The sequence below is a fragment of the Muntiacus reevesi genome, chromosome 5 (assembly GCF_963930625.1).
Source record: "Muntiacus reevesi chromosome 5, mMunRee1.1, whole genome shotgun sequence".
NCBI classification, from domain to species: Eukaryota; Metazoa; Chordata; class Mammalia; order Artiodactyla; family Cervidae; genus Muntiacus; species Muntiacus reevesi.
This window is the reverse complement of record NC_089253.1, coordinates 69,345,211-69,489,389: the sequence shown is the minus strand read 5'-3', so window position 1 is coordinate 69,489,389 and position 144,179 is coordinate 69,345,211. Positions and strand designations below refer to the sequence as shown.

Sequence of the window (144,179 nt, the reverse complement as noted above, 5' to 3'; positions counted from 1 at the left end):
CATGTCCAACTCTTTTGCGATCCTATGGACTGGAATCCGCCAGGCTCCTCTGTCCATGGGATTTCCCAGGCAAGAATACTGGAATGAGTTGCCATTTCCTTCTCCAGGGGGTCTTCCTAACCCAGGGGTCGAACTCATGCCTCCTGCAGCTCCTGCATTGCAGGTGGATTCTTTACTGCTGAGTCAATGGGAAGTCCTTTAAATCTATAGATCAGTGAGTTTATTATTTTATTTAAAATCTGTAGATCACGAAGCACTGAACTGAGCTCCCTGTGCTATCCAGGAGCTTCCTGCTAACTCTCCATTTCCCAGCAGAAACAAACACAACATTGTAAGCCAATTATATTCCAACAAAAATAAAGTGAAAAAAAAAACCCTATAGATCAGTTGATTCAATTTAATGATACTCTTGAGATGCATTTGGATTAACTTTAGAAATTAATTTCTGAGGTGTAACATTGGTATTTTTAATTTGCTTGTCAACGTGTGATGTTTAGTAGTTAAAACAGTAGGAATTTTTCCATGAATTGTTTGGCTTTCTAATAGTATTTCCTATTTGACTGGTCATATTGATGACAGTTGCCTATTTATTTACTCTGTTTCTTTGGATAGTCTCAACCTAGTGGCTAACTGACTTTATTTCTTCTTGTTTCTGCTTTGGTTTTCATTGATGAACAAGCATTGGATAGCGCCATGAGCTTCACTTTTGTCAAAAGAATCTCTCTCAGTAATGCTGCTCTCTCTGTCTCTCTCATTCTCTTCTCCTTACTCTCTCTCTCGCATACACACATAAAGACACACACATTGTGAAATTAATCACTGATTGTCAACAATCCCAGAACCTGACAGCACCACTGTGTTAACGATCTTAAGTGCTCCCACCACCAAATCACACAAGACAAATTGTTAAGTATTTCATGCTATAGTACGTGGGTGAATGTATGAGCAGATTGTAATTGCAAAATAATGACAATATTTGTACAGGTATTTTCAGTTTATAGAGCCTTTTGCATCATCTTATTTTATTCTCACTTTAACCCAGTAATATATGCAGCAAAAATAATATTATTTTTCATATGCACAGATGTACATGCATGCAGGTATACATGTGTGTGTGCACACACACATACACACACAGAATATCTTGCCCAAGTTCGTGCAATTATATAATGGTAGTGCAGGAACATAAATCAAGTTCCATTTCAGTTCTCCCTTCATTTCAATAACATATCTATCCAGTTTTCAGCAACATTATTATTAGGTATACCCCAAAGGATATACATGGAATAATATGCTCCATAAAAATGTGCATATGATTTTACAAGACTAATTTATTCTAAAATATATTTTCTGAAATTACTATGAACATTGCTTTTTAAACGTGAATCATTTCTCCCTAATTTATCTTTTGCAACAAAGTATGAATTTTTATATAAGATTTTAAAGAATGTAACTCAACTTATTTTCTGCTTCAATTTCACATATATTTGATATCCAAAATGATTGCAGGCTAATGTAATCATAGAAATATTTTAGGAGACAGAAAAGCTAAGGTGTATTCTTGATTTTCTACTTGACCTTCCCTACCATACTTAACCTTTCTATTGGAACTTCCTCCATCTGCAAGAAATTCTGCATAATTATACCACTGTATTATCTCATCAGTATGTAGGAATTCTAAGTTCTTTTGGAAGTAAAGGAACACAAAAATTCTAGGACTTGCTATCCCCAAAAATAGAGTGGTGAGATTTTGTTTTGATTGCCTCGGGGTGGTAAAACACTGGCATTATTGTAGCCACCACCACCAAAGTTCCCTCGTAGATGGTGTCACTGTCCCCAAAAATCAGGATTTAGCCTCAGAATCTCCTTTTTCGATGTCCCATTCAAGGCAGCCAATGTAAAATTGGTGTGCTGGATCTCTGCATCTCAAAGTATGGCCTGAGGACCAGCAGCACTGCCCAAGAATTTCTTAGAAACATAGGAGCTCAGACCCTGTTCCAGATCTACGAGTCAGAATCTCTACTAAGTAAGACCAGGCAGTCTCGGTGTGCTTTGAAGTTTGAGAAGCAGTCAACATACGAAACATTTGTTTGAGTTTTGAATACTTTCATTGTTGGGCATCTAAGAAACATGTCAACAAGGATGAAGGGGTGTCTTTTAATTGGGGGCTGTTGACTTGGACAGGAGTTGGAGATAATCCCCCAAACCTCCAACACCTCTGCATTTAACTGTGATAGAAAAGAAGATAGCAAAAGGACCCTCCCCACCAGAGCTCTCCAACCTTCCTGGCCTTTGTTGTTTGTTTAGGGTAAGTGACAGCTTTCACTCTCTGCTGTAGAAGAAAGTACTTGAGCTTGACACAGGTTGGGCTGCCTCTGTTGTATACAGAAACACTAATGCTTAAATCAGAAACATGTTTTTAAAAAATTTAATTCTGTTGCAAGATGAATTAGGATCTAAACTTAGCTCCAAATGGAATGAAAACTGGGGTGTTTCTTTTCAAACCGTCAGTTTGTTTATGCAGTGGTTTTAGTCCTGAGCAGTATCACCTTCAAAGAGAAAAGCAGTTCTGGCTTAGAGTTGCCAGTTCACATGAAGCCACCCTAGAAGCCAGGATGCTTCAGGCCCTGGTGTTTGTGTGGTGTAGACTTATATTTATACAGTAACACATTCGTAATACATACCCGACATCTTCCGTTAACTTAAAAAGTCAAATGGGTTAACAGCCTTCGCAGAGCTGTTCTGACTTTGGACCAGATTTTCCAGTTCTTTCTAAAATTATTTTTTGGGCTTCATAGTGCATTTTCAGATATTCTGGAGATTTTTTTTTTATTCTAAACTTTTATTTTGTATAGGAGTAGAGCTGATAGTTTCCAGTTGAATGGCACAGGGACTCAGCCATATATATACATGTATCCATTCTCCCCAACTCCCCTTCCATCCAGACTGCCACGTGATATTGGGCAGAGTTCCCTGTGCTGTACCGTAGGACCTTTATGGTTATTAATTTTAAATCTAGCGATGTGTACATGTCCTTCCCAGACTCCCTAACTATCCCTTGCTCCAGTCCTTCCCCCTGGCAACCACAAGCTCTTTCTCTGAGTCTGAGTCTGCTTCCTTTTTGTAAGTTAATTCATTCGTATCATTTATTTTTAGATTCCACATGTAAGCGATGTCATATGATATTTCTCCTTCTCTGACTTCACTCAGTGTGACACACTCCAGTTCCATCCATGTTGAGGCAAATGATGTTATTTTATTCTTTTTAATGGCTGAGTAATATTCATATATATATATGTACCACATCTTCTTTATCCATTCATCTGTTGATGGACATTTAAGTTACTTCCATGTCTTGGCTATTGTAAACAGAGCTGCAATGAATATTAGGGTTCACGTATCCCTTGGATAATGTTTTCCTCTGGATATGCCCAGGAGTGGGATTGCAGAGTCATATGGTAACTCCGTGTTTAGTTTCTTTTTTTAAGGACTCTCTATACTGTTCTGAGATAGTCTGGAGATTTTCAGACTAGAGTGCAAAAGTGTTTCAGATCTTAGGGTGATGTCTCTGAGCTTTCCTCACCAATCAGTCTGGGATGACACCACTGACATCATGATGAATCTCTGTCTAAATCATGAAGCAGCAGACAAAATTTGTTGAGCCTAATTTCATTTGATGTAGCATAGGTACAAGTGTTAGTGAAATAAATCTTGGTTTTCTGCTATAAAGGAAATAACCTCTTTTCCATTTAAGATCATTCTTATTTGTCATTACCATTCCTCCTGCCATAAATCTATTTGTATTGTGTTTACATAAGTCATAATACAGGTTTTCACAGGATTATCCAGCAATTCAACAGTCGTGGTGGCAGCATCCACGCTTGCAAAGAGTTTCTAAAAGAAACTTCTGAATACAGGTTGCAATGTAGGGAGCAAGTGTTGAGGACACGCACCCTCCCTTACAACCTGGTTGGACCTGGTACACTTTGACCCCAAAGAAAACACTAGAAGCCTATAGATGGTAAGACTGAGGCATCTGCAGGATCCTTCCTCACATATTCCCTTTGGAATCAATAAGTGTTTCTAATACAGGAGAAAAGGTACAGGTGTTTCCAGAATTCTTTCTTTTCACACCCATAGCCAGGGCAAAGGAACAAAGTCAAAATAGTCCTTTAGCTGGCTGTATTGTAAATTTTAGAACATTTGAGCCATAATATTAAATGGCCAAATCCCTTTTCTTAACAATTCCTCTTTTCCTCAACAGAATGCCATGATGTGTTCATACCATGATAAGAAGCACGTGTTCTCTGACCCAGAAACTTCTTTTCAGCTTGGTTTAATTTAGAGAATGAGAACTTTGTAACCCCATGTTTCATGAAAAACAGTTGCATTTGACAAGCACATTGATTAAGGTCTAAGTTGTTCCACTAACAATCAAGAGAGGAAAATGAGGTTAACTGCTTCATTTTCAGGATGTCATGCTGACCAAGAGCTTGCAGATTTTTTTCCCCCAAAGCATTTTCTGATTACAGAAAGGAGCAATAAATAATCCACTCTCTCTTTTAATATTGAAAAGTAAAGAACAAAAGTCCATGGTGTTGGCAATTTATCTCAGGTACAGGTATTTTGCCCAAGAATGAAATTCCTTTGACAGCTACAAAGCAGTGTTTGTGTTTTGGTTAGTTATTTGGAGTTGTTATTGTTGTTGTTTACTCACTAAGTTGTGTCTGACTCTTTGCAACCCCATGGACTGCAGCCTGTCAGACTCCTCTGTCCATGGGATTTCCCAGGCAAGAATACTTGAGTGGATTTCCATTCCCTTCTCCAGGGATCTTCCTGATCCAGGGATCGAACCTGCATCTCCTGCATTGGCAGGCAGGTTCTTTACCACTGAGCCACCAGGGAAACCCCCTGGAGATATACCAACACATAAAAGAAACAAAGGTCTCTGCTCTTGTGGGGCTTATATTTTAGAAGGATCAGAAAATCCTTAGTTCTGACCTTACGGAGCAATCATACAGTTAGCTGTCTTATTAAGCAAAACACACATTTCCAAGAACATTAGGAATGAATGCTGGCAAGTAAGTGGAGACAAGTTTGTCTCTTGATGCCGGGCTAGCCACACAGCTCACAGACGCCCTGTCACTATTATTTATGTTAGTCATCTTTATTCATACTAGTTTACTTTTTTTGTTAGTTGGGTTATTTCTCTATAAGGGTTTAATTCCAATGTATCCTATTAGCATACTGACTTCCTGTAGTAGCATTGTACGGAAAGTCTCTCCCACCACCCGCTATGCAGGGCCCACAGCTATGAGCACAGAGGCCAGGGTGATCCTCCCACTCTCCTTCTGTGAATGGCACTGTAGACATAAATAATGCTCTCAAGTTTTGGCTTTTAAAATAGGCTCAAATATGACAAACACAGAAGTATGATGACTGTCATAATTTGAAGTCTCTTCTTAGATTTCCACAAGGCTGGGAGGGCTTTTGAGGGTTTGTGTGTGTGTATGTTTGTGAGGGTTGCGGGAGAGTGGGATGTAAGAGCATCCTCCTGTTACTGTTGTTACTCCCAGGAGGTAAAAAGATCAGAACTGTCATTGACGACTCCAAACAAGTCAATCTTAAGTTGCTCCATAACCACTTTGGCAGGCAAGCATTTTAGTTTTCCGCTTGTCCAGGGGCCTCTGGTTACTGTTACTGACAGCCTGGATTTCATAAACTGACTCCTAAGCAGAAAGCAAGAGTCAGTAAAGATCTTCTTATTCATAGTGTACCCATAATCAGTTCAAAAACACATTTGAGATCAGACAAGTAGACCGCAGAAAAGCCTACATTGTGTTTTATGGGCAGTGACTATGTTATTCAATAGATCATTTACTCCCCAGTTATAGTGTGTAATATACATAAATTGTCAATTTCTGGGCTTCCCAGGTGGTGCTAGTGGTAAAAAATCTGCCTACCAAGGCAGGAGACACAAGAGGGTTTGATCCCTGGGTCAGGAAGATCCCCTGGAGGAAAACATGGCAACCCACTCCACTGTTCTTGCCTGGAGAATCCCATGGACAGCGGAGCCTGGCGGGTTAGAGTCAGTAGGGTCACCAAGAGATGGACTTGACTGGAGCAACCTAGAAAACATGCACACAAGGGAGCGAAGTAACTCAGTTAAACCTGATTTCCTCACTGATGATTCAGAAGTTACTGAAAGATCTGAAGTTACTAATTAGAAATTACTAAAGGTTAAAGTACTTTCATTTTAAATTTCATTCATCTTATAGTCTATCGATAGGCAGGAGTAGTTGTTCCCTGTGTGATAGAATACCAGATAATCCAACATTTGCTATAATATTGAAATCTGTACTTCTAGGTATCTACTAGAAACAGTATTCTAAAATACTGATGAACTTTTGAAAGTGTTTGGTCTTTGATGACTCACATAAGCCAATTTGAAAGAAAAAAAAATGCATTTCAAGTTTGTTAACTAGAAACTTCAAACTCACCTACTTAACCACTAATAATAGTGGAAAAGAAGAAGTAAGACTGTCATTATTTGCAGATGACATGATACTATATGTAGAAAACTCTAAAGTTGCCACTAAAAAACTAATTAGAAGTAATCAATGAATTCATTGAAGTTGCATAATATGAGTTTAATACACATAAATCTTTTACTTTTCTGGGCTTCCCAGGTGGCTCAGTGGTAAAGAATCTGCCTGCCAATGCAGGAGACATGGGTTTGATCCCTGGTTGAGAAGATCTCCTGGAGAAGAAAATGGCAAACCACTCCAGTATTCTTTCCTAAAAAATCCCATGGATAGAAGAGCCTGGTGGGCTACAGTCCAAAGGCTCATGAGAGTCGGACATGACTGAGCAACCGAGCACGCACACACATACATGCTCTTTTCTATACACTCTTAATAAGTTATTAGAAAGAGAAAGCAAGAAAACAATCCCATTTAAAATCCCAACAAGAAGAATAAAACACCTCAGAATAAACTTAACCAAGAAGTTGAAAGGTTATACTCTGAAACTGTAAAACACTGATAAAGAAAATTGAAGATAATACAAAAAAATGGAAAAATTTCCTGTATTCACGGATTAGGAGAATTAATATCTGTAAAATGTCCATTATGTCCAAAGCAACTCATTGATTTAATGCAATCTCTATCAAAATACCCATAGCATTTTTCACAGAACTAGAACAAATTATCTTTAAATGCATATGGAACCACAAAAGACCCTGATTACTTTTTTTTCTTTTCCTCAAAGCAATCTTGTGGGAAAAAAACAAAAATGAAAAACAAAGCTGGAGATATCACACGCCCTAACTTCAGACCACTATAAAGCTACAGTAATCAAAATAGTATGATACTGGCAGAAAAACAGACACATAGCTCAACTCAACAGAATAGAGAGCCTAGAAATAAGCCCATGCACTTATGGTCAATTAATCTGTGACAAATGAAGCAAGAGTATACAATAGAGAAAAGACAGTCTCTTCAGTAAGTGGTGCTGGGAAAACTGGACAACTACATGTAAAAGGATAAAACTAGAACAGCCCCTAACAGCATATTCAAAAATAAATAGAAAGAGGATTAAAGATTTAAATGTAGCATTGGAAACCATAAAACTCCTAGGAGAAATCATAGAATGCTCTTTGACTAAATTGAAGCAATATTTTTTGGATCTGTCTCCTAAGGCAAAGAAAATAAAAGCAAAAATAAACAGAACTTAATTAAAAGCTTTGCATAGCAAAGGAAACCATTAACCAAACAAAAGACCTACTGAATGGAGGAAACTATTTGTACATGGTATGATCGATAAGGAATTAATATCTAAAATACGTAAACAGCTCATTCAACACAATATTAAAAAAACCCAATTAAAAAATGTGTAGAAGATGAATAGACATTTTTCCAAATAATATATACAGATGACCCAAAGGCACTTTACAAGATACTGAACATTTCTTATCATCAAAAAAATATAGATCAAAACTATAATGTGATATCACCTCAACACCTGTCAGATTGGCTATCATCAAAGGAACACAAGTAACAAATGTTGAAGGAGGTGGAGGAAAAGGAACCATAATACGCTACTGGTAGAAATGTAAATTGGTGCAGCCACTGTGGAAGACAGTATGGACATTCCTCAAAAAGCTTAAAACAGATCCTTCATATGACCCAGAAATTCCACTACTAGGTATATCTCCGAAGAAAACAAAAACACTAACTCAAAAAGATATATGTACCCCAATACTCATAGCAGCATTATTTATAATTGCCAAGGTATGGCAGCAACCTAAGTGTCCATCAACAGGTGAATGGATAAAGAAGATGTAGTTTACATATTAAATACAATAGTTCAGTTCAGTCCAGTCGCTCAGTCGTGTCTGACTCTCTGTGACCCCATGAATCGCAGCACGCCAGGCCTCCCTGTCCATCACCAACTCCTGGAGTTTACTCAAATTCATGTCCATTGAGTCGGTGATGCCATCCAGCCATCCCATCCTCTGTCATCCCCTTCTCCTCCTGCCCCCAATCCCTCCCAGCATCAGGGTCTTTTCCAATGAGTCAACTCTTCGCATGAGGTGGCCAAAGTATTGGAGTTTCAGCTTCAGCATCAGTCCTTCCAATGAACACCCAGGACTGATCTCCTTTAGGATGGACTGGTTGGATCTCCTTGCAGTCCAAGGGACTCTCAAGAGTCTTCTCCAACACCACAGTTCAAAAGCATCAATTCTTCAGAGCTCAGCTTTCTTTTTGGTCCAACTCTCACATCCATACATGACCACTGGAAAAACCATAGCCTTGACTAGCCATACCTTTGTTGGCAAAGTAATGTCTCTGCTTTTAAATATGCTATCTAGGTTGGTCATAACTTTCTTTCCAAGGAGTAAGCGTCTTCTAATTTCATGGCTGCAGTCACCATCTGCAGTGATTTTGGAGCCCCCAAAAATAAAGTCTGACACTGTTTCCACTGTCTCCCCATCTGTTTACCATGAAGTGATGGAACCAGATGTCATGATCTTAGTTTTCTGAATGTTAAGCTTTAAGCCAACTTTTTCACTCTCCTCTTTCACTTTCATCAAGAGGCTTTTTAGTTCCTCTTCACTTTCTGCCTTAAGGATGGTGTCATCTGCATATCTGAGGTTATTGATATTTCTCCCTGCAATCTTGATTCCAGCTTGTGCTTCTTCCAGCCCAGCGTTTCTCATGATGTACTCTGCATATAAGTTAAATAAGCAGGGTGACAATATACAGCCTTGACGTACTCCTTTTCCTTTTTGGAACCAGTCTGTTGTTCCATGTCCAGTTCTAACTGTTGCTTCCTGACCTGCATACAGATTTCTCAAGAGGCAGGTCAGGTGGTCTGGTATTCCCATTTCTTTTAGAATTTTCCAGAGTTTATTGTGATCCACACAGTCAAAGGCTTTGGCATTGTCAATAAAGCAGAAATAGATGTTTTTCTGGAACTCCCTTGCTTTTTTGATGATCCAGCGGATGTTGGCAATTTGATCTCTGGTTCCTCTGCCTTTTCTAAAACCAGCTTGAACATCTGGAAGTTCATGGTTCACGTATTGCTGAAGCCTGGTTTGGAGAATTTTGAGCATTACTTTACTAGTGCGTGAGATGAGTGCAGTTGTGTGGTAATTTGAACATTCTTTGGGATTGCCTTTCTTTGGGATTGGAATGAAAACCGACCTTTTCCAGTCCTGTGACTGAAGAAAGAATTCATAGGGCCTGGACTCCATCTGAGGCCTGTCCATGCTGATCGTGCTTGGCCACCTCTCCAATGGACTCTGAACTCTGTGTTTAGTGCCTATAGAAACTACAACAGAAGGATAAGACCCCCTCTGGACAGGGGGATAAACCCTGTGACCCCATGAATCGGGGAACTTTGAAGATCATATCCAGGTTACTCATCGCCTAAGAGAAAACATACTCTAACCATCCCTGCCTCTGGACAGGTCATAAATTTTTTCCTGTATGTATTGGAATGTAACCACAGGCTTATCGGTTATTAACTGGTTGGAATGTAATGGCGGGCTTATTGATTATTAACTGTTTGAACACATAACACTTGAATGATTATTGTGATTGTATTTACCCTTCCTTTTTAAGTCTCAAGGAATTTGGGATAGTGGGTTCAGACATGTACACATGGGGTATAAAAGATTTTCACAAATGCTGGTCGGGGTCCTTGGCTAAGAGGAGACTCTACCTTGGGCCCGCCGGTGTAATAAACTGCACTCCACTATCTGCAGTGTCCTTCTGAGTGAGTTTGTTTCCCGGAGTGTGTGGCTATAACATGGCCACTGCTGAGTTTTCCAAATTTGCTGGCATATTGAGTCAACCATAAAAAAGAATGAAATTTTGCCATTTGCAACAATATAGGTAGACCTGGAGGGTATTATGTTTAATGAAATAAGTCAGAGAAAGACTAATATTGAATGGTATCAATCATATGTGGAATCTAAACACATGAAATGTGAATATAACAAAACAGAAACAGATTCACAGACAGAGAACACACACATAGTTGACAGAAGGGAGAGATAAAGAAGGAAGGATAAGATAAGAGTAGGAGATTAAGTACAAAATATAAAATAAATAAGCTACAAGGATATATTGTACAGTGCAGGGAATATAGCCAATATTTTATAATAGATTCAAATGGAGTATAATCTATAAAAATATTGAATCACTATGTTGTACACCTGCCACTAATATAATATGATAGATCAACTATATGCAATACATTTTTAATTAGAATGGTGTGTTATTTGACTGGCAACAAAACATTATGTTATTAATTAATATGGATTAACAGAGAATACATACTTTAGTTAATACCAACTAGAAACAAAAATCAGATCAAAGCAAAATAAAATTGGGTTGTTAAGTGATTGTCAATTTTGGCTCATCCAGTTCTCCTATTATAAGTTATACATATTTTGCATATGTAGATTAGAGTTCCATGGTTTTGCTTGTTTCTGTTTTGCAACTAAAATGAATTAAAATAGCTTCAGTGTACAACCAATACATATGGAAGTGGGGCCCAGATTTGAACCCCAATCCAATCACCTTGATCTGTTTGGAGGCCTGAGAGGTAGCCTAAAGTCTGAGTGTGGACATTTTCTGAGCTCTTGAGACAGGAGTCAGACCACAGTAGCAATAGTATTGAGAAGGTTGCCTTGAGGTATCATGGTAGCTTATGGAATCACAGAACAATCAGACAGCAAAGATAGTGGACAGTGACGGATGCAAAAGGCCCTGATCAGACTCAACAAGTAGTTGAGTATAGATTAGGAAGAATTGTGGGTTGATGACTGAAGCCACATGAGGCTCTCGGAAATAATGACTTGGGGAGCTTGGCAGTGGCCTTTTGGCCTCAAAACAGAGAATATATGTGAGCCAAAGAAATCTGATTTTGTTGGTTCTATAATTTAACTTTCTATCTCAGAGCTTCCATGGCTTCATCCAAAGGACACTCCTAACATGCGTCCATAAAGCCAAGAGATCAGAGAAAGGAGCAACTTGATTTCTTAAGTGCTTCCTTTTCTGAGAAAATACAAGGTTATCTCTCCTTAATGATTTGCAATTAAAATCATTCAGGTAATTATGTTGAATGAATAATGTATCTCTTCATCTCAAGGCATCCTGAATGAGTCAGAAAGGAAATATTCTTGCAGGAGATAAATATACTTATGCCTGTGGTTGGGCACACCTCCCTCCACCCACCTTTTCCTTTGTCTCCTGCCCCTCCAGGGAACAAGAGATTCCATTATTGGATGTGGGTGAGTCAGAGCCCCCTAGGTGGGTAGACTGAGAGCCAGTGAAGGGGGCCCTTGTCTGGTAGATTAGACAGCCGCCATTCTGTGTTTACGAGATGGCTTCCCCTCACACGACTGTTAGAAAAGCCTATTCACCTGTGAGCCTCTCCACTCTGTGCCTTTAAAATCACTGTAAAAACTTCACAGGCAGCACTTGATGTGGGAACCAGATTTGTCTTGGCTCCTCTGTAAGCATCCTTAGCCCCTGCCTTTCCCAGCCCCCCTTCCCTCATCACTAGTTTCAGATACCAGAATCCAGAATCTACCGGACACTCGTTTGCACTTTAAAAAACAAACAAACAAAAAACAGAGAAAGAGAACAGAAAAGAAATACAAAGCATATTCTGATCCCATGAGTACCACTGGATTATTTCATGAGGCCACTTGTGGGATTTTTTGAGCCTCACATTGATCTCTCTGAGACATGAAGCTCTAAGCTGGTGCCTCTGGTCGATGGGTACTGCAAAATGGGTACTCTGGTCGATGCGTACTTTTTAAGTGTGTGTACACCTGTTCCCGCTGTGGAAAGAGCCTTTCTAAAGGGACCTGAAGGGTTTGTTTCCAGAACTTTGAGCCCCAGATGTTCTCGTGGGCCAAGAGTCGCTCCCTGAATTCAAAGGAGAGCTGGTGCTTTTATGGAGCTGAGTGGTGGCAGGTGTCCAACACAACTCACGTGGTGACGTTCACTGTGCAGTGATTTATAAAATGTCCCCAATAAAACTTACAAAAATGAAAAATGAAAAATCTGTTCCTTATTTACCCTACAGTGAAAAAAAATAAGCAACATAATGCATTTCTAAGAATCCTTAATTTTATGTGTGGGAGATCATAATCTTTTAAACACTGGCTAGCATTTTTCCAGAAGCCTTTTCTTCCTTAAAAGGACCAAAACATTTTCTCCACCTTGACTGTCACCAACAAAAAGTAATTAATATTTTCTCCTATGAGAAACCTGAGGGCATTGAGCTATACGAAATTTGAAGGGGAAATTTGAAAGCTGATTTTTTTAAAATAACTATCTTCCAAGAAAAGACTAAGTGGATGATATTCAAATTAATCTTAGAAACTGACAGAGATGGGCAGGAGGGACAAAGGCAATTAAAGTTTGCCTTTCTCCGAGTTTTTAACTATAAATCCCTGAATATGTTTTTAAAAGAGAATGTATATATCCATTCGGGCTTCCCAGGTGAATCAATGGTAAAGAATCCACCTGCCAAACAGGAGACACAGGTTCGATTACTGGGCTGAGAAGATCCCCTGCCGAAAGAAATGCAACCCACTCCAGTTTTCTTAGCTGGGGAGTGTCATGGACAGAGGAGTCTGGCAGGCTGCAGTCCACGAGGTCGAAAAAGAGCTGGACATGAGTTAGTGACTAAACAACAACTACAACAATATATCCATTCATAGAATGCTATACACATGATTTGGGAACTATTTTATATCACCAGTAGAAACTCACTTCTCCTGGGTTCTGCAGCACTGATAACATGAACCTGACAGAGAGTTTGGGCAGGGCAGAGGAAGAGCTGAGGGGGCCACAGACACCTCACTGGGTCTTTTCTGTGAGCAACTCAGTTACCTGAACAAAGAAAAGTGAAGTCGCTCAGTTGTGTCTGACTCTTTGCAACCCCATGGGCTGTAGCCTACCAGGCTCCTCTGTCCATGGAATTATCCAGGCAAGAGTACTGGGGTGGGTTGCCATTTCCTTCTTCGGGGGATCTTCCTGACCCAGGGATCGAACCCAGGTCTCCCGAACTGTAGGCAGTATAGGCAGACACTTTATCATCTGAGCCACCAGGGAAGTCCTAAACAAGCCCAAGCTTTAAAAGAGAATGTCTAACAGCTGAGCAATTAAATGTTAACCTCCCATCAGGTTAAAGTAAACTAGAGTTTTGGAAGTCCTCCGGGGCGGGGGGGGGGTGGGGGGGGGTGGGGTGCGGGGGGGAGGTGGAAAATGGTAACAATAGGGCACTCTTATAGGCTTTACTTAACGAATTCAGTATCAGATTTTGGGTTTTTTGTTAGTGCGATGCATTTACATCTGTTGTATTTACATCTGTTAAATACACAGAGTGTCCCACACTTTTTCGGGAAAGTGGAACAATTTGGAACAAAAAAAAAACCTAGTTAATGTTGATAAGAGGAAGCCATTTATGACTATTGTGAAGATTCTTGTAAAATATGTCTAGGATGTAGTTCTCAATGTGGGAGATTTGTCCTCACAGTGGACTCCTCCCCATGTCTGGAAACATTCTGATTATTGCAACTCAGGTCTGTTATTGGTGTCTAGTCGGTAGAGGCAAAGGATGCTGCTAGACTTCATACAGTACACAGGACAGCCCCTCAAAACAAAGAAATATCTGATCCCAGATGTCAGTACTAGGAGAGACCCTGATCTAGAGAGACAAAATATTCACTAGAACAATAGTTTCAGGTTCTTTTTTTTTTTGCAAAGGTACAAGATCAAAGTCATATTAGGCAATCCTTTTCTCCAATGAGCTTAGAACGCTAACCACCAAGAAAGAAAAAAAAAAAAAAAAGTGATACTCAGCTTGGCAATGCCCATGTTGCTTCTTTGGTAACTAGGAGGAAAACAGCCACAACTCTCCTTGATGGAGAGACTGAAATGGCATCGGAGTGTTCACCATCACTATTGCCCATAGGATTAGAATCCTCCCCTCACCATCAGAAGTAAAGCAATGTTCAGGCCAAAGAGTGTTTTCAGTAATATTTTGGCAAAAGCCAGCTCTACAGTTGGCAGAATTCAAAAAAGAACAAGAGGAGAAATTGGTTAGGAATTTGCTTAAGGGACGAGGAGGGGTTGATGCCAGACTCAAAGCTTTCCTGGGTCTTTGGGAAAATGAAGGGATGAGGAAACAGAGACATCTGGAAACTGGAGCACATCCTTTGGGAACTTCCCTTTGGAGTCACTCTTTGTGAGGGCTACGTTTCCAAGGCTTCTCTCTCTCTATGTTACTAGAGAACGATTTATATAAAGTTGGAATCTCTCTTCATCTTATTTGGCGCTGGTTTTGAGATATGGCTACTCTATCGGTGAAAGTGCTTCTTTGTGTCCAAAAGAGAAGAAAACCGGCAAGACAGAGAAGTTACTGAGAAAGGAGTGTGATCATTTACCTACATCACTTCAAGGGCCCCTGCCCCAGCCCCTTGAATAATGACTGAGGTGCTTGGTAGAGAGGGTAGAACCACAGGGCCAGTGGACCAGGGACAGCGGATAGTGAGCCTTCTGGAGAGGCAATATGGTTCATTTCTCTCATTTCTGATTGCCCTCCTCCACAGCCCTTCTTTCAGCAAGAAGAAAATCCATGGGGGCTATGCCACTTTGCCACCTCTACCTGAGCAGCAAGGGGCTAATTAGTATAAATCGATTCTTCCAGGAAATGTTGGAAAAAGTAGACATGATCACAGAAATCACAAGCTCCCAGCACAGGCTCCAGAAAGATTTTTTATGACAGTTAAATAGTTTGTATCAACATCATTCTGACCTCTGTCTCATTATTGATTGCTTAGTTCCTTTTCCCTGAAAAGCTATTTTTGTCAACTTGGTCATTCATATAAAAAAAATTCCAAACCCTAATAGAATTCAAATTTTTTCATTTTCCGAATAAGGCCATTTGGAATCATAGTATTCCAAGTCGGAAGGAAATTTGGAGACTGTATAGTAATAGGAAAATCTTTCACATATGAGGTCACTAGCAAAGGCCCTGAAAATGAAGTGTGTTACCCCAGGAAATGCTGAGTCATCTTGTCTTTTAAGATCTTGACTTTCTGATCTGTGTGCTCATTTTCCCACCTAGGAATAAATCCCTCATAAGAGAAGTAATATAATCAACTAAGGTTTCAGATCAGTGAAACCATGATTATTCTTATATATTTTTTCCCAGGTGAAACACTGAATTTTGTTATATTTACTGTGGTCAACACAAACTGTTTCATCATTTGTGGACCTTCAGTTTTTTTTGCACTGATCCATCAAAACTGAATTAATTGAATCTAGCATATCAGTTTTAGCAAGGAAGTTAGAAAAAGTCTCTTGTATTCCACCTAGGATATTTTTCTCTTGAAACAAATTTTTATATTTGGCATTCAAACCATATGTAGTTACATTTAGTAGAATCCAGAGCAAGTTTAAAAATATTGCAAAGTGTTTCAAAGTAGACCTACCCCTTGTTGTTTAGTCCCTGAGTTCTGTTTGACTTTTGCGACTCCATGAACTGTAGCCCAACAGACTCCTCTGTCCATGGGAATTCCCAGACAATAATACTGGAGTGAGTTGCTGTTTCCTTCTCCAGGGAATCTTCCCGATCTATGGATCAGCTCCACATCTCCTGTATTGGCAAGCAGATTCTTTACCACTGAGTCACCTGGGAAGCACTAGATGTACATTGAATATCATCAGCTATCAAACAATCCAGAAAAAACAAAGGTTACAAGCAATATTAGAAGAGTTGTGGGGCAGGGGGGAATAAATTAGGAGTTTGAGATTAACATATGCACATTCCTATATATAATATAGTTAACAAGGACCAAACTCACAGGAACACTATTCAATATTGTGTAATAACCTATATGGGAAAAAAATCTGAAAAAGAATGGATATATGTATATATAACTGAAACACTTGTTTGTACACCTGAAACTAATATAACATTATAAATAAACTATACTCCAATATAAAATAAGAGTTAAATTTTAAAAATGTCACAGAAAAAACAACAAAAAAAGAAAATTGGAAGAAAAAAATGTTGAGGTCATTGTTTTGGAAATTTATAGAATCAGAAGAAAACTGGACAATTCACTTAGTGCTTCCCGATGTCTTTAGACAAGAGTGCCCTACATAGTTTGTACAAAATGTTTGACTTCTTCCTGCTGCTTCTGCTGCTGCTGCTAAGTCGCTTCCATCGTGTCCGACTCTGTGTGACTTCATAGACAGAAACCCACCAGGCTCCCCATCACTGGAGTGGGTTGCCATTTCCTTCTCCAATGCGTGAAAGTGAAAAGTGAAACTGAAGTCGCTCAGTCGTGTCTGACTTGTAGCGACCCCATGGACTGCAGCCCACCAGGCTCCTCCATCCATGGGATTTTCCAGGCAAGAGTACTGGAGTGGGCTGCCATTGCCTTCTCCATTGACTTCTTCCTAGAGAGCCTATTTCAACAAGCAACCTTTGGCACCAATTCCAGAGAAGTAACTGTATTTAATACTTACTGTGGCTCACACAGTTGACATACGTTAGCATTCTGAACAGTTTTATAAAGGATAGTTGCAACCCTCATATAACAGAAACAGCAAAGCAAGATCATCAGCAAAATGCAGCTACGTGTCAACTCTGACACAGTGTATGGCGCTCAGTTTAGGGTTTATGCACACATCATGTGCACAGACCGATGGCTCACTGGGAATTGTCACAGCTGCAGATTACCTGATGAGGACAGAAGTCATTCAGGGGCATTAATAATCTCTAGTAATAATAATATATTAACAACATCTATTAATAAACTAATAATCTAGGGTATTTAGGTTAAAAATGCTCAAAAATCATCAAAACAAAGTTCTCAAAAACTTAATATCTCACTACTTCATCTATTATGGATATTATTTTATTTACCTTCTAGATGACTTAATATCTTCTTTTCTAGCAAACTTGTTTTCATATGTGTGGGGTAGTGCTGAATGAGTTTAGTCCCCTTAATACAGCCTTAAATCATGAACAATTACGTCATTTTTAAGTAAGAATTTGAGTAATACAGTTGTGTCAATGGGGACAGCATTACCAAAGAACTAGGTAGGTTACTTTTAAAAGATAACAAAAACCACTACAATATTATAAAGTAATTAGCCTCCAACTAATAAAAATAAATGAAAAAAATAATAAAATAAAAATAAATTTAAAAAAAAGTTTAGATGTAATTATTGAGCCTATCCTATTTCTTATGCATTTTTCTTAAATTCAGTTTTTAATAGTTATTTAAAAATAAATCTTATGCTTTCTGGAATGACTATTACTGACTTTAAAGTTCTAAATTAAGTTCTTTTTATATTTGTGACACCAAAGTATATTTGTAAAGGATTGATTCTTGCACCTGATCCTTAGTGATAAATACAATCACACAAAGGTCAGAGGGGAACATATGAGAAGACTAGTGCCAATATTTTGAATTGATTGATGCAAACTTCAGATATACCCTTTCATTGCACAGAGGTATTGGGAATAGTTACAAGTCTCATCAATTCAAGATTTTAAAAATGGAATTTGAATCATCCTAACCAAAGGAGCTAATGAAGCATGTGGATGTGTGGACAAATTTGGCTTCAAGAAAACACCACATTTTCTTGGTTTTGTGGCCCAAACCATCTTTATCTTATTTATATTTGACAATGCACAAGTCCACATTTTATCTGTCATCTTACTAGTCAGATACTTCCACCTCAAGCAAGAAAAAATAAAACAGTTTAAAAATAGTTGCTGCATTGAAAGATGTATCAAAAATATAATCATTCTGTTTTAACATTCACTTCCCTCAATTCCATGTTGATGTGTCTTAATGCCAAAGACAGATGATAAAATTGTCTGTCCACCACTTAAACCTAAATTTTTATTGCTTCTTTCCAAAGTATTGAAAAGAGCCAAACATACTAATCCATAGTGCTGGGTTAAGCTTTCAAGAGTGATCTCACATTGTATTTGTATTAAACCCAAAGATAGATTTCAATGTCAATCAACAACTAATAAAGGTAATTACTTTATCTTGTAGTAATGTAAGGTGTGATCCCGATTATGTTTTGTTTTCCAATTTTTGAAGAGCTAGCACTGTCAGCCTGCATATAAACCTATCTCCTAAATTCCTCACCTTAACTTTCCAGGGTGTCCTCACTGTTTATCCTGAACCCCCACTAAGTTTAAGCCCATAAAGGCTGAGGAGAGGAAGCTAAGACCATCCAACGCCATATAACTTAAAGGTTAAAGCTATTATCACAACTGGAATGTTTCAGAAACTTTAAGCTTCCACTGTCTTTTCCATTTTGAATAGGCTTATCTTCAAGATGGTTGGGAATAACACAGGAAATGAACTTTATCCATATGAAGCAAGTCAGAAGAGCATATGAATAAACCTGCTTCTCACCTTCTATAGACTTAACTCTGGCCAAAGATATCTACAAATTAAACGTGATTGAAGAGTGGAATGTGAGTGTGTGTGTTTGTATATGTGTGTTACCTCTTACTCTTTTATTCCTTCACCTTCCATTTCTACACTCCCTGACCACCGACCCTCACACCCATCACTGCCCCTGACCTTGCTTCTCCCCTTTTCTCTCCTCTTTCCTACCTCACCCCTTCCTCCAATGAATTTCTTTTTATTTTGTTGTCAAGTCCTAAAACATTGGCTCTACAGGATTAGAAGAAATTGATTTGGTAATCTTACATTGAATTGAGTTAGCATAGATAATCACTATTTATACTAGATAGGTATGGGGCTCCCCAGGTGGCTCAGTGGGTGAAGAACCATCCTGCAATGCAGGAGACGCGGGTTCGATCTCTGGGTCAGGAAGTTCCCCCGGAGGAGGGCATGGCAACCCACTCCCGTATTCTTTCCTGGAGAATCCCATGGACAGAGGAGCCTGGTGGAGTGAGGTCCTTAGGGGTGCAAAACGAAGGACATGGCTGAAGTGACTGAGCACACACGCACACACATACTAGATAGGTGAGGTCCTTAAATCAATTTGGGACAGTGTCAGGCAAATTCGCTAATTCCCAAATTTCTCATTTACACAGATGATCCTCATAGCGTGCCACTTAAATAGAATTCCTGCTGTGCTTCAGTCTTTACTTTCTCACATAGCAATGAGGAGTGAAATATTGTAGTATATCCTTTTTATTGTCCTGCTGACAAAGGGTTTTCCCTGTGAAAATAGTTTTTTCTACTTAGAGGCAAGAAAATTACTTAATGCTTACAACTGTGAAGGTTTAGTAACACAGTCCCCTACATGAGTCCTCCTTGGCAAATTCTGGGAGGCAGTGAGGGACAAGAAGTCCTGGCGTGTTGCAGTCCATGGGGTCGCAAAGGATCAGACATGACTTAGTGACTGAACAACGACCACAATCCGTACATATGAACAAGTTCCACTCTAAGGGCACATTTGTAAGTCCAATTTGTTTGTAAGTCCACAAAGTTAGCCTAGGTACTCAACAGTTGGCTACACTCTACCAGCTACATCGCTGCTGCTTTTACACTTGCTTCTAGACATCCTGGGCTAGAAAATAATGTGCTACTGTACTGTAAAGCTTACAAAAGCACAGCCACTTTTAGAGGATGCACGCACAGGATAATGTATACCAGGCTTGTGAACTAACTTATGTGGTTGGACATGCAGACATACGTTTGCATCTTTAAAAGTCTACAGCTTGAATGTTTTATATGTAGGGGACCTAACCTTACTTCTGCTTATTGAAAGGAGGAAAGAACCTGGATATTTATTGTGGACTTAGAGTGGTTTAGAGATTGGAGATCTTCATATACTACATCATCTGGCCCTTGTCACAATTCTCTGAGGCTGATAGTATTGCTTACTTTCTGCAGATGAATAAACTGAAGATGGTGATGGTGGTTTAGTTGCTAAGTCTTGTCTGACTCTTGTGACCCCATGGACTGTAGCCTGCCAGGGATTCTGTCCATGGGATTCTCTAGCAAGAATACTGGAGTGGGTTGCCATTTTCTCCTCCAGGGGATCTTCCCCACTCAGGCATACAACCTGGGTCTCCTGCATTGCAGGCAGGTTCTTACCGACTGAGCCATGAGGGAAGCCCAACTGAAGATGAAAGTGAAAGTCACTCTGTCTTGTCTGACTCTGTGACCCCATGGACTATACAGTCCATGGAATTCTCCAGATCAGAATACTGGAGTGGGTAGCCGTTCCCTTCTCTAGGGGATCTTCCCAACCCAGGGATCAAGCCCAGGTCTCCCGCATTGCAGGAAGATTCCTTACCATCTGAGCCACCAGGGAAGCCAACTGAAGATGACAGAGGATCATCTTCAATTGTCAGAGCAAATTCAAGCATGTCATTCAAGCTCAGGATTTACTAACAATATTAAGGCCATAGGTTTCTACATCAGGATTCCTTTCCTTTCAATTCAGTCAGTAATTTCATTGCTTTTTGAAATTTTACTTTACAGTGCCTTTTATGTACCTGAGGCTAAGTTTGCAGAAATAATTTTCATATAAGCATTTATTTACTCAAAACATGTTTATTACATCATATGCATGATATGTCAGGTGCTGTGTTACATGTTGTGGAATCAAAGTAAATATCTTTGTTGCCACATATAATTCTCCTGCATTCTGGTAAAGCCAGGTGTGTAATCGGATCATCGCAGATGCTCACGCCCCTGGAAAGGCAATCCTGGCAAGGTTCAAGAGCATCAGTGCTTCAAGTCCACATCCATATTGGATTACTGACTTTTTGAGAAATTCTGACAGAGCCCCCATGGATACCCCTGAACCTCAGATCTCGGCTCTTTTCCCCCTGTAATGTGCTCTACAAACTGTTCACTTCCTTTCCCAAGGAAACAACTGCCAGGAGCCAACTTTGCTGCTGGAACTCCATCTCTGTTTCCCTAGCTTTAATTCCTATATAACTTCAGGCTGCCCACTTAAACTTTCTTTGCTTTAGTTAATTATTTGCACAATACAGGTAATAGCTACCCTAGGGGCCACAGTAGGGCTTAATGAATTAATGTTTATAACATCTTTGAAAATGTAGCATTGAAGCTACTAAGTAAGTGCAAATTATTATTATTATTAGCGTCATTGCCGTCATCATCCATCTATTTCACATGTAGCCAAGGGCAGTCTCCAAGAGGTGAATCATGGTGCTTGTCTTCAGACCTGGCTCCATCTTCTAAGCTTGACTGCTTGATCTGAGAGTCTGACCCTAATTGTAGGCAATTAGAAATAGAGCAATTGAAAAAAAGTGGTCTGCCTCTGAAAAGACAAACCATCCCCTGCTTCTACTTCCTTGACTCTGTTTTGGCTGCTGGTTGCTCAGACTCTCTCCTGATCCTCATGCAATCATGTCAATGTATGTAATATGTTTTTTGGAAACTCTCCTTAGCAACCTGACCTGGATGCCCTGGGAGCCTGAGATCTCATCCCACTCTGTAGAGCAAGGGACTGAGATCGAGGACCATGAGTTAAGAGATTCAAACTGAGAATGTCAATGAGTCCATGTTTGGTTTAGCAATTGAGGCTGTACTCCTAAGCCTGTTTGGAAAGAGAAAAATTACATGAAGGCATATAAACATAATTTTGAGTAAAGCTATTTAGTAGCTGATTGCTAGTTATTTGACTTATTTCAATCTGTTGTTTCAAAATGAATGCCAATTATTATAAAAATTCAATTATTTTAAATAGTGAAAATTTTTTATTTTTACTGATGCATTTCCTTGTGTCTTTTTTATCCCCCTGGACAATTCTTAATATTCCTCATGATCAAATTCTTCCTCATTTAGGAAAATTCCCTACATCACTCTAGCCGGTGATAAATTTCCCTTCCCTGACTATGTGATAGACCTTGTCTACATCTTTTATTTTAGTAATATTTGCTGCTCTCTGACAATTTTACATTGTTTTCACTGACAACTTGTTCAGAAGTTTATATCTTCTTTTTTCAATTACTTTACACAGCCATTATGGGTAGTAAGAAAGAGGTGTTCATCTGTGCATCCTCTGAAATGCCTAAGTTAGATCATTAGAAATGGGACTTGATGGCATTTGTTTATCCCTTCCTTCTAATTCAGTAGAGAAGACAGCTCCAGACTTTATATCCCAGAGATTATTTGACATCCCCATTGAATATTATGTCAAGGCTGTTCTACCTTTTCCCCTTCCTCCTGGGGACATGGCAGCATCTCTTGCAGTTAGATTAGGTCGTGTGATTGATGTTGATCAATGCAATATGGTAGATATGATGCCGTTGCTTGAAAAGGCCTGTATGTATATTTCTCTTAGACATATCTCTCTGCTTGCCCTACTCTATTCACTAGCGGGCTGAATGGATAACACCCTAAGGACCTAGAGAAAGGCAGTGCCACAAGATGAAAAGATCCCAAGCTGCCACCTAGGGAAGAATTTCCCACAAGATTTATGTGGCCTGGAAGACCCATGATGGTCTGTTGCATGAGTGAGAAATAAACTTTCATTTTGATAAACCACAGATGGGGGGGAGGTTGTTTTCTACAGAAGCCTAAGTTGACTCATAAAAACAGCTGACAATCACCTCATCCTTAACATATTCAAAATGGGAACCCTTGTTTTCTTTATTCCCCAAATCCAGAACTTCAGCACGTCTTACCCAACTTCTGGAAGTGTATCTCAAAACACATCAGATCTGTCCATTTCTCTCCACTGTTCTATATCACCTCCATGATTTTACATAAAGTTCTCATTATTTCTCATCAAGATTCTATAACTGCTCCTGCTGCGACCATTCAAACATTTTTCTTCTCTTCAATCCACTCACTATGCAGCAACCAAACTCATCTTTTTAGGACAAAACTTAAACCATATCACTCTCTTATTTAGAACCCTTCATTAGCTTAACCATTGCACCAAACATAAATTTCAACTCCTAATCTTTTTTTTTTTTTTTTTTTTCAACTCCTAATCTTGACCTGCAAGATCTTGCATGTTCTGGCCCCTGCCTAGCTCACCAACCTCATCTCGCTTTCCAACTCCCTACAAAGTCTAGTCATCTGGAATTCTTTCAGTTTCCTTAGCAATCTAAATGTTTATCTCTTCCAAGATCTTCACCCATGCAGATTACTTTCTTTGAAGATTTTTTTCTCAGCTCCTCACACAACCAGTTCCTTCCTACCTTTTAAATCACTGTTTAAACATCCTTTCTTCAGAGAGATTGTCTCTGATAGCAATATCTAAGGAAAATATCTCTCCTCTGATACCCTCTATTGCAGCATCTTGCTTTTTTCCATGTTAGAAATTACCAGAATTTTAAATTACATGTAGCAGATATGAACCTCGGGCCACAAGTTAAGAAGTCCAAAAATCATAGCTCTATTTTCCATAAACGGATGCCGTTTCCTACTTATTCTATTTCAAGACCCCATTCCATTTGTGTATTGATTATGATATAGGTTCCAGATGCTATAACAAAGGGCCAAAAAATAGTGACTAATATAGCTTTGTTAAACTTAGTGACTCTCATGTATTAGAATTTTTTTCTCTCTCCTTTTATAATCTGGGAATAAGCAAACCAAGGCTGAAAAGGCCATTTTGAGATGTCAGGGATCCAAGCTCTTTTTGAATTGTTATTCTGCCTTCCTCCTTATGAGGCTTCTGCATACAGGCACAAGATACAAGATGAACTGACTGTAATTTGGGGTGGTAGCTAAGAAGAGTGCATGGTTCAGGAAGAAACTAGGGGTAAAACAGTTCTGGGCCACAATTCCTGTGGCGCATGAATGCTCCCACATCAATAAGGTCTTTGAGGATTTCTAAAGGAGGTGACATTTTAGGAGAAGATAGACATTTTAGTAAAAGATGTGGAAAAGGATGAAGAAAAGGAGAGTTTAAGTGTTCAAAAATCCATACTTTTGTTTTTCTCCCTCCTGGTTTGGATATATAGTAAAAATACTAAAAATGCTTTAATAATAAGTACAGGTAATATGTTAAGAAACTATATTAATATAGTAATAATAAGTACAAAATAGTAAAAAAAAAAAAAAAAGACAAAGAGTACCTGACTACAATAGAAATGAAATTAAATGTGATTAGAAACTGTTACAGAGTCCAAGTTGGTCCTACTTGCTGCACAACAGGCCAATAAATTGAATGACAAGTTGTTGGGGCAAGGAATAGCAAGTTTATTTGTAAAGACAGAAGATTGAGAAAAGGGTGGACTAGTGTCCGAAAGAACCATCTTCCCTGTGTTAGAGTCCAGATTTCTTTTATATTAAAAGAGGAGGAAGTAAGGTCAGACATTTCCTGGTTCCAGTCAGCCTCCAGAGGAGATGTGTCAATTTATTCCTTGCTGCAGTCATTCATAGGTGGAACTAGTCACAACGTTCCCTGTGAGCTAAATAAAAGTATTTTAGCTCAACACTCACTACCTGGGAAGAAGGGTTTCCAGAGATGGGTTATTAGCTATAATTTAGGCTTAGAGGTGACATCACTTTAGTGATCAACTTGTAGTAAAATGCAAACTTTCTTTCCTATTGTGGAATGATGAGAAAGTCAGGAATATTTGTGGAATATGGAAAGAATCATTTGACAGAAGGTATGATTCTGAGCAACAAAGAATAACAGCCTGGCAAAAGGACTGGACCTAAGAAATCAACAATTCTTCTGCCAAAGACAAACAAGGATTGTGGCTGAAAGTCAGGTTTCCTGTATCTGGCTAGAAGATTAGCATCAAAGTCACAGATCTAACATTAATTGAAGAAAAGGCTGGCAGTTTGAGAATTTAGTCTTTGGTGAAAGTGCTGTGGTGGAAGCTTTCATCGCAAAAGGTTACATAAATTCGAGGAGGGTGAATTTGAATCCACACCAATGGCAAGATACCAGTTTTCTCAAGGGATTCTGTAGTTTTCTGTGGTGTAATATCTCTACTTAGCCACAAGGAGCTCTCCATCCCCATCACTGGCCACCAGTCTCTTTGTGTCTACAGCAGTGGTGAGATAGCCATCTTCCCCTTGGCTAAGAGAAATCCATAGTTGGTTGTATTTGCCAAGACCAAAAATGTCGGGAAGCCAGGTTAGCAGAACTGCTGCCGTTGACATCTTTCACATCCACCACATCTCAAGAGCCAGGATGTCTCTCTATTGGTGATCATATCAGTTATTCCCAGGTCAGCCCCACCAATCACCAAACTCAGGTTACCTGTGTTGAACTGGATGAAACTGGTAATCTTACCAGTCTCTGCACCAATCTGAATGGTGTCTGTCATTTACTTTGATGAAAAGATCCAGATAGCTGCTGGTGTAAGAGTCATGTATTGTCCGATGAGGGATTCTTTTAGTACCCACTCTGCACAACTCGTATGTGGCTTCTCAGACATAATACAATGAATAGCAGAGACTTTTGGTGGCATGGGTCAGATAGAAATTCTCTCTGGTCTTGTCAATGCCAATAACATTCATAAAAACATATGGGTATGTTATATCAATTTGGACCTTGTCATCAATCTATTACTCTTTCTTTTTCCTCCTAGCATGGTTAATTGTGTGTGTGTGTGTGTGTGTGTGTGTGTGTGTGTGTGTGTGTGTGTGTGTGTGTAGGGCTTCCCAGGTGGTGCTTCTGGTAAAGAATCTGCCTGCGAGCGCAGGAAATGCAAGAGACTAGGGTTCAGTCCCTGGGTTTGGAAGATTCCTTAGAGGAGAAAATAGCACCCCACTCCAGTATTCTTGCCTGGAAAATCCCATGGATAGAGGAGCCTGGTGTTCTACAGTCCATGGGGTTGCAAAGAGTTGGATATGACTGAGCATACGATATGTATATATATGTGTATATATATATATATATATATGTATATTATATGTGTGTATATACATATATATATATCTCACAAACCCAAAGCTGTCACATACTAAGATAGCAGATGTGATATGTCAACTTAGATTCAACAGAAGAATTTTAATGTTCACATTAAATCGATGTGGTAAATTTGAATTTTATTGCTTTTTAGTATCTAAACAAACCTTTCAACTTTAACTTGGCTTTATTATAATAAAAATGTATACATGTAGAGAGTCCAAACTTAGTTTATACTTAGCACAGTATGATTCACATATGGGTATTCCCAAACTTCCTCCTGTCCCCAGGCCCCAAACGGAAAGCTATTTGCGCACTTAGCTGTCTTCTGTTCCCTACCCTACCCCTCCTCTCCAGAGAAGGGTCAGCTCCTGAGCAGATAATGGAAAAGACAACACCATGGTGGTGAAGCTTCCCTGGTAGCTCAACTGGTGAAGAATCCGCCTGCAATGCAGGAGACACCCGTTCGATTCCTGGGTCGGGAAGATCCCCTGGAGAAGGGATAGGCTACCCACTCCAGTATTCTTGGGCTTTCCTTGTGACTGAGCTGATAAAGAATCCACCTGCAATGCAGGAGCCTCCGGTTCAATTCCTGGGTTGGGAAGATCCCCTAGAGAAGGGATAGGCTACCCACTCCAATATAAACCCAGTGGATTTGGCCCATAAATCATATTGAACCACTGCATGCATATCTGAGTTATTTTATCTCCTGTTAGAGAATACTTAAGTCTGTTCCTTGAGAAAATTTTGAAGGGAAGGCATTCTCTCAGTCTGGGGCCACTGGTTGATGGACAAGAGCAAGTCCATTGACCAGTTGGTCCAGCATCCAATACCTTGGGGTGGCTATTGTTTCAGTACCCTTTGGGACCATAAACTATTGCTCTTAGGTACCGAATGAACATGAGAAGTTGTATACAAGCTTTGGAGAAATCATCCGAGGGGAAATGATCTACCTAGTGATTTCCAAAATAGACAAAAGGCCCATTTTAGTAAAAGTTACACAGTAGATGATAGATCAGCACAGGGGAAAGGACAGTGGATTTAAAAGCTTTAAAGTGTTGACGTTCCACACGGAAGAGCCTAGAGCAATGTTATTCTCTTTGGACTTAAGACAATGGGAGGCTCTCTTGTTGGACAGAAGAACTTCTTTAGTTTGATATGACCAGAGCATCAAGCATTTATGATGAGAGCCAAGGGAGGAGGCTCAGAGTTAGTGAGGAAGCCCAGCCAGTAGGGACCAATATTCCATCCTGAGTAACCATACAATTTTTGCTAAATCTCAGGATGATGGGCTGTGTGAATGGAGTATCCACTAAGTATCTTTCACTGAATATTTATTTATAATCTCTTGAGCTTCCGTTTTAAGTTTCCTCCATTATTCCCACGCTTTATGCTCTAAAAAATAAAAGTCTATTTTGTCAGAGGAAGGACTTTATTTTCCTTCCAACAGAAAGAAAAGTCAAGTCCAGTTTCATAAATGATGAAGTATAGAATAATATGTTAATATGCATCTAACTTTAGCTTTTTAAATGTACAAAGACCAAATTGCTAATTAAAAGTTCCTAAGCATTCAAAACTTAAACACCAAGATTATTAGTTTATTAATAGAATAAACCTTCCAGTAATTTTCAGATCTCAAAGTCATCTATTACCTTCTACCACAAAAGACTAAATATAGAATTTCCTTACTTCTGTAGGAAAAACGGGATACATGTTTCAGACCACACATGAAGAATAGTTTTGCTGTGGTTTTTAGGTATATTTCCACATTTAACGATAGAAACAGAAAGCAATTTAAGAACATTTTCCATGTGTGTCCAAAATGGAAGACACATCATCCTCTTCACAAAAGAGTCAGCAGTTCCTGTTGTCTGGAAAGGGCAGTTAATTCATATCCATGTACACAAGGGCTCGTGGGTGTCCAGGAATACAAACCTTCAGTGAGCTTACCAGAAGTTTTATGATGTTTTCATTTGTGCAGTTTTTCAAATGCAATATATACCCCTAGGAATAAGTACTTTCCCCATGGCTTCTGCATACACATGGGATCAAGGCAGCCATTTGATCCTTCACGTGGTAAAGAGTCTGCCAGCAATGCAGAAGACCTGGGTTCGATCCCTGGGTTGGGAAGATGCCCTGAAGAAAAAAACGGCTACCCACTCCAATATTCTTGCCTAGGAAATACCATGGACAGACGAGTCTAGTGGGCTAAGTCTGTGGGCTCACCAAGAGTTGGACACAACTGAACAACTAACACTTTCACAGGACACACACACACTCACGCACACACACACACACAAATGACCCAACAGCAGAAGTGCATAAAGTCATGAGAATTTTCCAGCATTGTGTAGAAAATTAGAAAAAACTCTGAAGTAGTTATTACATCAGTATTTTCTGCAAATGTAACTCAACAAGTGGGACGTATTATATCTAGGAAGGATTGGCTATGTCTAGAGAGAGCCAGGTAGTTGTTTCTTTTTAAAAAATGTCTTTGGCTATGCCAGGTCTTAACTGTGGCATGTAGGATCTGGTTCCCTGACCAGGGATTGAACCTGGACCCACGGTATTGGGAGCGTGGAGTCTTAGCCACTGGACCACCGGGGAAGTCCCCAGGCAGTTGTTTCTTATGTGGTTATCAGTTCTCTCTCTCTCCTTTGAAAAAGTGCAGATTATGTTAAGGTCCACTAGATTTATGTATTTTGACTGAATTCAGTTATTGCTTCCAAAATAATTCACTTTTTTGAGGGGGATAAGAGTTTCAATTTCCTCAACCCTCTTTCCACTCTACCCCATTCCACTATTACCACCACTAATGAATGAAGCCAGACAGTACAAATGTTTTGAGAATGTTCCAACTTTGACAAGGGAAAGTGAAATATTGCATGATTATGTATCACAAATGAGGTTTTGATTGTAGCCACACAACTCTAAGATAAAATGATTTGTTCTGGTTTTGTTCTTAGTCTCTTATTGGTATTGCTCTCCAAGGCACCAATAAGAGGGTGAAAAGAACAAACAGCTTTCCAGGAGGATTTTTCTAAGAATTTCAACCAAAGATCCAAAAGATAATAGCAGAAATCAGATTCAAAAGAAACAAATAAGGGAACAATGGTAAAATGTGCGGAAAAACAATTGAGGACTGTGGTCATCTACAAGCTTCACCAAAGATTGGCTAGGAAGCCGAGAAGTAGCCAGCATGATACAAGGGAGCAAATGAATGTTTTCCAAACAGGTGTGATTCATTGGGTGTTTTTAGGAAGCTCTAGGATTGATTGAGATGGTTTCAGCATTAGGTCACTTTTCCACGAAATAGTTCTAGCAACTTTCAAGATGTGAGAGATGATGTATTATTTTTGTATAGAAGCAAATTCTGATTTATTAGGGAGAGTATAGATTAGGAAAAGTGACCACCCATGCTTTCTTTTTTATCTTCTTTTCCAGATGTTTTTTGTGTGTGTTTGTGTTCTTTTGTTGTGATTAACTTGAGTATAATTTTGCAAATTTTTGCCTCCATGATAACATACAAGTTGAGCTGGCTGGACTTTCCCAGAAATGGGGGTGCTAAGTAAAGTAACATGGGCAGAGTCAGGGGCTAATGTTTATATAAACCCTAAAGCACCTTTCAGACCTTAAATGTCAAATCTGCATCAAAATCTAGTTAGAAGGAAGAGTCATTGTTAGTAAATAATAATTCATTGAATTCTATTTAGGGAGTGTTTTGTTTTTTCTGGGTCTTCCCTGCTTATTAGCTTATTATTATAGACATTTTAAAAATTCTGTTGAATTACAGTTGGTTTACAATGTTGTTAATTTCTGCTGTACAGAAAAGTGACTCAGATGCACACACACACACATACACACGTATCTTTTTTGTATTCTTTTCCATTTTGGTTTATCACAGGATATTAAATATAGTTTGCTGTGCTAGTAGAGAAAATTTTAATTTTTATTCTATAAGGCAGAAAGTTAAACAGTCATGGACATCTTAAATAAGTTCAAGTAAGGCTGAGATGGAACTAAATTTGGTCAGTTTAATTTTTGGCTGCTCTTCAATGTAGTTTAAACCACAGTTATCACTGATCCGTTCAGTTGCATAATTCATTCTACTTAAGAATGTTCGTCGCTCCCATGCCACACAAGTAGAACTGGCTGGACTTTCCCAGAAATGGGGGTGCTAAGTAAAGTAACATGGGCAGAGTCAGGGGCTAAGATAACACATTTCTACCATGAAATATGCCACAAGAACAAAGGTGGAGACCATTTGATTCATTCCTTAGAATTATTCTTCTTAAAATGTAATTAGCATATGATTTTATTGACTCTGTACTTGAGATTAAAACTGAAGATATATATTCTCCTATATGGAAAAAAAAAGAAAGTGTTTCTAATTTTGGTAAACTCAATAATGTATCCCTAATGTTCTAGAAAGAACTCTGGAATCCTGGTGCCTTGAAATGAGAAAAATACCTAAGCTCTAAATTTCACAGGGTAGAAGAGATCAGTTTCATTTTAAACTCTTCTGCAATTTAGTTGACAGCACCAGGGTATCACTTGACTTGCATGTCTTCAGCATATATTAGGAAGTTACTAGGCTAAATGAGGTGAAGGAGGAGCTTATGGTAAAATATCCTTGCCCTTGAGCAATGTATAAACATGTGTATTCTTAGAAGCTTTGTTAACATAGGACAATGTGCTAGTACGTTTGTAACTCACCTAAATATTCCAGCAAACAAGATGTCACAGAGATATGATATCCTCATGGCACAAAAATGTAGACATTTATGATGTGTTGTTTTATGTTTTCAGTAAATTGTGTGGGAAGCTGTGGTGAATTAGCATTGAACCGAGGGTAAGACTTTCCTATTCCTTCCATCCCCATAAGCTAATTTGACCTTGCTACCCAGGCTGATCTGCAAGGTTTATTTCCACAAGAGTTTTCCCTTGACGAATTCACACTTTCCATATAAGATTTTAAATTTCAAAAACCACCCGAAACTTGCTGTTTCACTTCTGTGTCCCGCCCAAGTGCCTGTCACATAGTTAACCCAATAAATAGTTACAGAAAGAAGAGAGGAAAGAGGAAAGGATGAAAGGAAGAGAGGGAGGAAGGGGTCTATGTTCTGTGTTCATTGTGGTCACACTGGATAGTGTAGTAAGTGTGGGGTGGTGTGTATAGTTCAAATAGTCATAGGTCTCTCCCTGTGTTGTTGGTTGACATGTCTTGTTCTGATGTTGACTAGAACAAACCACCTGTAACTAGCAAGCCAGTCACCAGTTTTTTAAAAAATTTTATTGTATTTTTAATTAATTTTCATTGGCATATAGTTAATTTACAACATTGTGTTCGTTTTAAGTGTACACCAAAGTGAATCAGTTATACATATACATGTATCTACTCTTTTTAAGATTCTTTTCCCATATAGGTTATTACAGAGTATTAAGTAGAGCTCCCTGCAGCAACCTTATTTTTAGAAAGTAATCACAAAATGGGGAGAGATTTAGGCCAGTCACCATTTTAAAGATTTGATCTCAACAAATATCCACCTGTCTGATTCACTGTTGCATGCTCTGTAAAATTTGGTGTTCAGAGCATTTGAGTTACTACCTCAGGCCCTTTACAATTTTTTTAAAATAATTTTCCTGTAAAAAGAATACATCCCTTTTGACTATTGAACACTAGGTAAATGTGTAATTTCAGTGTTTGGGGAGTCCTGGTCCAGCGAGAATGATACTTATATTGTATTCCTATGACATAGACGCACATAGAGGCAGGCCTACTGACTAGAAGGAAATAAAGGGAAGAATCTAGTTATAAAAAACTAGAAAATTGAAGAGGGAAAGGAATCTAAGACATGAGCTCTCACCATCTACTCTCCTGCTGCACCTGTTGTGGTCTGATTACAGGGAACCTGCCCATCTTATTCCCACCACAGGAAGCCCATCTACATATCTGGTAGCTGACGAGGTGAGCAAGAACTCGGGGCACTGTGAGTTATGTACTGTGTAAGTGTGAGCTCTCTACTCACTGTAGAAGTGTTGATTGGCTCAGGCTGTATGCACAGTCTTGCCAGGGAAGATCAGCTCACTGTCCACTGAGTGGTCTCTTAGGGCAGCACTTCCAGTAGTAAATTCTCCTTTGTTAGGCAACTGGTCCTCAAACTTCTAATATCAGTAGTTATCTTGCTAGTGTTTCATAATTTAGTGGACTTATGGGATATGCACCCATGCTCACAAGACTTCCAAGATGTTTTGTACACCTGAAGCTAACACAATATTGTAAATCAGCTCTATTTCAATAAAAAAGTATAAACTTCCAGACACAAAATAAATGTCATGCAGAGGTAATGTACAGAATGGTAACTATAGTTAATAATACTGTATTGTGAATTTGAAAGTGGCTAAGAGAGTACATTTAAAAAATTCTTGCCACAAGAAAATAAAATTGTAAATCTGTGAGGGGATGGATGGTATGTTATGGTGATAATTTCACAGTATACACAAGTATTGAATCTTATCATACACCTGAAACTAATATAATATGTCAATTATACCACAATATTTTTTTTAAATAAATCAAGTAGACAGATGATGCTCAGGAACAGAAAAAGGAGAGCAAGTTCACATTTTGCACATTCATTGAGCTATCCATTTATAATTTGTGTAATGTTTGTATGTTTGTGAAAACTCAGTAAAAACTCATTTCAAAACATATCTATTCAACAAGCTGCTTTGCTTATTTAAGGAATGAAGAATCTAATCCTCATTTTAAGCATTAGTTAGGCAAGTAGTTTTAGGAAATTTAAACATTGTATAGAAGATTAGATGAAGTGACTTTTGGTTATGTAATATTTTGACCCTTATGCTGTGTACTTTTCTGATGCTAGGCTGAAGTCTCCTATATCTTCAATCATTCTTCAGATAACTTGGTTTCATGTCCATCCATTATTGTAAACCAATTTCTTTTGAAGCAAATTGTTCTCCAAGAACAGAACCATCAGCTTTGTTGTTCTAGTTGGCACAGAGTGCCCTCAGGTTTTATGAAATTTCACTGATGTGTTTTGGCACTTGCGCTGTGAGCCTTTGTCAGACAGTCCCCAGTAGCAGAAACTAAAGCCCATTAACCTTCATGTTGCTCTTACTCTCCCTCATTTTCCAAGCTGTACTAAGTGCTCAATGTTTGGGGGCTGCTGTTGACATGTTGTTTGCTATTTCAGTCCCTTTGGTTCTAGGCATCTTCAGGGAATACTAACAGAAATGGAAAACAAATGTAAAGTAAAAAGTCAAGAAGGAGTGTAAAGCAGGCAAAAAAAAAAAAAAAAGCAATTTTTGTCTTACAAAGTGAAGCTACAAGTAGTTTGATGGAGGAAGAAGCCACAGCAAAGAATTCAAAGCATGTGATTCATGAGATAAAATGAGTCTCAAGTGAGAACAAAATGTGACGGAGGAAGTTCAGTCCTTGAGAGGTCCTGGTAAACTACAAATATGGACCACACAGAATTTTAAGCTCTTGATTGGAAGCTACAAGAAAAAATAAAATACATATAGTCTATATAAAAAACAAAACAAAGTGTTTAGGAATCTTCCTACAAATTTATCCGTAGAAGAAAAACAGTTTATGCCGTGTGTTCGGGATGGGGTTTATCAGATACCAGGCATTTTACCAGGTATCACTGCATATGTGGAAGATAGCTCTTATTTGTAAATATGATTGAGAATTCCTGTCTTGCTTTCTATGAGGCCTTCCTATATACATAGTTTCTTAATTTTTTTATCTTAAATGGGTTTTTGTCACTTGCAACCAAAAGTATACTAATACTTAAACCTGCAAGTGTTTTTTAAAAAAATATAACCTTGGAGAAAACATGGAACCAATTCATGGGGGCTGGAAGCAGTGTTTCCTGATTCCAAAAATAGAATGAAAACCTGTTAATTTTTGGTAACGATACCTGATTTTTCTCTTGAGATCTGATATTATGCTCTTTGAGGCTGAAGTTTTGATAATTTTGTAGTAAATTATTGGACTTTCCAGGTGGCATTCAGAATCTGTGTGCCAATTCACGAGGTGCAGGTTCAGTCCCTGGGTTGGGATGATCCCCTGGAGAAGGAAAGGCAAACCACTCCAGTATTCTTGCCTGGGAAATCAAATGGATAGAGAAGGCTGGTGGACTACAGTTCATGGGGTTGCAAAGAGTCGGACATGACTTCTTGTTGTTCCATAGACTGCAGCACACCAGGCTTACCTGTCCTTCACTAGCTCCAGGAGCTCAAACTCACGTCCATTGAGTTGGTGATGCCATCCAACCATCTCTTCCTCTGTCACCCTCTTTTCCTCCTGCCCTCAATCTTTCCCAGTATCAAGATCTTTTCCAATGAGTCAGCTTTTTGCATCAGGTGGCCAAAGTATTGGAGCTTCAGCTTCAGCATCAGTCCTTCCAATGAATATTCAGGATTTATTTCTTTTAGGATTGACTGGTTTGATCTCTTGCCATACAAGGGACTCTCAAGAGTCTTCTATAGTACCACAATTAGAAAGGACATGATTTAGGGCCTGAAAAACAAGAAAAGTAAATTACTAAATTAGCAGAAATTGCTGTTTATTTCTGATGGCCTCCATAGATGTATTTCAAGAGGGCAAGAAGTTCCTGTACAAGGTTACATTGCTAAAAACTAGAATTGGAAATAATGGGGTAAGTCTATAACTTTGTTATAGGGAAGATCTTAAACTGCTTAAGATCAAATTTTCATTGGTCTTTCTGAGTTGCCATATTAGTATAGTGTTTTTTTTAATAAACTTTACTTCTGATGCTAAAGATAACACAGGGTTGATGTTTGAAATATGAATATGCAGAAAAAGAGATTAATCAGAGAACACCAGTTTCATAGTCTGTTACTCCTCTTATCTCACAAAGCACCCTTTGACAATTGCTATATTATGTAGTTCTGGTTGGAAATTAACCTTAGCATTCCATCATTCTTGAGCTGTGCAGTCCAGTATGGCAGCCACTAGCTACATGTGGCCAGGTAAATTTAAGTTAATTAAAATTAAATAAAATGAAAAATGTAGTAGTTCTTGGTTCAAGCCACTTAGCAAGTACTTAGAGGCTATGTATGCCTAATGTCTACCATAATGGATGGCACGAAATAAGAGCATTTCCATCATTGAAGTAAATTTTATAAGATAGCTTTGATCTAAAATTCATTTATGGAAAAAAATATCTAGCTGCCCAAGTCAGCCCTACTGTGTTTTGTTTATGCTCCAAGGCTGATAACTTTAAGTAGAAATTAGAAGAATGGACAACATCTTCAGTTTGTATTTCAGTCTACGTTAGACCACACAGTTTCCTATACTGTTAATTAGTAAGGAGTGTCTACAATAATGATATTGAGCAGCAGGCATTTAATTAGTCTTAGGGTAATTATATGATCAAAAATATTCTCAAGACTGAAAAAATAGTAACCACATTTCTCAACATCTTAAGTAATTCACAGTCACCAAAATCACCACCAAGAGAACTGAACAACTCAGTTGGGACAGCCCAAAGATTCTACAACACCTCTTTGTAGAATCTGTAGAAAGAAGAACAGTGAAAATATTTCCAAGAGCCTGATCTTGGGGTCAATATTGACCAATTATGAGGCTAAGTCAATTGTCAAAGAAGTTAGTCACACATCCAATGTCCATCTTCTTACCTCCATCTATAAGTGTCCAAGGTGTGCTGCGTTCCCCTCTCTAATGTTTTAAATGGGAATTTCCACTGCTGCTGTCTTCCCCTTTCCACCCCACTCTCTGTCACCTTGAGCTATATTAGAGGAGAATGTTAAGTCTAAATATTTTTTTTACCTCAAGAGCCTTGTTTGCATCTGATGGAGCCCTCTAGAGAAGGAATCCTGAATTTCTGAACCGATGATCATATCACTTCTGGAACATTAACAGGATGTAATTTCTAATTGTCTACTGCACAGTTAGTAGAGTGGGGTTGAGTGGACTTGAGGTTCATGGAACAGGTAAACTAGGTTAAGCAAGAGTTCATTAGGAATTGTGTGTGAAAATGAGGAAATACATGTTAGAGAAGTCATAGAATGATGAATAACTCTTTAGTTGTGATAAATTCCAAATCTGGTAGAACATCTCTGCTCAGTCTGACATATTGTTGTTTTTGTTTTTTGTTTTTTTTATAGTATGACTCCTCTTGGCTCCAGTAGGTTGATGAAGCTTATACTTATCCAAAGGCTTTTCCCAGACATTTCCCTCTAGCCAGAGCTGATCAGTCTAAAGATGAGCACCAGACCTAGGCTTGATAAAATGAAGTATGAAAGTCCAGAATGTGATCATGGACAATCTTTCAGAAAAAAAAGAACATACAATTAAAAGCAGGAAAACCTGAGTCTCATCATAACTGTCAGTTTGTTCAGCCTGGGACCTATCACTTTATCTCTCTGGATCTGTTTCTTCATATGTAAAAAGAAAGACTTGATACTAAAATATTGTTATATATCCCAGGGTATTATCTATGGAATGTTAGTGACCATAATGCAAGGGAAAAAATGGTGTTGGTCAGTTCTGCACTTACTGAAATTTCTTTACAATAAGACTTCTCAGAACATTTAATAAATTAATGTGCATTGTGAATCTTCTAGGAAGATCCAAATGTACAATATTTACTTAATTTCTTTGATATCAGATCATTTTCTTCCCTGGGAGGCTTTCACAAGGTAATGTTTGCATGGAATATGTTTTGAAAGATATAGCAGAAGATCTTCTCTGAGATTCTTTGCTGCTCCAAGATCTCAAGCATTTCATGCTCCCAGCTTTCACTGGCTTATGGTACAGCCCAGTGGAGAAGAGAGCATTTACTATTGAGTCTACATAGTTTGAAATCAGACCCTCACTTCAGTTAGAAATCTTGTGAGGCACCCAGATGTGTCGCTTGCATAGTGCCAAGCAGGCAGCTTGACTGGATTTTTGTTCAAATCAGGCGAGCCTGTTGGCATGGAGCAGAAAGAGAGAGTGAGGATTCCTGGCTGCCTTTTCCATTAGCCACGCAGCAGCTGCAGCTCATGGCTGAACTGTTCTTCGTCTTAACTGAGCGTGTGTCCAATAGCACTGAAGAATATAGACAAGGAAGAAAGGGGTTGTAGATTCCCTTTAGGATCTGAAGGACAGCAAGCTACTACCTATCCTTAGCTAAAGGAATCCTAGAGCATTTACTCAGGATTCCAACATTGAGGGCAGGAGGAGAAGGGGGGCAACAAAAGGATGATTTGGGTAGGTGACATCATCAACTCAACAGACGTGAGTTTGAGCAAACTCACCACTCAGGAGATGGTGAAGGACAGGGAACCCTGGCATGCTGCAGTCCATGGGGTCACAGAGAGTCAGACACAGCTGAGAGGGTGAACAACAACCAACATTAGAAGCTATTTGAAAGGTCATCTCATCTGAACTCAGTGGCTACTTGACTTCTTTTTGTCATGGTGTTAGATATTTTCATTGAGAAAAACTTTAACAGCAAAGCAAGGTATTGTACCCACAGAGATCTAATAAGCAGAAAAGGCTCTTTTATTGACTCCCTACAGGTTCCATCTGTTGGTTTGGTTCTACCTTCTAGGATCATTTAGAATGAGCCTAAACCAGGCTCACATGACAGACGTAAAAATCAGAAGGTGATTCACCTTGTAGTTCTGAAGATCAGATGAAATGCCAGTGAAACTACTTTGAAACCATTCAATAACATGACAGATAAATATAGAAAATTACATTGAGCATTTTTTATAACTTCCTTGTGCCATCTTCTCTCAAAGTTGGGGTACACAATTTTTGCTTAAGTCACTAAATATTTGTGCATATTTCTAAAAGAATAGCTATATAGCTGATGTATGCAATATATGGAACATAGTGCTTTTGTTAGCATATGGGTAAATATTATATATAATTCACATTAAGCACCAAGATAGAAATCCCCAAATATGCATGCAGCAGCTGTAGTATAATCATACACTGGCAGTGAATTATTGTCTGAAGGTGAACCATATAATAAGCTCTGCAATGGTCAGTGGGTGAAGAACTCAGAGGAGGGGCCTACCAGGGATTTTGTCTGGGGAACTGTTTGATCTGTTGCCAACTTGGTCACAGATATCGATTACAGAAAATTCTATGAGATATGCATATCATTAACTTAGTAACATAATATTTTGGTCTCTATGGTGTTCCTCTTGAATGTATAAATGTAGCTAACAACATGTGTTTCTGCCAGTGAGAGAGACTTTTTTAGGTGAATCACCATAAAACTTGGGGGGAGTAAAGAGCTTTCTGATATTTTAACAGAAACTATAGAAACTAGACTGCATTAATCAATCCTTTTGAAGTTTTTCATGAATCACTCTATACCCTAAATGAACTTCGGGAAAAAAAACAAACAACCTTGAAATGCCTATAGATAAATTGACAAGTTGCTCATTTGACTAAAGTTTTTCTTAAGACTCAGAATGTCAGCAAAATAGCAAGTTAAAAGTTTCTGGAATCTTTGGTTTAATAGATTTTGTTATTTCTTCTGTCAGAGGAGAATTCACTATATTTTAAGCATGTCCCAAAGAAAACTTAGACCAAATGATTCTTCCTTTTTCAATTATTTTAAGAGATCATCTTTATGGAATTATGTGTTATCTCAAAAAGGAGTTCTTTGTTATCTCTACTAATTTGCCTCAAACTACCATTCCTTTTCTTGAACAATTTTTCACTAAGACTTTTGTCAGGTATAAATGATTAATCATTCTTTATTTTTAGCAATGCTCACATTTTCTAGTAAATACTTTGAAAACAAACATTTGAATCCTTTTTAGTTTTCTGACTTTTTTTTAAATCAGAAATTGAATTTTATTTGGCTCATTTGTTGGCATGGAACTGAAAACATCACTTAAAATTACCATGAGTGATCTGAAAAACTATGGAATAATTTATATCTAAAAGTTGAATAGACCTCCGTTATTATCTGTAGAGTTTTCCATCCACTGTAGGAGTATAAGGAATTTCTGACAGGTTAATATTCAAACAATCTTTCTCCTTTCCTTCCTTCCCTCCTTCTGTCCATTTGTCTGTTAAGTTTAGATAGATAGATGATAGCTAGCTAGATAGACAAGGGTATTCTGACAGGAAACCAAAATCTTTGGATCAGAAGACAGATTGTTATTACCCACAGAGCATTTTAGCATTACTTTTCCAGTCCTCCACAGGGCAACACATGAGGACAGATGTTCACTTGAACATTCATCAGGATTGTTCCATAGGAGAGGAGCTCGGAAATTATGAGACTCAAAGCTTAAATAATGTGGCTAGCACAAGATCCCGTTCTCCCTTCAGAGAGAGAAAGTCCTTCAGTCTGGAATATAATCAAATTTCTGGGGAGGGGAATGAGAAATTTCCAGAGTTTTTAGTACCCTAGAGTGTAAACAAGTGGTTCTGGGGTAAACAAGCCTTAAAAATGTATTCACTCTACGTTATCTTTTCATCCTTTCACCAAGTTAATACTAGTGTTCTTCCTCAGATTTCCTGCACTGTGTGGAAAGGTGGAAATATTCATTCTAGTGGTGAATGAATATTCAGTGGGGTCTTCAAGTGGTGAAGACAAAGCCTAAACAAGATAAAATAAGTAAGTATATTGTACATTAGAAAATGAAGTGCTGAAGGAAAATCTCAAGAGGAGGAGAGAGAAAAAAGTGTGAAAGTTGGGCGGGGCAGGTTGAAATTCTAGGGAGGTTCAAAGTGGTCTGGAAGCTGTCATGTTACCGAGTCCCTAACTTTCAAATTACAGATCCCTTTGAAATGAAAGAAAAGATTTGAGGAGATTTTCTTTAACAATTTAGTTTTTTGTTGATGTTGTTTTTTAACTCAGAAATTCTCTGTACTTCACTTTAGTCTTTCTTCTCCTCCTTCTACACCAGCTGCCATGATAAGAGACAGTTGATGTGGGAAAATCTAAGGTCCCCATTTGATGGGAATTCTCGACAGTTTTGCAACAGGACACAAATCAAATTAGAAAATAATACCTCAGCCCAAGAACTAAAAAGCAAGAATGTGTGAAAATATGACAACTTGGAATTAAAATGAGGAAATCCCAGATGTTCTGAGGCTGTTTGGCCACAACAACATGAGAGCGATTCAGGGGCGTTTGCCATTTTTTATCCTAGGGTGGCTTCCCTCACCCCCATCCTGTGCCAAGTCATGTATCTGCTCTCTCTGCTCAGAGAATAGAAGCTTATTTCACCATTAGCCTAAACAAGCCAAAAGGACAAACAGACTTCAAGTAAGAGTACACACTTTCTTTCAATTCCAAAGTAAATTATTTTTGAGTTCTTCCTTTCCTTGACACAAATAATTGTGACTTGATTAAATGCAGAGATTTCAAATGATGGCATTTGGGGCTTTTGATTGGAAAACAAGAGATAATATGAACACAACTCTTGATATTTCAATGTAGTCACCTGTCAAAATTGTGAGTAAAATGTCATCTCTTAGATTATTACATCTTTCTTCTCTCGAATAGTGTATAACGATGACACCACTTCACCCTGAAACCTCTGTCTTTTCTTTGTCTGTCTCTTACCATGCATGTCTAGATTTGTTAAATGTTCTTGTTTTGCCTTATTCTTGTAATACATGCATGTTTGTTAAGTCGCTTCTGTCGTCTTCTACTCTTTGTGCCCTATGGACTGCAGCTTGCCATTCTCCTCTGTCTGTAGGATTGCCTAATTGTTAGGTGACTTCTTTACCACTAGTACCACTTGGGAAGCCCCTGTAACATGTAAGGTCCTTCAAAATTAATTTTTCTTTTCCATTTTTTTTTCATTCTTTGTCATTTATTCAATTAAGCTTGAATAAATGAATTCCTCATTTCACAAGGGTGCAGGACAGTCCCAGGAATGAAGAGGACAGGCTGACAATTACTAGACTGAAATACAAGCCTTTGAAAGAGTTACCATAAGCCTGCTTTTTATTGTTGTTTCTTGTTCAGTTGCTCGGTCATGTCCGACTCTTTGCAACTCCGTGGATTGCAGCAAGCCAGGCTTCCCTGTCCTTTACCATCTCCCAGAGCTTGCTCAAATTCATGTCCATTGAGTTGGTGATGCCATCCAACCATCTCCTCTTAGCATGAAACAATGCTTCACTGAGAGTGGACATTCCCCCCACCAGTTTTTAGATAGAATTGACATACAGCACCATGTAGGGCTTCCCCCCTGGTTCAGTGGTAAAGAATCTGCCTGCAATGCAGGAGATGGGAATTCAATCCCTGGGTGGGGAATATCCATAAAGGAGGACATGGCAACCCACCCCAGTGTTCTTACTAGGAAAATCTTATGGACAGAAAATCTCACATGGCAGGCCACAGTCTATGGGGTCACAATGAGTCAGACACCTCTGAAGCAACTGAGCATGGGTAACATTAAGGTATACAACATAAAGATTTATCTTAATACATCATGAAATGGTCTCGTGAATGTTCATCATCTCATATAACTGCAACACTGAAGAAACAGAAAAGAAAAATTTTCATTGTGAGGATTTACGCTCCCAATAACTTTCATTTATAGCATAAACATATAGCAGTGTTAGTTATCTTTACTGTGTTGTACATTCTACCCCTAGTCCTTATTCATCTTATAACCATAAGTTTGTACAAGGCCCTCTCCTCTGGTAACCACACATCTGATCTTTTTTTTTTTTTTTTTTAATGAGTTTGTTTATTTGTTTATGAAGTACAATTGACCTACAACATCCTCATAGTTCTTGGAACACAGCATAGTAGTTTATTTCTATACCTTTCAAAATGTCACCATGATAAGTCTAGTTGCTCCCTGTTGCCGTACAGAGATATGCCTTTTCTTATGCATTTTGAATATCCTCTGTTGTATCTAACACAGGTTTTGATCAACAATTACCTTCTCATTGATGGATTAATTCTTCTTCTACCTCACTTGTGGCAGCAAGTGTTCACTTTTCTGTTCAACATGGGAAATGACAGCAACAACTAGACCAACTGTGGTCCTAAAACCAGGGGTGGGGCTGAAGGTGAGAGGGATAAATGAGTCTTTTAACCAAGACTTTAGATAACTTCATTCCCTGTGATCAGAAGTACAGATGGAGTAGACAGCAACACCTTCAGCCTCGATCAGAACAGTTTTGCTCTGATTCTTTTCTTTTTCCTGACCATGAGCAGCTTAGGAAGAACTTCTGGCAGAGTTATACCCTCCCAACCATCAGACACCTACAAAAAGTTGTCATTCTCATGCAAAAGCAAGCCATGACTCGTAGGGAATGACCCAAAGCAAATATGTATTGGAGCTTTGGAATACATGCTTTGATTTTCTTTTTAAAGATTTACCTACTCTTCCATAACAGTAACTTAAATTCTTGTTTATAAAGTGAAGTCTCAATGAAATGCTATTCTCTAACCCTGTTCTTAAGAGAAGCCATGTAAAATTATTACTTGAAATTATACACTATGTCTCCTATTGAATTCTGTTTTGTATTAGGGAGAAGAATTGGAAGATTCCAGTACAAATTTGAAAAATTTAATCAGACTTTTGAAGTGAATTAGTTGGTTATTAAATTTAAGGATCTTCTTCTACCTGAAACATTCCCCTCTCAAACCCTCCCAATCAATTACTTGGACCTATTTTAGTTTCCTAAATACTAGTTTTCTAAAACCCTGAATATTCACTGGAAGGACTGATGCTGAAGCTGAGGCTCCAATACTTTGACCACCTAATGTGAAGAAATGATTCACTGAAAAAGACCCGGATGCTGGGGAAGATTGAAGGTAAAAGGAGAAGCAGGCAACTGAGGATGAGATGGTTAGATAGCATCACTAACTCAATGGACATGAATTTGAGCAAACTATGGGAGATAGCGAAGGACAAGTAAGCCTGGCATGCTGCAGTCCATGGGGTTCCAAAGAGTCAGACATGACTTAGCAACTGAACAACAACATTTTAGTTTCATCACTGGATGTATGCATACTTGTTATAATACTTAGCTACTGAAATGATCTCCTTTAAGCCATTCTCTGCAAATACATCAAGATTGTGGAGCAGGGGCAGTATTGTATCTCACTCTAATTTGTATCTCTAACATTAATTGTTGAATGAAATGTTCAATAATAAATGAATGAAAGTGGCAGAAATACAAGAACCATCTTACTCATGGAAAGGCAGTTAATAGGAATAATCTATACTTCATTACTTTAACTTGTGTGTATTTTTAATAATGATTGTGTGAATTAACTAAATGTCACTATTACCAATTTTCTCATTAACATAGTGACATGTGATACCCTATGCCTCTATTATTAGAATTCTGTATTTTAGGAAGGAAAATTCTAATAATGAACCAAAACTGCTGCTTTATATATTACAACTGAACCTTCCCTAGAGGTTTCATACGAGACTGGCTTAGAAAGCCAATGGAAAGTAATTTTGAAAGAGACTGGAAAAGATCATAGCAAGTAAAAAGAAAACAATTTCCAGTACTGAAGAATTACATTATTGGGGGATATAAAAGTCATCTTTGCAATAATTTTCTGATTTTCCTACTTTGTCAAAATTCAAGTCCTGAGCAAGAAATTGATACGGATTTTTTTTTTTTTTTCCATTTTGAAACCTGCTGTTTGTTCCATTTTAAAGGCAAAGTAGGACTTCTCTGATGGTCCAGTGGTTAACATTCCATGCTTCCACTGCAGGGGGAGAAGGTTTGATCTCTAGTTCAGAATGTTTCCACATGCCACACAGTGGAGTCATAAAATAAAATAAATAAAAATGCATATAAAAGCAAAGTGATACCTATAAGGGAAGGTGTCCAAATTTGTATGTAACTTTAACAAAAATAACACCACCCTGATTAGGTCCCATGATTTTCCATACATTACTAATATGCATTAGTATTAATACTGGCATCTTCATTACCTCCATCATAGTTTGGCCCCAGGTAAATAACAGGGAGGGAACACAGCCCCACCCATCAACAGAAAATTGGATTAAAGATTTACTGAGCATGGCCCTGCACATCAGAACAAGACCCAGTTTCCCTCTCAGTCAGTCTCTCCAATCAGGAAGCTTCCATAAGCCTCTTATTCTTCTCTATCAGGGGGCAGACAGACTGAAAACTGCAATCACAGGAAACTAACCAATCTGATAACATGGACCACAACCTTGTCTAACTCACTGAAACTATGAGGCATGCCCTGTAGAGCCACCCAGGACAGACGGATCATGGTGGAGTGTTCTGACAAAATGTAGTCCTCTGTAGAAGGGAATGGCAAACCACTTCAGTATTCTTACCTTGAGAACCCCATGAACAGTATGAAAAGGCAAAAAGATAAAACACTGAAAGATGAACTCCCCAGGTCGGTAGGTGCCAAATATGCTTCTGGAGATCAGTGGAGAAATAGCTCCAGAAAGAATGAAGAGATGGAGCCAAAGCAAAAACAATACCCAGTTGTGGATGTGACTGGTGATGGAAGTAAAATTTGATGCTATAAATAGCAATATTGCATAGGAACCTGGAATGATTCAAGGCAAACTGGAAGTGTTCATACAGGAGATGGTAGAGTGAATGTCGACATTTTAGGAATCAGCAAACTAAAATGCACTGGAGGGGGTGAATTTAACTCAGATGACCATTATATCTACTACTGTGGGCAAGAAGACTTTAGAAGAAATGGAGTAGCCCAAAGTCAACAAAAGAGTCTGAAATGCAGTACTGGGGTGCAATCTCAAAAAAGACAGAATGATCTCTGTTTGTTTCCAAGGCAAACCATTCAATATCCCAGTAATCCAAGTTGATGCCACAACCAGAAATGCTGAAGAAGCTGAAGTTGAATGTTCTATGAATACCTACAAGACCTTCTAGAACTAACACCCAAAAAAGATGTCTTTTTCATTATAGGGGACTGGAATGCAAAAGTAGGAAGTCAAGAAACACTTGGAGTAACAGACAAATTTGGCCTTGGAGTACAGAATGAAGCAGAGTAGAGGTTAATAGAGTTGTGCCAGGAGAGTGCACTGGTCACAGCAAACACCCTCTTCCAACAACACAAGAGATGACTCTACACATGGACATCACCAGATGGTCAATACCAAAATCAGACTGATTATATTCTCTGCAGCTAAAGATGGAGAAGCTCTGTACATTCAGCAAAAACAAGACCAGGAGCTGACTGTGGCTCATATCATGAACTCCTTATTGCCAAATTCAGACTTAAATTGAAGACAGTAGGGAAAACCAATAGACCATTCAGGTACGACCTAAATCAAATCCCTTACGATTATACAGTGGAAGTGACAAATAGATTCAAGATATTCAATCTCCTAGAGTGCCTAAAGAACTATGGACAAAGGTTCATGACATTGTAGAGGAGGCAGGAATCAAGGCCATCCCCAAGAAAAAGAAATGCAAAAAGCCAATATGGTTGTCTGAGGAGGCCTTACAAATATTGTGAAAAGAAGAGAAGAAAAAGGCAAGGAGAAAAGGAAAGATATACCCATTTGAATGCAGAGTTCCAAACAATAGCAAGGAGAGATAAGAAAGCCTTCCTCCGTGATCAATGCAAATAAATAGAAGAAAACAATAGAATGGGAAAGACTAGAGATCTCTTCAAAAAATTAAAGATACCAAGGGAACATTTCATGTGAAGATGGGCACAATAAAGGACAGAAATGGTATAGAACTAACAAAAACATAAGATATTAAGAAGAGATGGCAAGAATACACAAGAACCATACAAAAAAGATCTTCATGACCCAGATAACCATGATGGAGTGAACACTCACCTAGAGCCAGACATCCTGGAATGCAAAGTCAAGTGGGCCTTAGGAAGCATCACTACAAACAAAGCTAGTGGAGGTGATGGAATTCCAATTGAACTATTTCAAATCCTAAAAGATGATGCTGTGAAAGTGCTGCACTCAATATGCCAGCAAATTTGGAAAATTCAACAGTGGCCACAGGACTGGAAAATGTCAGTTTTCATTCCAATCCCAAAGAAAGGCAATGCCAAAGAATGCTCAAACTATAGCACAATTGCACTCATATTGCATGCTAGCAAAGTAATGCTCAAAATTCTCCAAGCCAGGCTTCAACAGTATATGAACCCTGAACTTCCACATGTTCAAGTTGGATTTACAAAAGGCAGAGGAACCAGAGATTAAATTCCCAACATGCTTTGGATCATCAAAAAAGAAGAGAGTTCCTGAAAATCTATCTCTGCTTTATTGACAACACCAAAGACTTTGACTTCGTGGATCACAAAAAACAGTGGAAAAATCTTAAAGAGATGGGAATACCAGACCACCTGACCTGCGTCCTGAAAAATCCACATGCAGGTAAGGAAGCAACTGTTAGAACTGGACATGGAACAATAGACTGGTTCCAAATCAGGAAAGGAGTAGGTCAAGACTGTATATTGTCACCCTGCTTATTTAACTTCTATGCAGAGTACATCATGAGAAACGCTGGGCTGGATGAAGCACAGGCTGGAATCAAGATTGCCAGGAGAAATACCAATAACCTCAGATATGCAGATGACACCACCCTTATGGCAGAAAGTGAAGAAGAGCTAGAGTCTCTTGATGAAAGTGAAAGAGGAGAATGAAAAAGTTGGCTTAAAACTCGACATAAGAAAACTAAGCTTATGGAATCGGGTCCCATCACTTCATGGTGAATAGATGGGTAAACTGGAAACAGTGTCAGACTTTATTTTTTGGGCTCCAAAATCACTGCAGATGGTGACTGAAGCCATGAAATTAAAAGACGCTTGCTCCTTGGAAGAAAACCTATGACCAACCTAGACAGCATATTAAAAAGCAGAGACATTACTTTGCCAACAAAGGTCTGTCTAGTTAAGGCTATGGTTTTTCCAGTAGTCATGTATGAATGTGAGTTGGACTGTAAAGAAAGCTGAACACCGAAGAATTGATGTTTGTGAACTGTGGTGTTGGAGAAGACTCTTGAGAATCCCTTGGACTGCAAGGAGTTCCAACCAGTCAATCCTAAAGGAAATCGGTCCTGAATATTCATTGGAATGACTGATGCTGAGGCTGCAGTTCCAATACTTTGGACACCTGATGCGAAGAGCTGACTCATTTGAAAAGACCCTGGTGCTATAAAAGATTGAAGGTGGGAGGAGAAGGGGAAAAGAAGAGGATGAGATCGTTGGATGGCATCACCAAGTAGGCTCTGGGAGTTGGTGATGGACAGGGAGGCCTGGTGTGCTGCAGTCCATGGAGTTGCAGAGTCGGACATGACTGAGCGACTGAACTGACTGACTGACTGACTAATATGAAATTCATCAAATACAAATAAAACTAAATTTGCATTTCTATAATTTGGATGAGCTAACAGTTTACTTTAGTTCCACACTGGGCGTACTGTTTTGCCTCATTAATGAGCTTTATATACTGTGTTGCACATTGTTGTTTGCATACATCTTCAAAATGTTAGCAAAGCAAGTTGGAAAGTAAAATAGCTCATTAGCTATTTTGCTTTATTCCATGATGAAACATGACTCACTGCAGGTGAGGGCTGGCAGTGCACAGGGTGAAGACTTGGATGTTCATGGGGGTCATTGGGAAATATTACTGTTCATCAGAGTGGGAAGCAAATGAGAAATTAGTGTTCTTAAGAGAGAGTTAAGAAGAAATCAGCTACTAGATGTCAAATACAAGTAGTCAGTTTAGTTGGTCAGTCATGTCTGACTCTTTGCGACCCCATGGACTATAGCATGCCAGGCTTCCCTGTCCACCAAATATCCTGGAGATTGCTCAAATTCCTGTCCATCCAGTTGGTGATGCTATCTAACAATCTCATCCTCTGTCATCCCCTTCTCTTCCTGCCTCCGATATTTCCCATCATCAGGGTCTTTCCCAATGAGTCAGTTCTTCGCATCAGGCGGCCAAAGTATTGGAGTTTCAGCTTCAGCGTCAGTCCTTCCAGTGAATATTCAGGACTGATTTCCTTTAGGATTGACCAGTTGTATTTCCTTCCAGTCCAAGGGACTCTGAAGAGTCTTTTCAAACACCACAGTTCAAAAGCATAAGTTCTTTAGTGCTCAGCTTTCTTTATAGTCCAACTCTCACATCCATATATGACTACTGGAAAAACCATAGCTTTGACTAGACAGACCTTTGTTGGCAAAGTATTGTCTCTGCTTTTTAGTATGCTAGGTTGTTCATAGCTTTTCTTTCAAGGAGCAAGTGTCTTTTGATTTCTTGGCTGCAGTCACCATCTGCAGTGATTTGGGAGCCCCCCCAAAAATAGTTTGTCACTGTTTCCACTGTTTCCCCATCTATTTGCCATGAAGTGGTGGGACCAGATGCCATAATCTTAGTTTTCTGAATGTTGAGTTTTAAGCCAAGATTTTCACTCTCTTTTACTTTTATCAAGAGGCTCTTTAATTCTTCTTCACTTTCTCCCATAAGGGTGGTGTCATCTCCATATCTGATGTTATTGATATTTCTCCCAGCAATCTTGATTCCAGCCAGGCATTTCGTATGATGTACTCTGCATATAAGTTAAATAAGCGAGATGACAGTGTATAGCTTTGATGTACTCCTTTCCTGATTTGAAGCCAGCCTATTGTTCCTTGTCTGGTTCTAAGTGTTGCTTCTTAACCTGCATACAGGAGGCAGGTAAGGTAGTCTGGTATTCCCATTGTGAGGCGAGCAGAAGTAATGCAGCTTAGATTAGGAGTAGGCCTTCCTACTTGGTAAGATTATTAGGTAGCTTTCGCTTAACAATGACCACTGTTTGCCAATTAGGACCAATTAGCTTTCACTTCACACTGACCGATGCTTGCCAATTAGGAAATTAGGAACGGGGCAGAAACCCCCAGCAAAGTCCCTCGCGCGCGAAAGTATTGACCAATGAAATTGCTTTGCAAACGTGTAACCAATCCGCTTCTCACCCTATAAATTTGTGTAACAGCTTGGGCTCGGGGCCCTCTGACCCACACCACTGCGTTGGTTGCGGCAGAGAGTCCTGACTCGAGTCAGTAATAAACTTCCCTTCCTGCGAGTTGCATTGTCTTGGAGGCCTTCTCTCTTCCCGCTCGGGGATTCGGACATCGGGCATAACACCATCTCTTTAAGAATTTTCCACAGTTTATTATGATCCACACAGTGAAAGGTTTTGGCATAGTGAATAAAGCAGAAGTATATCTTTTTCTGGAACTCTTTTGCTTTTTCAATGATCCAGCGGATGTTGACAATTTGATCTCTGGTTCCTCTGCCTTTTCTAAATCCAACTTGAACATGTGGAAGTTCAGGGTTCATATACTGTTGAAGCCTGGCTTGGAGAATTTTGAGCATTACTTTGCTAGCATGCAATATGAGTGCAATTGTGCTATAGTTTGAGCATTCTTTGGCATTGCCTTTCTTTGGGATTGGAATGAAAACTGACATTTTCCAGTCCTGTGGCCACTGTTGAATTTTCCAAATTTGCTGGCATATTGAGTGCAGCACTTTCACAGCATCATCTTTTAGGATTTGAAATAGTTCAATTGGAATTCCATCACCTCCACTAGCTTTGTTTGTAGTGATGCTTCCTAAGGCCCACTTGACTTTGCATTCCAGGATGTCTGGCTCTAGGTGAGTGTTCACTCCATCATGATTATCTGGGTCATGAAGATCTTTTTTGTATGGTTCTTGTGTATTCTTGCCATCTCTTCTTAATATCTTATGCTTTTGTTAGTTCTACATCATTTCTGTCCTTTATTGTATCCATCTTTGCATGAAATATTCCCTTCTTTATCTCTAATTTTCTTGAAGAGATCTCTAGTCTTTCCCATTCTATTGTTTTCTTCTATTTATTTGCATTGATCACGGAGGAAGGCTTTCTTATCTTTCCTTGCTATTCTTTGGAACTCTGCATTCAACTGGGTATATCTTTCTTTTCTCTTTTGCCTTTGGCTTCTACTTCTACTTTACTAAAACATCTATGTCTGTTTTATTGACTATGCCAAAGCCTTTGACTGTGTGGATCGCAACAAACTGTGGAAAATTCTTAAAGAGATGGGAATACCAGACCACCAGACCTGCCTCTTGAGAAACATGTCAAAGAGTAGCAGTTAGAACCAGACATGGAACAAATACAAGTAAGCAAGATACAGAGGAAGAAACTCTACCTGGGAAGCCACAGATTAAGAAAAAGATATTTGGGCTCAAGAGCACAATGAGTCTAATAGGTAAAATAATGATTAAGTCATGTCAAGACTAAAATCATTAATCAGAGTGTCAGTTGACCAAAGCTCAGTCTTTACTTTCTGCTCTGCTTTCACAAACTCGGGAATCACAGGGAGAGTGTGCTTGCTAATTCATATCTAATATCCCTTAACTCTGTACTCTTCTCTCCCAGCTTGGGCAGGCTTCAAGATGTCAGCCTTCAATGGGCAAGGGGACTTGGACAGCTTTGAAAGCATGAAAGTGTTAGTTGCTCAGTCATATCTGACTCTTTGCGACCCCATAGACTGTAACCATGAGACTCCTCAGATCATGAGATTCCTAGGCAAGAATACTAGAGTGGGTAGCCATTCCCTTCTCCAAGGGATCTTCCTGACCCAGGGATCAAACCCAGGACTTCTGTATTGCAGGCAGATTCTTTACCAGCTGATAGAAATGTCATCCTGGAAGATAATTTTATCTGACTCTTTCCCTCATAGGTGGCTCTTGTGGGATTTTTGAGAGTTCTGCTCTTCTGTTGACCCAGGGAGTTATAACAGTATTGCAGGTGACTGCCTGCCACTTCCACTTTCCATCTGAAGATACACCCATCAATCTCATTCTGCTGAGTTTGTTTCACATCTCCTGTCAACCACATTGATTAGAAAGCATGCAGGGTCTCTCTCCCATGTCACCGCCATTCTCCAGCAGGGAAGCATTAATGGCTCCCTTGCCTTAACAAACTTTGAGAGGCAGGGTAATCTCCACACTAACATGGTTGATTCTACCAGCAGAGCAATTGGCTGGTAGAAAACAGACACCAATCTATGCTTGATAAGGCTTTCTTATAAGGCATGAATTGGCCTTTCTTGATAAGGTACGAATTAGACAGCAGTCTGTGTCTCCTGATGGCAGGACAGGACACATATCTCAAGTTCTCTGAGAATAACCACAGAAACCCCTTTCTCTATGTTTGAGGCAAAAGGGAGCACTCAACGTGCCCCCTTTACAGAGGGGAAATGAGGGCTCCAACATAGCTCTCTCCAAAGAGATTGTCACCATAATGTTCTTAAACATCTCTCTGTCCTATCTTTATCTTCTTGAATTTGTTGGAGCCTCCAGAAAAATGTAACAGACTCTTAGGGGCTTTCCTTTGTAAATCAGCATTCAATGAGAGGTGCTCTATCTCACACACTCACTTTGGTATCCTTATACTTATCAGGAAGGATTTCATTCTGAATTCTTGCTCCTCATCTTACTGTAACTAGCAGTTCTAAAACTTGATTGCATATTAGAATCAACAGCAAAGATTTTTAAAATGTAGATATCTGTCACTCCTCTCATTCAGCCAGAGATTCTGATTTAAGTGATCCAAATGAATATTCATACTTTTTAAAACTCTTGATTTTAATATGTAATCAGGGCTGAGAGCAACTGATATAAACAAATGACAATTTATCTCTTCAGCCAACAGTTTTGGATGGGAAAATCCTGTGTTGATTTTGTTTCCCTCTCTATTTGTGGACAAAACTATAGGCTAATCCCTCTAAAAACTATTCCTTATAATTAATTTTTTAAAAATCTCCCAAGTAAATTATAGCAAGGGCTTACTATGCTTATGGAAAGATTGGTTTTTATATCAATTTTAATGCAGATTGTTAACATGTTTGTAACTATTTTCATTCAGTCAAAGTGGAAATCATACTATTAATTGTTGATCAAGTGTATTTATCAATACATGTTAGTGTTCTCTTGTATGAATATTTCTTCTCTGTTGAGTAGGAATTCATTTTACAGATGCAGTTAGGCATGTAAACGAGTGTATGTGTACACAAATGTGTTTGTTGCAGCATTATTCAGAATAGCAATGAACGTGAAACTAAATATAAACCAATGTGAAAACAGTTAAATGCATGCTGATAAGGAATAATTTCTAAGATGCTTTGTCTTTATATGCACTATATATATGATTCATGATTATGTTTCTATAGTACATATAAAATTTCTGGAAGGATATGCAGAAAGATGTAACAGTCTCCACTAATGTATGAGTCTAAGATTCCTCTTGGGAGGATACTTGCTTTTCATTATATATTTTTTTGGACAGTTTGAATTTTTGTATCATGTGTATGATGCAAGTCTCAAAATTTTTAAAAAGCTTTCTATTACAGCTAGTAACTAGTGGTTTTACATCACCTTTAGTGGTTTAAGACAAGCTTATCTTTGAAAGACCTGTACATTGAAAATTAAAAGATGCTGATGAAAGAAATTGAAGAAGAGACAAATGGAAAGATCACCCATGTTTATGGATTAGAAGAATTAATATTGCTAAAATGTCCATACTACTCAAAGCTATCTATAGGTTCAGTGTAATCTTTATCAAAATTCTAATGGCATTCTTCATAGAAATAAAAAATAAGAATCCTAACGTGTATAAAATTACAAAAGACCTTGAATGGCCAAATAAACCTTGAAAAGAAGAAAAAAAGTCAGAGGCCACATACTCCTGGTTTCAAAATATACTACAAAGCTATGGTAATCCAAACAGCATGATACCAGCATAAAAACAGACACATAAACCAATGGAACAGAATCAAGAGCCCAGAAATAAGCTCTCATATATATGGTCAACTAATACTTAACAAAGAAGACAAGAATATTCACAGGGGAAAGAATAATCTATTTAATAAATGGTGTTGGGAAAATTGAATAACTAACATGCAGTGATTATTGTACCATCTTGCAAAAAATAAAATGGATTAATGACTTAAATGAAAACCTGGAATTATGAAACTCCTGGTAATAAAGATAGGGGAACAGCTCCTTTATATTGATCTTGGCAATAACAGTTTGATTGTGAAACCAAAAGCACAAGCAATAAAAGCAAAAATAAATAAGTGGGACTATGTCAAATTCAAAAAGCTTCTTCACAGCAAAGAAAATCATCAATGAAATGAAAAGGGAGTCTACAGAATGGAAGAAAATATTTGCAAGTCATTTACCTGACAAGGAATTAATATAAAAATGTATGAAGAATCCATACAACCCAATAACAACATTGACAACAACAATAAAATAGCAAACAATCCAATTAAAAAAATGGATGGAGGAACCAAATAGTTTTCCAGAGAAGACAGACAGATGACCAATAGGCACATGATAAAAAGTGCTCAACATCACTAATAATGAGGGAAATGAAAATAAAAACCACAGTGAGATGGCACCTGTTAGAATGGCTGTCATTAAAAAGGCAAAAGATAACAAATGTCAGTGAGAATGCAGAGAAAAGGGAATGCTTGTGCACTGTTGGTAGAGATGTAAATTGGTGTAGTCACTATAAAAAACAGTATGGAAGTTCCTCAAAAAAGAAAAAATAGTTACCATATGATCTATCAATCCCACTTCTGAGTATATTTCCAAAGGAAAGAAGAACATGATGCCAAAGTCACTTCAGTCATGTCCGACCCTGTGTGACCCCATAGATGGCAGCCCACCAGGCTCCCCCATCCCTGGGATTCTCCAGGCAAGAACACTGGAGTGGGTTGCCATTTCCTTCCCCAATGTATGAAAGTGAAAAGTGAAAATGAAGTCGCTCAGTCATGTCCGACTCTTAGTGATCCCATGGACTGCAGCCTACCAGGCTCCTCCATCCATGGGATTTGCCAGGCAAGAGTACTGGAGTGGGGTGCCATTGCCTTCTTCAAAATCTCCCCCTAGTCCTCCTCATAGACTCACACCCATATTGCATCATTTATGATTTCTCAGTTTTGGTTCCTTTAAAGTGAGCCTTAAATTATGGAGATGTACAAAGTATTATGAATCCAGAATCCTTCTAGATGTTTATAATTTATCCCTATCTTTTACAATCATTTTGCCCACACCTAATTTAACAGAAGTATTTGTAGTGACCCTCCTCTTCCAAGCATTTCACGGCTGTCCAAAATATTCAGTGTCGCTTTCAGTGTAGCTCTCCTTCCAGGCTCATATTTTATTGCTTTACACCCTACTTAGTTACAGGAACAAGTGCATTTGGCACAAAAATAGTTGGGAGCAAGCATAACTGACTTGTGAGATACAACGCAAAGGCACAAACAGAAATGTTGCAGAAGAGCCAAGCGCTGTGAACTATGGCTATCCATCTTCATGATTTACAAAAAGGGTGGAGAAAGATCACTAATCTGATGAGTTTGTAAATAGAGTTCAGTTAAGAGAACTCTTGTAATAACAGGCAAAGAACAAGTTGTACTCAAAACCTGTTTACCTGTGACTGGAAGTATCTTGTACTTCCTGTAGCAAACCTGTAGACTCCTCAAATCGTTATCAAGTTGTATCCAGAATGTTTGCCAGAATTGAAGATGTGGGAAGTCCATTTCAACTGGGTGGTCAAGGGTTTGACTTTGGCAGGAGGCTAAAGAGAATGTTTTTCTGTTGCTGGTGAGAAGTTGCTGTATCACACTGGGAGCTCAGCCTTGGGCTCTGATGACCTAGAAGGCTGGGATGCAGGGAGGGGAGGGAGATTCGAGAGAGGTGATGTATGTATAATTATGGCTGATTTGCATTGTTGTATGGTGGAAACCAACACAACATTGTAAAGCAATTTTCCTCCAATTAAAAACAAAGAGGAATATTTTTCTAAGCATTCGAGAGTGTCCAACCTTACATGTAAAATTGATATTGATTAAAGCAAGATTCTTAAAAAGATCGATTCCCTATTGGAATAAAAGGGATAATGATAATACTTGATTCTACTTATCTCTGAGAGGATTGTCTCCCTGCTTTCCAGCACAGGGTTTATTACATGGTTTGTGCTTAACACACATTTGCTGAAACTGGGGTTAAAGAACCATCTCTGTTGTTTTTTCCTCTTTGAAGTATCATTGATTTGCAGTGTTGTGTTAGGTTCAAGTATGCAGCAAAATTATTCAGCTATGCTGCTGCTGTTTATTTGCTTCGGTTGTGTCCCACTCTGTGCGACCCTAAGGACTGCAGTCTCCAGGCCCCTCTGTCCATGGGATTCTCCAGGCAAGTGGGTTTCCATGCCCTTCTCCAGGCGGTCTTCCCAATCCAGGAGTCCAGCCCGGGTCTCCTGCATTGCAGGCAAGTTCTTTACTGCTGAGCCAGCAGGGAAGCTCTGATTCAGCTACACATACACATGTATTCATTCTTTTTCAGATTCTTTTCCCATATAGGTTATTACAGAATATTGAGTAGAGTTCCCTATGCCATACAGTAGGACCTTACTGCTTATCTAATTTATATAATTTGCATATGCTTATCCATAACTCCTAATTTATCCCTCCCCTCCCCCTTCCCCTTTATTAATCATAAATTTGCTTGCTACGTCTATAAGCTTGAAAAAGACATCTTTTGAATAGAAAAAAATTGATTTATTGGAATATTAAGGTTAGACCATTCTCCTTATAAGTAAAAACCTGCTCAGTCAGTTCTATGTGAAATGTAGCAGTGAGGGGATAATAACTTTATTAAGTGGGAGATGTATTGAGGAAGCTAAATGTTTGTCTGGATCATTAAGAAAAATTTCTTCTGACATCCTCTTCAGAATTTTACCCAGAAAATATGAACTTTATTCACCATGTGATTATCTCAATACTCTGACCCGGAGCTGAAGAACTGGCAAAATGTGCTTAAAATCTTTTTTTGTTTTCTTTTTTTTTGCATATGAGAAAAACAAATGTGACTGGCTGTTCTAGACTGTTCTTATTTGTTTAGATTTTGGGCCACCACGTTCCATGAAAATTTGTGTGGCCTATCTTATCATCAAAGTGTCTGCGTCCCTTCAATTCAGAGGCATTAGAAGGGTGTGGTTTTCCCAGCAAATCCTTCTTTGGACTAAATTCACTTTGTCATTTTCACAGCCAAGAGCTTTGTAATAATAATTCTTCTTTGGAACAATTTTAGTCAAGTTCATTTGAGTCACAATGCTGTGATTTCTCCAAAAAGTGCAGAATCAAAGCCACTCTTATGGGACATTTAAAGAATAGTTTTTCAGCTTTTATGCTGAATGAGATTTAAATGAATAATCCAAATAGAAATAGGAGAACATGAAATACTATAATTTGCAGGAGAAAAGGACTGGCAATCCACCCCATGAAATGGTTTAATTCCCCTTTCCCTCTTTCTTGCCTTTTTCTTCCTCCTCTCCTGTTTTTCATCTCTCCTTCTTTTTCATCTTTCCCTTGCTTTTTTTTCCCCTTATTCCTTAACTTTGTACTCCCTTTCCCTTCATGTAATTCACTTCTCTTTTCTCTCCCTCACGCCCTCCTTTCCAGCTTCTCGGAGTTTCTAGCAAAGGCATCTCCGGACTGATGGTTGAGCTGCCATAGCAGGTAATAGTTCTCAGTGGCTGAGATCGATTAGGCAATGTTCAGAATGAAGACAAAAATAGGAAGGAAAAAAGGAAGAGAACTGGATCTGGGTGCTTTTTGAAATAGAACATGACATGAGGAACATAGAGTAATTCAGCACTCTCTTTGTGAGTGGAATTGAGATGCCTGCATCACCTTTTTGAGGTGCAGTCCTGGTGGCGGCCAAGTGGGTGAAGCTTGGGATGGGCTTCCAGGGAGTGCTCCTCTCCCCTCACTCCTCCTCCTTATTCCATCGCCAAGCTTGTTTCTTGTTTTTTCTCTTTCAATTCTTTTTTTTCCCTTTGATTTCTTTATTCTATTTCCTTCAAGAAGATATCCAGAGGGACACAGCTGACAGTCAAGTGGTTAAGACTTTGCCTTCCAATGTAGGGAGTGCAGGTTCGATTCCTAATCAGGGAAGGAGCTAAGATGCCACATGCCCCATGGCCAAAAATACAAAACATAAAATAGAAGCAATGTGGTAAAAAAAAAAAAAAAAAAAAAAAAAAAAATCAACAAAGACTTTAAAAATGGCCCACATCAAAAAAAATCCTGAATTTTTTTTTTAATAAAAGGAGCTCTCCATAAACAGGGTGAAAATGAAAAATATTTAGGTACAGAAAGTATCTCTGACTTCCTCACTGAGCTTTTCATCTGAAGTGGTTATCACTTCAGCGTCGTTGAATGCACTAGGGTATAAGGGTGGAGCAAACACCACGAAGGAAGTCCTAAGCAAGGAGGGGGAATGAAGAGCAAACATATCGTTAGAGCTTTCTGTGATCCATGGTGTGAAAGGTACTGCTGAAATGCTATGGCAAGACAGGAAGACAGTTATCTGCTCATGGAATGTTTCCAGGAACAAGGAGAGGAAGGAAATTCCAACAGGGAACAAGGGGAACGCCAGAGATTTCCAAACTGTTGGAGGGCAGGCACAGCCTTGCTGGACTAATCTCAATCACTGTTGTTGAAGGATCTTGGACTTGACTCTCTGGGCCAGTGCTGGCCTAGATTGCTTGGGTATTACTTTGAGATAAAGGGAACGAATGGCAGTAAGCCGAACAGAGAAAAACAAATATCAGATGATATGGCTCATATGTGGAATCTAAGTCTAAACATGACACAGATGAATTTATTTACAAAACAGAAATAGACTCACAGGCTTAAAACAAACTTTTGGTTATCAAAGAGGAAAGGTGGGGGGGGGTGATAGATTAGGATTAATGTATGCATACTACTATATAAAATAGATAACCAACAAGGACCTACTGTATAGCACAAGGAACTCTATTCAGTATTTTATAACAAGCCATAAGGGAAAAGAACATGAAAAGGAATATATATATATATACATATACATAAAGCTGAATCACTCTGCTATACACCTGAAACTAACATGATATTATAAATCAGCTGTCCTTCAAATAAAGAAGATTGTGAATTTATCATGTCACCTTTCCTGGCTTTAATCCCCATTCAGTGTCATTCAGGGGAGTCAGGGGGACTTGGTTCAAATCCTGGCACATCCACTTAGTTATGTGACCTTAGGTACATTATCTTTTCTGAGCCTCATTTTTCTCATCAGTAAAAACATGATTCATAACACACACACAGATGACAGAAAAATAATGGCAGAGCAACCATACCAATGTTAGTTATGAAACAGCTTCTGATAGCATTTTTATTGCTTCACATATTGAACTTTATATCCTCAATTTTTGTTCCAGATTAAGAAAAATTTCTGCTAAACTGCTATGTATAGTATCAAACAATTGACAGATTACAAATGCATTGGAGATGTAGTCTCATTTGCAGTTTTAAGGATTAGCTTGGCAGTAGTGTTTAGATGTTTTACAGAGCAAGCCTGGGTGGAGGAAAAAAAACCTCAAAAAACCACTGAGAAGGCTCTTGCAACAGTCCAGACTCCATACTCCAGCCACCAAAAAATTGCTGGAGACTTACTATGTTGGGTGCAATGAAGATGGAGAGGAAAGGATACCAGGATATTTACTAAGCTGATGGTAAATGGTCTAGTGATATTTTTGATGTGGAAGTTGAGAGTAATGAAGGAATGAAATAACCAGTAAATATCATTATACAGGAACAAATGTGACAGAGTACCATCTTGGTATGCAGCAACTTCCAAGTACATGAATTCTAAATAAATCTCACATCCTTATAATTCAGCCTAGATAAAAATCCCGTTATTCATAATAAGCTAGATTTTGCAGGGCCTCTGAGAAACACAGATTTTTTAAAAAAAATCATATACCTGAATATCAATATGTCAAATAAGCCAGCATGATTAAAACAACAACAACTTAGCCTTAAAGGTGAAAAGCATAGCATATTTATTGTTCTAAATGCGCATGTATTGGAACAGTGATCTCTGTTTTGAGTATGTCAGGCATGGTCTTCACCTCACAGTCAGTATCTGGAGTTTTTCAGACTTGACTACATCCAAAAATTTATTCCAAATAAACAGGACATGAATAGCTAAGTGATTTGCCTGAGGGTATATGTAACGAGATGAACTGTTCTGCTCTGTTCAGTCACTACGTCGTGTTGGACTGTTTGCAGCCCCATGGACTGCAACACGTCAGGCTTCCCTGTCCTTCACCATCTCCTGGAGTTTGCTCAAACTCATGTCCGTTGAGTTGGTGATGCTATCTAACCATCTCATCTTCTACCATCCCCTTTTCCTTTTGCCTTCAATCCTTCCCAGCCTCGGGGTCTTTCCAATGAGTTGGCTCTTTGCATCAGGTGGCCAAAGTATTGGAGCTTCAGCTTCAGCATCAGTCCTTCCAATGAATATTCAGGATTGATTTCCTTTAGGATTGACTGGTTTGAGCTCCTTGATGTCCAAGGGACTCTGAAGAGTTTTCTTAATCACCACAGTTTGAAAACATCAGTTCTTCGGCACTGAGTCTTCTTTATGGTCCAACTCTCACCTCCATACACGACTACTGGAAAAAACCATAGCTTTGACTAAAAGAACCTTTGATGACAAAGTGATGTCTCTGCTTTTTAAGACACTGTCTAGGTTCGTTATAGCTTTTCTTCCAGGGAGCAAGTGTCTTTTAATTTCATGGCTGCTGTCACCATCCACAGTGATTTTCGAGTCCAAGAAAATAAAATCTGTTTCTGTTTCCACTTCTATTTGCCATGAGGTGATGGAACTAGATGTCATGATCTTAGTTTTTTTACTGTTGAGTTTTTTTCTCTCTCTTTTTTTTTCATTTATTTTTATTAGCTGGAGGCTAATTACTTTACAATATTGTAGTGGTTTTTTCATACATTGACATGAATCAGCCATGGATTTACATGTATTTCCCATCCCGAACCCCCGTCCCACCTCCCTCTCCACCCGATTCCTCTGGGTCTTCCCAGTGCACCAGGCCCGAGCACTTGTCTCATGCATCCAGCCTGGGCTGGTGATCTGTTTCACCCTAGATAATATACATGTTTCGATGCTGTTCTCTCGAAACATCCCACCCTCGCCTTCTCCCACAGAGTCCAAAATTCTGTTCTGTACATCTGTGTCTCTTTCTGTTTTGCATATAGGGTTATTTTTAAGCCAGTTTTTCACTCTCCTCTTTCACTCTCATCTAGAGGCTCTTTAGTTCTTTACTTTCTGCCATGAGAGTGGTGTCATCTGCATATCTGAGGTTATTGATATTTCTCCCAGTAATCTTGATTCCAGCTTGTGATTCATCCAGCTTGGCATTTAATATGGTATACTCTGCATATAAGTTGAGTAAACAGGGTGACAATATATAGGCTTGACATACTCCTTTCCCAATTTTCAACCAGTCCGTTGTTCCTTGTCTTGTTCTAATTGTTACTTCTTGACCTGCATACAGGTTTCTTAGGAGGCAAGTAAGGTGGTCTGGTATTCTCATCTGTTTAAGAATTTTCCAGTTTGTTGTGATCTACACAGTCGAAGTCTTTAACATAATAGATAAAGCAGAAATAGATGGTTTTTCTGGAATTCCCTTGGTGAATTGTGTTATTCTAAGTTCATGTGTTGAAATTTCAACTCTTAGGACATCAGCATGTGACTGCATTTGGAGACAGATCTTTAAAATGATTATCAAATTAAAATGAAGGTGTGAGGATGACCCAATATGACTGGGATCATTCTTAGAGAAAGCTGAACATAGGTAGTTATGGAGGGACACCATGTGAAGACACAGGAAGATAACCATCTACAAGCCAAGGAGAAAGGCCTCAGAGAAACCATCTCTGACCACCTTGTCCTTGTACCTCTAATCTCTGGGACTATGAGAAAATAAATTTCTCTTGTTTAAGCCACTCAAGCTATAGTACTTTGTTATGACAGCTCTAGCAAATACATATAGTACATGACTCATAGATGATCTAGACTGGATTGGGACTTCAGCTAGTCTGACTTCAAAATCTGTGCTTTACCTGGGCCTCTCTTTACCACATACCCCAGGGGGAGAATAACAATGGGCTGAATCATCATAGCTCTCACTCTAACTAAGGAGTGTGTCATGCCAGGAACTTACCCCAGTAGATGACCTGCTACTCTAGACTGATTGTGATCTCTTAATTTATGATGACAATGATTAGAGCAGAAAGGTTTTAAATTGTTATACTATATTAGGGGAAGAAAAATAGAATTTCATGACAATGTACCAAAGCTTTTGAACTCTGGCTTCCATATATGACTGGGAACTTACTCAAGGCTAAGAATGGTATTCATGGATTGCCCAACTGATAAAGAAGAAAAGAGAACAGTATTTGATATAGATAAAGCTTTGCAATGAACTAAAGGAAGAAAGAAGCTAGCTAAGTTAAATATTGACTTAAACCACATTAATTTGGCTAAGCCCAAGTTTCTTCTACAGAGTGAATGTCATGTTTCCTACATAGACTTAGGATTTTTGCATTCTTTCAAAATGATATGATAGTTCTGCCTAACGATGGCAGTTGCTAATCTGGCATTAATGACAATAACATCACAAATCATTTAGTTGCTCTGTTTAGAGCTTCTAAATCTTTGCTTTGCAATATGTGAACTTCCTATAACCTAGAATTTATCAAATGGAACCATATGTGACCTCCATATTTCCACATTTTCTGAACCCTATCTTACTAAAATAATTATTTTACAAAAGATGACTAAGAATTTTTAAGTAAATCATGTTACATGGGTGTTACATGGATATCTATGAAAAATGTTAACTTGGTCTATATGCACATCTGTTTTGTCACTTATTAAGGAAAGTGGAGTGTTAAGGGTAATTATAATTTCATCATCTCCCATAAATTTCTTAATATGTTTGATCTCTGATAGTATTCCTGCCCTGTGAAAAATTTGCATATTTTATCATGATTTCCCATTATATTTAAACCAGTTTGTCTTTTTTATAAAAAAACATTTGAGGTCCTCGCTAAAATTCTCCCCACCCCCCTTTTTTTGAGTCCGCACTGCCCAGTCTAAGCTATTATCACTCATTCCTAAATTATTGCGATAGTCCTTCAAGCTGTTCTTTGCCTTGGGGTACTTTCCCATATCCGATTCATCCTACACATTGTTGCCTGATTAATAGCCCTAAACCAGATCTTTGATTGTGTTAACTTCGCGGCACAGAAAGCATTCATGGTTTCCCATCCACTAGCTATAGATTAAAGTCCAAATTCCTGAATTACTCATAATCTGGCCCCACTTAATCATCCAAACTTTCTGACCTTCCCTTCTAACACTTCCCCATTGTGAGCTAGCTAAACTGATTTTCTGGACTCCTGCAGAACTCACAGTCTATTTTAGTTTTTCCTATCATTAATCAAACATAGTTTTCAGACACCGGTTGTTACCTAATTTCTTTTGCTAGATTCCCAAACACCTTAAGTGTTCTTCGTTAAACTTTGCTATTCATAAAATAATCAGTGTCAACGTTGTTTACTTCCTTGTATCCTTTACAAAGGTTAATGGAAATGATTGTTACAGTTACTTTCAAGAGATATTTTAAAGTTCCCTACAGAGGACACAAATGTAAATAAGACATGATTCCTGACCTCAAACAATGCACTTATAGAAGAAGAGAGATGAAAGAGTATAAAATCCTTTGTGTGTCAATTGAAAATTCTAGTCGAAAGGGATGAACAGAGGATTGTGAGAGCAAAAGCTTATGTAGGTAAAGAAAGTTGGGAGTGGGGAGATGGTTTTCATGACAGAAAGCCATAGAACGACGTTTGAATTGTTTGAATTGGACCACCTTGAAGGAGAAACAATCTTTCCTAAGAAGAGAAGAGGATTTGCAATTGGAATTCCATGCTTTCACTTTTATACCTCAATCCTTATGAAATGATCACTGAAAGAAAGTATTTGAGAAGATTTACTTCTACCTGGAACCTACAGATTTCCTCTGTTATGAAGAATATTTAGGTTAATTTCTCAGATCAAGCCATGTCCATCCTCATTTGGTTAGTAGGATATGAGACATATGCCCATCTTAAAGTTAAAATTCTGACTTCTTTGGGAGGGGGGTAATTCTTTTCCAGCCCATAATCAAAGGTAGGTGGCAACTTCTCAAATACCTCCTAGAGTTTTTCTGTGGAGATATTCCATACTCTCAGCCTTAGGGAGGAAGCCTCAGTTCTAGTTCTTCAAGGAGCTAAGTTCCACAGATGTAATGCTGCACTTTCCTACAAGTGGGCATTGAAATTCACCCTAGGTTTTGAGATCCTGAGAGTCATTCAGTATTAACTCCCATTCAATGCTCTCACTTTAAAGTTTTTGGAGTATAAAATCTGGGTAATTTTCCTTCTGGCTTTAAAACTTAAAGATATACATGATTTTGTTATATTTTATGCAACATTTTTGTATGCATTTACTCAAAAGAGAGAATTCTTAGACCAACTCAGCCTACCATATTGATGGGAAATATTAAGATTAGGCTTATTGCCCTAGGGTTATTTCCTACAAGGAAAACAATACAAGGTTAAATGGAAATTACATTCTTAATAGTACAGGATATTGTAGTTTTCTGAGGGAGATATATGACAAGAAAAATAATAGGATTACTTATTCAATAGAATATTTTGTTTAGCTGACTTGTCCACGAACAGGTAAACATCTTGATCAGCATTTAAAAGAAATCAACATTTTCATCATTTTATCTCCAGAAATAAGACCTCATAACTTTCTTCGTAGTTCTAGAAGCAACTTAGCAATATCTAGGGCCTACAAAGTTCTCTTTACAAAATAGACAACATACCCCCTGATGTCATCTACTTTTTTATTCTCTAATTTGGATGTCAGTAAACTTTTTCTTTAAAGGTACAGAGCTTTGTGGGTCATTATTACCTGTTCCAAATACTTAATTCTGCTATTCAATTATAGTACAAAATCATCCACAGACAATGCATAAATGAACAGACATGGTTCTGTTCCTATAAAACCTTATGTACAAATATAGGAGTCAAAAAGGATTTGGCAGATGGACCATAGTTTGCCAACCCTGCTGTAATTGAAAAAATAAGGAAACTCGTGTGTGTGTGTGTGTGTGTGTGTGTGTGTGTGTGTGTATACATATATATATGTCAGAGTTCTCCAGAGAAGCAGAACCAATAAGAGAGAGAGTTGTAGAAATACAGAGAGAGATTTTTAAAAGCTGGCTCACATGACACTAGGATCTGCTATGTATCAGCTGTCTGGCAAGCTGGAAGTTCAGGTAATGTCAGTGTCTCAGTCTTGAGTCCAATATTCAAACAGCAAGCCAGCAAGCTGGAAACTCCAGTGGTAAGTGATGCTACGGTCTTGAGGCAGAATTTTTTCTACTCTGGGAAACCTCAGTTTTTGCTCTTATGGTCTTTAATGAGTTGGGTGATGCTCACCCATTGTGGGAGGTAATCTGCTTTACTTAAAGTCAGTTGATGGTAAATGTTAATCACAGCTAAAAAAGTACCTTCACATCAACATCCAGACTAGTGTTTGGCGAAACATCTGGGTACTGTAGCCTAGCTAAGATAACACATAAAATTGTCACAGCATACATGGTGAAACAAGTGTAGACAGAGAAATCACATAATTATGTATCAGAAACTATAAGTGCTAAAATACATTATAAAAGAATATTACGGTTGAAAAAGTGATGAAAAATGGTTTTTAAATTTTTAATAATAGTACAGTTTAATCATAAAATTAAAAGTAATAGCACTTATGATTTACTGTGTATCAAGCACTGCTCTATGCATCTGCCACATATTATTCCATTCAGTTCTCACAATAATGTGTTTGTGCAAATCTTGTCCTCCCCAACTTGAAAATCGCATTGACTGGAATGCTTTTGCATCACTGTTACTGACCAAATGATTGATTTCTGTCATTGATGCTCTGGTTTATTAAAAGGGTTTTTATTAAAAAAAAAAAAAAAAAAAGATGACATGAAGCAAATACAGAAAAGAACTTCTTCAGTCATGGAATTTTCTAAACTATCCCTGCATAGAAGAATAAAAAGTGTAAGGTAGAAAGTCACATTTACTAGAGCCTGCTATCAGCTGAACAATTCAGTTATATTACTCATTCAGTCCCCAAATAGCCCTTGGGAGGGATAGAGTTCAAAGAAGTCATATTGCTTCATGGAGGTAGACCTGCTATGCATGAAGGAATGATATTAAATCAATTTCTGTGAAATGCATGCTCTCTCTATCCCACCACCTTGGGGTTAAAGTGTGAATAGATCTTCAAGAACCCCAGGGTTATCTTGCAAAAAGACACCAACCAGTGTGTGAATTCAGCAACATAGTCCAACCTCAGCTCTCATGTCTGTTGGAATCTTTCTATGTGCCAGGCATGGTGCTAAGCATTCTACATCCTTTTTTTTTTTTTTTTTTTTTTAATGCGGACCATCTTTTTTAATTTGTTACAATATTGCTTGTTTTATGTTCTGGTTTTTTTTGGCCACAAGGCATGTGGGATCTTAATTCCCCGACCAGTTATTGAACCCACAACACTTGCATTGGAAGGCTAAGTCAACCATTGGACTGCCAGGAAGTTCCCATCATTCTACATCTTTGATCTCACTAAATCTTCTCAACAAACCCATGAAATAGTGGGGTTTATTATACCTACTTTGCACACAAGGAAACTATAACTTGGAGCAGTTAAGTAACTTTCTCAGGGACACACTTGAGTCAATCCTGAAAAGCACCAAGGTCTGGACCTGGAGGCACTCTGCTGTTATATGACATCCATCCCCCTTGTGTCACAGTCCTTCCCTTAAATATTTCACCAAATTCTTATTTGGAGAAACACATCCTCCTCATTCCAGGAAACTATTTCCATTCTGATGCCTCTGCTGTAATGTGAGCATCACATTCAAAGAAGCTGAGGGCCCCCAGTGACCCCCACAACACAGAAAGTCAAGAGGAACCTGACAGTATTAAGAGCATTTTCCTTTTGACTCTTAGTTTTTGTTGTGTTACGTTTCTGTCTTTATGCAAGTTGATGCCTCAGTTTCAGTAAAAGGAGAGGTGAGACAAGGGAAGGGTGGGTAGTAAAAAGAGTTATGTGGTGGGGGGCAGGGGAGGTTGGAGCAGTAATAACAGTGACCCAGTCCACAAGAAGAATTAAGGAATGAAGACTTGAAGGTGTGTTTTGAAGATAAAAAGAATGTGTTTAATGTGTGTTATTTCATGATAAAGCCAAGCATATGGTCTGGGCCCCATCTGAAGGAGGGCATAGGGAAGAGCCAACCCTGAGCTGCCAGACTCTTCCAGAGTGGCTCCCCACCAGTGACATGTCCCTGCCAGTGAAATGCCTCACCCCAATGAAACAGGGTACTAGAAAGTCGGGAAGGAAAGCGGTCCTCAAGAACAGAGCTTCCACGTGTACGGTTCATTTATCTCCTGATTTGTTTCTGTCACAGATGCTCTGCCTTAGTATTCACATAAGGAGAAAATTCCCAGTGAGAAAAAAATATATATTTGGAGAGTCAGGAACAAATTGGAACGGGCACTGATCTCAATAGCAGGCGCTGGCAGGGGCGGAATTATTTTTCCAACACTTTTGCTTCTCCTGGTAAAGTAGTTACTGTTGTATTTTCATGCTAGAAGGAAAAAGTGATGAAAAGTTTTTAAACCCAAAGAAACAAAACCCTTGATTGGTGTTCAAATTTTCTGCAAAACAGGATCCCAAATGGCCCGTGCTGGTCTTAGTAGGTCTGAAACGAAAGGATGGTGCAGTTTTTAGGTTTGGCTTTTGTGTTTCACTTCATTTTTGCTAGTATTGTGCTTCTCTGTGGAGCAGCAGCAGCAGCAGTGTGTCTGTTAGCCTTGCTCTGGGCATTTAGGAAGGGAAAGAAGCCCGTTTTATAGCGCTTTTAGTATCTGTGGTTGCAGACTCATAGCTGGCCAGCCCGCCGTGTATGAGCCATCCTGACAGGTGGCGATCGTGGGAAAGGAGAGGGGGTAGAAGGGGACCCAGAGCACACCCACAGGCATACTGGGTACCAAGTCATCACCCTGACTGGGTCACATCACAGAGCATCACAGCACACTAGGCTCGAGGCCTTTTCCTGGTGCTAGAAAGTAATAGGAGGTTGCTACCAGTTTTCTGTGGCTCAGGACTTAAAAGGTGGCCATTCCAATCCCAAGCTTAGTCACACTCTTTCTTAAAGAGGAGAAGTCTAAAGAAGGATAAAGGAGAATTTTCTCCTGTTGCTCGTGCCCTCCCAAGTTCAAAGAGAAAACTCGGTGAAATGACTTCTGACTTTCCCCGGGGGAATTTCAGGCTTCAACAGTTAACTTTTCTGGAGTTCTAACTTTCATGCATTTCTCTTTTTATTGGGTGGACATTATGATTGGTTTTACAAGCAAAATAAACAGCTTAGGAACAAATGAAAGACTTTTTTATTTCTCTTTTAACTGTGAATTCACGAGCTTGAAATGAATTTGGCAAATAGTGCATACTGCTGAGGAGTGCTGTGGCCGAAAGGCAAGATTTCCAAAAATTCTTGAAAATCCAAGTAATACCGGGAATAAATCCCAAACTCAACTTGTCGAGCCTTGTGTCTCTCTTAGAACACTTTTTTTCTCCTTTTAAGAAAAAAAAAAGAAGACGGAGAAATCAATCAAAGAAATCCTTTAACTCCTGTCCTGCTGTATCTCTGCCCCAGAGTGCAGAGCTGAGGTCTGACCAGGGCCAAGTGCTCTTAACACAGCCATAGAGAGCTGGGCAGACATGCGGTTCCCAGTGAGCTGAGCAAGGATCTCCCCCAGGAAGGAACTAAGGCCTCCTAAATACATTTAGGACTACTAGGATCTCATTTGACTCTATTCATCTCTGATTTACTTGGCTCTTTTTTGTTTTTTAAGTCCACTTTGAATTTTTGGATCTGAATGTTTTCAATTTATTTGTTGTTGTTGTTTTGCTTTTTTAAGAACTAAATATATATATTTATTTATATATATATTTATAAGTTTGGTTGCTTCAGATCTTAGCTGCAGCATGGGAACTCTTAGTTGCATGTATGATCTAGTTCCTTGACCAGGGACTGAACCTGAACCCCCTGTGTTAGGAGCGTGAACTCATTAGTCATTGGATAACCAGGGAAATCCCTGGATGATTGGAATTTGAATGAGCTTACTTTCAACCTCTTGAATAATCTTGAATTACTTAAAACTAATCATGGAATTAAAAAAAAATAAATGAAGCAAGCAGAATATTAATTTTTACCAGGCAGCTGACATTAGAATGGGTCCTTCATCTAGAGACCAAATTCAAACCCCATCTTCTGCATAAGATGCCTTCCTCCCATCAAAATGACCTGCTTCATCTTTATGGAATTGTTACATTGTTTGAATGACACTACATATCAGGCCTGGCTAAAGTGCCTACCTTTTAGATAATTTACTCAATTCTCCAAAGTTAGGTCCCTGTTACCTGAGGTGTAACAGGGCCTAAATAAGGCCTAACAAGGCCTAAAGTTTAGTCAGCTTCCTCAGAGGTCAACAATAGAGCAGATTTTTGAGCCCAGATTTGTCAGCTTCTATAATTCAAGCTTTCTCTACCATATTCACCTTTGGAGTTCTCTAGCATGAATTTCTGCACAATATTTTTCACTCAGTTAGTTCAGAATAAAAAACAAGGTTTATTATCCTCTATGTTCAGTTCAGTTCAGTTGCTAAGTTGTGTCTGAATCTTTGTGACCCCAAGGACTGCAGCACGCCAGGTTTCCCTGTCCATCACCAACTCCCAGAGCTTACTCATACTCATGTCCATCATGTCAGTGATGCCATCCAACCATCTCATCCTCTGTTGTCCCCTTCTCCTTCTGCCTTCAATCTTTCCCAGCATCAGGGTCTTTTCAAATGAGTCGGTTCTTAAGGTAGCCAAAGTATTGGAGTTTCAGCTTCAGCATCAGTCCTTCCAATGAATATTCAGGACTGATTTCCTTTAGGATTGATTGGTTGGATCTCCTTGCAGTCCAAGGGACTCTCAAGAGTCTTCTCCAAACCCTAGTTCAAAAGTATCAATTCTTTGGCACTCAGCTTTCTTTATAGTTCAAATCTCACATCCATACATGATTACTGGAAAACCCAGAATTTGACTAGATGAACCTTTGTCGGCAAAGTAATGTCTCTGCTTTTTAATATGCTGTCTAGGTTTGTCATGGCTTTTCTTCCAAGAAGCAAGCGTCTTTGAATTTCATGGCTACAGTCACCATCTGCAGTGATTTTGGAGCCCAGAAAAATAAAGTCTCTGTTTCCATTGTTTCTATTTGCCATGAAGTGATGAGACCAGAAGCCAAGATCTTATTGTTCTGAATGTTGAGTTTTAAGCCAACATTTTCACTCTCCTCTTTCACCTTCATCAAGAGGCTCTTTAGTTCTTCTTTGCTTTATGCCATAAGGGCAGTGCCATCTGTGTATCTGTGGTGGTGGTTTAGTTGCTAAGTCATGTCTGACTCTTGTGACTCCACTGACTATAGCCTGTCAGGCCTCTCTGTCCACAGGATTCTCCAGGCAAGAATACTGGAGTGGGTTGCCATTTCCTTCTCCAGGGGATCTTCCCGACCCAGGAATCGAACCCAGGTTTCCTGCATTGTAGGCAGATTCTTTACTGACTGAGCCACGAGGGAAGCCCCATCTGCGTATCTGAGGTTATTGATATTTCTCCCCGCAATCTTTATTCCAGTTTCTGCTTCATCCAGCCTGGCATTTCACATGATGTACTCTACATATAAGTTAAACAAGCAGGGTGACAATATACAGCTTTGACGTACTCCTTTCCCAATTTGGAACCAGTCTGTTGTTCCATGTCCAGTTATAACTGTTGCTTCTTGACCTGCATACACATGTCTCAGGAGGCAGGTCAGGAGGTCTGGTATTCTCATCTCTTTAAGAATTTTCCAGGCCAAAGAACTAAACAGACATTTCTCCAAAGAAGACATACAGATGGCTAACAAACACATGAAAAGATGCTCAACATCACTCATTATCAGAGAAATGCAAATCAAAACCACAATGAGGTTCCATTACACGCCAGTCAGGATGGCTGCTATCCAAAAGTCTACAAGCAATAAACGCTGGAGAGGGTGTGGAGAAAAGGGAACCCTCTTACACTGTTGGTGGGAATGCAAACTAGTACAGCCACTATGGAAAACAGTGTGGAGATTTCTTAAAAAACTGGGAATAGAACTGCCATATGACCCAGCAATACCACTTCTGGGCATACACACTGAGGAATCCAGATCTGAAAGAGACACGTGCACCCCAATGTTCATCGCAGCACTGTTTATAATAGCCAGGACATGGAAGCAACCTAGGTGCCCATCAGCAGATGAATGGATAAGGAAGCTGTGGTACTATACACCATGGAATATTACTCAGCCGTTAAAAAGAATTCATTTGAATCGGTTCTAATGAGATGGATGAAACTGGAACCCATTATACAGAGTGAAGTAAGCCAGAAAGATAACATTACAGCATACTAACACATATATATGGAATTTAGAAAGATGGTAACGATAACCCTATATGCAAAACAGAAAAAGAGACACAGATGTACAGAACAGACTTTTGAACTCTGTGGGAGAAGGTGAGGGTGGGATGTTTCGAAAGAACAGCATGTATATTATCTATGGTGAAACAGATCACCAGCCCAGGTGGGATGCATGAGTCAAGTGCTCGGGCCTGGTGGGCTGGGAAAACCCAGGGGAATTGGGTGGAGAGGGAGGTGGGAGGGGGGATCGGGATGGGGAATACTTGTAACTCTATGGCTGATTCATATCAATGTATGACAAAACCCACTGAAAAATAAAAAAAAATAAAAATAAAATAAAATCCGTGGCAAAACCAAAAAAAAAAAAAAAAAAAAGAATTTTCCACAGTTTGTTGACACCACCCTTATGGCAGAAAGTGAAGAACTAAAGAACTTCTTGATGATTGTGAAAGAGGAGAGTGAAAAAGTTGGCTTAAAACTCAACATTAGGAAAACTAATATCATAGCATCCAGTCCCATCACTTCATGGCAAATAGATGAGGAAACAATGAAAACAGTGAGAGACTTTATTTTGGGGGGTTCCAAAATCACTGCAGATGGTGACGGCAGCCATGAATTAAAAGACGTTTGCTTCTTGGAAGAAAAGCTATGACGAAACTAGACAGCATATTAAAAAGCAGAGACATTACTTTGCCGACAAAGGCCCATCTATTCAAACTCTGGTTTTTCCAGTAGTCATGTATGGATGTGAGAGTTGGACCATAAAGTAAGCTGAGTGCAAAAGAATTGATGCTTTTGAACTGTGGTTTTGGAGAAGACTCTTGAGAGTCCCTTGGACTGCAAGGAGATCAAACCAGTCAATCCTAAAGGATATCAGTCCTGTATATGCATTGGAAGGACTGATACTGAAGCTGAAGGTCCAAAACTTTGGCCACCTGATAGGAAGAATTGACTCATTTGAAAAGACCCTGATGCTGGGAAAGATTGAAGGCAGAAGGAGAAGGGGACAACAGAGGATGAGATGGTTGAATGGCATCACTGACTCAATGGACATGAGTTGAGCAGCCTCTGGGAATTGGTGATGGACAGGGAGGCCTGCTGTGCTGCAGTCCATGGGGTCACAAAGAGTCGGACATGACTGAGCAACTGAACTGAACTGAAGTTTATGACCTTGGAGTTGTAAGCTAGTCAAACAGTTCTGCTTTAGCTAAACAGGATGTTGTAGGGTTGGGAACATTAGCTTCGATAAGGGATACATCATTTGACAGCTGACATATCAAAATCCATGCAATAATCAGTAACTCTAATCACCACCATCACCTTTATAAAGTTTTTTTTTATTATTAAATCAATAATGTATTTATTTGACTGTCTTGAGTCCTAGTTGCAGCGAGTGGAATCTTCATCATGGTTTGTGAGATCTTTCTCTGCCACTCAGGGACAGAGTTGTTGTACAGAGTTGTGGTACAGAGGCTTAGTATTAAGAGTTTGGCTCACAGGCTCTGGCACATAAGGGCTCAGTAGTTGCAGCACATGAACTTAGTTACTCCAAGGTTTGTAAGATCTTAGTTCCCTGACCAGGGATTGAACCCATGTCCCCTTCATAGCAAGGCAGATTCTCAACCACTGGACGACCAGGGAAGTCCCACCATCACCTTTTATTAAGTTGTAGTTGTGGAATTTTTCAAATAAGCACTTCATTTTCATTTTTACAAATTAACTTCGAAATAACTGTGAGAGATTACTGGGAATTATTTGTCCCCATATTGCAGTTGTGCAAAATAAGGCTTAGAGATATAAATTAACTTGCCTAAAATCACATAGTTTTGAAAAACCTGGCCATACTCTTATTATCCCCAGTGGAGGACAGAAATGTCTTCTGCTCTATTCAGTGCATCTGATCGCCACTAAAATTTGGTGTCAGCATGATTAGAGCATGGGGTAGCAGCAAGAAGGACCTTCAGTGCAATGAATGTGCAGTAAACCCTTATTAAATGATGGAGCAAGCACCGCATGGAGTTTGGTCACTAATGGCAGGCACTGAGTGAAATCCCCTTCCGAAAGACGCGGCCATGCACTGATCCTTACATGCTCCTAAAAGCTCAAGGAAGAAATCTTCTGTGGGTCCGCTGATTAAGAAATCACCCTACAGTTCAGGGCACGTGGGTTCGATCTCTGGTCAGGGAACTAAGATCCTACATGCCACAGAGCAAATAAGCCCAGGTGCCACAACTAGAGAGTCTGAAACAAGAGGCCCCGTGTGCTTCAACTAAGACCTGATGCAACCAGACAAATAAATAAATACTAAAAAACAAAAAACAAACAAAAAATGCCCAAGGAATCAGCATGGGGAACACAAAGGATTTTTGTTTTTAGCATCCTTTAACAAATCAAACCATTTGGGACAAAACAACATCAATATGATTGTTTGAAAAATGTGTGTATTTTGTCAAATCATAGGACTTTCCAATTTACTCTCCCAATGCATTGCCTTTTTTATATTTTTGGTGGTCACACAGACATACTACCAGATATTTGATAATTAAAAAAAGACAATAAAAAAAGACAATACCATGTCACTCTCTTAAGAAACACATTCAGCTCTAGTACAGTAAATGTTTCTGGTACATAATTTCATGACCGACTATGACGAAGTAAGGAAATGATGTCAGACTGTGGAAGTTTTGCTTACCATGTACAATTGTTTTTCCCACTGTGTTAGTATTTCATGCCATATAGTCACAGCATAGAATGCAAAGCACAAGCAGCGAAGCATGAAGAAATAGAGCGTGATCGCTAGGATCCAGTCTTCCTATTTATTTTTCCCCATCTCAGTTTGGCTGTGCTCTGTCTAAGAAGTGTTCACTACGTTATTTTCCCTGATTTTTATGCATTTTACCCTTGTCACTATAATCCAGCACCCTTATTCTTTAGAATTTTTTCTTAGTATTCCCTCCTTCAGGCTCCTTTCTTATCTGATTTCTAAGTTCAGTATTTTCCATGACATTTATTTAATAAACACTTATTTTTACACTCTGTTTGTATTTTTATTAATATCATTATTAGTTTTGTTGGTAATCTTTTACAAAAGGAGCCTAGGTTTTCACTGCCTATCCCTAGTCTCTCAAAAAGCTGCAGTTTTGTAAAACAAGAGGGTGTGTTCTGGACTATCTACATGACACTTATGGGATAAATACTTGCGCATCCAGCAACACCCACAATCTAAGTCATAGCAGGAGAAGCATGAAGGAGGCAAAATACTGGTCTTGAGAAAATTAGTGGTATTTCCCAGGTGACCCTAGGGATAAAGAACCCTCTTGCCAATGCAGGAGACATAATGAGACAGAGACTGGATTCTTGGGTTGGGAAGAATCCCTGGCGGAGGGCGTGGCAACCCACTCCAGTATACTTGTCTGGAGAATCCCATGGACAGAGGAACCTGAGACCCTTCAGTCTCTGCTCATCTGAAAATTAGTGCTAATTACCCCTACTTCCTAGGTAGGTAATTAGGCTTCTGTGGAATAACATATATCACACATTATGGTATACAGCACGTCTGGGGTACTGACTGAGCATTAGTTCCTTTCTTTTCTAATAATCTGTTGATGCATGTGTAGATAAAATAGGTTATCGGGCTTTTGGAAGTGGGGTGGGACAGTTCTTCTCATACTCAATGACAGCAAGACAGTGTTCATGCCCATGGCATGATAGAAATAGAGAAACACAGTGAAAAGGAAACATTAAAATTTTAAAAGTATAAAGAGCTAGGACTATCAGATAAAGCAAAATAGTCCCATTTCTGATGATATCATCACAATATTATTACTGTGGCTCCAAATCAAAAAAGCATTCAATTATGTTCAAAATATTATCCTTCTGAAGATGGAGACATATGTAACCCACTTAAGGTTTTCAACAAAGTAGTTAACTGTTTTTCAGTCTGGATGTATGAAACAGATGGCTAACCAGCTGAAACACCTCGTCTTTATATTATGGTTTGAAGAGCTTTACATCTCTATAGTTCACCATCTCTTCTTTTTCAAAAATGGTATTATGACTCAGAAGTTCACAACTAATAGTGATGACCCCAGAATTAAAATGAAACCATATAAAATAGAGAGTAGATAGCAATTATTACTGATTTCCTTCCCCAAATCATGCAGGGTAAAGGAAATTTGTTTTAAATTAATTAAATTGATAACAAGAGTGACTTTGATTAGGTACATAAAGGTAAAGAGAACTTTTAGACTGGCAATTTCCTAGAACATGCAATGAAGACCATATATTATTTTCTCTTTAAGGAAATAATTAATAGAAAATCACTATATTTTAAGCCATTAATTTGATTTTTTTCTGTTTCTTACTACACTGGTTTCTACTTCTTATAATCCACTTAATACTGCCTAATTTTTACTTTAAATAAAAAAATAGAAAACTACTATGTGTGCCAACTAAGGATTAAGTGCCTTCCCCTTCAATGGCAGCAAGGTCATACACAGCAGTGATTAAGAGTTTGGGCATAAATAAGCCTTAACAGACACGTTTAGATTCAAGGTTTCCTGCTTTGAACTTCAGCCGATTACTTAAAACTTTCTGTGGCTCATTTTCTCTTCTCTTTGTGAAGCAGAGTTAATGTTCCCTATCTCCTAGTGCTGTTTTAAAGCTTATATTGAATGTATTCAATTCAGTATTGTTGTTCACTCGCTCAGTTGTGTCTGACTCTTTGCAGCCCCATGGACTGCAGCATACCAGGCTTCCCTGTCCATCACCATCTCCGAGTTTGCTCAAACGCATGCCCATTGAGTTGATGATGCCATCCAACCATCTTGTCTTCTGTTGTCCCCTTCTCCTCCTGCCTTGTACCTTTCCTAACATCAAGGTCTTTTCTAATGAGTCAGTTCTTCACATCAGGTGGCAAAAATATGGGAGCTTCAGCTTCAGCATCAGTCTTTCCAATGAACATGCAGTGTTGATTTCCTTTTGGATTGACTGTTTTGATTTCCTTGCAGTCCAAGGGACTCAAGAGTCTTCTCCAACACCAGAGTTCAAAAGTGTCAATTCTTTGGTGCTCAGCTTTCTTTACAGCCCAACTCTCACATCCATACTTGACTACTGGAGAAACCATAGCTTTGACTAGATGGACATTTGTCGGCAAAGTAATGTCTCTGCTTTTTCAAATGCTGTCTAGGTTTGTCATAGCTTTTTAATTTCATAGCTGCAGTCACTGTCCGCAGTGATTTTGGAGCCCAAGAAAATAAATATTGAATGTATGATTGTATACAATTAACAAAGTGCCTGGCACAAAGTAGTTACTCAGTAAATGATTGTTACATAAATTATAAATTATTACACACCCACACCCATGTATGTGTGTGTTTATTAAACCTCACACTATGAGGGGCTAACAATGAATGAATCTATGTGTGTTATGTTTCATTTTTTTCCTCTTTTTCTCTTTATATAATTACATAAAATCTCTAACAGAAAATGAACACAGGATAAGCAAAACATCATTCCCTAGTGGAGTATTACAAGCACTAATAATGATGAATTACACTGTGTATGTTACAGTATTTTTAAATGTTGCTGCTCAGTCGCTTCAGTCAGGTCTGACTCTTTGAAACCTCATAGGCAATTATATATCATGAAGAATACTTTTGAGATTTGTATCTTTAACTTGATGTGAAAAATAAATTCAGTATCATGTCATATGAAAATATGAGTGAGAACACTGTAAAACATATTTAAAAAACTATTTTCTGCTTCATATTTCTAATTTCCTGCAACATATATTATCATATATGGCAATATATGCTTTATCATATGAATTTTGTTTAATGTTATACACTTAAGACTCATTAGTATATTTTGATCTGGTTTTTCACATTTCAACTGGTCTACCCATTATAAAAGTTTAGAAAATGAAACAAATAGCCAGTTTTCCTATTGGGTTTTTTATTTCAATACATATTACTAGATTATTCCAGTGACACTATTGTCATACTTTTGAAATCTAACTATGGCTTTTCACTTAATTCTTAAGGGTAACTTAGCATTCATTTTTATATCTCACAAAGCATAATACCTATTTAATAATTAACTTCATATTTACAAATGGAGAAAGAATGTATTTGGCTCTTTAAATTTCCTAGGACTCTTGGTAACATGAACTAAACTTTTGGTATCTCTTGAAGCACAATTTTTAAAGTTTTCCTAAATAAGAAATCTAGTGACTATTATCTGGGATTACAATTATGTAATTTCCACTGCCATCACTGCAATGGAATACCTTTTATAATTAAAAGGCATGTAGTCATGCTTGGGCAAAATGGAATAAATTAAATTGTCCCCTAGTCGAGGTACAATAGAGTTTGTTTGGTTGGTCTTGGGGAGGGAAAAATGTTTTGACTGTGTGCATGGGGAAAGAGGAAAGACTCAATAAATAATTTGTTTTTCATCACTCATCTTATTGCCAGAACTGAATTTCAAATAATAAGTCAAGTGCAATTTCATGAAGGTACATCAAATGACATTTTATCCTTTTTTAGATCTAGAGAAATGGAGTTAAGGATGAGGAATGGCAGACTTTAGCAAACAGATTAAAAATAGCACATTACCTAAACATTGAGTTACTCAAATTTAAAAAGCACACAGGCCTTCACATGTAAAACCAGTGTTTTTGGCTCTGGAGAAGAAAGGTTGTGACCTGGCTTCTAGCCTGTCTCCATTCTTGACCTCCTTTCTTTTAGTTCAAAGAGATTAAATCCCTTTTCCTGGGCCAGCCATGGATGAGAACACCATGGACACTTTGGCTTCGAGATAGAGAAGGAAGAGATGGAGAAAAGGGACGATGAGCTCATAGGTCTTTTCCATCCTCCAGCCTGGGCTGGTGCCATTCCATCCCACACAACCCAAACACCAGCCACCCCAGCTCCCTTGCCGAAGCATTTAACTCCCCACCAGACATTAAACTAAGTGGGCCTTTGCATGTTAGGTTCTTCCTCTAATACCACCACCCCCATTTCTCTTTTGTAAACTACTCATTAGTCAGGAAGTTTTGCCCACTCTGAAACCTTCCCCAGTTCATAAGCAGAGCTAGTCAGTCTTTCTTATTGGCACTCATATCCCTTTGTTTATTCCTACTCTTACTCCATTTGATTGAAATGTGTCATTTTTAAACAACCTTTTACTGTCAACCTTTGGTGAGCGAAGAATCTGAGTTCTGCTCCACTTTTTGGCCCTGTCCCTTCCAGATAGCTAGTAAACCAGAAAGACTTGTACACCCATACTGCAGGTAGATAAATAAATGGTGATGCAGGTATGGATACATATGGAGTTAAAGATATAAAGACAAATCATACACAGATAGAAATAGTGATAGAAATCTAGTGATGATGCTTCAAGTATCTAAAAGAAAAAACTGAGAAACAGGATAGCACTAGACCTTTTATTTAGTCTGAGATCTGAAATTGAGATAAGAGGGCTAAAAGTGTGGTAACTAAACGTGCAATTAGACTGCATAAACACTATGTACATCGGTAAGAGTTGGGGGTAGGAAGCTGCAATGTTTTCATGAACTTATGGTTAATGTCTTTGATTAAATTTGAAAGAAAGTGAAAGTGAAAGTCACTCAGTCATGTCCAACTTTTCTACCCCATGGACTATACAGTCCATGCAATTCTCCAGACCAGAATACTGGAGTGGGTAGCCATTCCCTTCTCCAGGGGATCTTCCCAACCCAGGGATCGAACCCAGGGTAAAGCATGTTGAGCCAGCAGGGAAGCCCAAGAATACTGGAGTGGGTAGGCTATTCCTTCTTCAGGGGATCTTCCCAACCCAGCAATCAAACCGGGGTCTCCTGCATCACAGGTGGATTCTTTACCAACTGAATATTGTTTACCAATCAGGGAAGTTCTGATTAAATTTAGTTGTCTTTAAAATTGCATTTTGAGTCCTGAGTAGGAACTATAGAATCTATTAGAATAAAGTGTAAACAAAAGTGAGTTGTCTTAAAGAGGGGAAAAGCTCTTATCAAATGAAGTGGCAGAGGACTTTGTTATATTAAACTGGATGGGAATGGAACCGTCATTACAGTAAGGCCATCTATACTTTACAGGAAGAGAATGGGCCTCAGAAAAAATTGAGCAATAAAAGAAAGTAATCTAAAACCCCCTCTCCTTTTCCATGTAAATCCAACTGCTATCAGTTCAGTTCAGTTCAGTCACTCAGTCATGTCTGACTACTTGCGATCCCATGGACTGCAGTACGCCAGGTCTCCCTATCCATCACCAACTCCCAGAGTCCACCCAAACCCATGTCCATTGAGTTGGTGATGCCATTCAACCATCTCATCCTCTGTCGTCCCCTTCTCCTCCTGCCTTCAATCTTCCCCAGCATCAGGGTCTTCTCAAATGAGTCAACTCTTTGCATCAGGTGGCCAAACTATTGGAGTTTCAGCTTCAACCACCTGCTATAGATAACAACAAATGAATAAATGAAAATCTGAGGGTCCCATCATGAAGGTCAAACACATGATGTGAAAAAAAGTCAAACACATGATGTAAAACAAGATCAAACTCACTCAATAGTTGTTATGGTTGAGAATGCTTTTATGAATGAAAAATTAAGATGTATTCAACACTCAACACCAACACACCAAAGAACATAACCTAGACGATCTAATTTGCAAAGCTGGAGTAAAAGTGAACTAACTCTGCTAGGGAGTTATAGGCAAACTATGGCAGAGGATCAAGTACAATTGAGAGAAGGAGGGGGAAAGCTGCCCAGCTGCTAGCAATAAAGAAGCAACAAATTTGCAAAATGCATTACCTATTTCAGCAACTAGTAGGATAGTGCAGGAATACTGGCTAGATTGACAATACAACTGTACTTACTGGGGTATGCCTTTCTTCCTTTTTTCCTTTCTTTCCTTGGGGCTCAATGCGTGTAGATAGAGGTATGGAGGATGGAGGATTTTTCTCATTTTCATGCAGTTGACTTACAAATGCTATCTCCATCATGATAAAGAGGCATTTGTAATGTTATTCAGGCTGGCAGTCAAACTGACAACACATCTTATATATTACCTAAATTGTTGAAGACGAAAATTTCTTAATATTCATTCAATAACCTAATATTCATTTGTAAAAAGCATGAAGTTGGCCTCATGAGCTAAGAAATTGAATTTGCGAGCTGTTAAATGTCAGAGATGACCCCTGGGAGTTGTTGAGGTGGGATGATGTAGTGAAGAGCAGGCTTCAGGTCATGTTTTATACAAGAAGTTTAATTGTTCTGGCTAGGAAGTAGAAGTGACTCATTGAGTTGAAGTGGTCTCTATCTCCCAACATAGATTTCAAATGGGGGAGGATAGTGTAGCAATAATATCTTTAAAAGAATTGGACTAGTTCACTTTAGTCTTTTAACTACTTCCATACAGATTCATTTGTTTTGGACACAAAAGTTGATAGCAGGCCAATGATAGCAAAAAACAGTGTCTTTGTCACCCCTTTTGAACCCATACAAACCTTTTCACTGTGTTTAAAGCAGGCTTTTTTTTTTTTTTTTTTGCCAAAGAAAATTGCATGCTGTTCAGCCTTTTCTGAACTTTTATTGAAAAACCTTAAATGGCTTATATTTATAGAATTGTAATGACATCGTGACACCAAGTTTGTGGAATGGTATTTTCTAGTCTTATTTTTATTATTCTTTCAGAAATTTTCATCCCACTCAGGTATGAGTATTTTTGATTTGATGTCAGATCATTCATGGTAATTTCACTACCATATGATTTAGATGCTGAGTTTCTCACGTGACTTTGAAAGGCTATGACCAGCTGGGGATTTATAATCACAGCATTTACTAATTACCTGCCTTCTCTTCAATCACTCTTTTTTAAACCCTGATGCTTATAAATATGAAGTGTAAGATATCTCCTCATTGTCCATTGAGTCTTATTTCTCTAAAGAAAGATATACTGCTAGAAGAATGTTATCATAACTTAATAGTAACCACAGTCTCTTCAGTCCTCACCCCTGACAGAGTAATTAGAGTATTAAAAAGACACAGAGAGACAGGTATTCTCAAGGAAGGGAAATAGCCATCTCTAGGAGAACCTGTGTCAACAAAATACCAAAACAAAGCATAGCACGGGAACACACAAACAAAACCATTTGACTAAGACGATTGAGGTACACTCTGAAGGAAAAATAGAAGTCAACTAGGGAAATCTCTTAACTCAAGATTAAGTGTTATACCCAATACAGTGGAGACAGACATTCTGTGGTGGTAGTTAGCTTGTGGGTCAGTTAAGAGAAGTATCATAAAATATAAGATGAGAAAATTATACTAGGGTGAAATCCTAAAGGATCTCAATTTGTCAAGTTAAGTTTGAATTTGATTCTATGCATAATGGTAAAGTAGTCAAAACATGATAGATATTTTTAGACTAGTCTGGAACTTTAGGAGGCCATTTTGATTGCCCAGATCTAAGGCAGAATAATAGAAATGGAAAGAAAGAAGTCAAAGTTTCCAGAAATCATGAAGGCAGAATTAATAGGGATTGGTAATGGATTAAAATGGGGAGTAATGTGGGAGTTGAAAAAGTCAAATGTCTGTTAATCTTTTGCAGTGGAAAAGTAAAATAATAGGTTCTATTTTGGTCAAGATGAACTTGAAGCTCCCGTGGTTCACTTATGTGGAACCCTGCCGAGGGAAGTTGAAATATCAAATTAGAAATTCTGGAGAGGTCAAGGCCAAAGGACTGGAATCTGGAGCTAATAATGTGAATGCAATCAAGGAAGTCTGGGGAAAGTGTGGGTTCAAAACCCAGAACAAGTAGAAGGTTTTTTGTTTTGTTTTTTAATGTTGAAATATAATACAGATTAAAAAAAATAAAAAAGAAACCCTCAAGTCATGAGTTTGCAGTTACAACAAAGGAAAAACTAATCCAATCATCACTCAGGTTAAAAAATAATAAAGCATTAACAGCATCTGAGAAGTTCCTGCATTTTCTCTTCCAACTACTGTAGTCACTCTTCCCAGAGTTGCCATGATCTTCACAATTGGCTCATTACTCCAAGTTCCAATTGATTTTTCAGCATCCAATTCTTAAATGTAATGGCCAAAGATTATTAAAACATTTGAGAAAACATTTAACCTGAAAAACTACAGGTATATATGTTTATACACATATTATATTTTTTATATTATTTAGGTTATTTTATGTATACACAAATGCACATATGATGGCTCAGCAGGTAATGAATCCACCTGCAGTGCAGAAGATACAGGAGATGCAGGTTTACTCCCTGGATCTGGAACAACCCCTGGAGAAGGATCTCCGGTATTCTTGCTTGAGAAATCCCCTGGGTAGCAGAACCTAAAAGGCTACAGTCCAAAGGGTCACAACGAGTTCAACACAACTGAGTGACTAAGTACACACACACACATATGCATACAAGCATATAGTTTTTGTGCAACTGTGAAGCAAGAACAGGTTGCAATAAAAAGGAACATTTGGAGAATTAAAAAGGAGCCCTTGGAAAATAAAAATATATTAGGATAAATTAAAATTGTAAAAACAAAACAAAACAAAAATCTATAAACTAAACTGAAAGAACTCTAAGAAGGGAAAACGACAGATGAAAAATATGAAAGACAGGAAACAATGAGCTCAGTTTAGAAAGCCAGGGTATGACTAACTCAAATTTAAGAAATATTCAAAAAATAAGCAAGAATAAGTCAAGGAAACTTTCTAAAACTGAAGAACATGACTAGATTGATTTATTTATGTATATATGTATCTTGGCCATACCTTGCAGCAGGCAGGATCTTAGTTCCCAGACCAGGGATCAAACCCATGCTGCCTGCAAAGCAAGAATGGATTCTCAACCACTGGACAGCCAGAGAAGTCTCTGAAGTTCTAGATTTAAAAAATCTGACCAAATGCTCAAAAAACCAAAGAAAAGAATTCACAGTAAGGCATACACCTTTGCAAAATTTATCAGCACTGTACACAAAGAACTTTAATGTTATCTAGAGAAAAATTTTTTTAAGTCTTCATTAAGAATTTTAGGATCAGGATGGGTTTATTCTTCTCAAAAACAGCAAACATTAGAAACCATGGAGAAACACCTCCCAAAACCTTAGGGAAAATGTTTTCAGCTTGAAATTCCCTACTCCACTAAACCATCATGTCAAGTAGGATGTGAGAATGAAGTTTTCAGTATGATGGTTTTAAAAAGTCCCTCCAGCATCCAAAGTAGTTAGAAGAAACTACTAGAGGATATGCTCCATCAATAATAATAATAATCAATAACCAATCTTGTGCAGGTTAGTTTTTCCATACAGTTTTCTCGATGCTTTATATATATTTCATTTCTTTATCATAACATGTCTATTATGATAGAAAATATTATTATCCCCATTTTATAGAGGAGGGAATTTGAGACTGGAGAAACTGAGAAATATCCCCAAGATCAAACACCTATCAAGTGAAAATAGTAGGACTCAAGCCCAAGAAATCTATTTCTACAGTGAGAGACCAAGCAGACTGAGCAGCAAGAAGAATCAGGAAGCTGGAATCCAGTGCAGCAGGAAACTGAGGAGGATTCCCATTTACAGGATTAACAGGGTGATGGCTGTGTAGCAGTGTGGATCAAAAAGACCCTGAGTGACTGATCAAACCCAGAGGAAAAGCAGCGCTACCTAGCAACAAGCATTAGTAATGATTGGCAAGGAACACCAAGAAGGGACTCACAGGGTTTATCATATCAATATCTGGGATTCCCAGATTTCTGAGACTCAAATTCCTGTGCTCCTTTTCCACTTTGGTTTTAGAATAACAAGGACCCTGTGAACACAGGCAAGCTGCCAAGTTTTAGGGTCTCTCAGTTTATAAACCTTGTTTATCACAAAGTCATATTTTGATTACATGATTGCATTAATTTTCATTCCTCCATGCAGCTGTATCCCATTAATCAATGAATTGCAGGTCTATTTACAGTAAGAATGCTAGGTGTATCCTGTGAAAGCATTCCTAGATTGATAATATGGTGGTTCTTGAAGAACACTCATATATCTTTTAGCTACATTTATATTTCAGGCATTATTTCAAGGTCTTTCTGACAAAGGTCAGGCTTGCCTCAGGTGGCCCTGAGTGGGGAAATGAAAGTTATAGACTGGCTATTAACACTTTCCTTCCCAGGCAGCCTAGAAAACAAACCAGAAGATTTAAATTTCTGGCAGGAAGTTTGGTATTAAATTAGTGAGTAGAACATAGCAGAGTAAGCAAGCCAAAGAGAGAGTCATTATTAATTCCAAAAAAAAAAAGATACATTGCTAAGTGTATATAATTAGAATAAATCTCTTGAATCAGTTGTAAATAATGTTTAGGTACTCAATGTAAACACAAGTATTTATAGAATAAAATTTGTCATTGTTTTCTAAATTGTCAATAAAATTTGTAATTGTTAGGAAGATAAGTGAGGGAATATGCGTGTGCATGGGAAAAGAGAGTAATGTCCCATTTTTCACCATGGATATCCAATAGATGATAGCAAAAAGTTTAAATAAATTAAATGGCCATATAAACAAATATTGTATACCTTGGAAAGTGAAGTGAAAGTCGCTCCGTTGTGTCTGACTCTGCGACCCCATGGACTATACAGTCCATGGAATTCTCCAGGCCCGAATACTGGAGTAGGTACCCTTTCTCTTCCGTAGGGGATCTTCCCAACCCAGAGATCGAACCCAGGTCTCCCGCATTGCAGGTGGATTCTTTACCAGCTGAGCCACAAAGGAAGCCCAGACATACTGGAGTGGGTAGACTAACCCTTCTCCAGGGGATCTCCCCCCACCCACCCGGGAATCAAAACCAGGGGCTCCTGCATTGCAGGTGAATTCTTTACCAACTGAGCTCTCAGGGAAGCCCCTCAGGGAAGCCCTTCAGGGAAACCCATCAGGGAAGCCCCTTGAAATAGTGGAGTGGGTAGCTCTTCCCTTCTCCAGGGCATCTTCCCAACCCAGGGATGGAACCCAGGTCTCCTGCATTGCAGGCAGATTCTTTACCAGCTGAGCCACCAGGGAAGCCCTACTTTGCATTACTTTGGAAAGATAAAGAAAATGCCAAAGGAAACATCTAAACTTAATATAAGTGATTGCTTCTGATGAGCAGTAAATTTCCAGGATCTGGAGGGACAGAGAAACACACTGTTTTACAATATGAGACTTATAAAACTATTTTTCTTTTCTTAACCTATGTATAAATATAACTTTGATAAAATATTACAAAATTTTGATTTTTTAAGAGTTAATGCCATGAATTTTCATTTAATAAAATAAATAACAAAAAAAGCTGAAGAAGAAAGAACATTAATCAACATGAAAGAGGGAGAAGAAATTCTTTAAAAAACTGAGACTTGAACCAAAGAATGGTTCAAGGAATGGAATTCAAATCAGGAGAGGTTGAGAAGTGAATAGGAGATATGAACATTTGGGAATAAAGAGCCGGACACTTAGGTATTTAATTATTCAATTGCTGTTTATTTATTTATTTTTTTTAAAATTTTTATTTTTCAGTGGGTTTTGTCATACATTGATATGAATCAGCCATAGAGTTACACGAATTGCCCATCCCGGTCTCCCATCCCACCTCCCTCTCCACCCGATTCCTCTGGATCTTCCCAGCCCAACAGGCCCGAGCACTTGACTCATGCCTCCCACCTGGGCTGGTGGTCTGTTTCACCACAGATAATATACATGCTGTTCTTTCAAAACATCCCACCCTCCCCTTCTCCCACAGAGTTCAAAAGTCTGTTCTGTACTTCTGCGTCTCTTCTTCTGCCCTGCATATAGGGCCGTCGTTACCATCTTTCTAAATTCCGTATATATGTGTTAGTATACTGTAATGTTCTTTATCTTTCTGGCTCACCTCACTCTGTATAATGGGCTCCAGTTTCATCCATCTCATTAGAACTGATTCAAATGAATTCTTTCTAACGGCTGAGTAATATTCCATGGTGTATATGTACCACAGCTTCCTTATCCATTCATCTGCTGATGGGCATCTAGGTTGCTTCCATGTCCTGGCTATTATAAACAGTGCTGCGATGAACATTGGGGTGCACGTGTCTCTTTCAGATCTGGATTCCTCAGTGTGTATGCCCAGAAGTGGTATTGCTGGGTCATATGGTAGTTCTATTTCCAGTTTTTTAAGAAATCTCCACACTGTTTTCCATAATGGCTGTACTAGTTTGCATTCCCACCAACAGTGTAAGAGGGTTCCCTTTTCTCCACACCCTCTCCAGCATTTATTGCTTGTAGACTTTTGGATAGCAGCCATCCTGACTGGCGTGTAATGGTACCTCATTGTGGTTTTGATTTGCATTTCTCTGATAATGAGTGATGTGGAACATCTTTTCATGTGTTTGTTAGCCATCTGTATGTCTTCTTTGGAGAAATGTCTGTTTAGTTCTTTGGCCCATTTTTTGATTGGGTCATTTATTTTTCTGGAATTGAGCTTCAGGAGTTGCTTGTATATTTTTGAGATTAATCCTTTGTCTGTTTCTTCATTTGCTATTATTTTCTCCCAATCTGAGGGCTGTCTTTTCACCTTACTTATAGTTTCCTTTGTTGTGCAAAAGCTTTTAAGTTTCATTAGGTCCCATTTGTTTATTTTTGCTTTTATTTCCAATATTCTGGGAGGTGGGTCATAGAAGATCTTGCTGTGATTTATGTCAGAGAGTGTTTTGCCTATGTTCTCCTCTAGGAGTTTTATAGTTTCTGGTCTTACATTGAGATCTTTAATCCACTTTGAGTTTATTTTTGTGTATGGTGTTAGAAAGTGTTCTAGTTTCATTCTTTTACAAGCAAGGATGCCCACTCTCACCACTACTATTCAACATAGTGTTGGAAGTTTTGGCCACAGCAATCAGAGCAGAAAAAGACGTAAAAGGACTCCAGATAGGAAAAGAAGAAGTGAAACTCTCGCTGTTTGCAGATGACATGATCCTCTACATAGAAAACCCTAAAGACTCTTCCAGAAAATTACTAGAGCTAATCAATGAATATAGTAAAGTTGCATGATATAAAATTAACACACAGAAATCCCTTGCATTCCTATATACTAACAATGAAAAAACAGAAAGAGAAATTAAGGAAACAATACCATTCACCATTGCAACAAAAAGAATAAAATACTTAGGAGTATATCTATCTAAAGAAACAAAAGACCTATACATAGAAAACTATAAAACACTGATGAAAGAAATCAAAGAGGACACAAACAGATGGAGAAATATACCGTGTTCATGGATTGGAAGAATCAATATTGTCAAAATGGCTATTCTACCCAAAGCAATCTATAGATTCAATGCAATCCCTATCTAGCTACCAACGGTATTTTTCACAGAACTAGAACAAATAATTTCACAATTTGTATGGAAATACAAAAAACCTCGAATAGCCAAAGTAATCTTGAGAAAGAAGAATGGAACTGGAGGAATCAACCTGCCTGACTTCAGACTCTACTACAAAGCCACAGTCATCAAGAGAGTATGGTACTGGCACAAAGACAGAAATATAGATCAATGGAACAGAATAGAAAGCCCAGAGATAAATCCACGAACCTATGGACACCTTATCTTTGATAAAGAAGGCAAGGATATACAATGGAAAAAAGACAATCTCTTTAACAAGTGGTGCTGGGAAAACTGGTCAACCACTTGCTGTTTATTTTTATAAGAAAATAAGACACATGGGAGGAGAGAATGTCTCAATGGCAGAATGTAAGATTTAAGAGAAATTTTTTAATGATCTGTAAGATTATATTGTTTGTGAAAAAAAATATTAAAAATACACAAAAAGGAAATTGTGTATCTATCAAGGTAACAAACTAGTGGTTTCACAGCATCCAGATAAAACCCATCCTTTCATTCATTCAGCAATATGATACCATTGCTGTGTGTGAAGAGGAGACTGAAGGTGACTGTAAAATACAGATAAGAATAGAAAACCATCTCTGATGTTTACTTGCTCACAAAATATAGCTTGCTTGAGGGAGAAAGTAAAGTATAGATTCTCCATCTTTGCATTTAGGAAGCAATTACTAGACTGGAATATTGGATCATAAGTACTAGGGAATACTGCATTATCAGGCCACTACCTTCCTGACCTGTATTTCAGTGCTAGAAATGATGGACAGCCAGCATCAAAGGTCAGAAATGGATGCAGAACAGACTTAAACTTTCCCTTTTCCGTCTCTCCTTCACTTTTTTCTATCCAGATTCCACATATATGTGTTAATATGCTACATTTGATTTTCCCCTTCTGACTTACTTTATTCTGTATGGCAGTCTCCAGACACAGATGTAAAGAACAGATGTATGAACACCAGGAGGGAAAGGGGGGTATGTGTGGGAGGAATTGGGAGATGGGGATTGACATATACACTGCTATGTATTAAATAGATAACTAATGAGAACCAACTGTATAGCACAGGGAACTCGACTCTGTGCTTTGTTGTGTCCTCAATGGGAAGGAAATCCAAAAAGAAGGGGATATATGCATCTGTGCACATCATAGTTTTGCTGGGCAGCAGAAACTCACACAATATTGTAAAGCAACTATACTTCAAGAAAAAATTAATTTTAAAAAAAGATAGGATAAAGGATACAGATGAACAGCCAGATGAATCAGATTCACAGGGCAAAGCACATAGGAAGGGTGAGGATTTCCACACCCCCTCCAAGTACACTACCCTCCCAGCACCTCCACATGTTCACCAACCTAGAACGTTCCCTGCTTGTGAGCATTTGCTGGAGCCTTCCTCACACAGGCATGAGCGACCATGAATTTCATTTATAGGCTCTCTTCTCAGCCCTGGGATTCAGGGTTGAAAGTTCCAAGTTTCTAATCATGGCTTGGTCTTTCTGGTGGCTAGCCCCCATCCAGGTTCATACCATGGATCACCTTATTAGAACAAAAGACACTCCCATCCTCCAGAAAATCCCAAAGGATTTAAGAACTCTGTGTCAGACACCCAAGGTCAAAGATCATATATTACAACCAAAATTGCTCCTAGTGTTCTCATCACTTAACAGATTACATGCATTTTAGGAGTTCTATGCCAGGAACCAGAAGCTCTGCATGCATGCGCAGTTGTGTCTGATGCTTTGTGACCACATGGACTGTAGCCCACCAGGCTCCTCTGTCCATGGGATTTCCCAGGCAAGCATACTGGAGTGGGTTGCCATTTCCTCCTGCAAGGGATCTTCTGGCCCAGGGATTGAAGTCACATCTCCTGCATCACCTGCATTGACAGGCAGATTCTTTACCACTGAGCCAATATATTTTGTATTATTTCATAGGATCCTTTATATTCTGTTACTGTGCATTTTCCCCTAATCATTCTCTACATATTTTAAATAAACTTTTTAATTTTAAAATTGTTTTGGATTTATAGAAAATAATGAAAATATCAAGAGTTCTCATAAAGCCCACACACCCAGGTTCACTTATTAGTAGAATCTAAGATTAGCATTCTCCAAGCTAGGCTTCAGCAGTACATGAGCCGAGAACTTCCAGATGTTATCAGGATTTAGAAAAGGCAGAGGAACCAGAGGTCAAATTGCCAACATCCATTGGATCATAGAAAAAGCAAGAGAATTCCAGGAAAACATCTACTTCTGCTTCATTGACTATGCTAAAGCCTTTGTGTGGATCAGAACAAACTGGAAAATTCTTAAAAGGGTGGGAATACCAGACCACCTTACCTGCCTCCTGAGAAACGTGTATGCCGGTCAAGAAGCAACAGTTAGTTAGACCAGACACAGAACAATGGTCTGGTTCCAAATTGGGAAAGGAGTACATCAAGGCTGTATGTTGTCACCCTGTTTATTTAACTTATATGCAGAGTACATTATGCAAAAGGCTGGGCTGGAAGAAGCACAAGTTGAAATCAAGATTGCCAGGAGAAATAGCAATAACCTCAAATATGCATGTGACACCATCCTTATAGCAGAAAGTGAAGAGGAACTAAAGGGTCTCTTGATGAAAGTGAAAGAGGAGAGTGAAAAAGTTGCCTTAAAACTCAACATTCAAAAAACTAAGATCATGGGATCCAGTCCCATCACTTCATGGCAAATAGATGGGGGAACAATGGAAACAGTGACAGATTTTATTTTCTTGGGCTCAAAAATCACTGTAGCCATGAAATTGAAAGATGCTTGCTCTTTGAAAGAAACACTATGACAAACCTAGATGGTGTATTAAAAAGCAGAGACAATTACTTTGCCAACAAAAGTACATCTAGTCAAAGCTATGGTTTTTCCAGTGGTCATGTATGGATGTGAGAGTTGAACCATAAAAAAGGCTGAAAGCCAAAGAACTGATGCTTTTAAACTGATGTTTTTAGACTCTTGAGAGTCCTTTGGACTGCAAGGAGATCAAACCAGTCAATCCTAAAGGAAATCAGTCCTGAATGTTCATTGGTAGGACTGATGCTGAAGCTGAAACTCCAATACTTTGGCCACCTGATGCAAAGAGCTGACTCATTAGAAAAGGCCCTGATGCTGGGCCTTTTGAAGGTTGAAGGCAAGAAGAGAAGGGGATGACAGACAGAGGATGAGATGATTGGATGGCATCACTGTCTCAGTGGACCTGAGTTTGAGCAAGTTCGAGAGATGGTGAAGGACAGGGATGCCTGGCTTGCTGCTGTCCATGGGGTCACAAAGAACTGGACACGACTGAGTGAGCAACAACAACAACAAGAACAGCAACATTGCCATGGCCCATTTGTCACAGCTAATGAATTGTGAGTGACCCATTATTCTTAACCGAAGCCCATATTCGATTCAGAATTCCTTAGTTTTTACCCAGGGTCCTCTTGCTGCTTCAGGATCCCATCCAGGGCACTGCATTACTTTTAGTCATTGTGTCTCCTTAGGCTCCTCTTAGGTGTGATAATTTCTCTGACTTGTTTTTGATGAACTTGACAGTTTTGAGCAGTGCTGGCCAGGGGTTTTGTAGAACGTCCCCAACTGGGATTTGTCTGATATTTTTCTCATGATTAGACTGGGGTTAAGCCTGGAAAGGAAAAGTTCCAGTTTCATCACGTCATATCAAGAACACATCCTATCAACTTGACTTAACACTGTTGATATCGCTTGAGCACCTGGCTGAGGTAGTGTTTGTCCAGTTTCTTCAAGGAAAGTTATTTTCCCCTTCTTCTCATACTATCTTCTTCGGGAGGAAGTCAGCATGTGCAGCCCACAATTAAATAGTAGGGATTTATGATTCACATCCTTGATAGCCAAGTATCTATATAAATTATTTGCAATTATTGTGCATAAGAGATTTTTCTTTTTATTTATTTATTTATTTTTATTTTTTAAAGCTATTTTTATTTTATTTTAATTTTTTTATTAGTTGGAGGCTAATTACTTTGCAATATTGTAGTGGTTTTTGTCATACATTGACATGAATCAGCCATGGATTTTTCTATGTGTCCTATTTTTTTTTTCAATCATTTATACCAGTATGGACTCATGAATTTTTATGTTTTAGGTTATGACTATGCTTTTTATAAAAATTAATTTTTATTTGAGTATTGTTGACTCACAGTGTTACGTTAGTTTCTGCCACACAGCAGAGTAGATCAGTTACACACGTGCATGTATCCACTCTTTCTACATATAGGTCATTACGGCATATTGAGTAGCGTTCCCTGTGATATTCAGAAGGTCATTAGTAATTATCTCTCTCATAGATACAGTAGTGTTTATGTGTCAATCCCAATTTCCTCATTTCTCTCTCCCCCCACCCCCCCCTTGGTGACCGTATGTTTGTTTTCTGCATTTTTGACTCTATTTCCATTTTGTAAAGAAGTTCATTTGTATCATTTTTTTTTAGATTCCACATATGTGATATTATATGGTATTTGTCTTTCTCTTTCTGACTTATTTTGCTTAGTATGATCATCTCTAGGACTCTCCATGTCACTGCAAATGGCATTATTTCATTCTTTTTTATGGCTGAGTAGTATTCCATTCTATATATGTACCACATCTTCTTTATCCATTCATCCATCAAAGAACATTTAGGTGGCCATGCATGTTGAATCAAGCTAGCTGTTCTGTCCTTAATTCTTAAACATCATTCAGGTTGAAGACAGATTTTCTTTATAGAAAATCACAACTTACATATGACTCTAGGAGGAAAACTTGAGCAGTTCAGAAAGCAGCATATTAACCTAAAGGCAAGTGCAGTTGTGGAGGGCAGATGAAGTTTAAGGACTTGTCATTTATGTGGATGCCTGACATAAAATTATTATTTACACCTTGGACTTTTTTGCCTCAGCTATAAAATCAATTACTGTGTATTTTAATTTCGATATTTCTTTTGAGTAAGTGATTGGATTTTTGGAAAGTTCACTATTTTCTTTAATGATTTATATACCTATATTTTCCCAAGAGAGCATATCCCCATATTCTATAAAGAAAATTCATTTCTTAGGAGAGTGAGCTATATCAGCTTTAAAAAGCACATCCATAGATATGCTAAAAGTAATAATCATATCAGTACACCCACAACTATTTTGAGCTTTTGTGCATGTATAAGAAATAAGCTAGGAAAGGACTTATTTAGACTTTCAGTTGTGTATGTTTAGAGTCATATTATCCTTAAAATAAAAGATACTCTTTGGTGTTTATTCTTAAATATATCACATTGTGTTAATGTATATGGCTATCTATCAGACTGTTTTAAAAAAAAGTGCAGAGTTAAGTTAATACCATTGTAACTGTTGAATTTATAACTGTGAATTTATTTGTTTAATGCTTGTAGGGTATCTAGGTTAATTAGGACCAATTGGTAGCTCAGATGGTAGAGAATCTGCCTGCCTTGCAGGAGACTTGGGTTCCATCCCTAGGTTGGGAATATCCTCTGGAGAAGGGAATGGCTACCCATTCCAGTATTCTTGCCTGGAGAATTCCATGGACAGAGGAGCCTTGCAGGCTACAGTGCATAGTGTCACAAAACATTGGACATGACTGAGCAACTAATACTTTCACTTTTCAAACTTAATTCTGGTTAGAAGAGCTACCTGAAACTATACCAGGGAACTGGGCATATCATCAGAAGGCAGTCGGGTAACTGAGGGAGCCATGCCTATTGCTCCTGGCTTCTTTCTTGACCCTCTGGATGCTCAAGTGTATCATCTTGCCTTTTCTCTCCATTCAGTACATGTTCTCATCACTGAAATTGAGCTCTTCGCTACTATGTTGGCAATTCCTCCATTTCTTTACAAAAGTAACATCTTTAGGAACTACAATAAGAGTGGGGATTGGGGATCCTATATTGGCCTGGCTATCAGGATTAGTCAGGGAGCATCATCCTTCATGGCCCCCACATCCCAACCTGCCTAAGCCTTCTTGGTGTAATCAACTCTCAATTTCCTTCTGAATCTAAGTATTACTGTCTGTACTAATGAACCAGATGTTGGCCCTTCATATCTTTTCTTCATAATGATGGTACTTGCAAAAAAAAAAAAAAAAACATTTCTGGGAACAAGTCCTGCCACAAACTTTATTAGATGATCCAACTTCAGATTTTTCTCTCTTTCTCTATTTTATTTACTCTTGTTTTGTAGAGTTGTCTCCAATCACACACACACACACACACACACACACACACATTCTTTCTTGGTTCACTAGGATGTGATTTTCAATAGCAACATTGGTAGAAGTGAAAAAAATGGAAAGAAATAGGAGGAACCTGTACATGTGCTCATTCTTCTCATCACTCACCTGGAGACTGGTTTCTCGGGTAACTCTCTGGTCTTGGGCCCATTTCTCCCAATGTATTTCTTTGAAACTTAAGCTCAGTCTTCCTTTATTCTTCACACACTGAAAGTCTCCCCCTAAAACAAATATAGACCTTTACCTTTCCCTACTAGATTTCAAAAAGTAAAAGTAGAGAGGTAAGAGGAACAGAGGAGACACACTTTTAAAAAACTCTATCATGGAAACAACAAAAACTTTCCAAGAGTTGAGTATAATAGACCTTTATAAAACAGCTATGTGTAGCAGAGAGAGCTCAGCCTGATGCTCTGTGATGACCTAGATGGGTGAAATGGGAGATGGTGGGAGGGAGGCTCAAGAGAGAGAAGATACACACACACACACACACACACACACATATGTATATATGCCTATAGTACACTTCATTGTACAGAAGAAACTAGCACAATATTATAAATCCATAGTACTCCAACAGAAAAATCAAAACAGAAAAACACCTATATGTGACTGGCAATTTTTGCCATTGAGTTCATGAAGATGACCAAAACATAGAATTTACTTTGAAGGTGCTCCTGCTCTACTGGGAGAAATGGGCTCATAAAACACAATTAATCATAGTAAGGGGTGCAGCTTGAAGAATATATGTGATTCTATTGAAATCCATGGGTCTGAAGCAAAAAGAAGTTCTTTGTCCAACTGCCAGGGCTGTGTGCATGTGTGTTTTCAGGAAAAAGAAACCACAAAGTATCATGGAAAAAAATTGGGGTTTTGGTTTGAATCTTGGTTTTGCTATAATCAGAGTAACTGTGGGAAAGTTACTTAAATTTTCTGAAACTTCCATTTTCTCATATGTACAATAAGGATAATAATATCCCACTTACATCTTACACAGTTATTATGAAGATTAAATTAGAATATATAAACAAATCATCTAAAACCATTTCTGAAACAAAGTTGGAGCTTCATACACATTTGTTCAATGTAAAGGAACCACTTAAGTTAGTGCTCAAGATGATTTTTCTCATAGAAATATTGACATATTTTGTGGTTGTTTAAAAAGGACAACTATTATGGCAAATGTATGCCTATTACCTATATCTTATATAGACTTATTGAATGTTAAGCTATCTTTAATATTTCAGATGGTTACTATGTGTCCAGTTTCTAAACACACAACATAGAAATAAACTTTTGAAAAATAAAATATCTCTGACTTGCATATATTTTAAGATTTCAAAATTTTGAAATTGGCAAGACTTCCCTTCTGGTCCAGTGGTTAAGAATCCACCTTCCAATGGAGGGAATATGGGTTTTATCTCTGGTTGGGGAACTATTGATAAGATCCCACAAGCCATCAGTCAACTAAGCCCACAGGCTATAACAAGAGAGAAGTTTATGTACTGCAATGGGGGAATGATCCTATGTGCCACAACTACGATCCACATAGCCAACTAAATAAGTAAAGTAAAATAAAGAAATTGACTTTACATATTTTTAAAAGATGTATAGTCCATAGAAAAATAGAAAAAAAAATTTGTAAAATTACAGAGGATTAAGTTAATCCTCACTATAGGATATTACTAAGTCTTCAAATTAGAAACATATACCGTTTAATTTTTATAATTAATTTTTCCTCCTATAATCCCTTTGCCAGAATAATTTCTCAATTTAAATGTGAAAGTGGTGCTGTTATCATTCCGATTTTACCGATGAGAAAACTGAGACACATAGAGTTTAACTTGCCCCAGGTATCAATTCTATTTAGTAAAAGACTTGAGATGCTAAACTCAAGCATTATTATCAGAATTTATGTTGTTTATCACTACAGACAATAGCCCAGAAGATGGAAAGTTTGAATTATAGCTGCTGCTCTCATTATTTTCTAGAATCTTGTACATACAACAAAAAAACAAGGTGGGACAAAACATAGTTTCTTCATGTTTGTAATTTTGTTAGCTTTATTAAACAAATAATAGGATAGATGCTTCCACCAAGAACTGCTTTTAGAAAACTGTCTATCAATATGAGTTAAATATGTAGTTTATATTTAGCTTTTCAGCCTGCAAGTTCATCCCCTTGTTGGTACACTACATGCAGTGGTTAGACTGGTTGATCATTTTCTGTGCAAGGAGCATTTCTTTCCACCAGAGAACTTCCCTGGATCCTAAATGAAAGAAAAAAAAATATATTCCCTACTCACACAGCTTAACATTTTGATAAGAAAACAGAATATCTACATAACCTTCTGAGCAACTCTAACAAGAAACCTATTTACAGAATAATTTAAAGATGTAGAAATTAGATTATCTTGGTGATTTCTCAGAAATTACTGCCAGGAATGAAAGGCAAGTAAAGGAAGAAGTAAAACTGTCTTTATTTGCAGACTACTCCACTGTCCATGTATGTCTGATGGAATCTACAAAAAACTACTTTACCTGATAAGTAAAATATTAAAGGTATTTCTATTGGCAAAAAAGAGAAGTAAAATTATGTTTATTCACAGACATCATGCTCATATATATAGACAATCTGATGTAAACTACAAAAAAGCAATTAGAACTAATGAATTAGTATACTAAGTTTTCTAAATGCAAGATCAATGTGTTTGTATATGCTAGAAACAAACAATTGGAAAGCGAAGATCAGGAAAAAAAACAGTTTTCTACCTTGATCATGAGTCAGAAGACTTAATATTAAGATAACAATTCTCTCCACAGTAGTCTTTGAGTGAGTGAGTGAAAGTCTTTAGATTCAGTAAAAGTCCCATCAAAAGGTCAGCAGAGTTTTCCTTTGGTAGAAATTAATTAGATCATTATAAAATTCACATGAAAATGCAAGGACCTAGAAAAGCCAAAATAGTGTTGGGGCAAAGAATAGATAGAGGAGGAATACTGCCTGATTTCAAGATTTTTATAAGGCTGTTGTAATGAAGAGAGTGTGGCCTAGGTGTTGAGATAGAGCAATAGAGGTGAGTTCAAAGGTACAGAATAGACTCTTGCAATAAATCCAAATATATACAGAGAGATATTTGACAAAGGCAATTCAGAGAAGAACACATGGTCTTCTAAAAAAAAAAAATCAAGCTTGATGATAAAGCTTGGCTATATATACTTGGACAAAATAATAATAGTAATAACTTCCATTCACACCATACACCAGACATAAGATCTAACTCAAAATGGCTAAAATAGATCTAAACATAAAGCCTAAATTTAAACTTCTAAATTAAAAACATTAAAAAAAAAACTCATCATGACCTTGGGATACAGCATATTTTTTAGACATGACAGCTAAAGTAAAATCCATAACATTTAAAAAAAGGATAATTGGTCTTGATCAAAATTTAAAGCTTCTGCTCTTTGAAAGACACTTTTATAAAAATGAAGAGATAATTGACAGAGAAGACATTTGCAAAGCATACATCTGATAAAGGACTTGTATCTAGAAGATACAAAGAACTCTGAAAGCTCAATAAGAAAATCAAAAGATTAATTTTTCAAGTGGGCAAACAACTTGAACAGACCCCTCCCCAAAGAGGATAGATATATGGATGGCAAATAAGTCCATGAAAATATGCTAACAGCATTAGTCATTACAGAAATGCAAATTAAAACCATAATGTGTAATGATTACTACTACTATCTAGAAAGGCTAAAATTGGAAAAACCACCCTCACACACCACATGTTGGTGACAGTGTGAAGAAACTGGATTTTTCACACATTGCTGCTGGGAATTTAAACTGGTATGTGAGTGTGTTAGTCACTCAGTCGTGTCTGACTCTTTGCGACCCCCATGGATTGGGGCCTGCCAGGCTCCTCTGTCCATGGGATTTTCCAGGCAAGAATACTGGAGTGGGTAGCCATTTCCTTGTAGCCATTTCCTTCTCCAAGGGATCTTCCTGACCCAGGGATCAAACCCAGGTCTCCTGCATTGCAGGCAGACTCTTTACCATCTGAGCCACTAAGAAAGACTAGATGAAAATGTATATTCATACAAAGACTTATACACAAAGGCTTATTTTTAATAGTCAAACCAGAAAACAACCCAAATATCCCTCAAAAGATGAGTTTATAAACAGCTATGGTGTATCCAGAAAGCTGAATACTACTCAAAATAAAAAAATAAGCCAATTATTGATGCACACAGCTACACAATGACTCTACAAATAAGTATTCTAAGTGAAAGAATCTGAGGGGGAAGATGCACATTGTATGATTCCATGTATATAAATATCTAGAAAATGTGAATATTTTAAATATATGTGATTTTGCTGTATGTCCATGATATTTCATTAAACTGCTTTTTTTTTCCCTAAAAGAATAAAATCCATCTCTTCATACTACTACAGAGTGAGCTCCAGGGTACTCTGTTAAAATTTTTAGTAATGAAGGTAGAAGAACATATAGAGAGCATATGCTAACATCTTAAAAGAGAGATAAGAAGAGGAGCATAAATATTGCATATATATGTATAATTTAGAAAAAAATATGGAGGGATTAACCATTAAAAAGTTGATGGTTAACTATGGAGGGAGTGTGATCTAAGAAAAACAAATATTGCCCAACATCTATGTACTTGCTGGTGGAGTAACCAAATTATTTTTAATTTAATTTTTAACAGGGGTATAATTGCTTTACAATGTTGTGTTAGTTTCTGCTAAACTACAACTGTGTGAATCAGCTATAAGTACAAAAATATCTTCTCTCATGAGTCTGCCTATCGTTCCCCCCATCTCACCCCTCTAGGTCATCACGGGCACCAAGGTGAGCTCCCTGCGATATACATCAGTTTCACTAGCCGTCTATTTTACACACGGTGGTGTAAATATGTCAGTGCTACTCTCTCAGTTTGTCCCACCCTCCCCTCCCCACTCGCATATCTACAAGTCCATTCTCTACTACTGCATCTCGCTTCTCGCCCAGCCAATAGGTTCATCAGTATCGATTTTTTAGATTCCATTTATATGCATTAATATACCATAGCTGCTTTTCTCTTTCTAACTTCACTCTGTATAACAGACTGTAGCTTCATCCACATCTGTAAGACTGACCCAATTGCACTCCTTTTTATTGCTAAGTAATATTCCATTGCATTTACATACCACATCTTCTTTATCCATTCATCTGTCGATGTAAGTTTAGGTTGCTTTCGGTATTGTATATAGTGCTGCAGTGAAAATTGAGGTACATATATTATACCTTTTGAATTACAGTTTTCTTGGGGTATATGCCCAGAAGAAGGATTGGTGGCTTATACGGCAATTTTATTCCTAGTTTCTTAGGGAATCTCTGTACTGTTCTCCATAGTGATTGTGTCAATTTACATTCCAACCAATAGTGTAGGAAAGGTCCCTTTTTATACATCCTCTCCAGAATTTATTGTTTGTAGAGTTTTTGATGATAGCCACTCTGACTGGTGTGAGGTGATATCTCATTGTAATTTTGATTTGCATTTCTCTCATAATGACTGATGCCGAGAATCTTTTCATGTGTTTGTTGGCCATCTGTATGTCTTCTTTGGAGAAATGTCATTTAAGTCTTCCATTCATTTTTTTGATTGGGTTGTTTGCTTTTTTATACTGAGCTGCTTGTATATTTTGGAGATTAATTCTTTGTCTGTTGCTCCATTTGCAGATATTTTCTCGCATTCTGAGGGTTGTGTTTTCATCTTGTTTATGGTTTCCTTTGCTGTGCAAAAGCTTTTAAATTTAATTAGGTCTCATTTGTTTATTTTTATTTATATTTTCATTACTCTAGGAGGTGGGTCAGAAAGATCTTGCTGTGGTTTATGTCAGAGAATGTTTTTCCTGTTTTCCTCTGAAGAGTTTTGAATTTTAAGAGTAAATATAGAAAAAAACATGTGACTAATAAGGTAGAGAAAACTGGTTATGTAGAAGAAAAGAAAATAATCTTCACCAGTCTTTATGTCAACAGATATCGGAGCAATACTTGCAAGTTTATAAAGGAAAGAAAATGTGCCCCAGAAATTTTACATCAAGTCAAATTTTCTTCAAAAGAGAGAGATTCTCAGACATGCAGGAACTCAGTGAATGCTGAGCACGCCTTGATAAACATACTTGAAGATAAATTCCTGCTCTCAAAGGTTAATCAACATAAGGAATTCAGGATTGGAGAAGTCCTAACAAAAATATTGCTAGTGAGCTTTTTAAATTGGATGTAAATTAATGTGAGAAGTATAGATTCATAATTGGATGTCAATTTTTTAAGTTCTACTATGGAAAATATAATGGTTTAGTGAAATGAACATGGGTGTTGGAAGTCTGAGAGCATGAATTTTCTCTTTTTCATTCATATGAGATTAACAAATACCATGTAATGTTGAAATACATAAACATAATAGCCATAGCCTTTTAACCTTTTGCAAGCAGTTTAAAAAATCTGAATAATCTAGAAACTCTTATTCCTGATGTGAAGAAACAACATTCCAAATTTCACTGAATTATATGTTTTCATGTTTCTTTTTTAAATTAAGTTTGAGTTATAGAAAATTTAGCATTTTCAATGAAAACAGCATGTGTGTGCTTTTTTGTAGATCTGCTTATCTATCTTTTTATCTACCCATCCAATTATCTACCTACTTACCCACCCACCTGTCCTTTTGTCTATTTGCATATATCTGTCTAGGATGATGTTTACCAGAGATTACCAGTGATTATTTGGGCACAGAGGTATTTAGGTCATTGTATGTCCCTTCTATTCATTTTATTTTTTGTGTTATATATTTGTATGATAAATGGGAACCGTTTTTATAAAAAGTAAGATTTTGAAAAGGGTAGTCAAGTTGATCAAAAAACAAAATAGATGGTCCAACCAGTAGAGGAATTGGTGAGTATTATGGACTGAATTGTGTTCTCCAAGATTCATATTTGAAGCCCTAACTCCCAATGTGACTGTATTTGGATGCAGGGAGTTTAAGGAGATAATTACAGTTAAATAAGGTCATAAGTGTGGGGTCCTAATCCAATAAGATTAGTGTCCCTGTATGAAGAGGAAGAGATACTGGGAATGTGAGTGCACAGAGGAAAGGCTAGGTGAGGATATGATGAGAGGTCTAGACACCAACCCTGCCAGGTCCTTGATCTTGGACTGAGAAAATAAAATTCTGCTGTTTAAGTCACCCAATTTGTGGTACTTTGTTATGGCAACCCTAACAGACTAACACAGTGAGTAAATTCATTTATTTCATGCTGCTATTAAAAACAATAATTCAAAGATATATATATGTATATAAATTATATGTGGTTCAGTCACTCAGACATGTTTGACTTTTGCAACCCTGTGGACTGTAGCCTGGCAGGCTCCTCTGTCCATGAATTCTCCAGGCAAGAATCCTGGGGTGAGTTGCCATTTCCTTCTCCAAGGGATCTTCCCTACCCAGGGATCAAACTCAAGGTCTCCTGCATTGCAGGTGGGTTCTTTATCAACTGAATCACCAGAGAAGCCTGCAAAAAAATTATATAAATATATACATAAGACAGGGCTTCCCAAGTGGTTCAGTGGTAAAGAATTCACCTGCAATGCAGGAGATGCAGGAGATGTGGCTTTGATCCCTGGGTCAGGAAGACCCCTTGGAGGAGAACGTGGCAAACCAGTCCAGTATTATTGCCAGGAAAATTTCATGGACAGAGAAGCCTGGTGGCCTGCAGTCCATGGGGTCACAAAGAATTGGTATCAGACACAGTTGGAGCAACTGAGCACAATATGTAAGTAGGAAAAATAAATAAATAATATATAATGTACACAAATACCTAGAGAATGTCTGTGATACATTAATAAGTGGCAAAAGTCAATTTCAGGGTAATACATGCATGCTGCTGCTGCTAAGTCGCTTCAGTCGAGTCCAACTCTGTGCAGCCCCAGAGACAGAAGCCCACCAGGCTACCCTGTCACACATGCATAGTATGATTCAATTTCTGTTTTAAAGAAAAAGCAAATCAAATTCTGTCTGTACATGTTTTTGTATGTTGGAATAAAGTGATACATACAACTATTGACATTGATTTCCTTGGGGATGGAACTACTGGGGAAAAGAGCCATCAATTTTTAAAATTTGTACATTTCTATATTGCTTGAACTGTAACAATAATTATGCATACTTTGGTAATTAATAAAAAAATAGGATTCATAAAACCTCATATGTTGAAAAATAATGCAAGACATGTCTAAGTAATGTTTGTGTGGTGTATGTATATTGACTTCTCTCTGTTTGTCATGTAACCACAAATACATTGTCAGGGATCCTGAATCTTTCTGTGGTGCTCTTCTTTTTCTCTCTAATGCAAATAACATAACAATGTCTCTTCTTGTATTTCTGGCAGTCATTCTCAATGTATATAATCACTTCATTTTCAAACCATGGCTTTTCTCTATATTCTTGTGAGATTTGTGCATGCATACACATGGTGGCACAGTGGTAAATAATCTGTCTGCCAATTCAGGAGATGCAAGAGATGAGGGTTTGATCCATCCCTGGGTCTAGAAGGTCCCTTGGAGAAAGGAATGGCAACCCACTCCAGTATTCTTGCCTGGGATAATCCCATGGACAGAGGAGCTTGGTGGCCTATAGTCCATGGGGTCACAAAGAGTTGGACATGACTGAGCATTCACACACACAAACACACATGTGTACACACTTGTATTTAAGTGGGTTAGAGCCTTTGTTATGTGTTATATTCTCCATACTGCCTAATTATGGGTAGTAGTTAGTATTAGAGGATGAGATGGTTAGATAGCATCACTGACTAGATGGACATGAATTTGAGCAAGCTCCAGAAGAAAGTGGAGGACAGAGAAGCCTCGCAGGTTGCAATCCATGGGGTCACAAAGAGTTGGACAGGACTTAATAACAACAACAAATTAATATTAGGCAGCAAAAAATATAATTTAAACTTGGAAATCCATATGGTGAAGTATTACTGGGAGATACTTTTCTTTTTCAAAATACAAAACTACCAGTCTGAGGAACTGGTAACTTACCTAAAACCATTTTGATGAAACAGTTACAAAAAGCTCAGGATTGAATAGTTGCCTGTGGAAGGAGAGATGGAATTTATCAAGTCAAACAGGAGCAGGGGTCAGGGGGCCAAGAATTAAAAACAAATGCAAATCTAGGAGCTGTTATTTTAAAACCAAAGAAAAGTAGGTTACACAAGCCATTTCCATTTTTAAATGTTACCCTTCTGGTGGTGTGGGGGAAACCTTTGCCCACTTGTCCTTTTTTTTTGCTAAAGATGCTGTTTTTCCACGGAGGCAAAGAGTAATATTTGAGGAAGAGGTTTTACAGATGCAATTACAGCAAGACACTAAAGCTCAGGTTTGCACGTGGGTAAACACGTGCTTTCTCACCCAGAGAAAAGTTTAACTTGGCAGCCTTTGCTACAAAGCATGACTCTGATTCTCAAGGAAGCCAAGACTACAGAAACCCAAGTCATCTCCAAAAACAACACCAAAATTAGAACCTTGAAACTCCTCTCACTAACTGGCCATGCTGGAAATGATGAGACTCTAGTCCTGAGGACCTGCAAAGCTACTAAACCCTCCACATTCTCCTTTGGCATCAAGACTTCACTTGGCCTCTCAGCCTGTAGAAGAGGCTGCTTTCTGGACTTGAGTTCGGGGGATTAGTTATTTAAATATCTCTAGAAGCTTCTAGAAAAAATATAGAAGAGTGTCTTTGAAAACTTTACTAGGCAAAGATTTCTAGGACAAATAATTAGTAAATTGAACTTCATCATCACCTATAAAATTGTTTATCAGAAAACACCCAGGATGTAGATTTCTCAAAAAAACTAAAAATAGAACAATCATATGATCCTGCAATTTCACTTCTTGATATTGATTCAAATGAAATGAAGGTGCAAACTCAAAAAGATATAGGTACTTCCATGTTCACTGCAGCATCATTTACCACAGCCAAGAAATGGAAGCAACTTAAGTGTCCATTGATAGGTGAATGGATAGAGAAAATGTGTGTGCATGTATATATACACATACATTGAAATATACAATGAAATATCATCCAGCCATAAAACAAGAAGGAAATCTTGCCACATGTAACAACATGGATGGACACTTAGGTTGTTTTATGTCTACTAAAACTTGAGGGCATCAAGCTAAGTGAAATGCCAGAGAAAAATACTGTATTATCTCAGTTTCATATGGAATCAGGAAGAAAGAAAGGAAAGAAGAGAAGAAGGGAGGAAGGAAGGAAGAAGAAAGGACAATAAGAAACCTGAACTCATAGGTACAGAGAACACACATTGGTGGTTGCCAGAGATAGGGGGTGAGGTGGGGTAAAATGGGTGAATGTGGTCAAAAGTACAAACTATCAGTTATGAAATAAACCATGAGAATGTAATGTGAAGCAGCATGGTTACTGTGATTAGTAATACCATATTTTATATTCGAAAGCTGCTCAGAGAGTAGATCTTAAAAGTCATTAATAAAAGTTATAATGGATACTATTTTCTTTGCATACTATTATTTATTTTTCATGAAATTTTGGATTTTTCTAATATTTTAAAGAAACAGAAGCAAAAGTATCCTACATATTGATGAGAACAAGTTTTATTTTTTCCTGGTCTTATACAAGAGAGTGACACAGGAATTCATTAGACCTCTGGATAATTGCTTATAATTTAGTCCAACAGTGTGCACGTGGATGTTAGTTGCTCAGTCAGGTCTGACTCTTTGTGACCCCCTGGACTGTAGCCTGCTAAGCTCCTTTGTCCATGGAATGCTCCAGGCGAGAATACTGGAGTGGGTTGCCATTAGTTTATGACAATGTAAGTTGAGGGTCTAGTAATCAGACTAGTCATCAGACTGCCCAGGGAAGGCCCTGGGGACACAGGCAGCCCTCTTATATAATTTTTTTGGCATCTCACTCAGCAGTGAGCATTAGAGTGACAGATGAGGAATCAGGTACTGAACTCAGAGACCTTTAGGCAGCAGCGAAGTCCAGCCACTGAGATTGCTCCTACAGGCCACCAGCCTAGACAGTGAAGAGGGAAGAAAGCCTCTTGTGGGGTCTTTTATGAGCCAGCTTTGTTGTCATTGCCTTATATTAACTTCTCTAAGTACCCTGGGTCTGACAGAATGAGGCCACCCTTGGGGTGAATCTCCTTTTCCCCTGGTGCATTTTATTGCAAGTTATGTGAACCACTGTGAGTCGGCAAAGAATTTACTTAATTGTGGCTGAAATATCTTTTTTACTCCAAAGAGCAAGGAATTTGGCTCCACAAGAGCGGGATCCTTCATCTCTGTGACTGAGCTGAAACTCAGTGTGGAAACCCGCATTCATTTTATGGCTGGGGCTTGCCCAGTTTGTGGTGGAGCTAGGGGGCCTTTTTTCATGCAGAGTCACTGTTGTACTTGACTTGGTCCTGCCATTTTAACCTTGTGGAATCCTATCCCCACCCCCGTACTTCACCAATCACACTATGTGCGTGTTAATTTGCTTTAGTCATGTCCAACTCTGAGTGATTCTGTGGACTGTAGCCCGCCAGGCTCCTCTTCCATGGGATTCTCCAGGCAAGAATATTGAAGTGGGTTGCCATGCCCTCCTCCAGGGGATCTTCCCCACCCAGGGATTGAACCCACGTTTTCTTATGTCTCCTGCCTTGGCAGGCACATTCTTTACCACTGGTTCTCCTGGGAAGCCCATCAATCACACTATTAGGCTTCTGCAAATAAAATACTACTCACTTAAAGAGAAAGTGTAGAATGGATATTTGTGAACTTCCCAGGAAATTTTGTCACTAACTCCTCAGTTTACAGAAGCCTCTCATCTTCCCTAAATAGAAATCCCTGGCAGGCTGCAAAGAGCTAGGATTTAGCTCTGCAAACACATTTGTGTTGGAATTGAAAATAAAATTGAGAATGATGTAGCTGGTGTGCAGAAAGCAGACTTATGACACCACCATGATGTGGCCATTCGAGGAAGTGCTGCCTGGGGAATCTTAGCACTAAGGCTGCAATGAGCTGGATGGAACCACAGCAAAAGATCCGATGGGCATACGAAAGGAAGCTTCAAACGCATGCCCCATGATACATGAAGTGCTCTTTATTCTGGCCCAATAGAAGGTCTCCCTGAAAAACCAGACTTTGGTAAAGTCAATTTCACATGTGAGTTAGCCTCTGCAATCTTTTCCATATGTGAGTTAGGCTGGGCAGTCTTTTCCAGAGTTAAGGTTCAATTTTCAGGGTAAAGGCTTATAATTTTGAAATAATGACAATAACTTGAACCACCCTGCTTCTACCTTTGTGAATACCTGAGGTCCTAGGACCCAAGGGTAAAAAGCATCTGTTTAACCACGAAAACCATCAGCAGCATGAGTAGAAAGAGAGGCAGGTCACGGACTCTCCTAGGGACGGGAGCTGCTTTTCAGGTCAGAGAAGTCCCAGCACTGAGCATGGGTCCTGTTACAAATGTGGTTAATTCACAGTTACTGAACTGAGCTGAGCCAGAGCTTGAGTTAAGGTCTTTTAACTAGAAATTCTTGCCTCTTTGCATGAAACCAGGGGAAAATAACATAACTCAGCATGCAAGTTTGTTGTAAAAATTTCATTAGAAAGCACTTCATAAACTGCAAGACTACTCTGGAAATATCAGGGATGATGATGGGTAATGAATGGGCTGGTGATAAGTGTGATGACATTGAGCAAAACAATGATGATACTATTAAAAACATTCTCATATCTGACTATGAGCCCCTAGACTGTGCTGAAGTTACTATTGTTTCCACAGTTGGGGCCCTACCAATAAGACACCGTACCAGGATACCATGTGTGGCAAGGACAGGTACTTGTCTGCTGCTACTGGTTTTCCTTTTGTGAATGAAGAGAAAGCTACCGCTTCCAGAACTGCTAATCAATGACATTTTGATTACCTCCCAGTTTGTTTCTTCCATCCCAACTAGAAACGTTCTATATTTGTATGTTTTCTTTGAAAGAGGTAGACTCCACTTCTGGAAAAAGAAAATCTAGGTTGGGCAAGTTGCTTTAATCCAGTTGGTGCCAATGAGAAATGTCAAATGATTATGTTTACTGTCTTTGTACCAATTTGGCATGAATAAGGTTACATGTTAAGCCTGAGCTCTAGCAATTCATTAAACTAGGAAAAATTAAGATATTTTTCTTTTTCTTTTATGTCATGCCTTTGCTTCCCAACTCACACACATCATATAAACAACCATAAGGCATTTATCTCTTTATATGCCAATGCAAAAATTGAAAGAGAAAAATAATTTCCAGTAAAATATAATCTCTAATATTAACTCATTGTAGGGCTTTCAGACAGCCTTAAAGCAATACTAAGATAGATAAGACCAACATGTTATTCACTTTATTCAAGGGAGAGAAACAAAGGCCTTAGTATTTAATGTAACAACTTAAAATCAAGATGGTGTTAATTAGGAAAACAAAGGCTGAAGCCCTTATATTCTAAGAGTACTCTCAGCTCTCAAGCATTTGGTTTCTTGCAAAACAGGAATCAAAGTTAAATAAAATCTGGTAGGAAAGGGCACATTAATACCAGGCATCCATTGATGGAATACAACTTTGCACTCTTTAGAGGAATTATAATAAATTTTTTAAAAATTTACATTAGAATGTAAAGCCTATCTACTAAATGAAAAATAAAGGACCAAAGAGGGCTGGATGCTTCTCCAGACAAGTCCATGAAATCAATGTCAAGGTCATTGCTTTATGCCCAAATTGTAAGGACCCCATAGTGGGCAGTGAGGTATGTTCAGAAGCAGGAAGGGGCGGTTCCAAGATGGCAGAAGAATAGGACAGGGAGACCACTTTCTCGCCCACAAATTCACCAAAAGATCATTTGAATGCTGAACAACTTCCACAAAACTTCTGAATTTTGGTGGAGGGCACCAGGTACCCAGAAAGGCAGCCCATTCTCTTCAAAAAGAGGTAGGACAAATATAAAAGACAAAAAGAGTTAGGGATGAGACCCGCCCTGGGCAGGGAGTCATGAAGAAAGAGAACTTTCCAAACAGTAGGAAACCCTCTCACAGGTGGGTCTGTGGGGAGTTTTGGAATCTCAGGGGGCAACATAACCAGGAGGAAAGAAAAAAAAAAAAAAAAAAAAAACCAAAGAATAGGTGCCTGACTGCAACTGCCAGTGGAGAAGTAGCCCAGATGCTCACATCCGCCACCAGTGAGTGGAGGCTGAACAGGGAGGCGTGGGCGGCATCATCGGTCCCTAGGGTGAGGACCAGGCCTGAATGCCCTGAGGACAATCTGAGGGAGCTAACCCAATCTGAGATAGCAGCCCAAACTGTGGGATCAGCAGAGATGGGGGAAAAAAAAAGATAACTTTCCTGCAAAAGGATCTAACTCGCAGCCTGGCCCACTCACAGAACAAAGGATTGAGCCAATACCAAAGGAGAGCTAGCTGGCTGCATACAGGCCCCTTCCCCGTGCCCCCCCCCACCCCCCACCACCACTGGAGGCAGAGAGGCAAGCCAGCAACAGCTAGGGCCAGAAGGCAAGAGGCTGTGCCAATCTCGGCCCAAGAGACTGGCATCCTCCACCAAACTGTGAGCAGACTCCCCATTGCTCACCACGTCTTCCTGGGATCCTGGACGGCTGACATCTGCCAGGAGGGTTGCAGCCAGAGATTAGCCCCCCAGAGGAGACACACGGCACACCTGGGACAGTCCGCTCACCAAGCACCTGGTCGCCTGAGGTGCTCGGACCTGGAAAGGGCACAAAACGCATGCCCAATCAAGTCTGTGCCCTTGCGGGGTACCCGAGAACCTGAACCTGAGTGACTTAGACCTGGGAAGTGCATGAAACTCAGGGTCCGCTTTGGATCATGCCCTGCAGAGCACCCTGGAGCCTGAGCAGTGTAGACACAGAAAGCACACGCTGCTGTGAACTGGGGCAAACCCGGTGTGGTCCATACACTGCGAGCACTCCCCACACATGCCAGTGATATTCGTTTGCAGTGTTCCTGCAACTGAACAAGTGAGCCTAAATAAGTGACCACCTTCGCTCCCTTGCGTCAGGGCAGAAATTAGACACCAGAGAGACTTGCAAGCAGAGGAAGCCAAAATAAACAAAGAAGGGGGAACTGCTCTGGAAGTGACAGGTTCAACAGGTTAAAACCCTGTAGTTAACATTGACTAAGCATTGGAGGGGGCCTATAGACCTTGAGAACAAGTAAAAGCTGAAACAAGGAACTATCTGAAACTGAACTGACCTCATACTGCCCGCAACAGCTCCAGAGAAATTCCTAGATATATTTTTACTATTATCACTTTTTAATTTTTTAAAGTTCTTTACTACTCCTTTAATTTTCACTTCTATAACCTACTATTACCTTGTAAAAAAAGACCCTATTTTAAAGCAAATTTCATAAATATTTTTTATAATTTTGTGATTGATTTTATTTTGTATTTTTAATATTGACTTTTTGAGAGTCTAACCTCTACTTTAATCTTTGCTTTTTGGTATTATCAATTTTGTACCTTTAAGAATCTAAATGCATTTCTGTATCCATTTTCACTAAGAGGTGTGATTACTGGTTTGATTGCTATCCTCTTTTGACTCTCTCTTTTCTCCCCCAGGTCACCTCTATCTCCTCCCTCCCCCTTCTCTTCTCTACTTAACTCTGTGAATCTCTCAGGGTGTTCCAGACTGTGGAGAGCACTTAGGAAACTGATTACTGGCTAGATTGCTCTCTTCCCTTCTGACTCCCCCTCTTCTTCTCCTGGTCACCTCTATCTCCCTCCTCCCTCTTCTATTCTCCATGTAACTGTGAGCTTCTCTGGGTGTCCCTTGCTGTGGAGAGTTGTTTCACCATTAACCTAGATGTTTTATCATCTGTGCTGTATGGGTGGAGAAGTCTTGAGGCTACTGTAAGAATAAGACAGAAAGCCAAAGGCAGGAGGCTTAACTCCAAAACTAAAGAACATCAGAGAACTCCTGATTCCAGGGAACATTAATAGACAAGAGTTCATCCAAAAGCCTCCATACCTATACTGAAACCAAGCTCCACCCAAGAGCCAACAAGTTCCAGAGCAAGACATACCAAGCTAATTCTCCAGCAAAGCAGGAACACAGCCCTGAGCATTAAAAGACAGGATACCCAAAGCCATACCAAACCCATTGACACCCCAAAACTCACTACTGAACACTTCATTGCACTTCAGAGAGAAGAGATCCAGCTTCACCCACCAGAAGGCAGAAGCAGGCTCCCCTAACAAGAAATCTCGACAAGCCACTAGTCCAACCCCACCCACAGGGAGCAGGCGCCAAAATAAACAGGAACCACAAGCTTCCAGCCTACAGAAAGGGCACCCCAAACACAACAATCTAAACAAAGTGAAAAGGCAGAGAAATATCCAGCAGGTAAAGGAACATGATAAATACCCACCAAACCAAACAAAAGAGGAGGAGATGGGGAGTCTACCTGAGAAAGAATTCAGAATAATGATAGTAAAGACTATCCAAAATCTTAAAAACAAAATGGAGTTACAGATAAATAGACTAGAGACAAGGATTGAGAATATGCAAGAAAAGTGTAACAACGACCTAGAAGAAATAAAGAAAAGTCAATCAATAATGAATAATGCAATAACTGAGATCAAAAGTACTCTGGAAGGAACCAACAGTAGAATAACTGAGGCAGAAGATAGGATAAGTGAGGTGGAAGGTAGAATGGTGGAAATAAATGAAGCAGGGAGGAAAAAAGAAAAAATAATTGAAAAGAGGACAACCTCAGAGACCTCTGGGACAATGTCAAATGCCCCAACATTTGAATCATAGGAGTCCCAAAAGAAGAAGACAAAAGGAAAGGGCATGAGAAAATACTTGAGGAGATAATAGTTGAAAACTTCCCTAAAATGGGGAAGGAAATAGCCACCCAAGTCCAAGAAACCCAGAGAGTCCCAAACAGGATAGTTCAGTTCCATTGCTCAGTCGTGTCCGACCCTTTGCGACCCCATGAACTGTAGCACGCCAGACCTCCCTGTCCATCACCAACTCCTGGAGTCCACCCAAACCCATGTCCATTGAATCGGTGATGCCATCCAACCATCTCATCCTCTGTCATCCCCTTCTCCTCCTGCCCTCGATCTTTCCCAGCATCAAGGTCTTTTCAAATGAGTAAGCTCTTCACATCAGGTGGCCAAAGTATTGGAGCTTCAGCTTCAACATCAGTCTTTCCAGTGAACACCCAGGACTGATCTCCTTTAGGATGGACTGGTTGGATCTCCTTGCAGTCCAAGGGACTCTCAAGAGTCTTCTCCAATGCCAGTCAAAAGCATCAATTCTTCAGCTCTCAGCTTTCTTATAGTCCAACTCTCACATCCATACATGACCACTGGAAAAACCATAGCCTTGACTAGATGGACCTTTGTGGACAAAGTAATGTCTCTGCTTTTTATATGCTGTCTAGGTTGGTCATAACTTTCCTTCCAAGGACTAAGCTTCTTTTAATTTCATGGCTGCAATCACCATCTGCAGTGATTTTGGAGCCCAGAAAAATAAAGTCAGCCACTGTTTCCCCATCTATTGTCATGAAGTGATGGGACCAGATGCCATGATCTTAGTTTTCTGAATGTTGAGCTTTAAGCCAACTTGTTCATTCTCCTCTTTTACTTTCATCAAGGCAAAACACACCAAGACACATATTAAGCAAACTAATGAAGATCAAATACAAATAGGAAATATTAAAAGCAGTAAGGGGAAAGCAACAAATAACACACAAGGGGATCCCCATAAGGATAACAGCTGATATTTCAACAGAAACTCTTCAGGCTAGAAGGAATGGCAGGACATACTTAAAATTATGAATGAGAAAAACCTACAACCCAGATTACTATACCCAGCAAGGATCTCATTCAAATATGAAGGAGAAATCAAAAGCTTTACAGACAAGCAAAAGTTGAGAGAATTTAGCACCACCAAACCAATTCTTCAACAAATGCTAAAGGATCTTCTCTAGACAGGAAACACAGAAAAGGTTTACAAACTCAAACCCAAAACAACAAAGTAAATGGCAACGTGACTGAACTTATCAATAATTACCTTAAATGTAAATGCATTGAATCCCCCAACCAAAAGCCAAAGACTGGCTGAATGGATACAAAAACAAGACCTTTATGTTTGCTGTCTACAAGAAACCCACCTCAAACCAAGGGACACATACAGACTGAAAGTGAAGGGATGGAAAAAGATATTTCATGAGAATGGAGACCAAAAGAAAGCAGGAGTAGCAATACTCATATCAGATAAAACAGACTTTAAAATAAAGGCTGTGAAATGAGACAAAGAAGGATCAAGCCAAGAAGAAGATATAACAATTATAAATATATATGCACCCAACATAGGAGCACCTCAATATGTAAGGCAAATGCTGAGAGTATGAATGGGGAAATTAACAGTAACACAATAGTAGGAGACTTTAATACCCCACTCACACCTATGGATAGATCAACCAACATAGATCAACTATGGGTGGATCAAACAGTAAATTAGCAAGGAAACACAAACTTTAAATGATACAATGGACCAGTTAGACCCAATTGATCTCTATAGGACATTTCACCCCAAGATAATGAATTTCACCTTTTTCTCAAGTGCACACGGAACATTCTCCAGGATAGATAACATCCTGGGCCATAAATCTAGCCTTGGTAATTAAAAAAAAAAAAAAAATTGAAATCATTTCAAGCATCTTTTCTGATCGCAATGCGGTATGATTAGATGTCAATTACATGAAAAAAGCTATTAAAAATACAAACATATGAAGGCTAAATAACACGCTTCCAGATAACTAACAAATCATGGAAGAAATCAAATATGCATAGAAACAAATGAAAATGAAAACACGACAACCCAAAACCTATGGGATTCAGTAAAAGCAGTGCTAAGGGGAAGGTTCCTAGCATTACAAGCTTATGTCAAGAAACAAGAGAAAAATCAAATAAATAACCTAGCTTTACACCTAAAGCAACTAGAAAAAGAAGAAATGAAGAACCTCAGGGTTAGTAGAAGGAAAGAAATCATAAAAATTAGGGCAGGAATAAATGGAAAAAAAACAAAGGAGACTATAGCAAAAATCAACAAAACTAAAAGCTGGTTCTTTGAGAAGATGAATAAAATAGACAAACCGTTAGCCAGACTCATCAAGGAAAAAAGGGAGAAGAATCAAATCAACAAAATTAGAAATGAAAATGGAGAAATCACAACAGACAAGACAGAAATACAAAGGATCATAAGAGACTACTATAAGCAGCTATATGCCAATAAAATGGGCAATTTGGAAGAAATGGGTGAATTCTTAGGAAAGTATAACCTTCCAAAACTGAACCAGGAGGAAATAGAAAATCTTAACAGACCCATCATAAGCATGGAATTAGAAACTGTAATCAAAAATCTTCTAACAAACAAAAGCCCAGGACCAGATGGCTTCACAGCTGAATTCTACCAAAAATTTAGAGAAGAGCTAACACCTATCCTACTCAAACTCTTCCAGGAAATTGCAGAGGAAGGTAAACTCCTAAACCCATTCTATGAGGCCACCATCACCCTAATTCCAAAACCAGACAAGGATGCCACACAAAAAAAGAAAACTACCAGCAATGTCACTGATGAACCTAGATGCAAAAATTCTCAACAAAATTCTAGCAAACAGAATCCAACAACATATTAAAAAGATCATACATCATGACCTAGTGGGCTTTATCCCAGGGATGCAAGGATTCTTTAATATTCACAAATCAATCAGTGTGATATATCACATTAACAAATTGAAGGATAAAAACAATATGGTTATCTCAATAGATACAGAGAAAGCCTTTGACAAAATTCAGCACACATTTATGATAAAAATTCTCCAGAAAGCAGACACAGAAGAACCATACTCAGCATAATAAAAGCCATATATGATAAACCCACAGCAAACATTATCCTCAATGGCAAAAAATTGAAAGCATTTTCCCTAAAGTCAGGAATAAGACAAGGGTGCCCACTCTCACCACTACTATTCAATGTAGTTTTGGAAGTTTTAGCCACAATAATCAGAGAAGAAAAAGATATAAAAGTAATCGAGATTAGAAAAGAAGTAAAATTCCTACTGTTTGCAGATGACATGATCCTCTACATAAAAAACCCTAAAGACACCATTAGAAAATTACTAGAGCTAATCAATGAATGTAGTAAAGTTGCAGAATATAAAATTAATATACAGAAATCCCTTTCATTCCTATAGATTAGCAATGAGAAAACAGAAAGAGAAATTAAGGGAACAATTCCATTCGCCATTGCGACAAAAAGAATAAAATACTTAGGAATAAATCTACCTAAAGAAACAAAAGACCTATACATAGAAAACTATAAAACACTGATGTAAGAAATCGAAGATGGCACAGTTAGATGGAGAAATATACCATGTTCATGGATCGGAAGAATAAATATAGTGAAAATGAGTATACTATCCAAAGCAATCTATAGATTCAATGCAATCCTTATCAAGCTACCAATGGCATTTTTCACAGGACTACAACAAATAATTTCACAATTTGTATGGAAATACAAAAAGCCTTGAATAGCCAAAACAATTTTGAGAAAGAAGAATGGAACTTGAGGAATCAACCTGCCTGACTTCAGGCTATACTACAAAGCTACAGTTATCAAGACAGTATGGTATTGGCACAAAGACAGAAATATAGATCAATGGAACAAAATAGGAAGCCCAGAGAAAAATCAATGCACCTATGGACAACTTATCTTTGACAAAGGAGGCAAAAATATACAAGGGAGAAAAGACAGTCTCTTTAACAAGTGGTGCTGGGAAAGTTGGTCAGCCAACTGTAAAAAAATAAAAGTAGAACACTTTCTAACACCATACACAAAAGTAAACTCAAATGGATTAAAGATCTAAATGCAAGACCAGAAACTATCAAACTCCTAGAGAAAAACATAGGCATAAAACTCTGACATAAATCATAGCAAAATCCTCTATGACCAACCTCCCAGAGTAATGAAAATAAAAGCAAAAATAAACAAATGGAACCTAATTAAACTTAAAAGGTTTTGCACAACGAAGGAAACTATAAGCAAGGTGAAAAGACAGCCTTCAGAGTGGGAGAAAATAATAGCAAACAAAGCAACTGACAAAGAATTAATCTCAAAAATATACAAACAGCTTATGCAGCTCAATACCAGAAAAGTAAATGACGCAATGGAAAAATGGGCCAAACAACTAAATAGACATTTCTCCAAAGAAGACATACAGATGGCTAACAAACACATGAAAAGATTCTCAACATCATTCATTATCGGAGAAATGCAAATCAAAATCACAATGAGGTAACATCTCATGCTGGTCAGAATGGCTGCTATCAAAAAGTCTACAAGCAATAAATGCTGGGGAGGGTGTTGAGAAAAGAGAACCCTCTTAAACTGTTGGTGGGAATGCAAACTAGTACAGACTCTATGGAGAACAATGTGGAGATTCCTTAAAAAACTGAAAATAGATCTGCCAAATGACCCAGCAATCCCACTGCTGTGCATACCGACTGAGGAAACCAGAATTGAAAGAGACACATGTACGCCAATGTTAATCACAGCACTGTTTACAGTAGCTAGGACATGGAAGCAACTTTGATGTCCATCAGCAGGTGAATGGTAAGAAAGTTGTGGTACATATACACAATAGAATATTGCTCAGCTATTAAAAAGAACGCATTTGAATCAGTCCTAATGAGGTGGATGAAAGTGGAGCCAGTTATACAGAGTGAAGTAAGTCAGAAAGAAAAACATGAATACAGTATAATAATGCATGTATATGGAATTTAGAAAGATGGTAATTATGACTGTATATGTGAAACAGCAAAAGAGACACAGATATGAAGAATAGACTTTTGGACTCTGTGGGAGAAGGCAAGGGTGGGATGATTTGAGAGAATAGCTTTGAAACATGTATATTGCCATATGTGAAATAGATCACCAATCCAAGTTCAATGCATGAAACAGGGCACTCAAAGCTGGTGCACTGGGACAACACAGATGGATGGGATGGGGAGGGAGGGGAGGGGGGGTTGAGGATGGGGGACACATGTACACCTGTGGCTGATTCATGTCAATATATGGCAAAAACCACCACAATATTGTAAGGTAATTAGCCTCCAATTAAAATAAATAAATAATTTAAAAAAAAAAAAAAAGAAGAAGCAGGAGAGCCCTGGGGAAGCTCTTAGACTCTCCAATCACAGAGATGGGTCTGATTCAACCACAGGCAAGTTTTGTATCCTTGTTAGTCTCCATAGGTAATAGTGAGTCTACATATGTGGCCCAAAGGAAGCTATCATTGTTAAATATCAGTTATCATTTTTAAAGGGAAAAGACATTTGACTAGAAGGTTGGAACTTGTGTTCCCATCTGACAAATTAGCTGTGTTATTTGGAGCAACTGAATTAAACTTTGTGGGCCTCAGTTTTCCTAGTTGTAAGGCTTAGGTTAGTACTTTCTGTGTCATTTAGGACTTCTGCAGTTGTAAGTGGCATGAAGATCAACCAAAATCTCTCCAAATGAGAGAATATTTGTTTCCACATGTTCTGGAAAAGTCTAAGTGCTCACTGAGGCATGAGGAAATTTAGAGCTCAAGTAATGGCATCACGGCCTGGTTTCGGTCTCTGTTCATCCTCTCATTATACAAGTTCAGAAAGTCAACTCAAGAGCTGCAGCAGCATGAAAATACTTGATAGAGCAGCATGAAGATTAAATGAGTTGAGATTCATAAGTGCTTAAAACTCTGTGCTCATTGAAGGGGAACCAGTAGTATTATCTGGCCTGAGGCATCCCACAGACAAGTTGATGAAAGTAGCTCTAGAACTTAACTCTTTACAGATTCGTGTCTAATGGGATAGAATGTCCACTTCTGGTCCCAGAAATCTGAGCACATTTTTATGACATCTCCAGCCTCTGAAGGAATTTTTTATTTTTTATTATTTTTAAAATTGTACCATAATTTAAGCACAAAATTGTACCACAAAAAATTAAAAAATAAAATTATTTTTTAAAATTGTAAATACATGTACCATGGCTTCTTTATCCATTCATGACAGTTGTTTTAAAATTTTTATTTATTTATCTGACTGCACCAGGTCTTATCTGTGGCATGTGGGATCTTTAGCTGTGGTATGTGGGATCTGGTTCCCTGACCAGGGATCGAACCCAAGCCCCCTGCATTGGGAACTTGTAGTTTTAGCAAAAGGCCACCAGGGAAGTCCCTGAAGGAATTTATACATATCCCTAAATATTAAATTTTGATTGGTCAGACCTGAGTCAGAAGAAATCTGTAGTAGACACTGTTGATCACTTATATAGCACACATCTGGCCCCTTCCTCCCTGTTGAAAGAACTCTGAGTCTGATCAGATGTCCACCTCCCCTGTAATAATACCTCAATCTAAGCCAATCACGATGATCTCATTCTTCCTACCAGACATTGGTTAACACATATGACACAAGTTCAGTCAGTGGTATATGAAGTCAGTTCTGCTGAAGGAGTTCTGAAAAACTTTCAGAATACTATAGTTTCACATTGCTGTGTAGTCTCAGATTTGTTAACCATGTTGAGTGATACGAAAAAGACTAACTAGAAAATTTGAACTGACTCTAACTCAGGAAAAATGGAACTGAATAGAGAATCATCTTCCTGAGCTTTTTGTATCATTCTGGGCTAAGAGGTACAAAAGTGAGTTGTGGGCTCTGAGAAAAGAGAACAAATTTACAGAAAATCACAGCTGGCCAGGAGTATCATAAAATATCAGCCAGAGATTTATTGGACTGTTTCAGGTAATGTCATAGGTTAAAAGGTTTTAGTTTAGTATTGAGAACCAGGTTTTATAAGAAGCATACTCCATAATCTTGTTAAGATGGGATATACATTATTGTAAGAAGTAGAAGATTACAAATTAAAAAAGGAATTGAATATGTTAACTACTTTGCCAAGTTATCCTTTGAAAGCAAAATAACCAATTAAGATTATTGTAAGTTCTTAGTCACACAGACATAACGGCTTGTCCCTAAGATACTTGTGAAATAGATGTGTAAAAGAACTAGAAGTGGCCTACCCCTGTGATATTTAAAAAACACTCAGTAAATAATTGGCTTATTCTAGATTTTCTTCTTTCCATAAAACAGTTAAGGGCAGTTTGTTCCAGTTTTTTCTGAATGAGCTTTAGGTGGCCGATGGTGGTAAAGAATCTTCCTGCCAGTGGAGGAGACATAAGAGACGGGCTGAATCCCTGGATTGAGAAGATCCCCTAGAGGAGGGCATGGGAACCCACTCCAGTATTCTTGCCTGGAGAATTCCATGGACAGAGGAGCCTGCCAGGTTAAGTCCATAGTGTCTCAAAGAGTCAGTCACCAGTGAAGTGACTTAACATGCATGCACATGAGCGATCTCTCAGTTCAGTTCAGTTCAGTCACTCAGTCGTGTCAGACTCTTTGTGACCCCATGAAACGCAGCACGCCAGGCCTTCCTGTCCATCACCAACTCCCGGAGTTTACTCAAACTCATGTCCATCAAGTTGATGATGCCATCCAACCATCTCATCTTCTGTCGTCCCCTTCTCCTCCTGCCCCCAATCCCTCCCAGCATCAGGGTCTTTTCCACTGAGTCAACTCTTCGCATGAGGTGGCCAAAGTACTGGAGTTTCAGCTTCAACATCAGTCCTTCCAATGAACACCCAGGACTGATCTCCTTTAGGATGGACTGGTTGGATCTCCTTGCAGTCCAAGGGACTCTCAAGAGTCTTCTCCAACACCACAGTTCAAAAGCATCTATTTTTCGGTGCTCAGCTTTCTTCACAGTCCAACTCTCACATCCACACATGACCACTGGAAAAACCATAGCCTTGACTAGATCTCTAAACGTGTGTAATACTGGGGGACAGTGGTCTGGGGCTTGAGTCTGTAGGCAGTACAGGCAGACATTAGATCCTCAAAAACAAAACTCATCAGTGTCCTGGATAAAAACTTCAGCTCAACCGCCCCCTCCATAACAAAGGAATTACTTACCTGGCATTTGTGAGAAAGAAATGCATCATGTGAGAAGTGACCCAAGTTGTAATGTTTTAAGACCTAAGATTTTTAACATCACGCACATGCACACTTGCCCACTCAAATGCCCATGTAAAGGACAGCATTAAAAAAAAAAAGAAGTCCTGCATAAGATTGAATTATTATTCATAGAAATATCTATAGTAAGTATAGAATTTCTCGTCCTCTACCGTCAGGCATTAATTTGGTTGTTTTTCTTCCTTGATTTTCAGACTCCAGTTTCAAATCACTACTGGAGCTGCCACTTCACTGCATCAAAACCCTGATACATAAAGCCTGAGTTGTTTGGAAAATGTCTAGCATGAATCGTGTCAAGCCACTGTCTTTTACGCATTTAGCTTTTTAATTGACTTTGCATGCATCAGCTCTGCCTTCCAGTAAGCAGACACAGTTCCCAGGGATTGTCAAAAGACGCCTGTCTCCAGAGCAGATCTAATCCAGTTGGTGCCATTGAAAAACCTTAAATGGCAGCTTATTTGCAAAAGCCCTCTTGGTTCAGGTTACATTTTAATCCCAGTTGCTATATCAGCTTTATGGAAGTAGAGATGGGGGTGGACTTGGGGGCGGTGGCGGGGGGGGGGGGGGGGTTGTTTTTGGCTAAGCTTGAGTGTTTCTCTTCTGTTATGTAAATTATTAACTCAGGCAGAATCCTATAATGGGGGGAGGGGAGTAGAATCTATGTCTAGAGGGCTTGCCAGATTTGGCCCCAAACTCCTCACCGCTTATTCCTGAAAAGTGACTGGAGTATACATATAGATTTAAAGCTCACCACTCTTTAATGAACAGAGAAGGCTGCAGCCTGCAATAGAGAAATAAGTGTATTTATAAGTCTTTATCCAACATTGCCAGGGAAATTTCCTTCCTTCAGATACATGTATGGTTTTCCCTGATGGCTCAGCAGGTAAAGAACCCGTCCACTAATGCAGGAGACACAGGAGACACAGGTTCAAACCCTTAGTCAGGAAGAATGCCCTGGAGGAAGAAATGGCAACCCACTCCAGTAATCTTGCCTGGAGAATCCCATGGACAGGGGAGCCTGGCAGGCTATGGTCCAGAGTAGGACATGACTGAGTGACAAAATTTGCACAGATAAGTGTACAGATCTCCATGGCCCAAGGCAAAATTATCGTATAGTGGTGACATTGAAGCCTTAAGTGACTTTCCTGAGTAAACCACTTAACTTTGCCACATTTTTTGTATTCACACTCACACTGAGCTTGTTATCCTTGGATAAAATCTCATTCAGATTCTCAGTTCCCTATCCTGTCATATGCTCTGTGAGTGTGTATTTGTCTGTTTACACATTTAAGAAAATCATACCAATTGTCTTGAGTTTGGTTCCAATTCATTTTCTACATAGCATGTGATCAGTCCTTTTTTGCCTCTGGATATGAATAAGGGGTAGGTGAAGCCATGCAGGGTATGTACCATGCTCTGTAAATAGTACCTCGTTTAATACACACCATAACTCAGGGAGTGGTGGCTGTTATTAGCCTCATTTTACAGATGAGTAAACCTGAGACTCAGGTTGTATAAGAGATGCTGTCAAGATCTTCCATCTAAAGAATGACTTGGCCGGGACTGGGACACAGCTTGCCTCTTCCCTCAGACCACATTGCTTTAGAGTCAGATGTTTCATTGATCCATGGCTAGAATAGAGCATGGCCAATTGGTTTTTACTTTTGCTGCCTCACTGCCCTCTGTGTCTGTATTCAACCTAGGCCTGACTCACACAGGACACTCGTTGGGAAATTTAAAGTTCAGTTAGAAAAATCGGTTACTCTCATGTCTCAGTTAGATTCCACTCTTACAGGGAATTTCCTGGTGGTCCAATGCAGAGGGTATGGGTTTGATCTTGGTTGGGAAGCTAAGATCCCACAAGCCCTGTGTCCAACAAAATCAAAACTTAAGACAGAAGCAATATTGTAATAAATTCAATTAAAACTTTAAAAATGGTCCATATGAAAACATCTTAAAAAAAAAAGATTCTACTCTTACACAAAGCCATCATTTGATAACTTGTAGTGTGATCTGAAGTTTTCCTGGAAGCACCTTATTCCTTTGCATTTCCCAACCACTCCCACTGAGTGTCATTAGACATATAATCTCTGTGCATTAATCTCTACCCTTCTCAAGGGTATCTGTTGCAAAAGACACTATTTGCAATACTCTGGGTAACAAGGTGATCAGGATCAGGCTGTGAGGGATTATGTGTTGCCCTAACAATGGGCTGCAATGTCATCCATCAGAGCTTTACCCCAGTGACAAGGTGCCATCTGCACAACTTGAGGACAAGGACATGTCAGGGATTCTACAGGTCCCAAGATGAATATTCAAATGAGCCTGGTGTTTGGAGACAAGAAAAACAGGGTCCAAACCTCTGTCGTCTATCCTTAGATGAGTGACATGTCTCTCAGAGCTTAGATTTCTTACCTATGAGGTGAAGACAACAGCACCTTCCACTGTTGGGTGTGACATGAGAGTAAATGAAGCATCAGATCTCAGTTCTTCCCTGGTGGCTCAAATGGTAAAGAATCCACCTGCGGTACAGGAGACCCAGGTTTGATCCCGGGAAGATTCCCTGGAGCAGGGAATGGCTACCCACTCCAGTGTTCTTGCCTGGAGAATCCCGTGGACACAGGAGCCTGGCAGGCTACAGTCGATGGAGTTGCAAGAGTCGGACATGACTTAGTGACTAGCACTTTCTTTCTGATTCTGGGTGGTTCCAAGAATGGCAGCTCTGATCAGTATTAGTATTCAGCCCAGTGCTCTCTGGGGAGAGGATGGTGAGCTGATTCTAGGCTGGGCAGAATCTATTGTGCCTTGGTCCCTTTGGGATGCTGTAATGGAAATACCATAGACTGAGCAATTTATCTCAGAAACTAAGATCTCAGAAAACTAAGATCATGGCATCTGGCCCCATCACTTCACAGCAAATAGATGGGGAAACAATGTAAACAGTGACAGACTTTATTTTTTTGGGCTCCAAAACCACTGCAGATGGTGACTGCAGCCGTGAAATTAAAAGACACTTGCTCCTTGGAAGAAAAGCTATGACCAACACAGACAGCATATTAAAAAACAGAGACATTACTTTGCCAACAAAGGTCTGTCTACTCAAAGCTATGGTTTTTCCAGTAGTCATGTATGGATGTGAGAGTTAGGCCATAAAGAAAGCTGAGTGCTGAAGGATTGGTGCTTTTGAACTGTGGTGTTGGAGAAGACTCCTGAGAGTCCCTTGGACTATGAGAAGATCCACCAGTCAATCCTAAAGGAAATCAACTCTGAATATTCACTGAAAGGACTGATGCTGAAGCTGAAGCTCAAATTCTTTGGCCACCTGATGCAAAATGCTGACTCATTTGAAAAGACCCTGATGCTGGAAAAGATTAAAGGCAGGAGGAGAAGGGGACAACAGAGGATGAGATAGGTGGATGGCATCACCGACTCAAAGGCCATGAGTTTGAGTAAAGTCCAAGAGTTGGTGATGGACAGGGAAGCCTGGCTTGCTGCAGTCCATGGGGTCACAGAGTTGGACACAACTGAGCAACTGAACTGACTGAGTAGTTTATAAACAACAGAAATCTATTTCTCACAGTTCTGGAGACTAGAAGTTCAAGATCAGGTTGAGTTCTAGTGAAGGTTGAGTCATGGCAGACTGCGAACTTTTCCCTGTATCCTCACATGGTGGAAGGGGCAAGCGATCTCTCTGGAGCCTCTTTAAGGGCACTAGTCACCTTCATACGGGCGCCACCCTCTTGACCTAGGCATCTCCTAGGATCCTAACTCCTAATACTATCATGTTGGTGCTTAGTATTTCAACATATGAATTTAGGAGGGACACAAACATTCAGACTAGTGCACATGGGTCACTCTGTCAATCACCTACACTGATGACCAAGGGCAACCAAAGTTCTATAGAAGCCTCATGCTCCCAGCCCTAGGTAATTCCCAACATAAAGACGAGAGATCTCAAACACATGAAAGATTGAAGAAGCACTAAAAAGATATCTCATCAAGTAGAACAGCTAACTAACTGTGAGGCCAAACATGTAGGTGCCAAGAAGAAGGTGGGAATGATGGAGTGATCTGACCCAAGTGGGATGGATTAAAAAATGGACAAGACTGTGATACAGGAACCAGTTATTCTTGAGGCAGTTATGTTTGCTATTGTTACTTCTCCTGTGTGATGTAGAAGGACCAGGATGTTGCAAGGTCCAGTTCTCTGATGATTCTTATGTTTTAAACAGAAAACAAAAGTCAAAACCCAGCCTTGTTAAAGCAATCATACAAGCTATATATTATTCTCTTGTGTACATCATGAGACAGAGATTCAGACAAGTTTTGTAATTTGACAGAAGTCCTGGAACTAGTGATGGAGAGAACCAGAATTCCAACCAAAGTCTGCCTCATTCCAAGAAGTTGCTCTTTCCAGTCAAGAGAATAACTTCAGGCAGTCATTCTGACATTTGAACCAGGCACCTGACTTCATGCACCCTCATGTGAATTGCTGGCCTAATATTGGGCCACCTGGTTAAATTTTATCATGGAATTTTCTTTGAAACCTGCCTTATCCACCTACTAGGCCTTCCTAATTACTAGTAAAATATAAGGACTGAGAATTCTGTACCATTTCAGAGTGATGGAAAGGGCACAGGTTTAAATGATCATGTGGACATGCCCTGTTTCCCTTAAATTCTGTTTTTAACTCAATAAGTACAAACCTATTGATCGTCAAGGGAGTGTCCTCTTGGGTCACTGGGAAGGCACTCTATGGTCCTCAGTGTAGCCCAACTCCAGGCTTTTTCCTTTGTTTAGATGAAATAATTTTCAATGCTGCTTCTCCAATCCCTGCTCATATCCACCAAAGACCTTGAAAGGCCTTGCCATTCTCCAGTGACAATATTTACAATAGCTGAGACCAGTACTGGGTAATGACTGAGTAGTAGGATAATGCGGGGTGCTCAGGGAAGATGCTTAGATGGCCCATCAGAGACAGTGTGGGACAGCTATAAGAGCATTTCAATGCTTTTTTGTTGTTGTTTGTTTGGTTTGGTTTTGTTATTGAAGATTAGCTGCTTTACAATTTAGTGTTAGTTTCTGCTGTACATCAAAGCGAATCATCTAGGCACTATAGAAATCTGGGGATAACAAGCACGGTTAGTGTTGCTTTGATCACAGTCATGCCTGGATTTTGCCTGTGCATGAAGAATTTCATAGCTTTCCTCAAAGTAATGAGTGGAACTTGGGGTCTTGGGTCTCCCACCCTCTTCCCGCTCTCCTTGACAGATTTTGAGGAGCCTTGTAGCCTCAGACATCATTTGCTAAGGCTTATTCCAACCACAGCAATAGCAACCAAAGCTAATAATTCTTTAAAAAATACACAATCAGTATAACTTTCTTAGAAAACTCATGTCTTGATGACCTCTCCAAAAATGTTTCCTGCTCAGCGTCTGTACCTGCAGAAATGAGCTGGATTCTGTCAGCCTCACTTTTTATCACAGCCCCCAAGTAAACAGAAAGACAAATGTAAGATGGTATCCTGAGAGAGCAGCCAAAGATGGTGCATCAAGCCAGGACAGGCTGTGCCCACATAGCCCTTCTTTGAGAAATGAGGGTCTTTTCTAATAGACGGACAAAAATAAGCCAGCTTGTGTAAGCACCAAGGCAAAACCAATGGAAACCAAAAGTTTAAGAGCAAAGATAGCTCCTTTGAAAGGAAGTTGGATAGGGCTGGGACCCTTCCCCCAGTTAGTGCAGCTCTCTCTAATCTTAGCTTAAAAGGAGCTGCTGGAGTGAAACTGTTTGTATAACCCGCAAGAAGACCTCCCACTCCAACATCTTTTAACTGCATTAGGTCTGGAAAAGTTGAAATGGTTTCTAAGTGTTCCATCAAAACCAGGATGCTTATCACTCTGGTTTGGCTACTCGCCTGCATTTAGCTCCCAGTTAATCTCCCTAGTATGGTAGGATCACTGAGTCTCCCTCCTGGCGGAAGGAGAGTCTTACTGGGGGAGGGGGCAGAGACTCACTGCCCTAAGGGAAGGTGTGCAGGCGAAGGAGTGGATTAACCCCTGCTGTTCCAAGTGTCCAGGAATAGAACTCAACTGGAGGTAGTATCTTAACATTTATGGGGACTAAGAACTCAGAATCTTAGAAAATGCCTCAGAGACCCAAGTCTAAGGACCTAATGCATAGGTAGGTGGTGCTGGTGGTAAAGAACCCGCTTTCAGTGCAGTAGACACAGGAGACATGGGTTCAATCCCTGGATTGGGAAGATCCCCTGGAGAAGAAAATGGCAACCCATTCCAGTATTCTTGTCTGGAGAATCTCAAGGACAGAGGAGCCTGGTTTGGCTATAGTCCATGGGGTTGCACAGCATCAGTGAAGCAATTTAGCACCCATACACACACAGGTCACATTCTGGACAAAGCGTCAGTTATGCCCATAGTTTACTTTAGGGTTCACTCTTTTTTTTTTTAATTTTGAGATGAAGAGAGGTTATTCTTTTGCCCCTCCCATCTTTTTTTTTTGGTTGTACTGGGTCTTTATTGATGCACAGGTTTTCTCTTGTTGCAGCAAGTGGGTGCTAGTCTGTTGTGCTATGCAGGCTTCTTATTGCAGTGGCTTCTTGTGGAGCATAGGCCCTAGGAGTGTAGGCTTCAGTAGTTGTGGCTTTCAGGCTCTAAAGTACAGGTTCAGTAATTGTGATACATGGGCTTGGTTGCTCCACGGCATGTGGGATCGTCCTAAATCAGAGATCAAACCTGTGTCCCGTGCATTGGCAGGCAGATTCTTAACCACTGGATCACCAGGGAAGTCCCAGGGTTTACTCTTGGTGTTGTAAATTTCATGCATTTGGGCAAGTGTATAATGACATATATCTATCTTTCATTATATGACCATACTGAGTATTTGCACTGCCCTAAAATGTCTTGGTGCTTTCTGCCTATTTTTCCCTCCCACCCCACAACTCTTGACATCCATAGATTACTTTACTATTTATTGGTCTGCCTTTTCCAAAATGTCATATAGTTGGAATTATACAGATATAATCTTTTCAGATTGGCTTTTTTCACTTAGTAATATGCATTTTTGGTTCCTACAGGTATTTTCATGACTTGAGAGCTCATTTCTTTTAGTATGGAATAACATTCCATGGTCTGGATGGACCACAGTTTATTTGGTCATTTACCTGCTGAAAAAGATCTTGGCTGCTTCCAAGTTCAAAAAAAGTCAGTTATGCATGAGGCAAGGACTTTCATGAATGCTTCCTTTACTTAAACCTTGCAGTTTCCTTGAACATCACTGATATGAAAGGATGCCAGGCAATCTTATACCACTGACATTTCTGAGGTCAAATTGTGCCGGTTCTATTTGATGTGTATGTGACTTTGAACAAGACCTTGATCTTCTCTGAATTTCAATTTCTTCACGAAGAAATTACAGTTACCTTTCTCATAGTCTCATCGGAAGAATTTTTAAACTAGACAAAGTTCCATAATGCATGCTAACAATGCGTGTATAATGGTATCATTACTTCTGTTCTCTAGTGGAATTTCTCATAGGCCACACCCATGGGAAGCCCATAGTGAAGATAGATAGAAAAGTCTGAGGTCCTGAGGAGCAGGTAAAGGGAGTCAACCTAAGCACAAACAATAAGAAGGTCAAGATGTGGACACTGAACATGAATCTAGTGGAGACACGGACACCATGGGGAAGATAAAGGCCACAGAGCTCCTGTTGGAGCCCAGCTGCTGGAAGGAGTGAGCCTGACAAATAGAAGACGGTGGTAGGATATCAAAATGTATGAAGGGAATACATTTCCATCACTATTCTCATCGCTTGCCATTGTTTCTAAGGTTCAGTGAAAGTCAGTTTGATATTGCCTAAAAGAAAAGGCCAAGTAGGGCTTTCCTGATGGCACCGTGGATAAGAATCTGCCTGCAGGAGACACAGGTTCGATCCCTGATCCGGGAAGAGCCCACATGCCACAGAGCAATTAGGCCCAAGCACCACCACTGCTGAGCCTGAGCTCTAGAGTCCAGGAGCCGCAACTACTGAGGCACGTGATGCAAATACTCAGGCCCATGCCCCCTCCAGCCTCTGCTCTGCAACAAGAGAAACCACCTCAATGAGAAGCCTGCACACCAAAACCAGAGAGTGGTTCCTGCTCCCAACTAGAGAAAAAGCCCGTGAAGCATCAAAGACCCAGCACAGCCAAAAATAAATAAATAAAATTACGGGGGAAAAAAGGAAAGAAAGAGCCAATTAGCTCCTAGTTCCAGACTCCTCTTCAAAAGAGGCCAATGCCAGATTCTCAGGACTGCTGATCACTCTCTCCACCCTGGGTGCACCCATGTGAGGACACCAGGCAGTTTCGCTCAGTCGTATCCTTCACCTCAGCCACGCTCATAACTTGACGCTGGATAAGAGCTGAGGGAGAATTGACTAGTGTTCCTGTTTCCTTCCCATCATCTATCAAAGCCCATCTATCAAAGCCCATCCAAAAGCTCTCAGATCGCAGCTTCAGACACATATATCACCATCTTCCAGTCCCAAATGTGGTGCCTACAAATGACTTTCCTCAAATCAAAAAATACTCCTCCACACACACAGAATAAATGTTATTTACTAAGGTTTCACACACCTGATTCAAATGCCTCCTAACACCTCAGAAAATAAGTCTGGTACATTTTAACACAGTATTTTAAGAAGGGGTATTATTAAGAGAAAGCATTATGAAAACTATTCTGATCTCAAAAAATCACAAGTTAAATGAGCTTCTGTGTCTTAAAATGTTATGAGACATTATGAAAATTTACCTAGGAACCTCAGAGTCACCAAATTACCTATGTGGTATTTTTTCTTGGCAGCTAAAGTAGTAGAAGAAAATTTTCCCAGGTTCTTCTATCCTGATGCCCAAACTACTCAGAAAGAGAAAACATCTCCCAATGTATTAGGCAGAATGACACTGCCTTCCAAATGTCTGCACCCTAAAACCTAGAATCTGAGAACATGGTATCTTCCATAGCCAAAGGGACTTTGCCAGAGTATTTAAGAGTATGGACTTAAAATAGGGAGATTATCCTATATTATCCAGTTGGAAGTAAGCAATCACACTGAAATGTTGTGGCTGCAGGCCATGTGCTATGATGGACTTGTGACCTCCGTAAGAGATGGTTTTGATCTGGGGCCAGAGACCAGGCTTGACCACTCAGAGTTTTTGTGTAACAGAGTTTTATTAAAGTACTAAAGAGATAGGGAAAGCTTCTGACATAGACATCAGAAGGGGGCAGCAGAAAGAATGTCCCCTTGCTAGTTTTTAGCAAGGTGTTTTCTGTCTATTAGCAAACTGTTAACCAAACAAGGAAAACACCTCAAGGCTGAGGGGGTTTCACCAGGCCCCTCTCCCACAATATGCTGTTTTGAGATAGAATGGCACACACCCAGAGGTGAGGTGTGTCATCCCCAGTCATAAAACAATTGACATGAATACTGGTTTGTTGAGCCATTATCAGTCCCAGGTTTCAGATAAGAAAAAAAATTAGTCTTAGGCAGAACCATTTTGAAGAAAGGCAGATTTCAAAGCTGATACATAGCTTCATTAACATAGCTTAAGAAAAACATTTCCATAAGAAAAATGGCATTGGTTAGCCCAAGGTTTGAGAAAAGTTCAGGTAGAACCAGGTGTCCTCAGCACAGAATTAAAAGAAGCCTCTTAATTTTGTGTAGAGGGGAAGAAAAATGTCTGCCGCTTGCAGTTTATTTCCTCCTGCTGTTTGGGACCTCTGGCTTTCCTACCAGTTAACGCTCTTCAGCTCTTCAACACAAGCCTTGCAGACACAGAACTTTCTCCTGCTGGGGTCAGAGATACAGCTTAGGAAAGGCAGGAGAGACGGGGCTCTGGGGAGGTAACAGAGGCTGGATAGGAAGAGGTCTCCATCCGCTGTTGCCGACCTTGAAGACAGAAGAAGGGGGCCATAAACCAAGGAGTATGACTGTTCTCTAGAATCATCCCTGCCTGACAGTCCACTAGGAAATAGGCACATCAGTCATACAACCGCCTGGAACTGAATTCTGCAAACAGTATGCATGATCTAGGAGGTGGATTCTAGCTGGTATCTTGATTTTGGCTTTGGGAGAACTTGAGTAGAGTAATCAGTCAGGCCACTCAGACTTCTGACCTACACCATGAGACCTAAGTTTGTATTGTTTTAAGCTGCTAAATTTGTGATTTTTTTTTTTTTTACAACAGCAATAGAATAAAGTTTCCCCTAAGCCCTTTTCTTTTCTTTCCATAAAATGGCACAAGTGAAGTCATCAGCTTCCATGCTTGGGAAAATTTCAGTTCTGATTGGAATAGAAGGCTGGCATAGCTTCATTTGGGAGTGCAAAGTAGAGAAAAAAAGAACTACATGCCCACCTCTCCCTTGAACCTCTCTCAGAAATGGTTCATTAAGTAGATTAAGGATCAATACATTTAAAAAATTTCTAAAAATCCACTTAAATTGTTAGATCTTCCAGGAAAGATTAAATAAACAATGTTATTACTGTGATTCCACATTTTGAACGTCAGCTACTGTTAAAAACTCAGTAACTTGAGATGTAAGGTATGGAAACTATATTTCAACTGGATTGAATCAAAGACTCTATCGATCTGACGTCACGAAAGATTATAGTAGAATACATTTCCAGTGTTTTCTCTGAACACATCATTCAATAGTTTTGGAGAGATAAGAACTTACTCTGAAAAAAAAAAAAAGAAAACAGGCTTTTATAACATAGGTATCAGAAGGAAATATGTGTTCTTTCTGGATGTAAAAATGTTGTATTGATCAAAAGTTTGTTTGGGTTTTTCTGTAACATCACACAAAAAAACTCAAAATAACTTCTTGGCCAACCCAATATAACTAACATAATGAAGATGACTAAAGTCACAGTTACCCCTATGTGTGCAGAGAGTAGGTTACTTAGGTAATGATTACATCCAACTGGATATATAAAGCTGAGAAAGTTGAATAACCCAGAAGACTCACATTGCAATAATATGGTTTTGATTACAACTTTTTAATGATTCGGCCAGTGGAGGCTATGAGTCATCCCTTATGAAGTGCAGAAATGGGGGAACCAAAAAGCCACTTGTTAGGGAAAAGAAGATATGAGTTACAGTAAACAAACTGCTCTGTACTGTCTGCAAAGCAGCAAAACAATTACTTGAAATGCAGTGAAAATCTTGGTTAGAGGTTGAGAAAGTCGTGTTGACTGAGAGCAGACCAAAAGTTCTTCCCTCCTCATTCCTTCATGAAAACAAGAGAGGACTACATAACCAAATCTGATAGAGTAGAAATTACAACTCTAATGACATCTGGTCTGAATGTGGTTTCTTCTCAGCCCTTTACAGGCAGATATGCAGGCGTAAGCCCTCAGAAGTAGATATGTCTGAGGTTTACCTGAGTTCACTGTGGGCATATTTCTTGGTGCAACTCAAACATATGCTCTACATTTTTAGACCTTGTATAACCACAAGAAACAGATGCTTCTTGGAATTACAGGCACGGAGATTTATTTTGTTCAAGTCAACAAGGTGAAATAAAAGAATAGAACATTTTGGGTGAAGTCTTTAAAATTTTCCATCACACCATCTGCATTCCCATTCAGTCCCCAGATTGCTTGGGAAAGCAGCAAGATTTCACTTTCAGGCCAAAGTTACTCAAAATCAATTACTTAAACACTCCCCCAGTGGGATTATCTGAACTTGCAAGAACATGTGTGTCTTTTAGACTTACCATTTCTTTTCTTCTTTATATTTAAAAACATCTGAAAAAGCTCAAACTTTTAGAAAAGCTCAGAGAATAATTTATTGAACAGCATTGTAACTACTATGCAGCTTTATTAAAATTTACTTTTTTGTCAAATTCGTAATCAGGTCATCTGACATAAGGATTACTGAAGGCATCAGATTGGTCCCAGACATTGGATAGATATGTTAATTTTATATTCAAAAAAACAGTGTAGAATTTATAGGTTGGGTTCAGCAATACCTTTGCCTTTTTTGTTATTCTCTTTTTCTAGAGCCATCTCTGTGAGTTCATTCTGTTTTCTAAAAAGAAAGGAAGGAAAGTTTTCCTGGGGATTTCTTTTTTTTTTTAATTGGAGTATAATTGCTTTACAATGCTGTGTTAGTTTCTGTTGTACAATGAAGTGAATCAGCTATATGTACACACGTATCCTCTCCGTCTTGACCTCCCCCTCCTCCATCCCACTCCTCTAAGTCATCACAGAGTGTAGAACTGAGATCCCCGGGCTGTATAGCAGACTCCCACTAGCCATCTATTTCACACATGGTACTGTGTATACGTCAATCCCAATCTCTCAATTCACTCTGCCTTTCCCTTCCCCCTCTGTGTCCACATGTCCGTTTTCTACATCCACATCTCTATTCCTGCCCTGCAAATAGTTTTAATCTGTACCATTTTTCTAGATTCCACATGCATGTATTCATATACAATATTTGTTTTTCTCTTTCTGACTTACTTCACACTGTATGACAGACTCTAGAGATTTCTTTAATATGGTCTCTTTGATTTAGATACTCAGTATTACATCTTTGTTTCCCTGGTCCTCCCTACATCAAACACTATCTTCTTTTACTTTAAATGAATCACTCATCTTCTCCCACACCCTCCTCCCCTCATAATGAGATAGTTTCTCCTAAGACTACTAAAGCTGTAATACATCCCTACCTCTCCTGACGCCTACAAGGAATCACCCCTAACCTTCTGACTTTCCTTTTTTTTGTCTCCCCTTTGTGGGTACTCAATCATCCTTTCCTCTCTCTAACTGTAACCCACAAACAGATTTTCACTGTCAATGAGTCCATCACTTCCTGGAGTGTCTGCCTTCTACTCCCTGGCTCCATTTTTCTTCTTATCTCCACCATTTCTGAACATGCTTTGAATTTTTTTATTGCCAAAGAATATGTAAGATAGACCTTTAAAAACAGCTCAGGGAAGTAAGGTCTTTCTTGAATGAAGCACAGACGTTCTCCTTAAAACACCCACTACTGTTTGGGAGTGGTGGCTTGCTACTGTCACTATCTGGCTGATTTAGCCTACCAGGATCTGGTAGAGCCCACAAACTCTATAATTGAATACTTATTATGTGTAGGCATTTTCTAAAAGAATGAAGTTGGTACCTGACACACCTATGAATTAAAATAAAATTGGTTCAAAAATTAAGCAGCTTGTCCAGATTCCTATAAATATCTTTGGAAATTGACTCCTTGTCTAACTGCCTCCAAGTGTGCTTGCTCCCGCATAATAATGACTCCTAAGTAGCTGGCAGGTCTGTGGTCTTTGCCTCAGTGGAAGGGTTGAATGTATAACTCCACCCCTAAGAGTCAGTGACTTTTTCTCCCTTCCACAACCACCAACAATAGCACAAACCTCTTGTCTTATAATTCAGGTTCTTGCTCACAGACCAGAATGCAGTGATGATAAAATAAACACTTACTCCTTGAAAAACTTTACAGGCATAATCTATGAAGGTTTTCATTTCTTTATTTTGATAGCAACACTTTTTTCTATGATCATATGTGATCGTTTCCAATGGCGTTAAGATTTACTTTATAGATTAAAAGAAATTTTAAGATGACTTGGTATTAAGATAGCTGGAGTCAGAACATTGGCTCTATTGAGATAAAGGCTTCAATATATCTGATGATTCATATTTAACTGAATTAATGCTCATGAACAGTTTGGTTCAACATTTCAGAGGTCATGACTTCAGTGATGCCTCCTGGTTGGTCTTCCAAGACAGCTGACCAGTATGAAAAAGAGGCAAAAAATTCAACCATTCTTTCAATTTCAATTCAGGTCTTCTACTTCAAGCCACCAATGGAATAGAATAATGTATAAGGTAAAATCAAGATGTCTTTGTAAGAAAGTTTCTATTGTGCAGTATTGTGAACTTTTTGAAAAGGTCACCATGTAGTCATTTTTGTTTAGGTGAAGGGTTGGGTCATGTCTCATTTCCCCCAAACTAGTTCCTCCATCTTAGCCTCTGAAGCTGAAAGAATTGAATCCCGAAACACATTTTATTGCTGTTTCTTTAGGATAGTGAGGGAGTCTTGGAATTTAACATCTCCCTGAAGCTGAAGAAGTTAAAGGCCCACTGTGTACTCCAAAATCAAAATCATCTGTTCAGAGAGGATTGAGATTTCCTGTGGAAAGTACAAACTTTAAAGGTTTCCATTTTCACTGCTCATCTGAAATAATGTAGGATTTATGATTTCATACGACATGTAAGTAGGAAAGCCTCCTATTAGCTGGTAGGTTATTCCCATAGCTTTTGCGTGTGTCAGTCTGAGGGTGGAGGGGTGGGTAGGAGAGGTCCAGATGTGTGAGGAAACAGATGTGGTCGACTCTCCTGTAGAACCAGAGATTTGCAACCATGGGTGTAGTGTTTGTTTTTGCACCCCAGTTCCCTTCAATTATTTTAAAGGCTCTTATGAAATGGCAGTTATCCTTTTAAGAGTCTTTGCCCATTTCAATTTATGGATGTTGCTTTTCTGTTATTTTGGACTATGCCTCGTTATAGTACCAGTAAGTGGAGATTTTCCTTCAGGCATCATATAAAATCTATTTCTGTACTATTGTTTGTTGATACTTCTCCCTTTAAACTTTCTTCCTTTGTGTTTCTGGGGAACAAAAGCCATGATTATCTCTGTCCCAAAGAATGTCAAATATTTTATATATCACTTGTCAACAGGCATACACTGAAGCTTCAATAGCTAAGTTGCTTCTCTGGCCTCCTTTCACAATAAACAATGCATCTATGGAACAAAATGAAGTGGCTGATAAAAGTAGTATTTCTGTCCATTTTAGAAAAAGATTTACATTGGTTCACTACCTCATTCTGGTTCCTTAGGTAGTAGCCTACCTTCTTGTATTTCTTAGCAAATAAACAAAACAGTAAACAAAGCAATTTTCGGAGACATTAGAAAAATAAAAATGTAACTTGGGATCCAATCTTTGTCTTCTCAATCACTTTTTCCATTTTGTAAGAAGGAATAGATATCCAGAAGGGTGCATAGTGGATAAACCTAGTGATTAAGAAAAGACAGACCTGAGGGTGCGGAGCATAGTGGATAAACCTAGTGATTAAGAAAAGACAAGACCTGAGGGTGCGGGATGAATTGAGAGAGTAACATTGCCATATATACATGACCGTGTGTAAGATAGATAGCTAGTGGGAAGCTGCCATGTAACACAAGGAGCTCTGTGATGAGCTAGCGGAGTGGGGTAGGAGTGGGGAGAAGGTTCTAGATTGAGGGGATCTATGTATACTTATAACTGATTCACATCGTTGTATAGCAGAAACTAACGCAACATTGCAAATCAACTATATTCCAATAAAAAGAAGAAGAGATAGATCTAGAATACTATAATATCAATTTGAAGAACTTACAGAAGCACAAGAAACCTCCCACAGAATATGCCAACTGGCATTTACATTTATCCTATTTATATGTAATTACTTTTAAAAAAAAATCACACAAAATTACATTCAAAATAACTTGGACTAAAAGAACTAAGCATCAAATCCATCATTCTAATGTATCAATCATTTTTTCTTCCCTCCTTCCTAGACTCATACAGTTTAGGTCTGCCATTTTTAAATGTCATAACTTATGAGTATATATAGTATCATAGTTGAATTTTTCACTAAACTTATAAGAATTTCTTGTTTCTTTAGTCTTTAAAATGATCATTAAAAACAGTTCCATTGAGTTGATGTAACATAATGTGCTTAGCTATTGTTGAACCTTTCCCAGCTGCATGACCCTGGGCATGTTACATTAACTTTATGTGCCCCAGTTACCTCATCTGTAAAGTGGTACTAATAATACTGACGTCATGGGGTTATTGGGGAAGACTAAATGAGCTAATGCATATAAAGCATTGAAAACAGTGCCCGATACTTAAGAAGAACTCAGGATATACTAGTTTTTTAAAATTATATTTTTTGAAAATATTTAACTTCCTTAGTGAACATCTTCATTCGAGAAATTTCTCTCTCTTCCCCTCCTCCTCCCACCGATCCTCCCTCCTCCTCTCCCTTCCTGCCTCCCCCCCTCCAACTGTGTCCTTAAAATAAGTTCCCAAGTGTGAGATTCCAAGGCTAATTTTTTTTTCCCTAAGAAACTGAAAGTTCTTTATGCAGATTGGATTATACATTATAGAAATTGTCAAAAGGCATCTATGAGGTATCTATTTCAGCCCGGTTTTGTAGAGAATGCTGCAGTAAGCAAGTCAAAATGACAGGCTTCCCTGGTGGCTCAGATCGTAAAGAATCTGCCTGCAATGCAGGAGGTTTCAATCCCTGGGTCAGGAAGAACCCCTGGAGAAGGGAATGACAACCCATTCCAGTATCTTGCCTGGAGAATCCCAAGGACAGAGGAGCCTGGCTGGTTATAGTCCATGGGGTTGCAGAGTAGGACATGACTGAGTGACTAACGTTTCCACTTCCACTTTGACTATTATGTTCTTGTTGTTCAGTTGCTAAGATATGTGCAACTCTTTGTGACTTCATGGACTGTAGCATGCCAGGCTTTCCTGTCCTCCACTATCTCCCAGAGTTTGCTCAAGTTCATGTCTATTGAGTCGGTGATGCTATTTAACCATCTCATTTCATCCTTTGCTGCCATCTTCTCCTTTTGCCTTCAGTCTTTCCCAAGCAGCAGGGTCTTTTACAATGAGTTGACTCATTATTTTCTTCTAAAACAACAAAATAAGGGAAATATGTAACCATCCTATTGGTTCAACTATGGTTTAAAATAAGCTGAGTAGGGACTATATATAAGGCAATATACTATATATTACTGGGACATTGCTACCTTCAGGGTTGTTATTATTTTTTTTTCCCAAAGATTCATTCAGTTTTTTTCATTCACAGCTTTATTCAGTGTTAACATGGGGGATGGTATGCAACTCCCAGACACAGAAATTATGAGAGTTTTCTAGGTATATTCTGTTTATAAATTCATTCAACAGGCAAATTTGCCATCAGTCTCTTTTTCTTTACTAATCCTAGTGGACTTTTTCAAGGATCTGCTCTGGTTCATCTGGGATGCAGGGTATAACTTGCAGTAATTGTCCCATAAATACATCTTCTGTCATCCCTAGATCCAGAGACAAGGTACCAGGGCTACAAAGGACAGCCATGTCCACTCATTCATTCACTTAGCCAGCATTAATGACGTTCCCATTGCCTAGAAACCCTTGTGCAAGATTCTTTTTTTAATTTTTACTTTATACTGGAGTAGAGTTGATTAAGTAGTTGACGGGTCCATCCAGTCAAAGCTATGGTTTTTTTCAGTAGTCATATATGAATGTGAGCGTTGGACTATAAAGAAAGCTGAGCACCAAAGAATTGATGCTTTCGAACTGTGGTGTTGGAGAAGACTCTTGAGAGTCCCCTGGACTCCAAGGAGATCAAACCAGATGATCCTAAAGGAAAACAGTCCTGAACATTCATTGGAAGGACTGATACTGAAGCTGAAACTCCAATACTTTGGCCACCTGGTCCAAAGAACCGACTCATTGGAATAAACCCTGACGCTGGGAAAGATCGAAGGCAGGAGGAGAAGGGGACAACAGAGGATGAGATGGCTGAACAGCATCACCGACTTGATGGACATGATTTTGAGCAACTCCGGGAGCTGGTGATGGATAGGGAGGCCTGGTGTGCTATATTCCATGGGGTCACAAAGATAAGGACACGACTGAGCGACTGAACTGAACTAAGAGTTGATTAACATGAGTTTTGTTAGTTTCAGATGTACAGCAAAGTGACTAAGTTATACACAGACATGTATCTCTTCTAAATTTTTAAATTTTGTGTCTTTAAAATTGTGACTAAAATAGCATGTTATACAAGAAACATATAAGAGCAAACAACTGTAAATGGTGAATTAATTCTAATGGTTAATAAGGGACAAGGAGAAGATATGATCTCTTATCTAAACAGTCATCAGGGAAAGATCAGGATTCGTCCTTGATGGCTCAGCCTCAGCTAAAAAATGTGGGAGAGACAGCCATGTGTAAAAGAAGTGCAAATTGCAAATTGGTCAGGAACATTTATTTATCCAGGCAGGTACTTGGAGACAAAGGAACAAGGAAAGGAACAAGGAGATATAAAAGGAAAATAAAATCCTTATACTAAAATATGATGTTACCCAGAAACAGACTCAGAGACATAGACAGCAAACTTGTGGTTGCCAAGGAAGAGAGGGGCCAGGGGGAGGCATGGATTGGAAGTTTGGAATTAGCAGATGTAAACCGGTATATATAGAATGGATAAACAACAAAGTCCTAGTGTGTAGCAGAGGGTACTATACTCAATACCCTATGATAAACATAGGGAAAAGAGTATGAAAAAGAATGTATGTATATATATATATGTATATAATAATTGGTTCATTTTGCTATACAGTAGAAACTAACACAGCATTGTAAATAAATTATGAAGAATTGATGCTTTTGAACCGTGGTGTTGGAGAAGACTTTTGAGAGTCCCTTGGACTACAAGGAGATCCAACCAGTCCATCCTAAAGGAAATCAGTCCTGAGTGTTCATTGGAAGGACTGATGCTGAAGCTGAAACTCCAATACTTTGGCCACCTGATGTGAAGAACTGACTCATTGGAAAAGACCCTGATGCTAGGAAAGATTGAAGGCAGGAGGAGAAGGTGACAACAGAGGATGAGATGGTTGGATGGCATCACCAACTCAATGGACATGAGTATGGGTAAACTTCAGGAGTTGGTGATGGACAGGGAAGCCTGTTGTGCTGCAGTCCATGGGGTCGCAAAGAGTCGGACATGACTGAGCAACTGAACTGAACTGTACTATAAAAAATTAAAAAAATTTTAAATATAAGTAATAAAATGTGATGTCACCAAGAGTCAATAAATGAGTTTTCTGTCAAACTAGCAATCCCCTTCACGTGCTGAAATTTCTTTCCCTCTGTGCTTCAGTTAACACTGTTCCTCTTATCTAAGATTCCCTTTCCTCTGACCACGTCCTCCCAACTGAAATCCATCCTCTCTAAAAACCTGCCCCCTCCAGGAAGCATTCCTTGACTGCCTCAGGACTAACTAACATCATCAATTTGACAATTACCTGTGGATGTGAGAGGGCAAAAAGTGGGTAAAATATAACTCACAGGAGATAAAGGAGTTAGGGGACCGAGGAGAGGACCTTGGGAAATTCTGATGTGTTGGGGATGAAGCAAAAAGAGAAAATAAAACAGGCAAAAGTGAATCAGAGCAGGACGGTGCCATGTCTGGAAATCTAAAAGGGAGGAGCATTTTCAAGGAAGGTATTTGCACATGGAACTGAGACTACATTCAAACTCAGCCTAGAACCCTCATTCATTGTTCTTCTCTCACTTGAGGATTTTTTCAACCCTATGGACATCTAATATTCCTTATAAAGTCAAAGACCACATCACCATTGTGGCCAAACAATATAACAACCCCTTCATATACTACACAAATGTCTCTCTCAGGTCTCCTAATTAGTTTTTCGCTCTTTAAGTATCAAGACAAAAAGCACTGATTCTTTTTTTTTTTTTTTAATGTTGAGAAAATTAAAAACTGTTTCCAGTGTATTGTAAAGGGTCAGTGACGAGGATACTTTTGTGCCCTTAAAAAATTCCACTGTGAGCATTCCATAATAAAATGGGCTTTTGTGCTTTTCATAGATTACAGTTCTTTATACAATGGACTTGTCTAAGTTTCTTCCTGTTTTCCAATCAGTTAAATTTAGAATGATTGTTTCCATCTCTTTTTAGATATGATGTCTAGGAAAGTGAATGCCTACATGGGATACCAGGGTCCAGCAAGTCTGTGAAACTCAGTCATAGCTGAGGTATCACCCAACTGCTGGGCCTTTCTCCTGGGTTTCCCATGGGCATTTTCCCTCAAGGTCATTAGTCTGCAATTCTGCAATATAAACTCCAAGTTTACTCCCATTTTAACACAAACAACCTCCATTTTATTACAAACCTACTTATTTTTTGAGACATCCTTTGTATGTTTGCTTTATATAACTTTTGCAGTTAAATAATTTGTGATTATTGTAATAAATGGAGAATACTTTAAAAAACAGAAAAAGTATCCATTCTCCCATCTTCACATAGAACCACTGTTAACATTTTGGTATATGCCCTTTTCTATCTTATTAATATTTATAAATTGATCATATGTTTATGTAGATAGATAGGTAGATAGGTAGATATTAGGTGGCTCACTGGTAAAGAATCTGCCTGCAGGAGCCACAGGAGATGCAGGTTTGATCCTGGGTCAGAAAGATCCCCTAGAGGAGGAAATGGCAACCCACTCTGGTATTCTTGATTAAAACATCCTGTTAACAGAGGAGCCTGGCAGGCTATAGTCCATGGGGTCACAAAGGGTCAGACACGACTGACCAAAAAAGTAATAATAACTAATAATATATATATTACATAATTTTATGTGTCTTTTTTAATAAAGATGGATGCACACTGTTCTACGGCTTTGAAACATCTTTTTATCTCTCCATGTTAACTAGAACACTTCTATGTTACTTGATGGCTGGCTATATGGTCTTCAGTTGCATAGATGAGCTTTAATTTATGTACCCAGTTACATTAATTAAACAAGTAGGCCGTTAGACTGCAGCATCACTATCCTGGTAACCTACATAAGCAAATCAGAAACTAAGCCTATAACTGCCTCGAGGTACAGAAGTCAAAAAGCTAAGGACAAGACAACCAATCACAAACATAACTAGGCTTTATTACAGCTAGACAGATCAAGTAATTTCCTCTTTGCTTTTGTAACTTCTTTGTAGGTCGTCCCCCCCCAACCCTGCCCCCATCTCCTGTAGGCTGAGTACTCCTAATTACCATTGGTTTGGCACTGCTCATTAGATTTTATTTTTGCTCAAATAAACTCTTAAAATTTTTAATAGGCCTCAGTTTATCATCTAACAACCCCATTCTCTTTCGTTGGAAATCTAAGTTGTAAGAAATCTCTTAAATAATAGCATGTTGAATTGTTAGCTTTCTTATTAGGCCATTTCTGCCACTTACCCACTGTGTAACCTTAAGCAATTTTCTCAACCTCTGTGATTCCATCTGTTGAATGGGAATAATACAAAGGTTTTCCTCATTGAGTTGATTCTGAGGATCAATGGTGACTTGCACAGAGCAAACCCTAGGAACTTACATGCTCTTATCCTTCTTCAGCCTAATGCCAAATTTGAATAAGAACAGTTTGATATCTTGGAATGTCCTAAGTTTAAGTTCTGGGCATCCAGGGGAAAAAAAAAAAGATTTCCAGAAAAACGTCTGACTTCAGTTAGTTACATGGATACAGCTCTTTGGTAGAAGTTACAACAAGTTCTTTTGAAGACTCCTGGAAGTCTATCAACTATTTGGTTAGTCTATAAGACTTGAGACAAATTCTGAAGCTTCTGCATGGTCTCTGCTTTTCTCAAAGCATTGGTCTGGGCTTCTTGCATGACTGGAGACTGTTTTTTTCCTGCTCCGGTGCCTGGGAGGAGGAATAAGACCTGGGATGTGAAATTCTGCTCCCCTGTGTGTTGGCCAGGGTCGTGCCACACCCCCTGCAAATATAAAACTCTCTGCCAGTTGTGATCACTTTCCACCAGCAATTAGAACACTATCACATGAAAAAGTACAAAATAATGATTTTATAAGTAAAGAAACAAAATCATCCTCTTCACCTCATGAACTCCTATGAGACAGCCTTACAGAGATTTTTGCTTAATGATTTGAATTTGACTCTTTTATACATTGTCTGGAAAATTATAGTGAAAAATAATCAAATCTTGAAGAAATCGTGGATTGAAATTGGCCTCTCTTTGTTGATATTTGGCAGAAGGCAACAAAACTCTGTAAAGCAATTATCCTTCAATTAAAAAATAAATTAATTTTTAAAAAAGGAACTGTCCTCTCTTTGATTTGGGGTCTCCTTTCTCCAGCCTCCACCAAGCTTACTCAGAGGGACTGAGACTCCTTGTAAGTTTATAATTCTGTTGATGAAAGAAAAGATAAATGAATATGAGTGGGTTTAAAAACTTTGTCCCCCTTATAATTTTTTGGCTATATAAAAATTATTCAGCTTTGCCTAGGAAAAATACAGAAACTTGTTTTGTTATGCATTCAATAACTTCTCTTAAAAATACTCTGGCAGCATTTGTTATTCTAATGAAAAGCTTATAATTGTTCTCATGCCTAAAGCATTCAACTTAGAAAAGGCTTACTTTGTCCAGCACAGTTTTTGACTTACCACTGCTATAGGGGTAGCACTGTTGATACCCTTGAGTAAGATGCAAATGACAGAAGAGACAGTGAACAGAACAGCTCTTCCATAAAGGGCTTAAAACATTGCAACCCACCATAGATAGATGGAAAAATTCACATGTATATTCTAGATGCAAAGTCTTGTGGTACAAGGTTAAAGTTCTTGAAATGCGTCAAAGACAAGCAGAGTTGCAGCAGAGAATACATTTGCCGATGGGGAAAAAGTAACTGCCCCAGAGCCCAAATCTTCAAAATGGAAGTTGTCCCCTTTAAATGGCTACCCGCCATAGCTGCCAGGGGAGACCTTGGTGCTTTAATTTTGTTCCCAGTACATCTAGAATCTGAGTAGATGTCCTATAATTTCATTCTCATGGAGCATGCATGATTTGTGCTGGTGGCCCAGAGCTCTTATCAATTCATTTCCTCATTTCTAAGCAACCGAAGAGACAAAGCAACAGATGGGCCAAGTTCTGCAGGAAAAGTTTTCTGAGTGGAGATATTTGCAGCTCCACGCAAAGGCCTAAGAGATGCTGTTGTATTCTGAAATGGTGAGAATTTGAGAGAGGATGATGCTAAAGATAAAGATGGCATTAGATGATGCTGAAGACTTTCAGTCAGTTCAAAGGGATGAGGCTAATTCTACAGCCGATAGGGGTTTTGTGCAAATGAATGCCCAGAGATAATCCTTTAAGTTGACCAATTAAAGGCTGAAGTTCAAGAGCCTTAGACATTAGGTGTTGTTGAGGCTCCAAAAATCAGGCCCCACTTTCAGCATGGAATGCAGAAAAGAGATTTTGTTCCATTTCCTTCCTTTCTCACCCCTTTCCTTGGGCCCCTGGGTCCCTGTTTATGTCTCTGAATCCAGGATTTCAACCATCTGTGCTTCCACACCTACTGGATGTGACCAAAATATGCCAGCAAGTTCTTTTTCTCACAGAACTCTGCGTTCTCCTAGCTGATTGGTCAAGCATTCCGTATATGAAGATATAGTATTCCTACCCTCTTAGCTAATGTATTTTGCATTTCATTTGAGGCCCTCAGTCACAGAATCAGAAGAATTGAGTGAAGGTGAATATTTTAGGTCCTGTAGAACCCACAGGAGGAGGCATGTATTAGCTGGAAGAACTACAAGATGCCTCCAATCCCAAGAGGCTTGAAGTACCTTATTCCAATCATCATCAATACTAGAGAAAACATTAACGTGAAGGAAGCACATATGCAGGGAGCATTGGAAAGGAGCATTATCTTGCTCTTTGAGTGACCTGGTTAATTGTCTCTGTCACACAGAGAATATGTACACTAATGTTTGCTCTCAGGACCATGGTATGCTCATGTATTCATTGGATATCATAATACAATAGGATCTTAAATGATCAGAGGAACCAGTTCAATTCTCTAAGGATTCTCTCTACAAACTACACTCACTGGTAAACTGAATGCCCATCACCAGAAAGTCAATTTCTCACACATTTCCACTACTGTCAATTTAGTTGTCAAGGGTCAGTTTCATTTTCTCCTAAAGTCATTTTTGCCTATTGTGATTTTAAGGTATTAATGTATTTTAATTTTTTTTCTTTTCTTTTCCAGTTGGGATATAGTTGCTTTACAGTATTGTGTTATCTTCTGCTATACAATGAAGTGAATCAGCTATATGTATGCATATATGTCCTCCCTCTCAAGCCTCTCTCCCACTCCACCCCTGTCCCACCCCTCTAGGTCATCACAGAGCAGTGAGCTGAGCTCCCTGTATTCTACAGCAGCTTCCCACTAGCTGTATACATGTCAATCCTAATCTCCCAATTCATCCCACTCTTCCCTTCCCCTCGATGTCCACACATCCTTTCTTTCTATTTGCATCTTTATTCTTGCTTTAGAAATAGGTTCACCTGTACTATTTTTCTAGATTTTAAATATATGCTTTAATATATAATATTTGCTTTTCTCTTTGTGGATTTAGAAAATCCAGAAAATTCTGGATTTAGAAAAGGCAGAGAAACCAGAGATCAAGTTGCCAACATTTATTGGATCACAGAAAAAGCAAGAGAGTTCCAGAAAACCATCTACTTATGCTTTATTGACTACACCAAAGACTTTGACTGTGTTGATCACAACAAACTGTGGAAAATTCTTAAAGAAATGGGAATATCACACCACCTGACCTGCCTCCTGAGAAATCTGTATGCAGGTCAAGAAGCAACACTTAGAAATGGACATGGAACGACAGACTGGCTCCAAACTGGAAAAGGAATACATCAAGGCTATATATTGTCACCCCGCTTATTTAACTTATATGCAGAATACATCATGAAAAATGCCAGGCTGGATGAAGCACAAACTGGAATCAAAATTTCTGGGAGAAATATCAATAACCTCTGATATGCAGATGACACCACCCTTATGGCAGAAAGCAAAGAGGAACTAAAGAGCCTCTTGATGAAAGCAAAAGAAGAGACTGAAAAAGTTGGCTTAAAACTCAACATTCAGAAAACTAAGATCATGGTATCTGGTCCCATCACTTCATGGCAAATAGGTGGGGAAACAATGGAAACAATGACAGACTTTATTTTGGGGGGTTCCAAAATCACTGCAGATGGTGACTGCAGCCTTGAAATTAAAAGATGCTTGCTCCTTGGAAGAAAAGCTATGACCAACCTAGACAGCATATTAAAAAGCAGAGACATTACTTTGCCAACAAAGGTCCGTCTAGTCAAGGCTATGGTTTTTCCAGTAGTCATGTATGGATGTGAGAGTTGGACTATAAAGAAAGCTGAGTGCTGAAGAATTGATGCTTTGGAACTGTGGTGTTGGAGAAGACTCTTGAGAGTCCCTTGGGCTGCAAGGGGATCCAACCAGTCCATCCTAAAGGAAATCAGTCCTGAATATTCATGGGAAGGACTGACGCTGAAGTTGAAGCTCGAATATTTTGGCCACCTGATGGGAAGAACTGA

At 38.8% G+C, this 144,179-nt stretch overlaps 1 pseudogene; it reads right to left on the bottom strand.

Moving 5' to 3' along the window:
• Positions 1-25,477: 25,477 nt before the first annotated feature.
• On the bottom strand, positions 25,478-108,497 carry LOC136169343 (small ribosomal subunit protein eS4-like; annotated as a pseudogene).
• Positions 108,498-144,179: the final 35,682 nt, after the last annotated feature.